At 58.4% G+C, this 111,282-nt stretch overlaps 3 protein-coding genes across 3 annotated transcripts; 2 read left to right on the forward strand and 1 right to left on the reverse strand.

Moving 5' to 3' along the window:
- Window positions 1-25,667: 25,667 nt before the first annotated feature.
- On the forward strand, window positions 25,668-26,644 carry Fam163b (family with sequence similarity 163 member B). Its single transcript, XM_042680934.1, has 2 exons — window positions 25,668-25,783; window positions 26,233-26,644. Exons 1-2 carry the CDS (start codon window positions 25,691-25,693, stop codon window positions 26,641-26,643), a joined length of 504 nt encoding a protein of 167 aa, XP_042536868.1. The 5' UTR covers window positions 25,668-25,690; the 3' UTR covers window position 26,644.
- A 3,441-nt stretch (window positions 26,645-30,085) lies between these two features.
- Window positions 30,086-70,697, reverse strand: Adamtsl2 (ADAMTS like 2). The gene is made up of 19 exons (XM_042680923.1): window positions 70,491-70,697; window positions 68,909-69,130; window positions 68,256-68,398; window positions 67,726-67,801; window positions 66,061-66,163; window positions 63,663-63,808; window positions 63,409-63,532; window positions 60,133-60,213; window positions 57,073-57,248; window positions 51,014-51,359; window positions 49,817-50,189; window positions 45,718-45,815; window positions 41,386-41,512; window positions 39,604-39,817; window positions 39,350-39,505; window positions 38,456-38,626; window positions 37,583-37,759; window positions 34,762-34,906; window positions 30,086-30,230 (listed from the first exon to the last, which is right to left on the reverse strand). The coding sequence occupies exons 1-19, from the start codon at window positions 70,662-70,664 to the stop codon at window positions 30,112-30,114; spliced, it is 3,171 nt and encodes a 1,056-aa protein (XP_042536857.1). The 5' UTR covers window positions 70,665-70,697; the 3' UTR covers window positions 30,086-30,111.
- A 6,219-nt stretch (window positions 70,698-76,916) lies between these two features.
- On the forward strand, window positions 76,917-89,580 carry Mymk (myomaker, myoblast fusion factor). The gene is made up of 5 exons (XM_042681270.1): window positions 76,917-77,051; window positions 80,665-80,779; window positions 81,246-81,394; window positions 88,932-89,048; window positions 89,431-89,580. The coding sequence occupies exons 1-5, from the start codon at window positions 76,917-76,919 to the stop codon at window positions 89,578-89,580; spliced, it is 666 nt and encodes a 221-aa protein (XP_042537204.1).
- The last annotated feature ends 21,702 nt before the right edge of the window (window positions 89,581-111,282 follow it).

Here is a 111,282-nt window from a genome sequence, read left to right on the forward strand (position 1 = left end):
ATCTTACAGACATGTTCCACCACGTGAGCTCTGCCCCAGCCCTTTTAATTTATTTTTGAGATAGAGTCTTGCTAACTTTGTCCAGGCTGGCCTCAAACTCTGGATCCTCCTACCCCAGCCTCCCAAGTAGCTGGAATTACAGAGATGCATTCCCACCCTGGCTATTTTTTTAAAAACAAGATATCACTATGACTCTCATTCTGTCATTGAACTTTTGATTTTCCCATTTCTGCCTACTTCCAAGCATGCGTGCGTGCATGCGTGTGTGTGTGTGTGTGTGTGTGTGTCTGTGTATATACGTGTATATGCTTGTGCATGTGTGTTGAAACTGGGGCTTGAACTCAGGGCTTGACTATAGTCCCTCAGCTTTTTCACTCAAAGCTAGTACTCTACCACTTGAACCACAGCACCACTTCTAGATTTATTTGGGGTTAATTGGAGATACGAGTCTCACAGTCTTTTAATGGAGCCTGAATCTAACACGAATTGTTTACAGCCAGGCCACCCTGCCTTTGAAGGGATGAGTTTGTGGAGAACTGGAGGAGAGTGAGAGAAGGGAAGATGCTGTATGAAAAGAAATGTATTCCTTACCTAGCTTACATAACTGCTATCCCTCTGTGCATCCCCTTTATAACAACAACAACAAAAAGATTCTTATAGACTTTCCTGCTCAGGCTGGCTTTGAATAGTGATGCTCAGGTCTCGGCCTCCCGTGTAGCAGGGATTCCAGGCATTCACCACCACATCCTCTCTGGAATGCTTTGTTGCCTTGTTCTTTTCCTGGTCATGTCTAGTCTAAAAGCCCTTGATCCAAGCTGGAAATACCACCCTGACTCCTAGCACCTGTTTCCTGCCATCATCTGCCTCTCACTGTTGATTGTTTTTAATTCAGCTGTTCTCTGGGTGGGCTTTGCCTGGACCGACCGTGCAGAGTCAGTGCACAAAGTGAGATAGATGGACACAGGCTCCACTCAGTCAACCGGACTGAGAACAAACAACCAGAAGTGGATGGCAATGAGCTGTGCTGGGGCAGTGCGGGTGATTTACATAGGGACAGGAAGGAAAACACAACCCCTTGCTTCCTTTGGCTTGTTGCTAGCACCAGCCTGGGAAAAAAAAAGAACTCAGAAAACAATATGGAGCCTCTGTCGGGGGGCCTGGGAATCCTAGGATGCTGGGGAGAAGCCAGTTCACTTTCCTGCCGCGCCTTCCCAAGCCTCTAGGACAGCAGGGTCCTAGCACAAGCCCGCTCCAAGTGGAGGCTCAGCCTCTCCATGGACTTGCCTGGAGGCAGAAGCTCGCCCTTCCCGAGGGTTCCCAGAAAGAGAACTGGAAACCCTCTTGGCCATGATTCTCTAGGTCCTGGTAGGAGCTTCAGTTCTGGAGCACATTGTGCTGCCTCTGTGGGATGGCACTCAAGCCCCCTGAGGACTAGCATCTCCGGACACAGGGTGGGGGACTGCCTGGCGTGGGTCTTGAGATCACTCTGCAGGATCTTTCCCATGTCCCGCCAGTGGGCAAGTATGGAGCTTGGCTGTTGGCAGAGCGCTGGAGAGAGACAATGCTTGAAGCTTGTGCCTTCCTGCAGGAATTGTCATTGTCCAACCTTGGAGTCCTCCACGCTTGCCGCCAGGAAGCGGGGACCTCCTTTTAGAACATCCAGGCTGATTGTAAAGAGCCCCATTTGCAAGAGGAAGAGGAGTCTTTGTCAACTGCTGCCCATGTTCCTATGTGCTGGGAATATTTCAGCCCATTCCACCATCTGTTGGGTGTGAGCTCCATCCACGTTTTAGATGGAGTAGCCGCCGTCGACTGAAGTTTCCAGAGAATGGAAAAGTGTGCTGTGGCAGAAAAGAGGCCAAGGGTGCTGTGGAATCTGTTTGTCCCATCCCAGGCCCGCTGCTGGCCAGCCTGAAGAACTGCCTGTAGCTACGACTCCTTTTGTGCATGCACCAGAACCTGCTATTTAAGGAAACCTGATGGTGCATTGTTTGCTGAGAAGTCAAACCTCCTAATCTCCCCTCCCCATTTTTATTTTTGGAAATAGTGGTTTTCTTTCTTTCTTTTTTTTTTGCTTAAAATCAGAACATGCTTTTTGTACCCAAAGAACAAGTTGGGCAATGGTAATCATCCAGTATCATTATCCAAATAGAATCTGTTCGTTGCAGCCACCTGTTGGCTGGCTGTGAAACTGTGCAACTCCGTTTCCCTCTCTGCTACCATCTAGCACATAGGAGCAGAGAAGGCTTGCACTGCCAGGTGCTGGTGGCTCACACCTCTAACCCCAGCTACTCAGGAGGCTGAGATCTGAGGATTATAGTTCAAAGTCCAGGCAGAGAAGTCTAGGGGGTTCATTTCCAACTAGCCACCACAAAGCTGTGAGTTGAGGTATGGCTCAAGTGATAGAGTAATCGCTTTGAGTGTAAAAGCTAAGGGACAACATCCAGGCTCTGAGTTCAAGCCTTAGGAATGGCACAAAGAGGAGAAGGAGGATAGTTGGTAAAGGAAAGGTATGGTGGTGATGTTGCTGCTGAAATTATTTTCTTTCTTTTTTCATAGTCTTGGGGTTTAAGCTCAGGGCCTCTGCTTGTCAGATGGGTGTTCTACTGCTTGAGCCACACTTCTAGCCTCCTTTTGCTTTTGTTCCTTAAAAAAGAAAAGATTTCACACTTATGCCTGGGCTGGGCTGGACTTCTGTTCTTCTATCCAGGCTTCCCTCAGGCCTGTTCTATCAGTCCCAGGTCTTATGGGTTGAAATGGGATCTCAGGAACAGCTCTGGGATGGCTTTGAACTGCCATCCTCCCAATCCCAGCCTCCAAAGTAGCGAGGAGTACAGGTGCCTGGCTTCCTTTTGAAATTCCTGGCACATCTGCCAGGATCTAAGAAGCAGGGAGACAACAACAACAACAAACTACCTCAACTCTCTTAGGGGGAAGTAGTGACTAGAGACTTTGATGGCGAGGTTCTTTGGCCAATGCCCAGGGTGCCGATTAGCTGGCTGGCTTGCGTTTTCCTCCTGAAGCTCGCATGCTGCTTTCTCTCCCTGCTGCTGTGGTTCCTGTCACAGGGGAATTCTGGGCTGTGCATCCATACCACCCCCTTCCCAGCGGTAGTCATGGGTGAATGTGGGCAAACAATCTGGATTGGGAGCTGGAGGCCCGGAGTGAGTCAGCCCCAGGTCCCGCCTGCTGCAGGAGATCCTGAGGGTCTACACCCCCAAAATGGGACAAGGATAGGACCTGCTGACCAGATCACGCAGAGCAGACTGCGTGAGCTGCTGTGGGCAAGGTGTAGCCTCAGGTCTGGAAAGTATTAAGCACAGAGAGTGCTGTTTATCGTGAGGAGAACCTGGTGGAAGCAGGCACTGTGCGTAGTTAATTAATGAATCAATCACAGCCACCAGTCCCTTGGGAAAGGAGGCAGGTGACGTTCGAGCATCCTGCTTGGAAGGGACAGCACTATTCCCCAGGGCAGGGATGAGCTCTTCTCACTAGGCTGAGAGGAACGAGGGATTTTCATGGCTTGCTTGTGAGAGATCTCTCTGGGATCTAAGGGACCTGACCTGGGAAGTCCAGCGGGGATGCTGGTCAGGGGAGCAGGCGGGAGGCAGCAGGTGACACGGGTGGTTGGTGGGGACACTGTCTTGCTCGTGGCTCTTCTGGGCCCAGCCCATCTGCAGAGGGGAGATGGGCCTTCCTTCAGCCCGCGCCCATCCTCCATATTCTCATCTGTACAGAGAGGGTGAGTTCTGATCCTCTAAGCTCAACAGGGCTGGCCTCTTGTGGCCAAGTTCAAGTCAGGCACAGTAGAAGCCAACATCCGCACACAGCGAGCTGAGACCCGCATTCCGCCTTCCCTCCAGCTGCCTTGCGATCAGGCCTGGCTGAGGCCGCCTCCAGAGCCGCCCGGGCTGCGCTGGCCTGCCTCGAGACAGAAAAGTCAAGTAAGTTCTCCCTGTGCCGGGCCCACATCTGCCTTGTTTTACCTTCTAGCCACTAGGCCCTGGCCTTTGGGGGGTCAACGAGGTCTGCTTCTCTCCAACCCCACCCCCCAGGCCAGAGATACCCACAGGCCTGCTGCCCCCAGTCCCGTCCTCACCAGGGGCGACCCCCTGCCTGTCCTTACCTGGGCAGACTCAGGCCCCCCCCTCCAGGCCTCACCCAAGGCAGACACACCCCTCCTCACCCAGGGCCGACCCCCTGCCCATCCTCACCCAGGGCAGACCCCGCCTCCCACTCCCGTCCACCCAGAGAGCAGAACCCAAGACTGGCAGCGCCGAGGGCGTGCACCTGGCATCCTTACATCGATGTTAAAGCCCCCCCCCCGGGGGGACGAGGACTCCCCCGCGGGGCTGTGGCTTCCGCTGACTGCGCAGCCTGCTGGGAGCCCGGCTGAGCGTGAGCCGCCGGCCTGGGGAGCCCCGGGCCCGCGGGAGGCCGTGCGGAACCTGCGGCCGCGGCTGAGCCGTCAGCACCGGGGACAGCGCCCCCCCGCCCCCCCCGCCCGCCCTCCCCGCAGCCCCCGCCGACGGCGCGCGCCCCCTCCCCCGCCGGGCCCGCGCCCTCCCCGCGCGCGCGCGCCCCCCCTCCCCCGCCGGGCCCGCGCCCTCCCCGCGCGCGCGCGCCCCCCTCCCCCGCCGGGCCCGCGCCCTCCCCGCGCGCGCGCGCCCCGCGCCTGGGACCGGGCTGGAGCCGCGCCGCGCCGCTCGGCTCGCTTGCGGGGAGCCGGCCGGCCGGGCCACGCAGGCGCCTCGCGCGCGGTCTCCGGGACTCTGGGCGCCTCCTCGCCGGCCCCGCCGCCGCCGCAGGCGCCGCCCGCGAGCCGGGAGCCGGGACAGACGGACGGACGGACGGACGCCCCGTCACGTGCGCCCAGGTCCTCGGCAGGCAGCCGGGGCAGCGCCGATCCCACGGGTCAAGGTAAGGGCGGCCGGGCGCGCGGGGCGCGGGCTGCGGGTCGGGCTGGCGGGGCACCCCGGGCGCCTGCCCGGCAGCCTGGCCGAGGGCGCTGCCCCGGGCCGCGCACCCCACCACGGGCCACCCTCCAAGTGCCCGGGAGGCCCCGAGCGCGGGCCGGGCGCGGGCCCAGGGCGCCGCGAGGGGGGAAAGTTTGCCATCCACGAAGCCTGGCCGGGCGGGCCGTGGCCGGGCGGGCCGTGGCCGGGCGCTGAGATCTGCGCCGAGGTTGCTTTCTCTCACCTGCAGTGACCACCTCCCTCTGCCCCCCCAGCCCCCCCTCCAGGAGAAAGGGGGGACCTGGCCCCCCTTGCCGGACTGGCTTGGAGAAGTTTGGGCTCTTCCCAAGGTCACCCAGGGAGGCGGGGGTGAGCAGACCGGACTGGCATCCTCCTTCAGTATGTTGGAAACCTGGGTCGGGGGATGGAGTCGTGTATCAGACTGGTATTGCACCCCCAAATCCAAGAGCAAGTTCATAGCTACCCTCCTGGCTTCACAGCCTCAACCTCTCCAGGCTGGGACCACAAGGGACAGGAAACTCCAGGGCCAAGTTCACAGCCCTTTCTCCATGGTACAGGAGTGTCCTGAAGTAAAGCTGCTCCCCCCTTCCCTCCCCCCCCAGGTCCCCCAATCCTCCCACCTCTCCCATCCCCCCTACGCCCTTTCCCAGGAATCTGGAGCTCGGGAGAGCCAAGGGACACTTCCAGCCTTCCCCTATGGTCCCCTCTGCCTGTGCGAACCAGGTAAGAACTACCAAAGTTCAAGCTTGTAGGAAAGTGCACACACACACACACACACACTCAGACTTCCCAACCTCCTCTTCTTGAAATAGAACTGCGAGCGGAGCCTGGGTGCCCAGACTGCCCTGATCCAAGAGCCTCCTGGCTTTGCGGGCAGGAGCGCTGGCTGAGCCCGGGGCACTGGGCACAGGCTGGCTGAGGAAGTACAAGGAGCCTGTGAAAAGTTCCTCTCCTGCTGGAGGCCAGCGCTTGGAAGTGGCTCTGTTGCCGCTCGTGCCTGTGACGGGGCCGTGTGGAGTGGCTGTCTGGTGCTCCAGAAGACACAGGGGGTTTGCACCCAAGTCTTGGCCCCCAACATGAGTTTTCTGTTGAGGTGGCCGGTGGGGACTGGGAAAGCTTGGGGAGTTTCCTGAGGGGTGTGGGGTCTGGGGAGGACCCATGGACCCAGCCTCAGCACCCCAGATGGGGCCCCCCTCTGGGATGACAGCTCCTCCGGGGAGCAGGGCCGCTGCACCTGGCTCCAGCCCCTCTTGCTGTGCCAGTGCTGCGAGGCAGAGAGACGGGGCTTGGGGAGGCGGTGGGCACTGATGGAGGAGTTGGCACGCACCCATCAAGCTCTGAGGAACCCTGGGCCAGTCACTCTCCCTTTCTTGATCTTAGTTTCCCATCCGTAAGAGGAGGGGGTGGACATGTGCGCCCCCCACCCACCCATCAGCCCTTCCCTGTGGCCCTGGTACTGAGGCGTGCTCAGAGGTTTGGACTCCAGGCCCCCTGCCGGCCTCATTCTCCATCCAAGCAGCTCCCTGTGTTTTGCAGATTTGAGGGCTGAGTTCTGAGCCGGGGGCTGGCTCTGGGTAAGGCTTCCCAGCACAGGGAGCCGTGCCTGCAGCCCAGCCGCTGGCCGAGCACGCGGGCTTGGCCTAGAATGAGGGCGGCCGGTTGTGGCCAGGAGTAATTGCAGCGCTCGGGAGGGCAGATTTATGATATCTCAGTCAATAACATCCAACTCCAAACTCAGGGCAGGAGGGGAGGCTGGGCGGCAGCCAGCCTGTCCTCAGCACTCAGTGCCCGGCCGCCACGTCCCGCTCCGTGGTAGTGGGCTCAGCTGGGCATCAGGACAGCAGTGATTTGTGTGGCAAGAAGATGGGTCTTCTCCCCCATAGGCTCAGGGGGTTACCTGGTGGAAGGGCGGGGGCTGCTGCTGCCCCCGGGGAGGGGCACGGGGCCAGGGGAGGGGGCTTCTCAGGGCTTCGTGGCTGCTCTTGGCGCTGGCTTGCTTTCCTGTCTCAGCCCCTTTGGATTTGCTCCAGAGCGCTGTGACAGGACTCACACCCCGGTGCTCACCGGCCTCCTCTCCCTCTCCAAAGCTCCAGCGCTGGTCTCTCCTCCCATGGTTCCTTGTTCTTGTAGGAGTTAAGCCCCCCCCCCACAGTAGGCTGAGCTGTTGAGCCCCCTCCAGTTCCCAACTCAGGCCCAGTCCCTCTTGCTGGAGGCTGCCCAGGACAGCCTGCGAGGGGGCTGCTGGCTGTCTAGGGTGAAAGTGGGCTACAGCCGGAACCTGAAATGCAGGTATAACCCAGCCCGAGGCTCTGGAACTGGATATGGAGAGTGTGCCGCTACTTATCCGATGCCTCATAAGGGGAGAAGGCACTGAACGGGGTGGGGTGCATAGAAGCCCTGCTTAGCAGGTAGGCTTTACCCAGAAACCCAAGGGGGAGTGTGGTCATTTAACCAGCAGCATGCTATAGGGGGGTGGCAGGAGGCAGGGAAGCTCAGCAGAGGCTGCTTCGGCCACCTAGAGGAGATCATCGGAGGCCTGGACCCGGAGGGGGGGGTGGGCAGACACCAGGGAGACAGGGCGCTGGGAGAGTGCCTGGCGGCAGGGCACAGTTTCTTTAAGCAGAGCCTAGGCCAGTGCACAACGCAGGGACAGACGCTGGATGGTCCACGCAGGAGCAGTGAGCAGGCAGCCCTGGGGGGCCGGGAGGCAAGGGCAGCCCTCCCCCTGCTGGGCGTTCCTGTCTGTCCAGCACGAGCTCAGCTGGGCAGAGCCTTGTCTTCCTGTGTGTGGAGTTCCCTGTGCTGTAGCTAGTGGTGAGGCCGAGGAAGGGCTGGCCGGGAACCCCCAGCACCACAGGCGCCTCCGCCCCCTCCCCGGTTCCTGGGACAGGCAATGCAGCCCAGGGCAAAGGAGCACAGCCTTTGGGTCTGATTAGGGCTGTGTTTATGTCTAAGCTGTGTGTTCCTAGTGCAGTTACTTAGTCTCTCTGGACCCTGAGTTTTCCATTTCTAAAACGGCAACAATTACAAGTACTTTGTGGAAATATGCAGTGGAGCTGGGGGGAATCCATACCTCACTGAAGACTAGCAGAGCCTTCTGTCAGGCCCTGTGTGCCCCCAGGGAAGCCAGTGGTGCCCACTCTGTCAATGCCAGGTGGTCGTGGGGGCTACTCTCCCTGGTAAGCAGTTAAAGCCCACTCTGTGGGATGTGGTGTCAGACGTGGACAATGCCATCATGTTCCCCAGACAGGTTCAGGGGCAAAGCCGACCCGTGGGTCACTCCCAGACAGCTGTGGACGGCAGCTGGGCCGGCAGTGGATGTGTATGCAGCTGCCTGGGGAAGCTGCTTTTGAAATCACTTTGTGTGTGTGTGTGTGTGTGTGTGTGCGCGCCTGTGCGTGTGCATACTGGTACTGGGGCCTGAACTCGGGCCCTTGTACTCCTGTTTGGCTTTCACTCAAGGCTGGCACACACTACTTGAGCCACACCTCCACTTCCAACTTTTTGTTGCCTATTATTTGGAAATGAGAATCTTATAAACTTGTCTGCCTGGGCTGGCTTCAAACCACAATCCTCAGATCTCAGCCTCCTGAGTAGCTAGGATTACAGGCGTGAGCCCCAGCGCCTGGCTTATATATAGTAAAGCATTTTTAATTTTAAAAAAATGCTGCTTTGCCATGAAAGGAAGATCAAGCCATCTGGTTTAACACAGTAAACATGCCCTGCTGTGGCTCACTCCTCAGCCCCACTGGCTGCCGAGGTCCCGTCCATGGGTTCCTTGACCTTTGATTTTTGTTCTTTTGTAGTGCTGGGGGTGGAACTAGGGCCTCACACTCTGCCACAGAACCACACCCCAGCCACACAGCCACCACACCCCAGCTCAACTCCACAGGCCAGATTAAGCTTGTGAGATACTGACTTCACCTGGCTGGATTAGTAAAGGTCTACATTTGGTTTTTATAGACTTAGTAGCCTCTGGTGATTGGATGGCTCTCATGATTGACAGGTGAGGGGTTAAACCTAGTGTGGGACCGTGGGGCAAAGAGACGGTATCTCGGGTTTGGAGGAAATGCAGGCCTGGCTTGAGCCGTCAGGGAAGGCTTCCTGGAGGCAGAGCTTTACCTCAACCCTGCAGGGCAGGTATCAGAGTGAGGAGGAGCCCTCCTGGGCCTTCTGGGAGGCTCAGCCCCAGAGGCACCATTACTTGCTCTGAGCATTTGTTGGGCGGCCTCATCTGGCGGAGCCTGTGGTGTTACATTTTTACACGGCGTTTTCCCAGTCCTGCCATTCAGTGCTAGTGTGTGCAGTCTCGCGTGGCACATCAGGAAACTTTCCTAAGGCAAAATGAAGATGTGCATTTTTTCTAATTGAAAGGCAGGCCTCCCGGCCTGCGCTGCAGCTCAGCCCGGGGAACCTGGCAGCAGCTCCGGCCAGCTTGCGGACGGACCCAGGGCCGGAGCTCAGAGCGCGCAGTTCCTTCTCACGCCGCTGCTGGAGGCGGCTTCTCCTGGGTGGCCGGTCCTCCTCTGGTTTGGGAGGAGATGGCCACGGTAGGCAGGGCGGCGCAGGGGCTGGAAGTGTTTTGGGGGGCAGCATTAGTGGCTGCCACAGGGTTGGCGGCGGCTGTGTTTGGAGTTGTTGGGTTTGAACACACATTCTGCCGGAGGCTTGCAGAATGTGGGCGTCAGGTACGGTCAGCTTTGATCCCTTCTCTCCCCCTCCCTGCCTGCCCCCCTGCTTTGGGATCTCCCAGCAGCGCTCCCCCGGGGCAGACCTCTGCTCCATAACACTGCGGTACAAGTCTTTGTGTTCGTGGTTTGTTTTATCTTGTTCCTCGCTACTTGTTCTTTTCTTCCTGGGCGCGACCACTCCACTGATTAGAAGATGAGGGAAAGAGAGGAGGGGAGAAGAGGTGGGTGCCCAGGGGAGAGAAAGCAGAGGGGCCTGGTTAGGTGGGTCTTGACTCAGGCTCTTTCCTTCTGGTGAGCCCAGGCAGGTTACTCAACCTCTCTGTGCCCTCGTGTCCTATCTATAAAAAATGGGCCTGAGCCTGGGCTTCAGTGGCTCATGCCTGTAATCCTAGTTACTCAGGAGGCTGAGATCTGAGGACCACAGTTTGAGGCCAGCCTGGGCAGTAATGTCTCTGAGACTCTTATCTCCAATGAACCACCAAAAAGTCAGAAGTGAAGCTGTGACTCAAGTGGTAAAGCACTTGCCTTGAACACAAAAGCCCAGGACCAGCCCAAGACACAAAAGTAACAAAAACCAGGCATGATTTTCCCACCTTAGACCCCTGGTGTGCATGGGTCTGCTCTCCTAGCCTCTGAAAGCCCTCCCTCCACTCTTCTGTACTGCCTCTGGCTCACTTCCCACTTCTGGAACATTCCAAGAGTCTTCCTCTCCCCCCCCCCCAGAGTTCTCCCACCTGCTCCACTCTGCCTGGAGGTGCCAGGCCAGGCTCTGGTGTCCACCCTTCAGGGAAGTGCCCAGACGCAAGCCCCGGGTACATCAGCCATCACCACCTGCAGCCGTGGCTTTGGCGAGCTGGAGCCCCACAGGGCCCAGAGCCAAGCGCCCGGCGTGGCGCCTGGCACCCCAGGGACTCTCATAGATGCTACTGGATGGCCAGTTGGTCTGCAGCGTGGGGGCCACTCCCGCTGGCCACCAGCCTGGCCCTGCAAAGCCCTGTATGGCCCAGGACACCGCAGTTAGGGTCACAGTGCCATGTGGGTCCCTCCGGGGTTTACCTTCAAAACACTCAAACTGGTGGAACCTGCTCTTCTGGTAGGAGGACTTGGGGGGGAGCAGCTGGGCCAGAGTCTGTGATCTGTTGTCCTGTCCAGTCCCATGTCCCACGTCCCACAGCACGGCTGTGGATGAATGATTAGAAGGAAATTCCAGGCCAGGCCAGCCTCCTCTGGCCAAGCCCGCAGGCTGAGCTGATATCCTGTGCACACACACATGTGAGTCTCGGGCTGGTGGCTCACACCTATAACCCTAGCTGCTCAAGAGACTGAGATTTGAGATGGCAGTTTGCAGCCAGCTCGAATGGGAAGGTCTGTGAGACTCTTAAGAAGAATGAACCACCAAAAAGCTGAAAGTGGAGCTATGGCTCAAGTGGTAGAACTCTAGCCTTGAAAGAAAAACTAAGGGACAGCACAGCACCCAGGCTCTGAGTTCAAGCCCTAGTACGGATACCAAATGTGTGTGTGTGTGTAATTATATATATAATTTAATCCACATGATGGACCCTCCCAGCAAAGCAGCTCTACTTTGTTCCTTTGGGGTACTGGAGTTTGAACTCGGGGGTCTCGCTTACTAGGCAGGTGCTCTACCACATGAGCTAAGCCCACCCCTTTTTGCCGTAGTTTTTTTTTTCTTTTGAATAAAGCCTCATTTTTTAGGTGGGAATCCTGGGCCACCATCCAGGCTGAGTATCCACAGTCCAGAATGTCATGAGCAACCACCGGATCTAGAGGATGGTCAAAGCAAGGGACCACTAGCTCTTCACCTTCCCTGGCTGTTAGGCAGGCCAGCCTGGGGAGGAGGGTGGAGTTCAGGCCACTTAACTCTCCCTTTTTCCCTGTCCTGTCTACATTTATATCAGACACACAGAGTACACTCACTAACACACACTCACACACACACACACAGGTGTACACAGATCACAGATGCACCCATACTCTCTGCAAGTCAGGTTCAGGAAGGAGCAACTCTTCTTCCAAGATCCTGTCCACCTCCCCATTCTACACACGTCCAGCCTGGGCTTCCTGAAGATCACTACTCCTGCCGAGGAGGCTGCTTCGGGCTTCTGTGTCATAGCTGCAGAGCCTCCTGTCCTCTGACTGCCAGCCCCTTAGGCATCTTCAGGACTGGGACTAGAACTCAGGCATTTCCGGCCCTGCTCCCTCAGCCAAGTCATATGGTTAAGGCCAAGGCCAGCGGGGTGGGGCTGTGCCCTGCCTACCACAGTGCAAAGGCCGTAGTGGAGGGGGGCGAAGAACCCCCTACCGGGGTCACCTCCTAGCAGAGGCTGGACCCCAAGGCCCCCTTCCTGTGATGTCCTGCCCAGACCTTTCAGAGTCAAATCTCATGGCTGAGAGCTGCTGCCAGGTCTGCCTTGGTTTCCCCAGATGTGGAGGAGCAGTGCAGGGGAGAGGCTGTAGCTGGCCACTGCTCGACCCCTTCCCCACTCCTTGGCCTGAGACAGATGGGGGGAAATCTGTCGTCCCCGCCTGGTGATCCCAGGAGAGGCACACAGCGGGCACTCAGTGCATGCTGGACTCTGCCTTCCCAGGACAGGGCTGATCTTCAGCCCTGAACAGCTACTTAAGGGTAGCCTCCGTGGAGAAGATCTGAGGACGGCTCTGCCCATGGCAGCCTCACACAGAGGGTGGAGAGAAACTCTTCGGGGAGGAATAGGAAAGGCCAGGAACCTCCTACCAAGCAGCACGGGGAGGAAGGCCTCCTCTCGCACAGCAGGGCTGGTGCAGACTGGCAGTGGGTCGGGGGGGGGGGCTCCCTTTGCCTGTCATGCTGGGATGGGCACCCCGAGGAGAGAGGTGAGCAGGAGAGCTGTGTGTGGGCTGAACTAGAGCACAAGCCAGAGCCAGCTGTGGGAGCAGGATGCGGGATCCAGAGCACAGAGTGAGGAGGCGGGCAGGACCCTGAGCAGCTGAGGTGCTGAGAGGCCAGCAGGCTGGACGGGAGGAAGGCAGTGGAGGAAGTCAGGGGCCCAGCCAGGAGAGAAGGGAGCAGCAGGGAGCCTGTGCAAATCAGGGGATCCTGGGGCCACTCAAAAGGACAGGAGGAGATGCCCAGGTGCTGCCTGGGTCTGACAGGGGAGCAGCTACAGCCCCCTGTCTTCTCGGGGCATTCGTGGTTGGGACAGGACCTCGGGCATCTAGGCTGTCTGAGATGAGCAGCAAGATGGCACAAAAAAGATCTGGGGCTTGGACAGGACAGGACAGGCATCCCTGTCACTCCTCCGCTGCTGCCTGGTGACACCCGTGCCTGTGCCCCACCTGTGAAAGAGAACGAGGTCTGTCTCCGGGATTCCCAGGCCACCCTCCCGTCTGGGAGATCCTGTACCCGAAAAGCCAGCTGCAAATGTGGAGCGCACAGGGCCGTGTCTGGCCAGCCATGGGAATCCCCACACAGCACCGGCCCTCCTCCTTCCCTCCTTCCTCCAGGGCCGTGGGCTGAGCAGAGCCCCTCCCCCTCAGCAGCACCCCCTTCCCCCCCCCCATGTGTGCCGCTGCTGCAGCCATGGAAACTGCCTGGGACCCATGAGCAGCTACAAAACAGGGATTTTTTTCCCTCTGACTCTTTTTAAAATAATTTTTAAAGTTATTCTCTTCCGCCTTCACACTCCTGCATGACGGGTGAAGCCGAGGTACAAGAGACAGGCCCACTGTGCACAGGAAGCCCATCCCAGGTGCTCTGTGCTGGAGCAGAATGAAGAGAAAAGAAGGAAGAGAACCCTGGCAGAGTCTCTGAGTCTCCCCTAAAACAAGCCAGATGTCACACAGGCTCCCAGAACCAGAGTACCTCCCACCGGAGAGCTCACAGGCCTGGGCCTTGAGGGGGCTGATGGCCCAGCAGGAGGGCCCAGACCAGCCCACCTGAGTGTTTTCCTACCCAGGTGGGCCCACCAGGGAGAAAGCAGGAATCCCCAGGACAGGTCCAAACCACTGTACCCTGGCAAGAGTTCCAGACCCTGCCCTGCCCTGCCCCGCCCCATGGCCTTATAGTCTAGAAAGGGAGACTGTACTAATGCCACCGCCTCTAATTTACCCTTCATCTTGGAAAGATTTTCCCCCCCTTCTCATGTATGGAAGCTTCCAGGTTTGCATCCTCTTCGTTCTGATAGACAGGCTTCCACTATCTCCCAGCTAACACTATATCCAGTGAGATGTCTGCAGTCACTCTTGTTGGCCAGGCCTTTCTTGTCTGTGTTTTAGATTTTCTCTGTGTCACTGTTTTTAAGAAACTGGATGATCACATGTCCCTGGCTGTTGTTTCCCTCATGCTTCTCTTGTGCATGGTTTTGTCAAGCATTTTGGATCTGTGGGTTTGTAGCTATCATCCAATTTGGAAATTTTGCAGTCCGTAATTCTGCTGATTCCTTTTCTGGCGGTTATGGCTGCCTATGTAATAGGCCATTGGAGTTTCTCACATCTCCTGAGGCTCTGTTTATTATCTATTTGTTTATTCTGGGTTCCCCCTCGTGCTTTATTTTGGATGGTTTTCACCTTAGACATTGTTGTTTCCATCTCTAGAAGTCTGGTAAGTGTTTTGTTTTGTTTTTGTGGTTAAACAACAACAACAACCAATACCATTCATGTCTCCATTTGTGATCAGAATTCCCTAGTGTTTTGAGTGTATGGGCCGCAGTTAATAACTGTTTAATACCGTGTCCCCTGATTCCATCTTCTGCTCTGCTTCTACTCAGTGACCCGACAGTTTTGTTTTGTTGCTTTGGTTTTGTGTCTTTTTCTGCTTCTTTCCACGTTGGGTGATTTTTGCTGATGCCAGTCATGGTGAGAGCTGGGTATTTTTGCATTCCAGTCTGTGTGTGTGAGCTCTGCTGTGGAGTGTTGCTAAGTCACTGGGGGACAAGCAGACCCTTGTAGGTCTTGTTTCAGAGTTCCACTCAAGAGCAGAGCAAGCCTCCCTCAGAGCCCTCAGTGTCCCCTCCTCTGTGTTCCGTGAGATACATGGTGGGACAAGAACCATTTCTGGACTGGATGAGCTTCAAGTTCTGTTCTCTAGACCTTCCCTCAGGCAGTTCTTCCTCTGGTCTCACATGCCGTGAGAGCTGAGCTCCGAGCTCTGCATCTGGTCATCTCTGCTGCTCTGGCCACCTTGGATCCCAGCAATCTCTCCTTAAATGAGGGAGACTCTGGCTGCTACTTGGCTCCTTCTGCCAAGTAAGGAAGAGTAGCCAGGCAGGATGCTGGCTCTGGGAGGGCACAGTGTTTCTTTCCCATCCGTTGAAGGTCGCTTTCCTTCATCATCTGATCCCACACCTCAAGTGGCAATATTCCAGCGTTTTGTCCTGACATGCAGTTGTTCAGGAGGTAAATCTGTCCCTCTAACTCCACGGTGGCCAGGCTTCTGGAGTGTCATACCTGCTTATGACAGCCAGCTCTCCTGAAGACGGCTGGACTGCATCCCCGTCCTGTCTGTGGACAGGATGAGGCACCACAACCTGCAAAGAGTACCAGGCGGTGCCGGGCGCTCTGCCCCTGCCTCTGGCAGTGTGGACCCATGCCTTCCGTTCACAGCCAAAGGTGCGTCACCCCAGGGCACTTGGACTCCTCTCCGATCATCCTCCTGCTGTATCCACCCCACCAAGCCCTGTCTGTGCTCTACCCCACCCATCCGCTTGTCCTGAGCCCCGTGTCTCAGGCACTCTGAGGCCTTTCTCCTCCATGTCTGCTTGCTCTGCTGACTCCATCCTGCAGCCCCTCACTTATCCCTCAGTTGAGGGCAGGCTGAGGGTGTCTAAGAGGAGTTCTTAGCAAAGTCTGGATGGAAGGGAGGGAGGCAAATGGGGAAGGGAGCCTTGGGTCTGGAGCCCTGGACCAGCAAAGGAGATGGTAAGGCTCGGCCTGCAGGTCAAGTCTGCAAGGGAGATGTGCAAGTGACTTGAAGGTCCCTGCCCTTTACCCGCCGCAGCTGGCACCGTTGCAGCTGCAGCCTGGCAGCACCACGACCCACGCAACGCTGTGCCCATTAAGATACGGTGGTGCGATCCCAGCTACTCGGGGGAGGTGGAGGTAGCACCATGGTCTCACGCCTCTCTTGTGGGCCCGTGCTGGCTGCTCTGGTGTAGACGTGGCCAAAACAGCCCTGCTTCCCAGGGGACATTCAAAGGAGAGGTCAGCGGGGCACCTCCATGGCCACCGGCACCACCAGACCATGCACGATGCATGAATTCTGGGCCAGGAATGTTTGTCCAGGCTGGGGCTCAGACCGGGCAGGACTGCCCAAGTCCCTAACAGGGGGCCTCTGTGCCTGGCACACAGGAGCAAGGCTGGTCATTGGCACAGTTACCTGTCCCAAGGTGCCGGGTCAAGGCTTCCCTGAGTGTGTGTTTGGGGCTCCTGGACAGATGTGGCATGAGTGCCCAGAGCTGGGAGAGGAGGCATGGACAGGGCTGAGCACAGGCTGTCTGGAGCCCGAGGATTGGAGCCAGGCCCTCTGGTGGTGGAAATGGACGCTGCCTCTGTGAGAGATGGCCGGGACGGGGGCGTGTGAAGGACGTGAACCAAAGGCCTCACCCCGACTGAGGATGCCCAGATGGGTAAACTGAGGCAGCCTGGGCAGCAGGACACCCCCAAGGGAACACAGCGGATGAGGAGCTGAAGGAGATCTGAAGTCAGGCTCTCCTGGGCCTTTCCTCCTGTCCTCGTCTCAGCCAGACTTGGTTTCTTCCTGAGAACCCGTCTTCCCGTCTATCCGGGCACTCTTGCAGGCTGCCCATGAGGGGTTGGACTCTGAAGCCTGACAGACGGCAGGGGGGCTGTGCGCCACCAGTCCCAGAGCTGACTGCCTTCTCCCTCCTGCAGGAAGCTCCCCAGGGGGTGGTGGCACCTCGTCCTCCTCACCCCGGGCTCCATGCCCAGAGCTTCCAGGATCAGAGAATTCACTGTCTGCCAGGCCCTGAGCACCCCAGAGCGGTTCCACACGGAAGCAGATGGGGGCAGGGACAGGGCTGGTCTTAGGGTTGAGACCCTGATTCAGGGGCATTGCTGGGCAGTGCTGTCTTTGGGGCTCATGGAGGGGAGGACTTGCGTTCTCAGCCTCCTTGGACCAGAGTCAGACACCCCCGCCCCCAGTAGAGCCAGCCCAGGTGTAGAACCCCCTGGGAGGTGAGGAGGCAGGCCTGGTATGCAGGACTGGACATGCCTTGTCTTGGGCCGTGCCTTTGGAGGCTGAGGAGCTGGGAGGGAGCACCACGGTGCTGTAGGTGGCATTAGAGTGGCTATCACTGACCTCAGGCGCCCAGGTGGCCATGCCCTGTGGTCAGGTCTGGCTGCCCTCCTCCCCCATGTACGCAACACGCCTGGCACATTCCTGGTTGGGGTCAGAGGTTGGGGGCCACAAGCTGGCTGAGGTCGTGAGTCTGGGGTTCTTCCATGGCTCTCCCTCAGGGCTGTGGGGGCAAGCAGCCCCTTCTGCTGGGCGGTCGCCCTGTGTGGTTTTGCCTCCTGGTCCCCCCCCTCCCAGTGCGCGGCACACAGGGGACACCCACCCAATCGGCTGGTTGCGGGTGAGCAGGTGTGTGGCTGGCACAGCCATGGGCCGGTGTGGGGCTCTGCAGGGTGAGTGGCTCTGGTTGGTCCACCCACATGCCCAGGCAAGACCAACCAGAGGGCATGTGGGCTGAGAACAGGCCTTGGATCTGGAAGGCACAGCCCTGTGCCCTCGGGCCGGGGAGGTGGCAGGAGAGCTCCAGGATCGAGGCACTTCTCAGATGCACTGTCTCCCCTTGCCCTAAGCCAGGACCCCCAGGCTCCAGGCAGCCCCATGGCTGAGCTCAGGAACCTGTCCCGCACTGTCTCCACCAACCTCGGGTCGTGGAAGACTTAGGGCAACCCTGTCTGCAGCTCTTGCAGGGCTCGGTCCCCACGAATCTGAGGTATGGGCACAGTGGCCCCTGACCAGGCTTCCTTCCTGTCTTTCTCACATTGCCTGGTCTTGGCCTGGAGTACCCAGTGCCATGCGGTGCCCGTGAGGGCTGGTGATTCTCGGTGATCAGGGCCTGCCCTACCTCCCTCCCTCCCTCCACCGCCTGAATTCCAGGCCCAGGAGCCGTGCTTCGTTCTTAGAAAAGGGAATTGAAAAGTTAAAACAGTCCCGTCCCCCAAACCTTGAAGTCAGAGAGGGTTTTAGGAGCCTCGCGGGTGCACGTTGTTATTTGAGCCGTTTCTGCATCTGTGTAGCAGGAGGCCCATCCGGCTGTCACCCACGTGTCCCGACACGCTGCCCAAGGGGAAGGCCGAAGTCCCGGGGGCTCTAGAATGGCCCGAGCCTTGTCACAGGTATGCACAAGTGTATAAGAGCATGAGGTGGTAGGGCAAGGCGATGTCTGGGGGTTTCTGGGAGCCATGACTGACCTCTGTGAGCCCCTCCGTGCCACGATCCCGTTCACCGCCCCCTGTACCTGGGGTGTACCTCAGAGAGGCCCTCGGGAAGGACAGGAGGCTTTGAGGCCTGCTGACTGTCAGGGTGAAAGGGACCAAGACCTCCCCATGGAGGCAGCCTGCCACTCTGCTGGACACTTGTGTCCATGAGGTCTAGGTCTATGGCCTCCTCCTTCCATCTACACTGAAGATGGCGTCTACAAGCCTGGGATTTACTGCACAGCGTGGACCAGGGACTCTGAGCAGGATGCTCTCACAGTCACACTATCTGCCTGAAGCCCTGGGAGGAGGTACAGGGTGCCTCCACGCTGGGAGGCCCACACTCCTCGGGCAGCGTGGAGGCCATGTCCCATGGCCAGGCCTTCTGGGACAAACACCTGTTCCTCCCAGCTTCTTCATTCCCTCTCAGCAGACTGGCTCCTCTCCTCCAAGTCCCTCCCTAGCTCCAAGCCGTGCCTGCAGGAGGCCAGGCACAGCTCTGGCCCTGGAACAACTCTGATTTTGCAGCCACGGGCCAGCTGGAGCCGATCTTAAATGCAGCCTCCAAACACAGACTCCAGACAGGGTGGCTTTGAACTCCAGGGAAGTGCTTGGTGACACAAGCATGGGTGTCTGTAGCCTGCGGTGTCTGCTGGCTCTGTGGTTTCAGCCTCCTGGCCTGTCTGCTCCCTCGAAAATGTGGGTCATGGTGTCATTTCTCCTTGCAAAGAGCTGTGTGGAGCCTTGTCTCCCAGGTGGCCTGGGCTGCATCCAGGTGGCAGCTCCTGCCTAGTCCCTCCATTCTCTCTGTCCACCAAGAAAGTCATCCACCCTGGGCTGGCTGAGATCTGCAGAGCAGGTGTTCTCATGGCTACATGGCACAGAACATTCCCTTCCGGTCCCTGTCACACCCTAGCCCAGCCAAGCCCAGCGTGGGAACTGGGGTCAGACTGGGATTCATTCACCCACAGGCTCGCTTTGCTCATAGCCTCCGCTGGGCTGTGCACAGTGGGCGAGGCCCCAAACTCTGGTCCTGACCCCAGGGCTCTGTAGCTGGAGTCCAGGAAGAGCTTCCACACATCTGGGGGGCCTGGGATCAGCCAGCGAGATGTCTGGGTCACTGTGCTCTTTCTGGGGGGCCCCTTGGAGAGCCAGGCCACCAAGTTTGGCAAACTCAGGCTCTCCATGTGTTTCCAGAACGCTATCATCCCTCCACCTGATCCCACCTGACCCCAAACCTGGATCTCCTCATCTCCCTGTGGAGGACGTGGCTGGGGCCTCCAGCGCTCTGGGAGTTGTGGCCCTCTGGCCCTGACGGGGCTGAGCTGGGGGGTGGGGGGCTTGGCTGGGCTGGTGCTTTTGGGGAGACACTGCAGGCACTGTGGGGAGCTGCTCTGGGCCAGCCCCCTCCCGCCATCCCACCTCCAGCTGGCTCTGGATAATATCTCTTCTCCGAGACCCACCAGGGTAGCCGCGGAGCTCTTTCCTGTCTATTTATTACAAAATGCAGGAATCTGGGAGCCCGCAGAGCGTGAAATTAGGAAGGAGGAGGTCTAGACAGGAACTCTCCGCCCGCTCGCAGAGCCTGGCCCCTGGGCTTCCAGGTAGCTGAGTACTGTACAACCAGTATTTGTGAGGAAAGGGACCTGTGAGCCCTGGAGGAGGCACAGGCAGGGAGAAGAGCCTGGGAGACAGACAGCAAGCCTGGGGGCCCAGCCTGACAATGCACCGAGCCAGCCTCAGGATCCCTGTCTGGAAATGAGTGGCACCATCTTCACAGGATTGGAAAAACTGCCAGGTCCCCAGTGTGTGTGTATGCATGTGTGTGTGTGTGCGTGTGTGTGTGTGTGTGTGTGTTTATAAGGCCCCCCAATGCTGGTGTCCCATGGGGTTGGAAGTTGCTAGATTCGGTGCTCCAGCGGGCCTGGCCAGCACAGAGGTGGCATCTTGCTGGCACCTGCAGGAGCCCCGGGCATCTCCGGTGAGCAGACAGAGCCCTCATCGGGCCTCACTGCGGGTCCCGTACCATGAAGGCACTGGCAAGGGCTGGGGCAGAGTGCTAAATAAATAGACTGTGGAGCTCGGGTCTCTAGCCGCTAAGGCAGTTGGGGGCACGGCAAGAGGGGCGGAGGAAAAGTGTCTGCACAGGCACGGGCTGTGTGGTCCAGATGGCAGTGGCGCAGGGGGGTCCTGCCAGGGAAGGGCGCGTGGGGGCGGCAGGTGGAGGCGGTGTCTCGTTCTCCTGCCAGGTGTTTCCTGCCTGGACCCCGGAGACAGTGAGGGCTTGTGCGTGGCTGCGCCCCAGGCTGGGGGCCCAGGCAAGACCTGGCTATGGGAAGGGGCTGCTGCCCACCGGGGCCCCTTCCCCAGACTTGGGGGTGGGGGCGGCACATGGAGGGGCCCCTTCTCACAGTCTGCCCTTGAGCAACTGGCAAAGACAGGAAGCAACGCTGTTTCTAAAGCTTGAAACCCATGTATGGTGGGGGGGGAAGGGAGGGCAGATGAACAATTCCGCCAGGTTCTCACCAAATGGCACTGGCTGGCGGTGGGAGGTGTGGACGTGCATGGGGCTGTGAGCCGGGCTGGGCAGTCACAGCCTGCCTGGCAGCCTCTGTCCGAGTCTTGTCCTGGGCTGTCCCCTCAGGCCTGTGGAGGCAGCTCACCCTCCAGGACTGGTCCTCTAAGAAGCCCCTGGTCCCAGCCCTCCATTCACGGCCACCCCCTCCCCACGGCAGCTCTCCCCACAGTACCCCTCCCCCTCCCCACTGCACCCCCCCCATCCCCACTGCACCCCTACCTCCTCTTCACTGCACCCCTACCTCCTCCCCACTGCACCTCATGTTCTCGGAACCAGGGCCTGTCCCAGATGACTGAATCATAGGGTCAGTAGCCCTCTGTCAGCTTACCTTGGCTTACTGTTTGGTACTTATTATGTTCAGGAGTCTCAATTTATTATTATTGTCATTGTTGTTGATATTATCATTGTTGTTGTTGTTCGTGCTAGTCCTGGGGCTAGAACTCAGAGTCTGGGCATGGTCCCTGAGCTTATTTGCTCATGGGCTTTCTTGCCTGGACTGGCTTTGAACCAAGATTCTCAGGTCTCAGCCTCCTGAGTAGTGAGAATTTACATGCGTGAGCCACCGGTGCCTGACTAGGACTCTCGCATTTTGGGGTACATGGTAACCACCCAGACCACTTGCAGGGCTGGTCAGCAATGCGAGCCCGAAGCCCCACATACCCTATTACAAAGGGAACTGACCCTCATGAGAGGCTGACCCCAGGACACACAGCTGTGTACTTCAAGATAGTCCCTCATCTGCTGGGCATCTGGGGCAAGACCACGGCCCCTGGGGGCTGGCACCCCGTGCAGCTGGGTGAGGCCCAGCCCTGGAAGGTGGCAGGAGTGGGCAGAGACCTCTAGTCAATCATCTTACTGCATCCTACCGAGGGGCGTGAGGGGGTCCATCACCTGCACTGACAGGCTCTGTGGTATGCGTTAGGTTCAAGAGGGCTTCCTGGAGGAGGAAGGCGTGGGCCAGGCTTTGGTGGTGCTGATCTGAGGGAGGAGTTTCCCTTCGTGAGGCCCAGCAAGAGCCAGCGGGGAGGCAGGAAGTCTGGGCCGGGCCGAGGGAGGCCGCGTCGCACAGGACTGTCTGGAGTAACAGCGGATGATGTCAGGCGGGTGCACTTGAGTCTCCAGTGGCGTGTGCGTCTGTGCCGGGCCCGGCCCCGGGGCCTGGCGGCTGTGGCGTATCTGCAGATCCCGGCGGGCGTGTATCTGCAGAGCGGGGCTGAGATGCTCCAGCTGGACGGCCCGGGTGTTGGAGCAGCGCTTGCTGACAGCCCTGGGCATCTGGCCTGAGCCGGCACCCTTCCCGTCACGCCGCCAGGCTGCCTGCTGCCGGAGACCCACAGGCTGAGGAGCCCTGAGGGCCAGGCAGAGAGAGAGAGGGGCGAGCTCAGCGAGACAGAGGCTCGGTGGCAAGAGTGGCCAACTCCTCAGGGACCTGACGGAGACACAGACCCAGCTGGGGGCGGGGGCCACGGGGTAACCGCACACGGAGCATTCACACGCTGTCTTCTCAGAATCCTCAGCATCCTCCGCTCGCTTTTCAGAGGAGGAAGCCGAGACACAGAGCAATGGAGCCAGACCTTACCTGCAGGTCGAGCAGGGCAGGCAGGCAGGAGTCCCGTCCACTCACACTCATGGAGGACCTCCCCCATCCCCAGGAGTTCCCTCCGCCCCACCATGCCACCCGCTGGCTCTGTCCTCCCAGAGCGCCCGGCCCAGCCTCGGTGGGGCCCTTGAGCACACGGTGGCCCAGGGGGGTGGCCGAGGTCGGTGGCAGGCGGAGCACTGGCGTGGGGGATGAATTCAGCCTCTAGAGGTCACGTGCAGTTCGCATGGGTCCCCTGGCTCTGCAGACGAAGCTCAGTGAGGCTTCACCACCGCGCTGGGACCAGAAGGACCAGCCCTGGGCTTGAGCCGGAAACCCTCGGGGAGGACACCTCCATCGCCCGGGAGGACACCTCCATCACCCTGGAGGACACCTCCATCGCCCGGGAGGACCTGGCGCCTTCCAGGATTCCTAGTGGCCCCGCTGCTCCTGTGTACCCTGCCCTCCCCCGTTCCCTCTGGCTCCCTACATCTGTCACCCCAAAATGCCAGCCCCGGCCACCGTGCCTCTGCCCAGGCTGGTGACCAGCAGAGACCAGCCTGGGCCTCAGGTCTTGGGTCTACTCACCCAGCTCTGAGGGTTATCCACCTTGAGTTCTGTACAGTCTATAGGCAATGCAGCTACTCGGGCAGGACTCAGACACCAGGGCCGGGTGAGGCACCCCCAAACCATGAGCTGCAGTATGTCTTCCCACATGGTGCCGTGGAATTTGGGGTGTTCATGCCAGGGAAACTGGGGTGGGGTGTGGCACTGCGGGGCAGGGGGGAATTACAGAGTACAGCTAGTCTTGCTGGTTCTCCCCTCCAGGCTGGGGTCTGTGCGCATCAAATAAGGGTGGCCATGGTGGTCTCAGGTGGGCTGGTGATGCCGGGCCCGTGTCCCAGAGGCCCTGGGCTCCTCACACAGGCAGCCTGTGTCCCTGCCGTCCGGGAGAGGGGCCTGCTTCCTGGACAGATGCTCACAGAACAGGCCGCCCCTGCCCCTTCCCTACACCCCACTCTTCAGGCATGAGGGCTCCAGGCCCGGCCCTGTTGTCCCAGGCTCTCCCCGGTCCCTTCTGCTAGCCCAGGAAGTCAGCAGTCTTGTGGCCCCCAGGGAGGGGTAAGAGGTCAGAGGTTGAGCCCAGTGCCCTCGGCGGGGTCCGCGCGGTTCTCCTCATCCTCACCCAGAGAAGTCTGGATGGCGAGGTGGCGAGGCCCACACAGCCTGGGTGCAGCCCCGGCGGGGCCAGCCCGCCAGCTGGCCTCAGCCGCCCCGGGAGGCTGAGGTGGGCTGAGCTCCAGGCAGAACGCCTGGAACGAGCAGGGTCCCCGGGGGCTCCTGCCCCGTCTGGGTCTGATAGTGTGTCTGCGCCCTGTAGTCTCGCTGCTTTGGGTCTGTCTGGACTTGCCTGTCTGCACCTCAGCCTGTCTGGACTTGGAGCTGTCCATGTGTCTGTCTGTCTGTCGTCTGTCTGTGTCCTCTGAGTGCATCTGGACCAGTCGGTTATTGGTTGAGGATCTGGGTTCCAGTTCCAGCTTTGTCTCTGGCTCCACGTGGTGTGTGCAAGCCCCTTTGTCGGTATGTGCCCCATCCCCCTCAGACGGCAGCCACGGCTTTTCTGAGACAATGCTTGGCTGTGCGACTCCCCCCAAACCCATCAACCCCCACAGAGACCTTGAGTCTCTGAACCCAAATCCCTTCTGTCCGTGATTCCCACGCATTCCCGGAAGAGGGTGAATCGGCCCAAATTCCAGCGAGACTTGGCAGAGTTTGCCGAAGTCTCCAGAAACGTGCGCACTACGAGGTTTGGTGCCTGTGTGGAATAGCAGGAAGCAGGCGACGGCACCCCGATCACACATCCTGCAGAGCCCAGCCGGGCGAGCTTCCTCCACCCCACGGGCCCCAAGGGCTGGAAAGGGCAGGCCAGAGCTGCGGGGCCACGGGGCACACCTGCCATAGCACGGAGGGACGGGCCACCACGGGGAGCGAAGGAAGGCACCGGAAGGGCTCACTTGTTAAAGGGAGAGGAAATATCCTGTGCTTGCAGGGGTCCACTCGGAACTAACACGGTGGGTTCCGGGATGGGTAGGGAGGAAGGAAGATTCTCTGAACACACCTGCCTTTGCTTTATCTATGTTCATTCAATGAGACGAGATTTAGCCAGGTTCTATAAACTGTTAAAAATGACAGGTTGGGCCCGGCACCCGGGTCTCATGCTGAGGCTGAGATGTGAAAAATCACAGTTTGAAGCAAGCCTGGGCAGGAAAGTCCACACGATCCTTATCTCCAAATAACCACCAAAAGGCTGGAAGTGAAGCCGTGGCTCAAGTGACAGCACTAGCCTTGATTGGAAAAAGCCAAGGGGGAGGAGGAGGCCTGAGTTCAAGCCCCATTACTGGTACAAAAATAATTAATTAAATGAATAAATGTAACAAAAATACCCAAAGATTTCATGCTGGAAAAGTAATTGAGCAAGTAATGTTAGTGAATCCCTAACTCTTACCTGTCACAATGCTTGAAAACAGCTGTTCTAGTCCCATGCTAGGGGATCATGTCTGTAATCCTAGCTACTCAGGAGGCCGAGAGCTGAGGATCAAGGTTCAAAGCCAGCCTGGACAGGAAAGTCTGTGAGACGCTTAGCTCTAATTAACCAGCAAAAAAGCTGGAAGTGGTGCTGTGGCTCAAGTTAAGAAAAAGTTAAGGGACAGCCCCTTGGCCCTGAGTTCAGGTTCTAGTAGTACCATGAAATAAAGCAAGGAGAAGGAAGGGAGGGAGGGAGGAAGGGAGGGAAGAAGAAAATAGCTTTTCTAAATCTAAGCATCCTGAAGAGAATTGTTCTTCAGGTGTGTGAAATTTAAAAAAAAAGTTCAAATGCAGCCTTTAAGAATGGAGAGAATGGTAAAATTTACCTGATATATGCATTTATTATATTATATTATATATTGATATATATTATATTACTATTTAAAAGAAAGGCATTGGTTGTATTAAACAGTGGAATACAGTCAGAAACCCTGTTCTGGAAAGACGTTTAATGAGGTGGAAATGAGGTAAGGTAGCAGGAAGGCAGGCCACAAACCCTGGGCCCAGCTCCCCGGCCTGTGTAACCTGTCCCCGCGTGACCGGAAGGGCACCTGCCAGGTCCTCCAGGGTGTGTCTGTGGAGTCTTTGCAAAAGCCCACCATTCACATCCGCGCGTTGCAGACGAGAAAGCGCGAGAGGCGGAGCAGGCCCTGGCTTTCTCCCAGCTCCTGGTCCCCAGCCGGGCCCCTGCCTTGAGTGCGCGTGTCCTGGGTCCTTTTTCCCCCTTGGGCGGGCTCTTCTCGGTGCTCTGAGATGGGGCGCGTGGCGTTTGCATAGGGTGCTGGGCATGTCACAAGGCGTGGTATCCGCTGCAGGCTGTTGATGGAGAAGTGAGCGGATGACAGCCGGGACCGTGGTCATCACTGGCGGCATCTTGGCGACTGTGATTCTGCTGTGCATCATCGCGGTTCTGTGCTACTGTCGGCTCCAGGTACTCCCCAGGGCCGGGAGGGGGCCACTGGGACCCGAGGGTGATCTCCAAGGCGAGGTGGACCGCACACCGCTGGCCGGCGGGAGAGCAGGCTGAGCACCCGGACCACCCAGCGCCCCCTGTCCTGCGGGTGCTTTTGAGAGACCGAGGCCCCATGTGCTCCTGAGAAGGGGCCTTGTGCAGTGTCGCTGTGCAAGCCAGGGCCTGGAAAGGACGTAGCCAGCTAGGCTGCTCTCAGGCCACCTGCCCCTCTGTGCCTCAGTTTCCCCACCTGTAAAATAGGGATTGGTTTGTGCTTGCCTCACAGCTAAGAAGCAAGGTTTGCTGAGGGCTTAGCACAGAGCGAGGCTCGCAGTGGGCGCAGAGCGGGACCACCCCAGGACCGGGGCTGGGGGCGCCTCTCTAGTGCTGGGGGTGTCCAGCACAGTCACCCCGCTCTCTGCCCGCAGTACTACTGCTGCAAGAAGGACGAGTCCGAGGAGGATGAAGAAGAGCCGGACTTCGCCGTCCACTCTCACCTGCCGCCCCTGCACTCCAACCGCAACCTGGTGCTGACCAACGGGCCGGCGCTCTACCCGGCCGCCGCCACCTCGTTCGGCCAGAAGTCCCCGCAGGCGCGCGCCCTCTGCCGCAGCTGCTCGCACTACGAGCCGCCCGCCTTCTTCCTGCAGGAGCCCGACGAGGACGAGGACGAGGACATGCGCAACGGCGGGGGCCGGGTGGCCTACAAGAGCATCAGCCAGGAGGACGTGCAGCTGCCCCCCGGGGGCTTCGGGGGTCTGCAGGCCCTCAACCCCCACCGCCTGTCGGCCATGCGGGAGGCCTTCTCCCGGAGCCGCAGCGTCAGCACCGACGTGTGACCGCACAGCCGGGCCTGCCGCGTGGCGGGAGGGCGGTGGTGTGGCATCCCGGGCCCGGGTGGGGGCCTCCGGCACGGGCCGCTCCCCGGCCTCTTCGGCCAGAGGGCTCGGTGAACACAGGTATGCCCGAGGTGGGAGGGGGGTGGCTGGGGTGGGAGGGCAGGGAAGCTGGGGGGCGGGGTGGGCATGCAGGAGGGCAGCTCTGGGCTCAGGGAGAGGGGGCCAGCTCCTGGTTCCAAATCCAGCCTGGCCCTCTCTATGGGTGACCATGGCCTGACACCTTCTCCCTGGGCCTTGGGCTTCCCAGCTAGTTAGGGGAGGGGTGACTTCCATGGAGCCAGCAGCCCTTGTAGCCTCTTATAATCTCCCTTCCTCGAAGACTCTGGACCAATTGTTCCATCCCTTCACCTCCCTCAACTCCTCTCTCTCTCTCTCTCTCTCTCTCTCTCTCTCTCTCTCTCACACACACACACACACACACACACACACACACACACACACTCACACACACAAACCCAGAAGAAACTTGGACAGGGAGCTGGGGTATGCAAGGCAAGCAGAGCTAGGCTCCAGGGGCTCAAGGGCCTCAAAGTCAGCATGAGACTTGGAGAGGCCTCCTCATACCTGGTCTTGGTCTTCCCATCTGTGTGATGAGCGGGGAGAGACAGAGACAGAGATGGAGGCTTTTGAGCTCTGGTTCTCAGAACCAGCATGGTTCCCAGGAAAGATAGCACCCCAGGAAAGACAGACAGCACCCCAGGAAAGACAGCACCCCAGCTCACCCTCGACCACCTGCTACCCAATTGAGGAGAGGCCCAGGCCTTGGCCAGTGCCTGGAAACCCAGCCGGGCAGAGCTTGCTGGTCCGTGGGGAGCCTCATCTGTACGCGCAGAGTGGCAGCCACCAGGGCCTGGGTGAGGGTACCCCAGGAACTCTGACCCTACCACTCCAGCCTCCCCGCTGGCCAAGGAAATGATGCCCAAAGTCCACTAGCAGCGAGGGGTGTAGACCCCGCCTCCAGGAGACAGCGTTCTCTGTCTGGGTGGTGTAACTCCAAGGGTTTCTTCTGTCTTTGGGGGTTCTATCTCCCCTGGGCTGAGCTGGAGAGATTCCAGGCTGGGGCAAGCTCCCAGTGAAAACAGCTTCCTAAAAGACGAGGCCCAGTGTGCCCTGGCCACCCCATGAGTGGGGCAGAACACTTCTTGCTTTTACTAGAAAGTTCTAGGGAGTTACCAGAGGCACTGATTGGACTTAGTGAAGACCTGTTGGCTTTGGCATTGGCAACCTTTTTCCTCCTCTTCCTTCCTCGCTCCTCTGCCTCAGTCTGACATGCTGATTGAATTTATTCTCGGAAGCCCAGCTCACCCCTCGTCTCCCTCTGGCTTTCTTCAGCCCATCCCAGGAAATTTGTGTTGCGTCAACCTTGTGGGGGGTGGGGGGATAAGGGTGGAAGGGCCACCCCCGGGCTGCCCCTAACTTCCCCCTTACTGACCCCTGCCCTCTCTGTGTACGTTATAGATTTATTTGAAATAAGCATCTGTCTGTCCTGGTTCACTGGACGCCACCATGGGGCCTGCTGGGGGAGCCACTGGGCTCCCTGAGAAAAGCAGAGGGCAATAAACTCGTCTCCCACACCCCTGCTCTGTGTCTTTAGTCCTCCTGGTTCTTGCTGGCCACTCTCTGAAGCTGCCCCAGGGCCAGGGGGAGTCGGCCTCCCCCATCCAGCTGGTGGGAGTCTAGGGTCCACTTAGAGGGGCCTGGACGGCCCCCTGGTGAGGGGACACTACAGCAAGCCTCCCTTGCTGTTTAGCTCTTCCCCGTGGCTCTGCCCATCTTCCAAGACTGGAAGCCATGGCTGTGGGGGACAGCAGGCTGTGCAACCTGGAGCATCTTGCTGGGTGTCTCTGGGTTTTCACATCCATATAATGGGGTGATCATTCCCCTTACTTGGGGCGTGGTGCGGGGGGGGGGGTCTCTCAAAATCATAAAACCAGTCAACAATGCTGAAGCACCTGACATGCAACAACAATGCTGAAAATGGTGGCAGAAAGGAGACTGGGAGAGGAAGGAGAAAGAAAGGAGGCTGGGAGAGGAAGGAGAAAGAAAGGAGGCTGAGAGAGGAAGGGAATAAGAGCTAGGAGAATGGGGGGGCAGAAGGTTGCAGAACAGAAATGAGGCTGAGGTGCACGGTCTCCCTGTACCAACCCAGCTGGTGACCTGGAGCAAAGGTCCTAGAGTTTTAGGACTGGACCCTGGGTCACGCGTGAAGGGGCATCTATGCAGGCTCATGTGCATGCACGTATCTACACACACAGGAATGTACTGGGCTAGCTCGATGCCTCAGTTTCCCCAACGCCTCAAGGCATGCAGACATTGTAAGATAGGACCCCATGGTGGACCCCGCTCTGGATCTCAGCTTGTGGCAAGACCCGAGTCACAGGCCGGGGAGAGGCCTGCCCATGCTCCCTCCACAGCTCCCACACCCCTGCTCAAGCACTGCGGGGGCGGGGGAAGCCCTGTGAAGCAGCACCCCAAGGGGGCCCATGTTCCTCACCCACAAATCCAGGGGGTTCTTCCTGAGGTCCACAGGCTCCCAGAGGCCCAGCCTCTGCCCCGCTGCCCACCCAGCACCCTACGGCCTGGGTTACCTCTCCTGAGCTGAGGCTCAGATTCCGTGGAGTCTCCTTAAGCTCCTCTGTGTGACCCCCCCCCCCCCCGCCAGAGCTGTCCCCTGGGCCCAGCGCCCCTTTCTCTTCTCATGGCCGTTTTGCTTCCTTCACCTGTCAACCCCACCCAGCCCCACACCCATGGTGGAGCAGGAGACCTGCCAGCCCGGCCCAGTTCGCCCAGCCGTCTCCAAGGAGCAGTGGAGATCCACAACGCCGCCATAAATACGACCACTTTATTAAAATACACCGAGGAGTGGAGAGGACAGTCACAGGGACGCCCCGCTGTCCGTAACCAAAGAGCCCCTGAGAGACGGGCCTCTTCCTGGGTAAAGTGCAGGGCCCCTCGGGGCCTACGCGCTCTGATGGGGGTGGGGGCAGTACGGCTGTACGAGAGGATCCCCCAAGAATCGACACCCTAATACCATCGGGGCAGAGTGGCGGCCCGGGGCCCCTGCCCAACCCCAAGGTTACCCCCTTTCCAGATCATCTGCGAGTCACCTGGAGAGGGCCTGGCCACCCCAGAGAAGAGCTTGGACTGTGGGCTCCCGGAGAGTGGGCCACAGCCAGGCCCCTCCTGGCTCTAAGTCCAGCTTCGTGCAGTAGGCTCCATGTGGGGAGGGGCTGGCAGGCCCTGAGGCCTCTCCCTTGCCGGGCAGAGCCAAGGTGCAGAGCACGCACAGTCCCTTCCGGTCAGCCGAGGCTCAGTGTCACATCTTCACAGCCTGGGGGCCCCTGTAGGATGGGTGTCCAAAGAGGGGCCCCAGGGTGGGGCCCTGGGTGTCTGGCTGCAGTGCAGGGCCTAGGAGTGGGTGGGTCGGCAGGAGCGGCAGCAGGCCTTGCTGTAGTACCAGTGGCTGCAGAGGTTCACCTTGATGGCCAGGGCGCAGTTGGTGCCTGGCTGGTCCTGGCAGCTGTCGTCTGGGGAAGGGACACGGGGCAGAGGGGGTTGGGATGGAGTAGCCAAGAGGAAGGGATAGCTCTGAAAGGACCTCACCCCACAGGCCCTAACATCGGGAGCTTCCTCTCGGCCCCAGGTCCCCCTCTCCCCCCACCTGCTCCAGGTCCCCACCTGCTCCAGGTCTCCACCTGCTCCAGGTCCCCACCTGCTCCAGGTTCCCACCTGCTCCAGACCCCACCTGCTCCCACCCCCAACTGCTCCAGGTCCCCACCTGCTCCAGACCCCACCTGCTCCAGGCCCCACCTGCTCCAGACCCCACCTGCTCTAGGTCCCTACCTGCTCCCACCCCCACCTGCTCCAGGCCCCACCTGCTCCAGACTCCACCTGCTCTAGGTCCCTACCTGCTCCCACCTGCTCCAGGCCCCACCTGCTCCAGATCCCACCTGCTCCCACCCCCACCTGCTCCAGGCCCCACCTGCTCCAGATCCCACCTGCTCCCACCCCCACCTGCTCCAGGCCCCACCTGCTCCAGACCCCACCTGCTCCAGGTCCCCACCTGCTCCAGGTCCCCACCTGCTCCAGGTCCCCACGTGCTCCAGACCCCACCTGCTCCAGATCCCACCTGCTCCAGGTCCCCACCTGCTCCAGACCCCACCTGCTCTAGGTCCCTACCTGCTCCAGGTCCCCACCTGCTCTAGGTCCCTACCTGCTCCCACCCCCCACCTGCTCCAGATCCCACCTGCTCCAGATCGCACCTGCTCCAGGTCTCCACCTGCTCCAGGTCCCCACCTGCTCCAGGTTCCTACCTGCTCCAGGCCCTACCTGCTCCAGGTCTCTACCTGCTCCAGGTCCCCACCTGCTCCAGGTCTCCACCTGCTCCCACACCCACCTGCTCCAGGCCCCACCTGCTCCAGACCCCACCTGCTCCAGATCCCACCTGCTCCAGGTCCCCACCTGCTCCAGGTCCCCACCTGCTCCAGGTCCCCACCTGCTCCAGACCCCACCTGCTCCAGATCCCACCTGCTCCAGACCCCAGCTGCTCCAGACCCCAGCTGCTCCAGACCCCACCTGCCCCAGGTCCCCACCTGCCCCAGGTCCCCACGTGCTCCAGGTCCCCACCTGCTCCAGATCCCACCTGCTCCAGGTCCCCACCTGCTCCCACCCCCACCTGCTCCAGGTCTCCACCTGCTCCAGGTCCCCACCTGCTCCAGGTCTCCACCTGCTTCAGGCCACACCTGCTCCAGGTCCCCATGTGCTCCAGGTCCCCACCTGCTCCAGATCCCACCTGCTCCAGGTCCCCACCTGCTCCCACCCCCACCTGCTCCAGGTCCCCACCTGCTACAGATCCCACCTGCTCCAGGTCCCCACCTGCTCCAGGTCCCCACCTGCTCCAGATCCCACCTGCTCCAGGTCCCCACCTGCTCCCACCCCCACCTGCTCCAGGTCCCCACCTGCTCCAGATCCCACCTGCTCCAGGTCCCCACCTGCTCCAGGTCCCACCTGCTCCAGGTCCCCACCTGCTCCCACCCCCACTTGCTCCAGGTCTCCACCTGCTCCAGGTCCCCACCTTCTCCAGGTCTCCACCTGCTTCAGGCCACACCTGCTCCAGGTCCCCATGTGCTCCAGGTCCCCACCTGCTCCAGGCCACACCTGCTCCAGGTCCCTACCTGCTCTAGGTCCCTACCTGCTCCCACCCCCACCTGCTCCAGATCCCACCTGCTCCAGGTCCCCACCTGCTCCAGGTCCCCACCTGCTCCAGGTCTCCACCTGCTCCAGATCCCACCTGCTCCAGGTCTCCACCTGCTCCAGGTCCCACCTGCTCCAGGTCTCCACCTGCTCCCACCCCCACCTGCTCCAGGTCCCCACCTGCTCCAGATCCCACCTGCTCCAGGTCCCCACCTGCTCCAGGTCCCACCTGCTCCAGGTCTCCACCTGCTCCAGGTCCCTACCTGCTCTAGGTCCCTACCTGCTCCCACCCCCACCTGCTCCAGATCCCACCTGCTCCAGGTCTCCACCTGCTCCAGGTCTCCACCTGCTCCAGGCCCCACCTGCTCCAGATCCCACCTGCTCCAGGTCTCCACCTGCTCCAGGTCCCACCTGCTCCAGGTCCCCACCTGCTCCAGGTCCCTACCTGCTCTAGGTCTCCACCTGCTCCAGGTCCCCACCTGCTCCAGGTCCCTACCTGCTCTAGGTCTCCACCTGCTCCAGGTCCCCACCTGCTCCAGATCCCACCTGCTCCAGGTCTCCACCTGCTCCAGGTCCACACCTGCTCCAGGTCCCCACCTGCTCCCACCCCCACCTGCTCCAGGTCTCCACCTGCTCCAGGTCCCCACCTGCTCTAGGTCCCCACCTGCTCCAGGTCTCCACCTGCTCCAGGTCCCACCTGCTCCAGGTCTCCACCTGCTCCAGGTCCCACCTGCTCCAGGTCCCCACCTGCTCCAGACCCCACCTGCTCCAGATCCCACCTGCTCCAGGTCCCACCTGCTCCAGGTCCCCACCTGCTCCAGATCCCACCTGCTCCAGGTCTCCACCTGCTCCAGGTCTCCACCTGCTCCAGGTCCCACCTGCTCCAGGTCTCCACCTGCTCCAGGTCCCACCTGCTCCAGGTCCCCACCTGCTCCCACCCCCACCTGCTCCAGGTCCCCACCTGCTCCAGGTCCCCACTTGCTCCAGATCCCACCTGCTCCAGATCCCACCTGCTCCAGGTCTCCACCTGCTCCAGGTCTCCACCTGCTCCAGGTTCCTACCTGCTCCAGGCCCTACCTGCTCCAGGTCTCCACCTGCTCCAGGTCCCCACCTGCTCCAGGTCTCCACCTGCTCCAGATCCCACCTGCTCCAGGTCTCCACCTGCTCCAGGTCCCACCTGCTCCAGGTCCCCACCTGCTCCAGGTCCCCACCTGCTCCAGGTCCCCACCTGCTCCAGGTCCCCATGTGCTCCAGGTCCCCACCTGCTCCAGGTCCCCACCTGCTCCAGGTCTCCACCTGCTCCAGATCCCACCTGCTCCAGGTCTCCACCTGCTCCAGGTCCCACCTGCTCCAGGTCCCCACCTGCTCCAGGTCCCCACCTGCTCCAGGTCCCCACCTGCTCCAGGTCCCCATGTGCTCCAGGTCCCCACCTGCTCCAGATCCCACCTGCTCCCACCCCCCACCTGCTCCAGGCCCCACCTGCTCCAGGTCCCCACCTGCTCCAGGTCCCCACCTGCTCCAGGTCTCCACCTGCTCCAGGTCCCCACCTGCTCCAGGTCTCCACCTGCTCCAGGTTCCTACCTGCTCTCACCCCCACCTGCTCCAGGTCTCCACCTGCTCCAGGTCCCCACCTGCTCCAGGTCCCCACCTGCTCCAGGTCTCCACCTGCTCCAGGTCCCTACCTGCTCCAGGTCTCCACCTGCTCCAGGTTCCTACCTGCTCTCACCCCCACCTGCTCCCACCCCTACCTGCTCCAGGCCCCACCTGCTCCAGGTCTCCAGCTCTGGCTCTCTGCCTCCTTTCCCAGTTCCTGTCCCCCTCTTCATGAAGTCCTAGGTCTTGCCAAGTGATTTGATATGTGTACCCAGAGAGGTGACACCCCAGGAACTAGGATTGTTTTGTTTTGTTTTGTTATCAGTCGTAGGGCTTGAACTCTGGGCCTGGGCTCTGTCCATGAACTCTTCAGCTCAAGGAACGCACTCTACCACTTGAGCCACAGCACCACTTCCAGTTTTATGGTGGTTTATTGGAGATAAGAGTCTCACAGACTTTTCTGCCAGGGCTGGCTTTGAACCGATATTCTCAGATCTCAGCCTCCTGAGTAGCTAGGATTACAGGTGTGAGCCACCAGCTCCTGGTTCTTTATTTTTTGGACCCATTCTGGAGCTTGAACTCAGGACCTAGGCACTTTTGTGCTCAAGGCTAGGGCTGTACCTTGAGTGACAGCTCCACTTCCCATCTTGTGGTGGTTAATTGGAGGTTAAGAGTCTCATGCACTTTCCTCCCCAGGCTGGCTTTGAACCTTGATCCCCAGAGCTCAGCTTCCTGAGTAGCTAGAGTTATAGATATAAGCCACTGGCACCAAGCTAGGGACTAGAATTTAAGGGAGCCACTGTACCCCTCCCCGAGGCCTGCATAGCCCCAGGGCCCACAGAGGCCCTCTGACTCAGTGTACTCAGCAGAACTCACCTGGGTCTGCACCCATCTCACACACACACACACACACACACACACACACACACACACACCTCAGAGCCTTGTGGATCTTCCAAGTGTCAAACCATAGACCTTGCCCAGACTCTGCTCCTGGGCCAACACTAGCTTCTTAGATGGAGATGCCTGAGATTCTGACCCTGACCTCATAGCTGCTTTCCCATCTGAGGCCCAGGGCTGGTCCCCAGCGGGGCTCTCAGGAGCCCTAGTGTCTGCCAGGTTGGGATCCCCTCCAAGCTGGGAGCAGCCAGACCCCAGGGATCCTCTATTCCTGTTCTACCATACTTCAGCCTCCTCAGCCTGGTCTCCTGGCTGATGGCTGCTCCTCCCCCGGGCACTGGCTCTGCCCATGCCTGCCTCCTCCCTCCTCACCTGGCGGCTCCGTGGGACAGGGCTGCAGGTCACAGGCCTGCCGGCCAACAGGCTTCACCAGTGGGTCGCAGCCACGGACGATGTCTGTTCCCTGGTAGCATTTCACGTCACGCATCCGCACGCCCACCCCACAGGTCTTGGTGCACTGAGGTGAGAGAGGCAGGCACAGATTCACAGCATAGCCCCCACCCTTGGGAGAGAGGAGGGGCCTCACCACCCCACCCCAACCACTGGCCCCCGAATCCCAGTTGACCCCTGTACAGGCCACAGCTTGCAGCTGAGGCTGAACAGAAGTAACCAGAGAGGAAGGTCACTGCCTGCCAGTCAGAAGATGCTGACCCCTCGTGCCCATCTGAGCTCTGCCTCGGTTTCCCCAGCTGCACAGTGAGGGAGGTTCCCCTCCTCTCTCAGCCTGTCCTGACAGATGCTCTGATCCCAACTGACTCACTCAGGTCTGGGGTGCAGAACGAGCCTATGGACCAACCAAAGGCAGTTTGCGGAGCCCCGCCCCGCCCCCACTCCCTCCAGACGTTTCCCTCAGAAAGCCTGCTGAGCTGCCCAGAGCGCAGGGACATCTACTGACCCCAGTTGTCCTGCTGTCCTCCGGCCAAGGCCCAGCAGGTGGTGGCTCCCTGACATGGATGGCTCCACCTCACCCAGGGCTGTCTGGGACCTGAGCCCTGGGTTTCTAAAGGTGGAAGAGGCCTCTGCCCCCAGGCTCACCCCCAAACTGCTTGTGAGGGTAAGGGGAGAAGCAGCAGCCATCCTCCAGCTTCCTGCCCTGAGCCTGGGGCAGGGCCGGTCTGAAGGAGGGAAGAGGTGGACTCGGTATCAGTACCCAGAGGACAGTCTGCCACGAGGAACTCCGGACCTGACCCTGAAGATCGGCGGGCTCCCAGCGGGTCCTGGCACTCAGTCCTCTCTCCTGGGAGATCGAGGAGACTAGGGGGGCAGATGCTGAACCCACAGACTGTATTGTGGGGGGGGCATTTCTGTCCAGCAGAGGTCATGTGTCCACCTCCGTCTGTGCTAGCATCCCTGGTTTTGTGGGGCCAGTACGGAGGTGCTTCTTGCCCAGTGCTCCCCCCCTTCTATAGCCCAGCGTATGCTGTGGTGCTGGCATCCAGTCGGGGCTGGCCCTGGCCCCAGGATTGTTCCTCCATCCAAAGCCAACGCAATTCCCAAAGTACAGGTCTTGGCATGGCTCTCTAGGGTCCCGGCCCTGTCCAGGTCCCCATCCCAGCTGGGAGCCACCAGGCAGAGAGACATTTCACCCCTGTCCTCCCTACATCCGCCCCTGCACTGGTTCTCCTGGCTGATGCCTGCTTGTCCCCGGGTCTCCCTGGGTCTCCCACCCACAACGGTGCCCTTCGTGGGCAGTACAGAGTGTGTGAGTGCTGTGCATCTGGACCAGGCAGCTCCCTGTCGGAGAGCCGAGCAGGGGCCTCTCGGGTCTGCAGGAGAAGCTGCAAGTCCGACTTCACCCTCAAATGGGGCCAGCATTCCTAGGGTCCAGTCTCACTTCCAAAACCTCACCTGGAGCTTTGAGGTTTGGGGATTTGACACCCACCTGCCACAGAGGCCAAGAGCAGGGGGCCGGAGGGGTCTGTGACACTGTGGGGCTGAGCACCAGGTCCCATTGATGCCGCTCTACGGTCCCTAAGTATTGAGCAAGGACTCTTGTGGAAACTGAGGACCTCGAAGCTAGACACACGGGTCACACCACCTGGCCAAGGGACCCTGCTCTCCAACCTCTGCCCAGCAATTGTCAACGTCAGCTCTGGCCTTCCCCACATTCTCCCCTGAGGACCTCACACAGGAGTGGGGGACATGGGGACGAAGATAAACAGGCTTTGACAAGTTCGTGAAAGCTAGTGGTCAGACACCGCTGCCTCAGAGTGTCAGGAGGTTTGCGGCGCTGCAAAGCCCTGGAGCTCTCAGGGGTCTCTTTGGGGGGGAGGCCGAGGGGGTCAGAGGGGATGGGGAGCAGGGTGGCAAGGTACAATGGCTCTGCCTCAGTGGCCAGCCTGCAGATGGGGCCTGAGGATCTGGCGCCTGGCCTATGAGGCTCCCTTGAGACTCCCAGCCCTGGGCTTCAGTGGCTTGTCTTGGGCGTCTTCAAGTCTCACTTGGGGTTCCCAGGTTCAAGGTGCCCCAGCCCCTCCAGGCCCCCGGGAGGTGGGATTTGCTCTGACCCTCAGTGCGTTAGGAGTGGGGGAAGAGCCCCTTCTTGGAGGAGGGCACCTCGCGCGGGCCGAGTGCTGGGCCTGGGCTGTCCACGAGACCCTGCTCCTGTCCGCAGAGAGGCGAGGCTTCAGCTCCTTCAATCCCACCCACCTTGTGCACCCGGGTCCCAAGCCTGGAGGCTTTGGGGACCAAGGAGAGAGCCCACAGAACAGAGCAGGGGCCAAGTTTGTGTTGAAGGAGCTGCCATAGTACCCTTTGTCCCCACTCGAGGCCGACATGCTACCATTAACCTACAACACCAGGTCCCAGGCCCCTCCGTCCCCCGGCACCCCCCCAGCATATCCCCAAGGCCGCTTGGCTGTCACTTTAAAGGACAATCTGAGGCCAGCCGTGACCAATAGCATCAAGAAGCCAAACACACACACACACACACACACACACACACACACACACAATTGAAGCACCCTTTGGGGGCTGGAGGCATGTCTCAGATGGTAGAGCATCAGCCCATGAGTGAAAGCGTTCTGTCCTGGACTGCAGAAGGCTGGCTGGCAGGCTGGGAGGGGAGGGACGGTGGAGGGAGCAGGTCTCAGGCCTAGCTGGGGGCAGCCTCGGAGAGGGCTGTGGTGCTCACCTCTGACCAGGGGCTGGTGTACCACTTGAAACAGGGCCTCTCGAAGCATGTGCTCTCCTCAGAGGGCTTCTTGGCCAGCCCGCACTCGGGGCCGCTGCGGGTCTGGGCTTTCCCGTTGGCCACCTCCATGCAGAGAACCAGCCGCTTCTTCACACCCCGCCCACAGGTGGTGTTGCACTGAAGGGTGGTGGGGGCAGACGGGGCATCAGGCCTCGCTAGAGGCCGGAAAGGACCCGGAGCCTGGCCATGTCACCTCCGGGTGGTAATAGTTTGGTCAATAGCACTGGGGTGAAAACCACGCAGAAGAGTAGGCAAATGGGCTGAGAACTGACTCGACTGATAGGCATTTGGCCTGGGACGGATCTATCTGATCAAAAGCAACTTAGCCCCCAACCGTCTGTTCTGAAACAAATTGGTTCGTGGCAATTTGGGCAAGGATGGTTTGTTAACGGTAATGTGCCTGAAACAACTGCTTGACAGCTGTTCATCCAACACGGTGAGCCTGGGGCGAGGCTGAGCTGAGTGAAAACACGGGGTTTCGATGGCCAGCAGCAGCCCAGGCCCCAGGGCGGGAGCAAAGGCACCAACACCCACTGCCCCTGGCATTACGTCCTTTTCCCCACTGAGACCGAGGACCCAGGGAGAGACACTGCCAGCTCTGTAGACATCACCACGCTGGCCTCTTAGGTCCAAGAGATCGCCAGGGACTTTTCTGCCTGTTTGGACTTGTGTATTTCCAAGTAAGTTTTAGTGACTTGTGCCTCATCGTGTGTAATGGATTCCTTGCTGTCCCCAGTGGAGCCTGCGCCCGGCCTGGCTCTCCGCCCCACACTGTGGATAGGAGTCTGTCCGTGCGCACTGCAGGGCACTCACCCGCTCCCAGTCCTGAGCCAGCCAGTGCGCCGGGCAGTTCCTGTCCCCGCAGGGGTGGATGGCCAGCGGCTTCGTCTCCGTCTGGCACTGAGACTCGGGCACCACCCGCCCGTCGCTGGTCTTGCAGTACACGTGTCTGATGGTGCGGCCCTGCCCGCAACTTCCACTGCACTGCGGGAGGGGGGGACACAGCGTCGGGGGGCTGCTCCACACGCACACCCCGTCCACCGCGTCCCCAAGGGAGGGAAACCGCTCTGGTGCCGCATGGGGACGCGGTTGCCGTAGTAACCACTTCTTAAATAACATTTTTCTGTTCTAATTACAGAAATAACACACTGAATGCAAAACACACACAGAGAAAAGCACAGCTCAAAAGGTCACACACACCTCCCCAGCTCTGCTGGAGGCGCCCAGCCAACAGCAGAGACAAAGCCAGAGACAAAGAGAGGTGGAGACAAACAAGGAGAGACCCAGAGACAAAGCCAGAGACAAACATGGAGAAAGATACCAAGACAAAGTGAGACAGAGACAAATAAGGAGAGAGACACAGGGACAGAGACAGAGAGAGAGACAGGCAGAGACAGAGATCTGGCAGAGACAAGGACAGAGACACAGAGTGACAAAGAGGCAGAGACAAGGAGAGACACAAAGCGAGACAGAGAGAGACACGGGCAGGCTAGAGACAGAGAGACAGACAGACAGTCAGAGGGATAAACGAGAGATGCGCGCAGACATAGAGACAGAAGCTGTGCTGCGGGCTGGGTTTGGATGAGGGTTGGCTCTCATTACAGCAGGAGAGAAGCGCAACTCCCTCACACCTTCACCCCAAAAGATGGGAAAATGAGGCCCAGTGAGGGGGTCCCTCTCCGGCCTCCGCCCGTGCCCCGCCCTCACCGGTCCCCAGTCCGACACGGTCCACTGGCGGTCGCAGGGGGGGCCCGTGCAGTTCCTCTCCCCCACCGGCCTGGTGCTGGGGTCGCACAGCGTCTCCTTCTCCGAGCAGCGGATGTCCCTGGTCACCACACTGCGCTCCCCGCACTTGGCCGTGCACTGGAAGGAAGCGGGGTGAGGGGCGTGCAGCAGGCTCTCCGCGCAGGCTGGGCAGGGAGGCCGCAGAGCCCCCCCCCCCCCCGGTCGCCCACGCTCACCTCAGACCACTCTGACATCTCCCACTGAGGCCCGCAGGCCGGGTTGCGGCAGGTCTTCCGCTCCTCGGGCCTCACAGCCTCTGCGGCCTCGCACAGGTCGCTGTACACGGAGCTGTCGAAGCCGGGCGACAGCATCTTCCAGCAGCGCACGACGCGGACCTGGTAGCCCTCACCGCAGGTGCGTGAGCACTCGCTCCAGCTACTGGTCTCCCACCTGCCCCGGGAGCGCAGGGCACTCAGAGACCCCACCTTCCTGGTGGGACCCTCAGTTCACAGCCTGGCCCAGGGGCTGGGCTTCGCCTGAGTGCATGCCCCCAAGGATCTGTGGCCGAGCCGTCACCTTGTCCCCTGGCACACCCTCTGCCCCCTCCCTATGCCCTCTGCACCCGCCGTAACCCCAGGTGCACACTCCAGTCTCCTGAGCTGTGTCAGGTCCTGTGGGGGTCACATCGGGGGGCGGGGGGTCTCTGATTCCTCAGGAGCCATGGTGGAAATGAACCAATGGCTCAGGTCTGGCTCTGTGCGCAGAGACCTCGCCAGGGCGCTGGGAAGACCTCGGGCCCCGTGCCTGAGCTGGGCAGGTCTGCAGAAGAGACCCCTGGTCCTCTGGGAAGATGGACTTACAAGAAGTCCAAAGCCCACGGGGCTCCAGAGAGGGCAAAACTAGCTCTGGGGGAGGATTTTCTGCCCAATGCCTGAGACACAGTAGGCAAGAAGAAACAAGGATGTGGGGCTGTGTCAGAGAACAGGAGCGCATGCCCTGAGCAGCCGCGACCTGTAGATGGTCAGTAGAGAGGCTGGTGCCACGGCTCCTGCCTGATTGCCACCGTGGGTGGGCACATGCAAGGGTCTTGTATCTGACTGCGTCTGGGGTCTAAAATGATGGGGTACGACATACAGCTGAGAGACAGCCAGTCCTGGAATCTCAGGAATAATCCTGTTAGCTTATAAAGGGCCTAGCTGTACCAAGTCAGTCAGAAGGGCTTCTAAATCCATGATAGAAAGCTACCGGGCACTGCCCTCCACACACACACACACACACACACACACACACACACACACACACACACACAGTGTCTCTCTGTCTCTGTGTCTTTCTGTGTGTCTGTCTGTCTCTTCCCCCTCCCTCTCTCCCTCCCTTCCTCTCTTCCTCTTCCTCTCTCCCTCTCTCCCTCTTCCTCCCTCCTTCCCTCTCTCCCTCTTCCTCTCTCCCTCCTTCCCTCTCTCCCTTCCCCCCACTCTCTCTCCTTATCCCTCTCTAGCCCCCTCTCTCCCTCTCCCTCTTTCCTTCCCTCCCTCTCCCCCTCCACTCACTTTCCCTCCCCCCTCCCTCCCTCTCCCCCATTCTTTCTCTCTCTCTCCCTCTCTCCCTCTCACCCACATTCTCTCTCCCTCTCCCTCTCTCCCTCCCTTTCTTTCTCCCTCTCCCCCTCTCTCCCCTCCCTCTCTCTCCCTCTCTCTCCTCCCTCTCCCTCTCTCTCTCTCCCTCCCTCTCTCTGCCCTCTCTCTCTCCCTCTCCCCCTCTCTCTCTCCTCCCTCTCTCCCTCTCCCCCACTCTCCCTTTCCCTCCCTCCCTCTCTCCCCCCTCTCTCCCTCTCCCCCTCTCTCTCCCCTCCCTTTCTCCCTCTCCCCCACTCTCTCTCTCCCTCTCCCTCTCTTCCTCCCTCCCTCTCTCCCTCCACCTCTCTCCCTTTCCCTCCCTCCCTCTCTTCCCCCCTCTCTCTCCCTCTCCCCCTCTCGCTCTCCTCTCCCTCTCTCTGCCAGGCCCTCAGGGGCTGGTACCTTGGCTGGCACTCCCTTCCAACACAGAACTCGTGGACAGGCTCAGGGCGGGTCAGGGCATCACAGTGGCTGTCATCCACCTCCACACCGTCATAGCGGACACACATGGCGTATGCGGACATGACCCCTGGGTTCAGACGAGGGAAGAGGCTGTGATCCTGGTGGTTAGCGCCTTGGATGCCAGCAGGCCAGCCCTCTGACCTGGGCGAATCACAGGACCTCTCAGCCCTGCTGCCTGGCTCGGGCAGGGGTGGTGAGCGTGCCAGCTTGGCTCACGGTGAGGTAGCTCTACAGGCCTCTCTCCCTGCCAATCCCAGGATCTGACCTCTCTTCCCATCCCCAGTCCAGCCCAGGCCCGCCACCCGGTTCACCCATCACCAGCTCTGGGCTTTACGTAAACTGGAATCAGCCTTTAAAGAGGTGTGGAGGCAAATAGAGCCAGGTGTCCCTGACACCCACATACTCAACAGCCTCCCCACAGAGGGGGACCCCCTAGCTCTACCGTTCATCATTTCTGGGTGTGTCCATCTTCCTGGGCTCCCTGGGACTCTAGAAATCCCATTAGGAGGACAGAATCAGAGGGCCAGCCGCCACCTAGCCACGTAGATTCCTGGACCACACCCTGTCTCCTGACTCCCTGGGCTTCCTACTACATCCAGGTGTGAGCGGGCTTGTGGGCGCGCTCCCCCAGGGAGCCGGGGGGATTCAGAAGGGTTGTTGGTATGGGAGAGACCATGAGGGGCTGTGGGTGCCAGGTGATGGTAGTGGTGGTGGTGGTGATGGTGGTGGTGGTGATGGTGGTGGTGTGGTGGTGGTAGTGGTGGTGATGGTGGTGGTGGTGATGGTGGTGGTGGTGGTGGTGGTGATGGTGGTGGTGGTGGTGATGATGGTGGTGGTAGTGGTGGTGATGGTGGTGGTGGTGATGGTGGTGGTGATGGTGGTGGTGGTGGTGGTGATGGTGGTGGTGATGGTGGTGATGGTGATGATGGTGGTGGTGATGGTGGTGATGGTGGTGGTGATGGTAGTGGTGGTGGTGGTGATGGTGGTGGTAGTGGTGGTGGTGGTGGTGATGGTGGTGGTGGTGGTGGTGATGGTGGTGGTAGTGGTGGTGATGGTGGTGGTGGTGGTGGTGGTGGTGGTGGTGGTGGTGGTGGTGATGGTGGTGGTGGTGATGGTGGTGGTGGTGGTGGTGATGGTGGTGGTGGTGGTGATGGTGGTGGTGGTGATGGTGGTGGTGGTGGTGATGGTGGTGGTGGTGATGGTGGTGGTGGTGGTGATGGTGGTGGTGGTAATGATGGTGGTGATGGTGATGATGGTGATGGTGGTGGTGGTGATGGTGATGGTGGTGGTGGTGGTGGTGGTGGTGGTGGTGTGGTGATGGTGGTGGTGGTGGTGGTGATGGTGGTGGTGGTGGTGGTGGTGGTGATGGTGGTGGTGGTGATGGTGATGGTGATGGTGGTGATGATGGTGGTGGTGATGGTGGTGGTGGTGGTGGTGGTGTGGTGATGGTGGTGGTGATGATGGTGATGGTGGTGGTGGTGGTGGTGATGGTGGTGGTGGTGGTGGTGGTGGTGATGGTGGTGGTGGTGGTGATGGTGGTGGTGGTGGTGGTGGTGGTGGTGGTGGTGATGGTGGTGGTGGTGGTGATGGTGGTGGTGGTGGTGGTGGTGGTGGTAATGGTGATGGTGGTGATGGTGGTGATGGTGGTGGTGGTGGTGGTGGTGGTGATGGTAGTGGTGATGGTGATGGTGGTGGTGGTGGTGGTGGTGGTGGTGATGGTGGTGGTGGTGGTGGTGGTGATGATGGTGATGGTGGTGGTGGTGATGGTGATGGTGGTGGTGGTGATGGTGGTGGTGGTGATGATGATGGTGGTGGTGGTGTGGGGATGGGGGAGAGTCAGAGAGAGGGAGGAGGGAGGAGAGAAGGAGAAGGAGAGACTGGTTTCTTGGGGTTGCCAGTGCCCTGAGGGAGCGCCACTGTCTCTCTCTTCGGGATGTCTGAGCGCCAGTGGCAGCTGCCTCTCCAAGACTGGGCCTGGATGGATCAACAGAGCTGGGTGACAGCCTCCCACGTGGTTTTTCTCTTTTCCATAAAGGACAAGCAATGACTAGTTCCTCTCCACCAGCACCAGGCTGTGCAAGTCTTCCGTCTGCCCTGAGGGGGCGGCAGTTTCCTGGCCAGGTCCACCTAGAATGTTCCAAGCCCCAGAGACACCCGGCTCTGGGGCCCAGTACAAAGCAGGGGCTTGTGCACGCTCCCTGGGGGCCTGATTACGAGGCTCTTCCTCAGGAAGTGGAGACTCAGACGCCCGCCCGACTCCGCAGGACTCGGCTTGCTCCACCCCTTTCACAATCTTCCAGGAAGGCCGTGAGAACCAAAATGTCAACTTTCTGGACACCTTTTCCTATACATCTTGGGAACTAAGCTTCTGGAATCTCCAAGCGACAGCATGCTCTCTCTTTTTCAACAAGAGCGGGCCTAGAGCCCAGCATGTGAAATAACCAGGTCCTCCCCTTCCCAAGCAGGGCTCGGGCCCTGCTCCGAGCACTGGGCCCCAGAGAATCAGAGCTGGGACAGTTTGGACACCGCCACCTGAACCCCAAGCCGAGTCTCACTTATCTGCTAACACTGCTGCCATTTCCAAGAAACAATCGAGATGGACAGTCAAAGCTGGGGTGTGGTCGAGGTTTGCTCCCTGGACCTGACAAGCCTGGGCCCAGCGTGGGGCACTGGTAACCCTTCACCAGACATCTGCGGATGCCACTACCCCGCACGGCTGGAAAACCCCATCTTGCCCTGGCCTGGCAAGGCCGCCCCTCCAATAGGTACCTCCATAGCTGCCAGGTGGTTAGCTGTGTGGAGCCTCCAGCACAGCTCTGCTCTGGGAGGGCCGAGACAGCCTCAGTGAGCACCTAGCATCGCCCTTTCTGCCCGAGGCCACTCAGCTGGGCTGGGCCTCCCCTAGTGTCCAGTCCTGGACACTCCTCCTGTCTCTCATCTCCTTTGTCCTTTGTCCTGCTCTGTACCTTGGGCCCCACCAAACAGACCCAGTGCCCTCTCCTGGTCATTCCCGGCACGCCAAGAAGTCATCCTATCCACCCTGGGCGTGTCCATCAGGCCCCTCGTCCCCGAGGCTGCTTCCACCTGGAGATGCCTCAAGTGACACCATTTTCCCAGCCAGTGAGGTCCAGAAGATGCTCTCAGATGGTTTCCATAATCCCAGCACACACTGAGTCCCATGGCCAGGACGGCTGGAGGAGTCCAGAGTGCATCCACCTCAGCCTCCACAGCTCCGGCAAAGCCTCCCAGTGGCCTGGCTCCTCTCAGGCTGGCCTGGAAGAAGCTGGGTCAGGAGCAACCCCTGGGCTTTCCCGATGCTGCAGTGAACGCAGCAAGGATGCGTGCTGGCTGGGCTAGGAACGTGACAGGGGCACTGGGCTGAAACTCAGGGCCTCACTCTTGCTTGGCTTTTCCTTTCCTGGCTTTTTTGCAGATTCCTTGGAAATCAGAGTCTCTCAGCTATGTCTGCCTGGGGTGGCTTTGAATCCTTGGATCTCAGCCTCCTGAGTGAGTAAGATTATAGGGAGAGGCCTCCGTGCCCAGGACAGATGGCTTCTTAGTTTGTGTTGGTCCCCACAACCAACTCCAAGGTGAGACACATCCTGTCCCGCAGACAGAAAATGGAAGCACTCTGCCAATGGCTTATCAGACATCCTATGAGGGCTGTTCCCCTCAAGAATGGGGGCTCCCCCACAGGGCAGCCACAGCACACTCAGGGGCAGGGCCTGTGGGCACTGGACGTGAAGATCCCTGCTTCTCAGAGCAGACAGGGCCACACCCCCCTCTAGTGGGCCTCTGACCAGAGCTGCAGGGCACAAGCTGCTGGCATCCTCGCTGGGCAGAGGACACCAGGAATCCAGATTCTCATTTACTAAAGGCTGCTGGGTGGTCAGGAGGCATCCGAGGCATGGAGGGGCAGCAAGGGGCTGTCAAACGGAATCCCAAAGGTGCACACAGAATGACCCTGGCGTGGCCTTCAGGATCTCCAGTGCCCCTGTGCCTGGTCCTAGGTCTGACATTTGACCTGCCAGGATGCCTTGGGAGGGAACTATGGTGGCAGCAGATACAGCCTCAGCCCCTGGTGGCCGAGGCCAGCGTCCCAGGTCAGGTGGCTGACCCTGCAGCCTGACGCGTGTGAGTCCAAAGCCCATGCACATGCTCACTAACCAAATGTGTCCACCCTCTCCACCTTCTTCCTCTCAGGATGCTGTTCCCGCCCCATGCCAAACCCCAGTCACCATGGAGGTGGGCTAAGGCACCTGGGGCCTGTACCTGTGGTGCAGGTGGCACTGCAGGGCTCCTGGGATGAGAGCTTCCACCGGTACATGTCGGCTGGACTCACACCTTGCTTGCGCGCCTTGGGCCTGGTCCTGAAACAGAGACACACAGGGCGGGCAGGAGGGAGGGGAGCTGGGCCTCCATTCTCAAGAGCCTGGGGGCTCTTCCTTCCTATTCCCCAAACCTCAAAGGCACCTAGGTGCTGAGAATGTTCTAGAAGTCTCTTCAGCTGGGATGCTGATTGCATTGAGACACTAGCCATTCAGCCCCCAACGAGTGAAATTCCAATTATGAGCTGCAGACGGCTGCAGCCGCTCAGATCAGCCCTGTGTGCACCGACCCACTCGGAGGCAAGCGGCACCTGGGGGCCCAGCCAGCCCCCAGCTAGGGCTCTTCCTGTCAAGGACTGCTGGCTGCTTTGAGCCAGCCCGTGGGCCTGGGCATGCCTCAGTACCCGCCATGCAGAAGTATCTGGGACACAGTAGGGAAGGAGAGAAGTTACATGGCCGCTCCCTCAGCCCAGGGTATCTGCTCTAAGACACGGCCCTCAAACAAATCACAGCCCACAGGGTCCCGTCGCCACCAGAGCTAAAGACAGGAGAAGGAGAGCTGACCCCGTCTACAGCAGCTCCCACGGGCCTTGAGTTCCCTGGACATTCCACCATCCACACCACCCAACACCGCTTCCCTTGGAAGCCAGGGGAGCTGGCCAGAGGATGCTCTTCTCACAACTTCAACCTGGGCCAATCCTTTTTCTCAGGTCCCGGGCCCTGGGGTCCGGTAAGCAAAGCGTGATAGGGTGTTACATTCTAAAGTACTTTCTGGTCCATTCTGTGAGCACTGCGCCTGCACTCTACTCCGGCTTCGTTCCCAGGAGAGGCCCGAGGGGTGCCCAGATAACACACCACGCTCTGAGAACCCAGGAAACGATCTGCCAGCAGGAGCGTGGGTAATGGGTTCCTGGAAGCCGGGAGGAGGTGGTGGACAGAATGAGGGAGGGAGATGGGGACTTCAAACCAGGAGTCTGTGCTCAAGGAAGGGGAAGCCTTTCCCTGCCTCCCAGGGACAAACGGAAACGTCCAGATGGGAATCATCAGCCGTCTCAGAAGGCATCTGTGAAAGCCTGGCACTCCTGAGGGGGCGGGGGGGGGGGGACCCAGGGTAGGCGATCCTCCCAGGGCAGGAAGAACCCTGAAAACGAGTCCCTAGAGCTTGATTCCGAAGGCACGGAGCTTGGCTGATTGGGTCTCCCTACCATCCCCACCCTGACTTCAACAATTCTCCCCCAAGAACAAAAACAGAGGGAAAGATGCGATCCGTGTCCTCTACCCCGCCATCTTTATCTAATTACACACCCTGAGCCAGCAGCCAGCGTGACTCATTCCTGACTCAAGAGAGCCGCCGGGTTCAAAATAACCCTTTGGATTTTAAGCCCCAGAAGTATTTCTGGAGGGGCTGCGTGCGCGCGCTCACACACACACACAGTCACGCTCACACTCCCGCCAGCACGTGTGCAACGTGGGCCGAAGCATATGTCCTTCTGGAACAAAACCCTGCATATATTGACACAACAGTACAGAGCCTAACAGGTTCCCTTCTTGGAAGGAGCATCAGTAGGCAACACACCCCGGAACCCCCCCCCGCCTACCTCCCCTACCCCTCAGTCTGGAAGGATGCCACTGTCCCTCAGCTTGTGCCAGACTCGAAGCGTCTGCCCAGTGCCTGGCAGGACACAGACTCCTGAAATCCCCGGGGGCCACAGAAGCTCTGAAATGACCATGTTTGTTTATAAATGAACCACAAATGTCTTTCTGCCTTTCCCCCCTCGCCCTTCCCCCCAACACACACCCAAGGCTTCAGAAAGGGCTGTGCGCCTCTGTGTCTCAGACGCTTGTCCCCAAAGTCGAGTCTGGTGACGGCCCCTCCCTTGATTGTCTGAAGCATTTCTGAGAAGATGAAAATAACCCTTCCGTTCTGGGCCACCCCTTTGATTTCTCCCGCTCCCCGAGCAGACACGACTTCCTGTGTTTGGACAACTGGCCGAGACGCGGCTATTTTGGCCTGGTAGTTTCCCCCACGGCCTCCCTCAGCCCTTTATCTGCCCAGACCATCTTTGGGTCCCCACCAGCAGCAGCATCCTTTGATGACAGCCTGGCCACCTCACTCCGAGGCGGGCCCTTTCTGAGTGTTGACAAACGATTGTATCCTCCTGTGGGGCTGGGGGAGGGGCGGGCAGGAGAGATGCTTCAAGACGTGGCTAGAGGATTCGAACACTTGTGTGTCTGAGCTGACAGGCCTCTGACAAACTCTGCTGAGCGAAGGGAAACTGAGGCCCCCTGAAGGACGGAGGTGGATCCAGCTCCCATTGTGTCAGCTGCCTTTCCACTAGACCCCACAGACCCCTGTGGGTCCCATGCCATACACCGAATAAAAGAGGGGGCCTCTGTGTCACCTCCCAACCGGTACAGAGCACTGGATGCTTGGTGCCTTCACTGTCCTGGCTATAGGTCAGAAACAGTCCCTCCCTGACCTCGGAGGCTCACTCTGTTACTAGCACCTTCCATGTCTCAGTCCTCACTGTATCCCATGCACAGCCAGACTGTCATCTCTTCTGCCCCGAGGAAGGGATGAGTGAGGCTCACATAGAAGATCAGAGACAGAGCTGAGAACATGGGAGGGACCAGTGAGGCGCACAGCAGCCTTCTGACTTTGACGATCTTGCCTGCCAACCACACATGCGTACACACACACACACACACACACACACAGAGCAGACCCTGGGACAGACACCTGGTCCTGCAAACAGAGGTCTTCCAGGCCGGGGCTTCAGCCCTCGTAACCTTTGCGCATGCTCTGGGGAAGATGGGCAGCCAACCCTGGGAAAAGAAGAACTCCCTCGAGAGCTCATGATAGCAGCACCCCAGTGTACCCGGTTCTCTGAGGGCAGTTGGAGATGAGAGAGGGCGTAGGACCTGTGGGCCCTGACTCATTGTGCTGCTCTCAGCCCTCGGGGATGGGTAATAAGACCCAAACCCCACTCTCTCAAGAGAGATCCCCAAATCTCCCACCAAATCCAGCTGCCCACGTCCCGAGGACTCACACCTCCTGGCCAGGTTCCCCTCGTGCTCAAAGTCAAAGGACTTCACACAAACAAAGCCGAAGCTCCTGGCTTTGCTAGCCTGAAGCCCTACCCAAACCAAAGGCCACCAAGCCCGGCCCAGCTGTTCACAACAGTCCGGCTACACACCTGGGTTTCTTCAGCCCAGAGTTCAGTGACTGCCCAAGCTCCAACCCAGCGGTACGTGGAGAACAGGCCACCCTCGGCCCAGGGCACTGCTACCAAGAACCATCCTACAGTACTGACTCAACAGGGTAGGGACCCCTGCTCCCCAGCGACCCTGGCCCCGTGGGCTTGGTCCTCTGTCCTCCCCAGGCCTGCCCCTGATGGTCCAGGTGTCTCCCAGCGATGGAGGTTCACTTGTCCCAGCTGCAGCTAGGCCCCACTGGACCGGGCCTAGCATACTTCCGCAGACCCATCCCAGCTGTGGCTGCAACCTTGTTCCTAACCCTGAGCTGCCCATGGCCATGAAGCCTTGGAGCCCTGGGGACCTCGCCATCCCTCTGGTTGGTCCAGAGGGACAGCAAAGGTGCAAAGGCTCTGCCTTTGAGGAGCCATGTATTCAATGACTGGCCAGACTTAGAGTCCCAGTACCCCAAGTCGCCAAACTGTGAACTTGATGGTGTTGCTTAGCCCCCTTCTCCCTCTCTGAGACCTCAGTAGCCTAAAGCTGAGAGTGACTACTCTAGGATCCATGCATAGCTGGTGCTAAGCCCATCCCCAGTTCACCAGGTGCACCCAGAACTGTCAGCTGACCATTTCCAGTACCAACACCATGACCAGGAGTCACAGCTGATGGAACCCCAAGACCCACGGGCCCCATGATCAGGAAAGACATGCTGCAGCCCGCCCATGCCTAGTCACAGGGTGGCTGGAGGGGGACCCACTGACCGCCAGCGCCCGAGCCCTGGTCAGACTCCCTTCCCCTGACAGGACCCAGCCTGGATGGGGCAAGGGAAAGGATTTATCTTTTACCTGGCCTTGTGAGTCCTGTTCCCAGCCACAGCGGGGAAGCTGGCACTGCTGTTGGGGAACGGGGCCTCCGAAGAGCTGTTGGTGACCCTGTCGCTGCTCAGCTCCAGATAGGATCCATTGAGCAAGTAGGCGGCAGCCCCCTGGTTCTCCTCGTAATCCACATAGAGGCTCTCAGCCGGAGAGCTCCTGGGGGCGCCCTGGGCAAAAATGCTGTTGACGGTCTCATTGAGGGTGAACTCCTTCGAGTCAGAGCCTGGGCTCGAGAGCTGGGCAGAGATGGCGTTAGCAGAGAGAAACTCCTGGGAGGTGAAATGGGCATCTACCTCTTGGTCATCTTTGTCCCCTGAGAGAGCTGCCCCGGTGGCGTTGTGGTCTGCAGAGACAGAGACAGAGACAGAGAGACAGAGAGAGAGAGACAGAGAGAGACAGAGAGAGAGAGACGAATGGGTCAACGCAAGCAGCTACTGCTACGTGAATTTGCCTTCTCTATGAATCCTCTGTATAATAAATCAATTATGTAGTAAGAATGGCTCCACCGGGCAAGAAAACTAAGAAGCTCCCAGAAGGCAGGGTTCTGGGCAAGGAAGCACTCAGTTTCACCTAGAGAGAAATTTGATGGGTCTTTATAGGGATTGGAGAAGCACTGCCCCCAACAGACAGGCAGGCAGACAGACAGACACACACACACACACACACACACACACACACACACACACACGGAGCAGGCTGTGTGAAAACTCCAGGCAGAGGAGAGAGAAGCTGGGTTTGAGTCGAGTCTCCAGGATAGAGGTGGAGACTCTCTAAGTCCCACGCTCCTCCTTCAGACTCTGAGAACCATTTACAGCCAGCTCTGTCCCCGCAGATCCTCTGATTGCAGCATCACAAATATTTGGAAACAAATTTGCCTCTGTACAGAACAGACACCAAAACAACAGAGCCCGACAATATTGCGTAGCCTCCAACTTGGCTCAGGTATGCAGTCGACATCCATGGAGGGTTGTAGAGAGGATACGCGCATATGACATCTTTGTGTGTGTTGTTTTTGGTATCTCAGAGGATTCTAGAACCAGCCTCCCACAGACACAAAAGCACACTTGTACATCTCAGCCCAGAGTGGCCTCTCCTGCCAACTTCCAAGGGGACTGGAGCCCCGCCCCCTCAAGTCTCCTCCCCTCCCCCCACATTCCTCTTGGTCACCTCGAAAGCCCTTGCTCCTGGGGGGCCCCTCGCAGGCTCCTCCGCTGGCGGGCTGGCACACCTCGTTGGTCTCCTGGCCCCGAGTCAGGCCCAGCTCCACCTCGGGGCTCCGGGGTCCGAAGAGCCGGTTGTCCAGGCTCAGCCGTTCCGCGGAGGCCTGGCCGTACAGCGAGCCATTGTGCCGCATGAAGCCCAGCATGGCGCCATCCAGCTCCTGGCTCTCCGTGCTCTCCGAGGCGGGCTCCGAGAAGCTGTAGTAGACGGGCTGCAGGCGGTGTGCATGCGGAGGCTGCAGCAGCGTGTACTCGAAGGTGATGGAGGGGCTCTTGCCATTCTGGTTCCATACCTGGGGAGGAGGAGAAGTGGGACCTGGCCGCTTCCTCACTCCAGCCCCTCAGGCTGCTCTGGCCACTGGGGAGTCCATCCTGGGGAATCACTCTTAACCCCTGAGCACAGCCTGGTCCCAGGCCCGGGGGCAGCTACGGCTCAGGCACAGGGGGGCTCAATCCAGGCAGAATTGTTTAGCTTGCATGTTACTGACACCACAGGCCAGAAATCCTAAGCAGTAGCACCACTGCTCCCATTCTCGACCCCCAGACCTCCCTGGGGAGCCGTTATGTGTCGGGGGGGGGGGGGCGGGTAGCAAAGCACTCTTCCTCAATGTCAGACAATGCCTGAGACCAGCTGGCCATAGAGTGTCTGTGGATTGGTCAAGGCAGCTAGGCTGTTCCCAGGAGGGCTCCTGCAGCCCCTCCCGGAAGCCCTGCCCTCAGCCTAGGAGAAGTCTTCAGAAGCAGAGTCTAAAATGGGCTTAGAGCTGGGCACCTGTGGCTCGTGTCTGTAATCCTAGCTACTGAAGAGGCTGAGATCTGAGGATCATGGTTCAAAGCCAACCTGAGCAGGAAAGTTCCTGAGACTCCAGTCAACTACCAAAAAGCCAAAAATGGAGGCGTGGCTCAAGTGAAAGAAGACCAACCTTGTAACAAATAAAGCTCAAGGGACAGTGCCCAGGCCCTGAGCTCCAGCCTCAGTACCGGTATTAATTAACTGGTTAAATGGGCTTGCACAAGCAGCTGTTTCTGAGGCCACAAGAACCCACCCACCCAGAGTGCACTGGGCTCACTGAGCGCCATCCAACCCCCAAGGGCAGCCATGTGTCTTCAGGAGGCTGACGAGTGCCCAGCCAGGACATCAGTGAGAGAAATGCTCCTTAAGCCAAGATCTCAGGGGCATCAGAGAGGGCTGAGAATATGTGCGCTGAGCCGCAAAGGGCCACAGAAGCCAACGCACTAGAGAAAGATGGCTGAAGAGGAGCATCTCCACCAATCACCTCTCCAGAGCTAAGCCATCAGGCCGGCAGGATGGTCCATGAGGAATCTCTCATGTCTTACAGCTAGAGGACAGCAACGTGGAAGGAAGACGTCTGAGCAGCCTGCCTTCTTATCCTTACTGGGACTACTAGAACCAGGACAGAGTCAGACCAGGAGAGCAGGACCTTAGAACTTGGGATGTAGGAGTTCAAGTCAAGATACTGGAAAAACATGAGCTCTCAGATTGCCCTGAATCTCCTGGGCCTGGGAAAGGGGTCATTCTTTCCCATTAGGAGTGGCCAAAATGATGCAGCAAGACATATACAATTGTCACAGGCAGCAGTGTGGCAGGTATAGGAGCCAGGGCCTGGCCCACAGTCATGACCGGTACATGAACAGCAATAGAGCAATGGACCAGAAAGTGTCCTTCTCAATCTATGCAAGAAACCCAGAGTGGATGAGCAGGAGGCAGAAATCAGCTGCTCAGCCCTCTGCCGTCAACTGAGACACTTTCCAGGGCCACATGGAGTGTGAATGACAGCGCACCTAACTCCCTAGCAAGAACCCACCACTTTAAATGGCAAGGATCCCCCAGCTCTTCCCCCGCAAAGGCCTCAAGGCTCTTCACTTGGTTAACTGTCCCTGCTGCGAGGCCCCAGCTGTCCATGCTAACTGTGGGCTCCAAGCTACCATCATTACCCCCATCCCTGAGCAAGCGTTGGGGTGGTCAGAATGGTGGAGCTGTGGCCCTGGTCTACTCTCAGTGTGTCCACACACTCCCTTGTCCCTAAACGCATAACTGGCTGTTAGCACAAGGCTCACATTGACTCCTAGACCTTCAGCGTCGGGACGGTCAGTCACTGGGGGCAGGGCGAACGGAGGCCACTGCTCAGGCCAGGAGAGTGAGTCTAAGTGTCCCATCCTGGGGGACGGCAGCCAGCAGTGAGTGTCATGCTTGTCACCTGAAGGACGCGTAGTGGGGGGGAACCCATCACAACTCACCACCCCCAATGGTAAGAGCACCCTAGCACCTGCCATCAGAGGCCAGAGGGGCACTACAAGCCCGGAAGAGCAGGTGTTTTTCCCAGAACAGATCGTGAGCCTTGGATTGAGGCATTCATGGCCATTGACCTGACAAATAGGCTCTTTTTCCCCCTATGAGGGAGAAGGCCCAGAGCAGCCCTGGATCATGTATGCATCGCAACCCCAATCTACAGTAACTTCCTTTCCTGGCCACACTGCAGATGGGCTGGCCGGGCTCTGGAAGCCGGGCCGTCATGCTGGAGGAGGCTGCACTAGTTCACACGGATGGCACTGTGCTCTTCCAGTAAGAAGAGGCACTGGTTCACAGTGGAGCCCCTGAGCTCAGAGCACCAGAGATCTAATCCTGTGTCGAGTTGGTACCGCAAACTCCAATAGGGAGAGTATCAGGGTCCCGTTTGGGGAATGTTCCCTTGAGGGATGTTCTCTCAGAGAGGAAAGGCAAGTTATTGCAGCTCATAGCCTCCACCATGAGGAAGGATTCAGGAGCTAGCATATCTAGGAACATCCATCCAATCTGCATGTAAGGTGACATCAACAGCTGTCAGCTTCAGCCAGATGCTAGTGGATCACACTTGTAATCCTAGCTACTTGGGAGGCTGAGATCTGAGGATCGCAATTGAAAGTCAGCCCAACTAGAAATGGTCCTGGAGACTCTTATCTCCCATTAACCCGCCAAAAAACAACAACAACAACAAAAACAGAAATGGAGGTATGGCTCAAGGGGTAGTATACCAACCTTGACCAAAAAAGCTAAGGGACAGACCTCTGGTCCTGAGTTCAAGCCCTAGTATTGTCACCAAAATAAAAAGCCACAGCTTGGAGTGGGTCTTGAGCAGAGAGGGCTCTGCAGAGGCCCAGGGTGTGGTATACACAGCCAGCTACTTGAGCCATGGTAGCCAGCAGACAGGGGCAGCCATATAGGGGAGGCGGGGAAGGTGTCCCATGGAATTACTACAAGCCCCTAACATCAGCCCTGAGCCCTGGAGCCAGGCCAAGCCATTGCAGCAGGAAAATAGACATCATTTGAAAAAGCACTTCTGGCTACAAGGACTGCCAAAGACAGACGCCTTTAACTGCAGGACAGCCTTGAACCCACGCAGCCAGGCCTGAATGCTACACAGTGAGTCTGTCAGCTCCTCACAGTTACGCAGTCCCTCATGCTGTGCCCAGGATCAGGCAAACCCAGGCCACAAGAAAGCAGCACAAGCAAGTGCCCCAAACTGCCATCGTCCAGGATTCCTGCGCAGCGTGTCTCGCACATCACAGGGCTGCACCTTAGAGTAATGTGGGGGGGGGGGGGGGGGAGACTCTAGTGTCCCAGCAAGGATAAGGAAAAGTGGCCAGGTGTGATTCAGAGATGGGTCGGCTTGGTGTGAGCGGAAAGTGAACACTGCCTCAAGACTAAAGCACTCGTGGGGTGGGGTGAGGTCTTGAAAAAACACCGTGAGGGAAAACATGGAAGAGTAAGTTGTCAGCATGGGATTGGCAAGGGCTGGGCTGGTTGCGCAGGAAATGGCGTACCTGTGGGTCTTGATTGCCTCCGTTAGTTAGTGCAGGACCTACCGAGACGCGCCCATCAGGTCAGAAGCATCCAACAGCCATGCAACACTGTGGGCAGAACAGCTCTGCCCACCGACAAGGGCCAGCCCTGGTCTCCGAGGGCTCACAGGGGAGCTGATGCTCTGAGGCAGGGTGCCACGCAACACAGCAGTGCAAAGGAAACTTCTTATCACGCACAACAGGCCAGCCAATAGCAGTGGGAGATGAGGTCATGCATCCGCTCGGAGATGACATAACATACGAGAACTTTGAGCCTTGTATTATCCATGAGGGACACACTTAAACCAACCATGGTGCTGGGACCCCAGCGGGCAGACTCTGTGAGTCTGGGAAGAGGGCAGCTACTTGGAGACTTCGAGTTTCCCATTCTACAGCGCTCAGGACTATGCTCCAGATGCCTGGGGACGACTGGGAGGGGGACACTAACTGCCACCAAGAGACAGAGCAGAAATCTCCTCAAAGCGTAAGCTATGGCTAGACACTGCGGTACACACCTATAATCCCAGCAGAGGCAGAGGGATGAAAGTTGGAGGCCAGAGAGCTACAACTACCACCTGGTATGTTCGGACACTGTGCCAAGAGACCAGCACCCAGGAGGTGAAAGGAGTGAGCACCCTGGTGGAAAGCGGGTAATGGAGCCTCATCAGGACATGAAGGGAGCTGCGACCTGGGGCCTCTCTTGGTATCTTGCTGCCCTGATGGATGAGGACCAGATGAGGGCAGTAGCCTGGGGTTGGGGACAGGGAGACCAGGGTCTCCTAACCAGAGAAGCCACCAAGACTAACAAAGGTACTAGCAGAGCTTAGGAGGGTTTGAAACAGGTAGAAAAAAGGAATACGGCATGTGCCAGCACCGTCCCCAGACCAGCTGCAGTTCCCCCGCCCCCTGCTTTCCTCCTGCGTGGCTCCATCCAAACAGCACAAGGGCTGAGCCACCATGGACATCCCACTGTGCTCCAGCCATTTCCCTAAGCAAAGGGAGTTCTCTCCCAAGGCCATCGCCTTCCCTGAGGGGGTAACAACACCCAGTAAGTGCACCATGTCCCAGCTTCAGCCTGAGGTAACACTGATCCAGCAGGATAGGCTTCAGCCCCTCCTAGCACTGCACCACAGCCCAACAATCCCCCTCTGTCCAGTTCAGTCTTTCCCTCCCCTATCAAGGCCTCTTACGCACGCATGCCACCCCATAGCCTGTTTCCTGGCTACCCTGACCTTCGGCATAGCTTCCCCAGCAAGAAGCCAGTGTACCCCAGGCAGGAAAGGCTAGATGGGCACAGATATTTGGTCCATGAGATTCTGGGACCTCCAGAGAAGTAGACAGGTGGCTTTAGCAAAGGCAGAACTAGCATGGAACTAAGGTTACAGGCTGAGATATACCTCTTAGCATCCACCACCATGCAAGTAAATCACTTCCCTTCTGAGTTTCTGCATCTACAGCCTGAAGCTCCCAAGCCCACTATGTGAGATCTGGCAACAGGACTTGAGGGCTGCATTCTGTCACTGCCACTCCCTCGGCCTCCTTGGGAGCAAGCGGGCCTTAAAGAGCACATCCCTGATTTCAGGGATAAGCCCTCTGTGTGTCCACGTGTCCTTGGGGCTGGAGCACTGAGCTGGAACAATGCATGCTTTGTGGTGAGCTGTGCATAGGAGCCCAACTCTTCCTGCCTGCAAGAAACCCTGAGGAAGCATCCTGGGAGAACTCGGAGCCCCCGCTGCCCTGGTCCTCAGCACAATATCAATAAGGGCAGTACAGAACTGGAGGGGCATAAACCCCCCAACTTCGAATGAGACATGGGTCTATGTCTTGTCCTGAGCGTCCAGTACCTCCCAAAAGGCCAATCCAAAGGGGAAAGGGGGTGTGGTCCCCACAATGGTATACAAGGGAGGGGTGAATGAATAAATGAAATATGGATGAGTGAGAGCGTGAAGGAGTGAGTGAGCGAGCAAATGAAGGAAGTCATGAATGAACACGTCCATGGGCGACCGCACGAGCCAATGGACATCAGAGTGAAGGAGTGAAGGAGGAAGTGGCCAGTGAGTGGGTGGGATGGCCGGTGCCCCTCCCCGCCCCGCCCCCAGGCAGCGCCAGGCAGCCTCGTGCATGCCCTCAGCAGGGCCGCCGTCCTTTGAACCCGGGCACACTCACCATGACGTTCAGGCCCTGGTTCGTGGGTCCCTGCGCCACGATATACTCGATGCCGGTCTCATACACGTCCATGGGCCGCCGGTACTTGACCACGGTGCCGGCGATGTTGAAGTTCTTGGGGCTGTCCACCTTGTAGTTGCCATTGAAGAAGTAGAAGCCAGCTTCATCTGCAAGAGCTGCAAAGACAGAGCCTCCTGGTCACGTGGGCCGGGCCAAGGGAGGACTGAGGGGCAGGGAGGAGCCCCTGCCATGGACACAGGGAGTAGCCAGCCCCTGCCTGACCCCCTGAAGACAGGAAGCTCAGTGTCACAGAGGCTCAGAGAGACACTCTGCCCAGGGACAGCCTGGGGCCCTAGCCAGTGAAGGCTGGGGAGACGCAAACACACTTTCTTATCAGCCTAAAATAAACAACTACAGGCCAGTCTGGATGGCTGGAATAGCTGGCAGAAATGCCTGGGCCCGCTTTTCTGGCTGCTTCCACAGGGCTGAGGGACTGCAGGGTGATGAGCTAGCATAGCGGCCAAGTGGCCAGTGTGGACCGGGAGGGTCGGTCAGCTGGGCAGTGCAGCCCCGCCGTGGACCCCAGACCAGGCACCACCCCGGCCCCTCCACTTGGATGTGAGGAGCATGTGTTATCCAAGGCTCCCAGGGAGCCCCTGGGGTGCCGTCCACTGAACCCTTTCTGGGGACCACTTCACAGTGACAAGCTCTGTCCTTCCCTTCCCTTCCCTTCCCTTCCCTTCCTTTCCTTTCCTTCTTCTTTTTTTTTCAGTGTGCTAGTACTGGGGTTTGAAGTCAGAGCTTCATGCTCTCACTTAAGCTCAAGGCTGGTGCTCTACCACTTGAGCCACAGTTCCACTTCTTCCTTTATTTTTTGGTCAGTCATGGGGCTTGAACTCTGGGTCTGAGCACTGTCCCTGAGCTCTTCAGCTCAAGGCTAGTGCTCTACCACTTGAGCCACAGAGCCACTTCTGATTTTCTGGTGGTTAATTGGAGATAAGAATCTCACAGACTTTCCTGCCCAGGCTGGCTTTGAACCAAAATCCTCAGATCTCAGCCTCCTGAGTAGCTAGGATCACAGGCATGAGCCACTGGCACCTGGCTCACTTCTGGCTTTTTGTTGGTTAAGTGTAGGTAAGAGTTTCTCAGCTGGGAAGGTGGCTCAGTGGTAGAGTGCTTGCCTTGCATGCATGAAGCCCTGAGTTTGATTCCTCAGCACCACATAAACAGAAAAGGCTGGAAGTGGTGCGGTGGCTCAAGTGGTAGAGTGCTAGCCTTGAGCTGAAGAGCTGAGGGACAGCGCCCAGGCAGAGTTCAAGCCCCCCAACTAACAACAACAAAAAAAGTTTCTTGGATTTGCCCTCCCAAGCTGGCTTCAAACGCTGATCCTCAGATCTCAGCCTCCTGGGTAGCTAGGATTACAGGCGTGAGCCGCCAGCTCCGGCCAGCTTTGTCTTTTCAATGGTATCTTAAGCCCTGCTGGTGTGACAGGGCTTCCTGTCACCCATCAATCCATCCTACTGGGAGCCCGGTCAGGCAAGTGCATGTCCTGGGCACTTCCTGTCACCCTCCCCAGGAGGCAGGTGTGGAGGACACTTCCAGGGAGACACAGCTAGAGGCTCAGGAGAAGAAAAAATGTGCCAAGGCCATAGTCCTGAGCCACAGCAGCCCATTTCCTGCCAACCAACAATTGGCCTGGGAGCTGGTCCTCCCCGGGGTTCTGGAGTGTGAGCAAAGCCTCCAGGACTGGGGACAGAGGGGAGGAGGCTGGCTCGGCACTGGGGACACTGTGTCTTCCAAAGGGCGTCCTTAGAGCCAGTTCCAGGAACTGGCCCGCCAGAGCAGTGCATTCGGCTTCCAACGTTCCCGATACTCTACGAACAGAGGAGCCGGGGCCATTGATTCATTATCAGACAGACGCAACAAGCAGCCGCGCCTGCTTGAGAAATACCCTTCACGTAATACCGTCAAGACAGGATCCCGAAGTCCAAGTTCTGAGCCTGGCTGCCCCGGTGCAGCTTCCAGGTTTGTGCCCACGTCCAAAACCTGTTTCCTGACAGTAAGGGCCTTCCTTCCTGTGGCTTTCCCAGCGCTCCAAGCCTGCCCTCGGCATGTCCACAAGTCCGTTTCAAGAGCGAGAGCTCTGCAGCCAGCTCAGAGAACACAGTGTTTCCTGGCCTCCCCTCAGGGCCAGCCAGCAAGTGACAGAGCAACCGGCCTGGCCAGAAGCCTGGCTCCCCACGCTCGGCCCACCACAGGCCCCGGGGTGCTGGGCCTGTGGCCAGCCATGTGCTGGCCTGCTGGGGCTGTGCGGAGGGCTGGCCCTCAGGGGTCTAGGCTGAGAGCCCAAGGCTGAGCTCCAACCTGAGTACTTTTCTGCACGATCTTCCCCCTTTCCAGGCCTGGCTCCCCAAGCCTGGCACTCACACAGATGCCGCCACCTGAGGTGGGGGCTAGGCAGGCAGACTGGGAGTGTGCTATTGAGATAGGGCTGGGCCCGTGCTGGGGAAACGGACGTAGCCTGAGCCCCAGCCTGCCATCCCAGGGCAGGGCCAGCCTCAGAGCCGCTCGTAGTCAGCACCCGCCTGCCATCGCACAGGCTCAGCCACCGTGAGGGGGGCAGGGCACAGGGCTGTGGACCCACCACATGACCAGGTCAATGCCCAGCTTAAGAGAACTCATCCAAATAGTGTCCCCAAGAGGGGACCCGCGGGCAGCACTTCAGAATCCTCAAGGCGGCGGCCTGAGCTTCCCGAGCTGGGGTCCCCATGGATGTCTGCTTTCTGCTGTATGTGACCTTGAACTGGCTCGTGACCTTGGACTGGCCAACTCTGCTTCCTCACCCCTCACCCCAGGGACACGCCACTTCCCCTAATTTCTGCCAAATTCAGGCTTCTTCGCAACAGGGAGCTCAGTCGTTGATGTCCAGCAGCCGTGAGGACAGGGCTTCCCCACGCTGCCCCTGTGGCTCTGGGGCAGCACTGGCATGACCCAAGAAGAGACGCGGGGTCGGCTGCCCCTTCCCCACCCATGAGCCGGCCCCAGGCCCCACTTACGTACCCAGCACATCGGCCGACTTCTTCCTCTCTACAATCTGGATATCTCGGGCACCAGCTGGGATGTGGGTCACCAGAGAGTAACCTGGGGATGTCAGGAAGCAAAGCCTTCAGCGGAAGCAGCACCTCCGGGGAGGCTCAGCAGGCAGCTCTACCTCGCAGGTGAGTGGAACCCACCATCCCCTGAGCTCCAGGAAGCCCAAGGGCTGCCCTTACACACACACACACACACACACACACACACACACACACACACACACACACACACAGCTGTGCAGATGCCCCCAGCCGTCCTTTCCTGGAGGCCGGCCCCCACCCCAGGCTCACCCTCCCTCCAAGGCCATGTGCTCACCCCACCAGGCCTGCCCACCCCAGCTCTTCCTGAGGGACCACAGGGACCACAAAGACCTTCAATATGCTGTGTTCAGTGCTGCCCTGCCTGCAGGGCCCCGGGCTATCGCTGGAGCCCTGGGCCTCCATTTCTTCATCTGTACGGAGAGACCACACTGTCCGCCACAGGCTACAGCGTCACGTGCCACCAGCACCCCTGCCACGCCAATACTGCTAAATGCCATCTTATCCTAGCTTGGGGCGCCCGAGCATGGTGTGAGAAAACACAGGAGACCCACACACAGGACCTGGACACCCCACAGGCCCTGCTGGTGTGCCAGGGCCCACGAGGGCACCGTCCACCGGCTCAGAGCCTGTCATCCGGGCTTCCAGGTAAGTGAGAGGCAACCATAGAGACCCCCAAATAAGGACCTAGCGTCTTGGGGGAGGGGCCTGGGGAAGGAAGAAGGGTTACCAGGAGTGGTGGGGCAGTGGGATCCATCTTGGAGGGGAGAGAAGCTAACGAGCCCTAGGCTGGAAAAGCACGGTGGGGGGAAGGGGGGTCTCAGTACTTGTGGGTGTGCTAGGGCCATGCTACCCTCCTGGGAGCCTGCATGTATCTGCCGCCGGAAGCAAGCTGCTCCTGACCCCCACCCCCCATCCTATAGTGTCAGAAGATCCTGACCTGACCCTCACGGCCAGCAGCTCTAGTAAATGTCTCCCATGGGCTCTTTGGGGGTCAGCGGGGGTGCTGATCTGCAAACTCTCCTACGGTGGTGTGTGGTAAACTATCAAGATGGTACCCCTGGGTCCACAGCAGGCATGAGGCTCGTGATACCAACACTGACAGCATTTCCATCTTGAGATAAAACCCTTACGAGGTGCAGAATTAAGAAACTGTTGCTTTCTCCTAAATACCATGGATGTGAATGCGGACACACATTTTAAATGTTCAGTCAGCAAGGAGCTCACAAGGCTCTCAAGCATTCAGCACAGGCCTCCTCTTGGCAAATGAACGTGGGCTCTCCGGGAAGGAGTGTGGTCCAGCTAGAACCACTGACCCCCAAAGCCAGGCTGGAGCCCGTGTTCAAACCCAACTCAGTCCTCATGTCTGTGGGACCTTAGATCACTTTATTCCTCAGCTTGTCTTTGTAGCTCTGGCCAAAAATACTAGTCCCTGCCAGTAGCAAAAACAACAGCACCAGGTCTGAATGAGTTAACGCAGGCCAGACTTGGCTCCATGCCGGCCCGGAGGGGAGTGGGGGGGGCGCACCCAGCAGAATGAGCTGGGATGGCTTTTCTGTTAGCCCCAGCTAATAGGGGCTCTGCTAGGGAACAGCCCTGGGCACTGGGTATTGGGCACTCAAAGAGGTGCGGTCCAGGCACTGGTTCCCTGTCCCATGTGCCGTATCCAGCGGGAAGCTGTACAAACAGGTGTGTGGAAGGGAGGGAGGAACAGGGTCAGCATTGCTGTGCTCCTCCCCAGAAGAGCCTCTGTCCATGGCACCTGGTACACCATTTACCCCCGTCTAGCCGCCTTGCTCAACGCTCTCTTCTCCCCAGCCCTATCCTCAGTCCAGCACGCCTCTCCCTCAGTTCCACATCGGCACGACCCCTCTCCAGGACCCCCACAGGGCCTCCTGTAGCCCGTGCTGTCCCAAACACTCCTCATGTAGGGCTGGCCACATTCTTGGCCTCCTGAACCCACTAGTTCAGGCTCAGCGGGCCCTCCTGGAAGACCCGAAGTCGAGAATTGCCACTCCTGGCCTGTTTCCTCACCCGCTGGGTGAGTTTCAAGCTGCGCTACCCTCTCCCACCTGGAGGTCACGGTAGCCCAGCTCAACTCTACACGCATTTCCGGAGACTCGGCGTACTAAGTGATCTGAATGACATCTTTCCAAAAATGAAGATGGATGATGCTGTCCAGACAGAAATGGACTCCTTACCTGACTTATGAAGCTGCCAGCCCTCTATACATCACCTTAATAATAACTTTATTTTTTTGCCAGACCTGAGGCTTGAACTCAGAGCCTGGGCACTGTCCCTGCTTCTTTTTTGCTTGAGGTTAGCCCTTTACCATTTGAGCCACAATGCTACTTCCCGCCTTTTTCTGTGTATGTGGTGCTGAGGAATCGAACCCAGGGTTTCATGCATGCTAGGCAAGCACTCCACCGCTAAGCCACCTTCCCAGCCCCCCTTTATAATAACATTATTTTAAAGACAAAAGTGTGAAGGCCTGTCACACAGAGACCCTCAGACCCGCAGAGGGCCACACCAGAGCTGGATGCAAACATAGGACCAAGAATCACAGCTTTGGAGAGAGACAGGTCCCTCTCTAGCTGGGGTCAATCCACAGCCCAGGCAGAATTGGGATTTAAGATTCATGACCAGAACTCAGCATGAGTCAAGTCTCTTAGCTCCAAGCCTGGGACCCAGGCCTCAGTTTCTCTGTCTCTCTCTGTGTCTCTCTTTCTTTCTCTCTCTCCCCACCCCCCTGAGAGAGCTCAGTCATGGCATGTGAACTCGGGGCTTGGGCCCTGTGCCTGAGCTCTTTTACTCAAGGCTAGCGCTCTACCATTTCAGCCAGACCTCCACTTCTGGCTTTTTGGTAGTTGATTGGAGTCTCATAGCCTTTCCTGCCTGGGCTGGCTTTGAACCACGATCCTCAGATCTCAGCCTCCTGAATAGCTGGGATGACAGGCGTGAGCACCAGAGCCTGGCTTCTTTCTCTCTCTTTCTTTTAAGGATGGTAGTCACACTTCCCTGCAGCCTACCTGAAAGGTAAAACATGACCTCCATGCCAAGTGCCCACTGAGTGCTGACCAGAGAAGACCTATCAGAGCACCCAGCTAGCCTACCTGAACCCTGGCCCGAAGCAGGTAGCCCAGGAAGGGAAGAAGCCGCTGGAGAGTGGCAGGGAGGTGGGAGGCGGGCGGCGGCCTGCCCTTACCTAGATGGGCGTTGCCCTTGCGGTAGTTGCCGGTCACGTGGGTGCAGCTGCTCCCGTCGCCCTGGCAGACACCACACTTGTCCAGCGTGTGGGTGGAGAAGAGCACCCCGTCACAGCCGATGGGCTGCAGGAAGTGGAGGGAGAGGCTGCTGGGGGGGCGCTATGGCCGGGCCCTGGGGCCGTCGCCGCCCTGGACAGCCAGGCGGCGGCCGCACAGCGAGAACACACATACTTTTGCTACAATGTTTAACAACCTCACATTTTCCAGACACGCAAACCCCTCGAAGGTCTGTGAGCTTGCAAGACGTGCCGTCGCGGGCGGGGACCATGAGCTGCCGCTGCCCGTCCACCGTGGTGCAGTGCAGGTCGCAAGGCTTGCTGGAGATGTGGACGTAGTCGTCTGGGGCAGAAGCAGGGGGGCGGGGGGGGGAGTCTCAGAGTGGAAGAGCATGGGGGAGAGGTTCTCAGGAGGAAGAGCATGGGGGAGAGGTTCTCAGGAGGAAGAGCATGGGGGAGAGGTTCTCAGGGGGAAGAGCATGGGGGAGAGGTTCTCAGGGGGAAGAGCATGGGGGAGAGGTTCTCAGGGGGAAGAGCATGGGGGAGAGGTTCTCAGGGGGAAGAGCATGGGGGAGGGGTTCTCGGGGGGAAGAGCAGGGGAGGGGTTCTCAGGGGGAAGAGCATGGGGGAGGGGTTCTCAGGTGGAAGCGCATGGGGGAGGGGTTCTCAGGGGGAAGAGCATGGGGGAGGGGTTCTCAGGGGGAAGCGCATGGGGGAGGGGTTCTCAGGTGGAAGAGCATGGGGGAGGGGTTCTCAAGGGGAAGAGCATGGGGGAGGGGTTCTCAGGGGGGAAGAGCATGGGGGTTCTCAGGGGGGAGAGCATGGAGTGGGGTTCTCAGGTGGAAGAGCATGGGGGAGAGGGTCTCAGGGGGAAGAGCATGGGGGAGGGGTTCTCAGGGGGAAGAGAATGGGGGAGAGGTTCTCAGGGGGAAGAGCATGGGGGAGGGGTTCTCAGGGGGAAGAGCATGGGGGAGGGTTCTCAGGGGGAAGCGCATGGGGGAGGGGTTCTCAGGTGGAAGAGCATGGGGGAGGGGTTCTCAAGGGGAAGAGCATGGGGGAGGGGTTCTCAGGGGGAAGCGCATGGGGGAGGGGTTCTCAGGTGGAAGAGCATGGGGGAGGGGTTCTCAAGGGGAAGAGCATGGGGGAGGGGTTCTCAGGTGGAAGAGCATGGGGGAGGGGTTCTCAGGTGGAAGAGCATGGGGGAGGGGTTCTCAGGGGGAAGAGCATGGGGGAGAGGGTCTCAGGTGGAAGAGCATGGGGGAGGGGTTCTCAAGGGGAAGAGCATGGGGGAGAGGTTCTCAAGGGGAAGAGCATGGGGGAGGGGTTCTCAGGTGGAAGAGCATGGGGGAGGGGTTCTCAGGGGGAAGAGCATGGGGGAGAGGTTCTCAAGGGGAAGAGCATGGGGGAGGGGTTCTCAGGTGGAAGAGCATGGGGGAGGGGTTCTCAAGGGGAAGAGCATGGGGGAGGGGTTCTCAGGTGGAAGAGCATGGGGGAGGGGTTCTCAGGGGGAAGAGCATGGGGGAGGGGTTCTCAAGGGGAAGAGCATGGGGGAGAGGTTCTCAAGGGGAAGAGCATGGGGGAGGGGTTCTCAGGGGGAAGCGCATGGGGGAGGGGTTCTCAGGTGGAAGAGCATGGGGGAGGGGTTCTCAAGGGGAAGAGCATGGGGGAGGGGTTCTCAGGTGGAAGAGCATGGGGGAGGGGTTCTCAGGTGGAAGAGCATGGGGGAGGGGTTCTCAGGGGGAAGAGCATGGGGGAGGGGTTCTCAGGGGGAAGAGCATGGGGGAGAGGGTCTCAGGTGGAAGAGCATGGGGGAGGGGTTCTCAGGGGGGAACAGCATGGGGGAGGGGTTCTCAGGGTGGAAAAACATGCAGGATTCAAGGGCTTCCCCTAGCCTTCCTGGGGAGACAGACCTCGCCAATGTACAGATGGGGAAACTGAGGTGCGTGAAGTCGAGGGGACCTTCCCAGGTTCTCAGGGCAGAAATGGGCCAAGACACAAGCTGTCTGGCTCAGTCTGGGTCCCGAAGTCCCTCCTGTGGGTGGGGTCTGCGGAGGCCCACACAAGGGTCCCCTCTGCAGCGTCTGAGCCAGCCCAGTGGCCTGCACGGCCGCCTGGCCACCTCGGTGGCAGCACTTACCCTAGGAGCTGGAGAGGAAATTTTTTACATTGCCACCTGAACAAGTTCTTTCTCCCCCAGCCCCTGGACCACAAGAGGGGAAGACAAAATGTTTACTGTGTGTGCCAGTCCCCCGCCCCACACGGGACGGAGCCCAGTCCCCATGCGGCCTTGTCTAGTCTGGTTCCTGTCCAAGTCTTAGGACTGGTAAGTGGCAGAGTCCTGATCTTAGAGGCTCAGCCTCGTCATCTGACCCAGATGACATGGTGGCTATGGGAGAGGGCCTGCTTCCAGGCCCTCCTCTGGATACCTCAGGTCCCCTCCTAGCTCTGCAGCTGGTCACCCTGGCCTTCAATGAGACCCTGCTCCAGGCCTCAGTTTCCCCATCTGTCCAGCCGTAGTGTTTGGTCCTAGGTGTTGGAAAGGCCCCCCCACCCTCTGCCTCCCTTCACAAGGGGCAGGGGCAGGACCGCAGGTACCAGGGTACAGGGGCTTCCACTGGTACGTCTGCCCATCGTACACTCGAGAGTTGAAAGACGCGCACTGCTCCTCTCGAAAGCTCCTCCCGTCTGGTGGACACTCCTGGAGAAGGAAGGGAGGAAAGGGAGGGGAGGTTAGGGGAGAGGTTAGGGAAGGGGAGGTGGGAGAAGAAGAGAGGAGGAAAGGAAAGGGGAGGGAAAGAGAGAGGAAGGGAGGTGAGGTGGGGGAGGGGAGGGGAGGGAAGAAGAAGGAGAGGGGAAAGGAAGAGAGGGAAGGAGAGGGGAAGGGGAGGGAAGGGAAGGGAAGGGGAGGGGAGGGGAGGGGAGGGAAGGGGAAAGGGAAGGAGAGGGGAGGGGAGGGAAGGGGACGGAGAGGGGAAGGGGAAAAAAGGGAGGGGAGGGAAGGGAAGGGGAGGGGAGGGGAAGGGAAGGGGAAGTAGAAGGGATGGGGAGACGAATGGGAAAGAGGAGGGGAAGGGGACAAAGGAAGAGGAGGGGAAGGGGAGGGGAGGGAAGGGGAGGGGAAGGGAAAGGGAAGAGAGGGAAGGGGAGGGGAAGAGGAGTGGAAGGGGGAGGGGAGGGGAAGAGAAAAGGGAAGGGAGGAGGAGGGGAGGGAAGGGGAGGTGAAAGGAGGGGAAGGGAAGGGAAGGGGAGGGAGGGAAGGGGAGCCAGGGGAGGGGAAGGACCTATGGCTGGCTGCCCTAGAGGCCACAGCCCTAGTGACCTCTAGTGCCCTCACAGATCACTCTTGATCAGGAAGGTCGGCGACCGTCCCTCTCACCCCACCAGTGCCAGCCGCCCCTGCCCCCTGGACATGACCTGGCCTCCTTCCCCAGGCACAGGGACTAGCGGACAGGACACCATGGCTCGGCCCACTCGGGTCCCCACAACAGGCCAGCACAGGTGACGGCGGTGAGTGGGGCTGAGGGAGGAGGGAAGAGTGCACACGGCTCTCCACAGCCAGGCACCCGGCTTAGCCACGCTGGAGCTGGATGTCAGTGAGCATGCATCTCCCTTTAGAACTCATGACTGGCCACTGAACCCCAGTTACAATGTCCCTGAGGGGCAGTTTTCCAGGCGATGCTATGACAATCTGTAGCTGCTGGCCTCCCTCCGGCCCTCAGCAGCCAAATGGGCAAAGACAGACCCCCCAGCAAGCTCGGCTCCCGGGCCCAGGCCAGGTGAGCAGACCTGAGAACAGGAGCATCTCCACTGGGGAGCCAGCGGCCCTGGACAGGCATTTGGGTTCCCATTAATTTGGCCTCAGAAAGAGAAGCCCAGAGCCAGCGTCTCCTCCACAACTCGGCCACCCTGGTGCCCCGCGCTGACGCTGGCTGAGGCTAGTGTGTGGGACTCAGGACGCAGCCCGGCAGAGACAGGAAGCCTGGCTACCTCACCCTCTGCCCGTGAGCATCTGGGGTGCAGAGGGGGAGGGGCTGCAGCCTGAGACCCCAGGCCTTGAGGCCACACTTGGGTTCCTAGAGCAGAAGTGAGTCCCTCCCTTCCCGCCCGGTCCCGGGCAAAGAGGTCAGGACACACAGCAGCCTGCTGCCTCCACTGGAGATCAGCTTGATGGACCAGGGCTCTCCCTGAAGGGGCAGATCCTGGACTAGACTGAAGGTCTTGGGGTAGGATCCAGAGAGGGTACACGGCCAGAAGCCTCACCTGCACCCTGCAGAGCTGGTACCGCTTGGATGTGCCCGTACAGGTCCGGTTGCCCGCACCCAGGACTGACGTTCTCCTGACAGGAGAGCATACAACACTAGCAAACATCCAGCCTGTGCTGGAAACACCCCTCCACGCCCCTGGTCCCAGAAATACGCTCTCTACACCGTGGATGTGGGAGCCGATGCTCACAGAGACTAAGGCCAGAAGTAGCAGAAACAAGGCTCTCACATCTGGCAGGGGACGCTCAGCCCCATGTCTGTGTTTCTCCCTGTGCCATTCGTTCAAATGTGAGCAGGTGAGGGAGGCCCAGCCCCCGTGATAGAACCCGAGAGGCAGGCCCTGCCTGCTTGTGAGTCCCACACTCTCTGATGGAGGCCAGCGGGAAGATTGTACTGCATCAAACTGGAGAACCCCTCCCCCAGTGCAGGCAGCCGCCAGCCTGTGAGCCAGGCGGCTCCCGTCCCCACAGCCCACCCCGAGGGACCCCCTCCCTCCCCACGCAGCCCTCCCGCACCCCGCCCTCGCACCTCTGCTGTAAGCAGTGCCGCTCCTGTGACATCACCCCACCCCCGCAGCTGCGGGAGCACGCCGTCCACTTGGTCCACTCCCCCCACCAGGAGGCCGTGGCGTCCACACCTCCCTCCAGGCTGTTGGACGTGGGGCTGTTGTCCTGATGAGTGAGAGGCCCAGACAGTTAGCAGAAGGCTCCAGCACCCTGTAGGACAGGCCTGTACTGGGCAGGAGGGCATCTTGGACAGCTGGACAGGAAGACGTGGCCCCCTGGAAGACCTGCTGGCTAGGTTGCTCCAGAGCCTGGGCTCAGAGCTCTTGGGTGATCTGAAGGGATTTTCTTGAGTGCCGGGCAGTAGGGGCTCTCTGTATTTGATATCTGAACATCCCAGGTTTTGACAGCTTTCTGAGGCCATGTCTTACTTTCTCCTGTACAACCTGGGCCCCCTGTGTCTGCAGCATTCCTCCCCCACCCCCGTCCATGAGCCTCACCCAGGCCTCTGCTGGGGAAGGAAGGTACCTGGCCCATTGAGGATCACCCTCCTGCCAGCTGGCCAGGGATCTGAGTGGCTGGACCCTAAGCTCAGGGAGTCTGATTGGTTCTGAGCCACACAACCCCCTCCAACATCAGCCCCCCTGACTGAGGGGCTGGGGTGGGGGGGCCTCTTACTCCATTCACCAAGGCTTCAGTGGAGGCCGCGCCCCCAGCCACCACCGCCGTGGCCAGCAAGGCCCAGGCCCAACATGAATGCCATTGTCCGCTGTCCATCCTACGGAGAAGACCACTGTCACCATCTGCCTTCATTTTGAGGATACCCTCCAGGTTTTCCCAATGCCCTCGGTGTGAGGTTATCTGTGACCCACGGCGGCGGCGAGAGAGGCTTAGCAGGCCCTGTAGGGGAGAGAGAGGGAGCCATCATCTGGGCTCGGGAAGTATTCAGTGAGCGATTAGCAATGCCTGCCCAAGCTTAGGCACAGAAAGGTGGTGTGTGTGTGTGTGTGTGTGTGTGTGTGTGTGTGTGTGTGTGAAGTCAGGGCCTCTCTTCATTAGGGGCTTCCGCTATGCTGGGCCTTTGAATGCCCAAGCTCTCTAGGGAATAGCTGTGGAGCCCAGGGGCAGCGGGGGAAAGGGGAGCAGCTGGGGGAGGGGCCATTGGGCAGAGAGACAAGGGAGCACCCAGCAATCTGGCATGGAGGTGAGGCCTAACCCAGGTGTCTGAACTCCTCCATCCTGAGAGATAACGGAACCGGGGAGGTGGAGGAACCCGGGAGGTGGAGGAGACACACTTGGTGCAGCGTGCAAATGGCCCCAGGTTTGCCAGGGGTCAAAGCAAGTCAAATCAAGGTCCTATCTCACTGATTGGCCTGCTCTCAAAGGGAAGACCAAGCTAACATCTTCAGTCCAGGGCTTAGCAAGTGAACGTCACTTCCAGTGTCTCAAAAACCACCAAGCCCTGGGGCTGGGAAGGTGGCTCAGTGGTAGAGCGCTTGCTTTGCATGCCTGAGGCCCTGGGTTCGATTCCTCAACACCACATAAGCAAAAAGAAAAAAGCCGGAAGTGCTGCTGTGGCTCAAGTGGTAGAGTGCTAGCCTTGAGCTGAAGAGCTGAGGGACAGCACCCAGGCTCAGAGTTCAGGGCCCAAGACCAGACCCCCCACAAAAAAAAAACCCACCAAGCCCAGAACTGACTTGCGTCCTGCCCACGCCTACCATGCGCTCTGGAGCTAGGACCCACAGTCTTTAAGACCCTCATCCCACAGCAGCTACCACCAACCCTAGCCCAGCAGACCACCCCTCCTCTGCAGGTCTCCATCTGCACCCCAGACTCACCAGGCCCGAGCCCTAGACACCCACTGGCCCCATGGTGCCCCAGCCCTGCCCCCCAGCTGAAGACAGGTGCTGAGCGAGTGGACTCACACTTGGTTTCAATTAAGGCTCCCAGACATGGCTGGCTTCTAGCCAGGGCCAGATCACACAGGACCCAGCCCTCCCTGGGTCCAGAACTCACGAACAGCCAGGAGAAGGGGCTTATATAGTACAGGAGACAGTTCCAGGCATCCTGCTGATCTGAACCCCCCTCCCCCCCCACACACACACATCCTGCCCTCAGACAGCCCTTCTGTGAACAAGTTTCCCAGAGATGCTGGAAGACTTTCTGCCCCACCCCCATTCTGGGGGTGCACACCCCTAGATCTGGAGTGTGTGCGCCCAGCCCCCTGGGGGGTTGGAACGTGAGCAGGGGCGGGGCCTACCTGTCCTGAGGTCAGCAGGTTGATCTCCCAGAGAGAGGGGTCCAGCGCAGAGCCCTTGCGGGCAGACCGCAGGTGTGCTGTACGGGCCGGCAGGCGCGGTGCAGAGACATGTGGGCTCTGGCCCCTGCTGTCCCGCCTCCCTGGCCGCCCTCCCTCCCCTACTTCAAAGAGCATCCAAGGGAGGGGGTTCCCAGCGGGTGGAGGGCGTGCAGCACGGAGCAGCAGGGCTCTGCGGCCACAGCTGCCTTTATAGCTGTCAGGCAGACGGGGAGGAACTCACACTTCCCACCGGGCTGCTCCCCCCGCCCGCCCAGCCGCCGGCCCGGCCTGGCGCACACTTTAACCCGCTCTGTGCCTCTGGAGCCCCGCCAGGCCAGCCCAGCTGCCTGCTGGCTGCTGCCGCCAAGGCCCAAGAGCAGCAAGAAGGAGGCCAGTCTGCCTGGGTCCAGAGCTGGGAGCTCATGTCTGCTGTCCAGACAGATGGGACAGGCGCTTGCCTGAGGTCCCAGGAGAGGCTGGAGAGGGTGAAGCCTGGCCCTAGCCCTCCGCCCGGCCCGTTCCTGTCTCCCCAGGGGCCCCCCCACGACCCGGGTGCAGGGACCCAGGCAGCACGAGTTTGGTGTCAGGAGGTTTTCAGAGGGGCGCGTGCGCGCGGACCACCCAGCGGGGTTTGGAGAGGCCGTCCCCACCAGCCGAAGCCTAAGCAGTTGTGAGACCAGCAAGGCCTGGCCAACAGCTCCCGGAGGGGCCAGATGTGCCCACGGCCTGTCGACCAGACGGCTAGCACAGCCAGGGCGTGGGGAGAGGCGCAGAGAGCTGGGCAGATGTCCTGCACCGGCTTGGCCGGGCCCTGTGCCAGCTGGGCAGCCCTTGGCAAGCAGGCCCGGGCTCCAGGGCTGCTTCCGCTGAGCCAAAACACAGAGGGGCGCAGGGGCAAGCGATGGCTTAAGCCCCACTAGGAAAGTCTGGCAGACTTGGGCTGACCTGGCACCTGTGCCGGCACACCAGGCTCTTCTGAGCCCCCCAATTGGAGGCACCTCCAAAGAGGAGAGCCAGCGCTGGGACAGAGTCCCTGAGGCCATCTGAGCCATTTCATCCAGGCCCCATGTTCACGCTCCCCCCTTCCCTGTCCTCTTTCTCTCCCTGCTGGATGGTAAACTTCAGCTGCCTCTTGAACAGCTAGAAGTTCTACTTCCTTGGGGAAGTTGTAAGTTTGTTCCAAGTTTGTTCTTGCAAATCTGACCACTTACAAGAAAGGCCAGGAAAGAGCAACCGGTAAGAACAATGAAATCAACTCCTGGTGTTGAGTGGAGCTTAGCAGCCTACACACCCCAGGCCAGCCTCCTTGTTATCTGTGTCTTACAGATGGGGAAACTGAGGTTTGGAGATGTTGAGGGGCCCGCCTGAGGTCCTGCATCGAAGCAGCGGCAGGTGCAGATGGCCAGTGCCCCTTGGAGCCCACCTCTGGTCTCTTGCCCTCAGACCTGGGTGTCCAGCCATTGCTCCGCACGGCCTTTGCCTCCCCTAATCCTAACCCAGGCCCACACTGCCCCCTGGGGTCAGTGTGCTGAAGCGCAGTCATATCAGAACCCGTCAAACAGCACTGGTCATGCACACAAATGCATGCTCATGTGTGTATACACATGCACACCCATGCGTGCACACAAGCACACACTAACATACACGCGCATGCACACAGGCCCTCTCACAGACACAGGGTTGCTCTGGAAGCCTCCGGCACTCAGCTCTCCTCTCCCCTGGACAGCTGCCAGGCCTTATACACCGTGGCACAGGCCTTGCTCTCCTGATACATCTGGCTCCATAGCCACGGGTGCCAGGGTGGCTGGCTTAGGCAGGGGCCTACCGCCCTCCCCCGCACCAGCAAATTTCCCCAGCATCTTCTCTTGGCCTGGTGGGACAGCATGGGCTGGACACCTGGAAGACAGCCTGTGGGGTCAGGACCTCCGCAGGTGGTGACCCTTTGCATGGTTCTCTGAGCCCTCCAGGCCTCCGTCCTCCCACCCCAGCCCCCGGCCTCTGAGAGGTCCCAGATTCAAGGCAACTGTGACCACCCACGGATACGGCGTCCTGGGGGTTCAGAGGGAGACCTTCCAAGTCTCCGCTCCCCACCCCCCCCCACACCCTGGTAATGACTGCCGCCTCTGTCCCCAGGGAGGCCTCAGGCAGCAGCGCAGGAGCAGGTGACAGGCGCAGTGTCATGCAAGGAATCCAGCCCTGCTCTAGCATCCGGGCCCGGGGCTCCATCCAGTCACCCCTCAGAGGGTGAGGAGTCCCCAGCCAGCCGACAAATGACCCAGCGCTAGGAGCCCAACAGCCCTATGTGGAGCCAGGGCTCCACACTGGAGGTGGGCGCATCTCCAAGTCTAGTGGCAGATGAGGAAACTAAGGCTCAGAGGACCTAAGGGTCTGTTGAGGTCCTGGTGCTAGGTAGGAAGCCGGAACTGGGCCTGGCCCACCTGGCAGGTGTTCAGAAGCCGGGGTGAAGTAGGATCTCAAGCTGCTCATTTCCGGCCAGCAGCTGAAGGCGCCGCCCGGCTCCTGAGCACAATCCCAGATGCAGATACGCACACATCACCCCGCACACACGCAGAGGCTTAAATGGCCCACCCAGCGTGGGGCCCCCTTGGAAAGAGTTGGGGGCGTCAAAGCCTGGTCTCTCCACACAGGTGCCGGGGGGGGGGGGTCAATGGACCCCACAGGAGAGGCGGAGCCTAAGCCTCTGTGCTCTGAGATGGCCCAGTGTTCAAAATCTGGAGGACATAAATACAGCAGCTGGCCCTGCAATCCGGGCTGGGCAGACAGACAGCTGTCCTGGGGGGCGGGAGCTGAGTGGCATTCCAGGCATTTCGGCACCTCTATAAAACTGCCACTCCTGTGACTGAGGGGGTGAGGGGGGGGAGCAGGCAAGTCAGCCCTTATTCCCCCCTCAATGGCCCCAGGACCCCTGCCAGGGTCCATCTGGAGCAGCGCCACCTGCTGCCTGGGACCCTTGGAGTCATTCCAAGAGCTGGGGTCCAGGGGTAGACCACACAGCTCTGATCTTTCTAGGCTGACAGAATGCCAAGGACACTTAGATGATCTTGAGTGAGTCCCTTCTCTCCTCTGGCCCTCCATCTCTCCCTCTGTTCCATGGCGGCAGGCGGACCAGCTTCGGAGAGGGCCCAATGGGACACAGTAAGAAGAGTCTTTGACACGTGGCCAGCACATCCGTGTACACAACAGACAACCATGTACACAACAGACATCCATGTACGTAACAGACATCCGTGTACGTAACAGACATCCCTGTGTGTAGAGGTTTTCAAGACACACTCACTGTGACACGGGGCTGGGAGAAGCCTCACCATGTCACTGCAGTCTTGGAAGACTAAAGCTACCAAGAGCAGGCTCAACAGAGGCCAGAGCCGGGCAGGGGAAACACAAGGCTGTGGGCTTCGGAGGGCTGGCAGGTGGAGAGGTCGGGGACCAGGAGGGACGCGAGGAGCCAGCGCACATCTCTGCTGGCCTGAGCCTGCCCAGGCAGTGGGCTTTGGGCCTGGTCCAGTTCTGACCCCTCCCCAGGCCTCCATGGATAGCAACACCGCCTCCCCCACCCCACCCCACCCCACCCCCACCCCCGAGAAAACACAGCCTTCTCCACTCCTCCTCCCCACGCCCAGGCCCCAGGCAAATTGCTTCCCCTGCTCTGGGGAGAACCGAGGGTCATTTCAGTCCTGTTCCAAGCTGGATGCCTTCTCCACGGTCAGCTGGTCTGTGTCCAGGCAGCTAGACTGGGACGAGAGCCATACACAGCTGCCCCCACCTCCACGCTGTTCTCTGCCATGCCCCCCGCCATGGTTTAGCCCTGGTGCCGGGGCTCCCTGGTTACCCCAGGCCTAGCCATCCCCTCCCCAGCCTCCTTCCTCCTTAATCATTGTAACACATGTGCAGTTGTACCCCCAGCGCCTTCCTTCTCCAAGCTCATAGCCTGGCTCTGCAGTTCACAGCTGCCACCCCCCACCCCCCACCCCCAGACACAGTCATGCACAAAACCAACTGTGGAATGTCTTCCTGCCGCGGCTGCAAGGGGTTCTGAAGAGCGCTCCGTGCGCCTCTCCCAGCACCTGACGCCGCCCCGTCCTCCCCCACCCCTGCGGGGGAGGGGGCAGGGGCTGAGAGCTGCAGCTGAGCTCCAGGACGGTGAGGGTCCCGACATGAGGCGCCCCCAGGGTTGGTGCATCTCCCATGCACAGCACAGCCTGGTTTTCTCATTTGGAGCGGGAATCGCGCTCCCGCGGCCAGACTGAAACCAGCCACACCTCCTTGGGTTTTCATTCATTCTTTTCACAAAGTCATTCATTCAGCCAGTACTTGGTGGTGATCCACAAAACATTCCAGGCTTGGACACAGCGGGTGGGTAGGGGAGAGAGTTCGTCAGCCAGACCCCCATCCCAGACCACGCAGTCCAGCGGATAACAGCCCAAGCCAGTCAACTCAAGCGTGTCTCTGCCACGGTGTGGCTGGTGCCCATGGCCCGGACCGGGGAGGGGGGGAGGGACAGACAGACGGACAGACGGGGGGGACACACTGTGCTGTCAATCACAAGGTCTTCCCCGGTCAATCACGAGGTCTTCCCCTCCAACACTCTGTCCAGAGCGCACGTGAGCAAGGTGCTCACAGAGCAGCACAGCTCTGTCCCGCACCGAGGCTGGGAGGCGCTTCGGGCTGAGGGCAGCCTGTCGTGGGGACCGGACACAGCTCCCGGCCATATCTGGCCTGTGGTGTCTGTGATACCCAGGCTTCTGGAGGTGAAGGATGTGAGCAGGTGCCGCCAATGGGATGTTTCATTGCAAACAGCGGAAATGGGCCCCGGGCAACTTCCAGCAAGGAAGGGGCTTCTGGGAGGGGATCTGGGAGCAGACAGACAGACAGAGGACCCCAGACCTCACAGAGCAGGCGGGCCTGGCAGTTCCTCCTGGAAGGGCTTCACACCATCAATCCCTGAGCATGCTGCCCACCCCAGATTCAGTTCTCAGGAAGATGGACACAGGAACACAATTCACCCAGATAATGGAACCGGCCACAGTGTACCATACACACTGGCATTGTGTAGGTAAGATGAGAGCCACCAGACCCATTAGGGCACACACCACACGTGCCATTGTCAAGTCCAGAACAAAGTCATGCCTAGGGCAGAAGTCACAACAGTGGCTGCTTCTACTAGAGGGCTTACCAGCAAATAAGCCAGGGAATGTTCTGGATGCTGACAGTGAGATCACTGTGGGGGGTTACATCTGTGTATGTACCTGACAGAACCCAACTCAAATCTGTATGCTTTGTCCTGTTCAAATTATGCCATCAGGACAAAATTAACTGGTAGTGCCAGGCATGGTAGCATATGCCTATAACCCCAGCTACCAGGAAGGAAGATCAAGAGTCAAGGCTAACTTGGTAGAAAAGTGAGTGGGCCCTATCTCAAAAACAAAAACAAGTCAGGAATGGTTAGCCTAAGCCTGTAATTCTAGCTCCTTGGGAGGCAGAGGTAAGATCACAGTCTGAGGCCAGGCAGCCTGGAGAGAAAACTTGAGACTCTATCTAAAGTAAGCAAATTAAAGTAACAAACAAACACACAAAAGGTCAGGGGCCTGGCTCAAAGAATAAAACACTTGCCTAGCAAGCATAAGGCCCCCAAATCACTAAATAAATAAATAAATGGCAAGGCTGGGAAGGTGGCTCAGTGGTAGAGCGCTTGCCTTGCATGCATGAGGCCCTAGGTTCGATTCCTCAGCACCACATAAGCAGAAAAAAAGCCGGAACTGGTGCTGTGGCTCAAGTGGCAAAGCACTCAGCTTAAGCTAAAGAGCTGAGGGACAGCACCCAGGCCCAGAGTTCAAGCCCCATGACCAATAAATAAATAAATAATAATAAATAAAATAAATGGCAGCTAAAGCTGTTTTCCTGATGAAATCAAAGGCAAGTAAGTAATGCTTGTGGGTGGATAAAGCCAGAAGATTATCTCCAAGGTCCTTCAAGCAAGGAGACTCCCCTTCCCGTTCTCTCCCCTGGGACACCCCCCTTCGCCCCGTGGGGTCACCACACAAGCAGAACGCACAATCTGTGTGTGAGGGTTGGAAAAGTGGGGGGAGGGGTATGCCCCCAAAGGCAGTGGCCCCAGAGAAAAAGAAATACAACCGCCTTGAATCCATTCCTCCAGCATCTGAAAAAAACAAACCAAAAACAAAAGCCACCCAGGGCGGAGCACGTGGTCCGTCAGCTGCTGGGGCCTGCATGTGTCGCTGGACGCAGGCTTGCGGGCCACTTGAGCCTTCCTCGTGGTGCCACACAGCTGCGTCCTGAGGAGCCTGCTGGACAGAGCGCCTGGCCCTGGGGGTGCTGGAAGCCCGCGCCCACGCCTCGGCCTGCCCCATGGGGTCCCTCGTGGCCAAACTGCTCCTGCCTACCCTCAGCAGCCTGGCCTTTCTGCCCCCGGTCAGCATCGCTGCCAAGAGGCGCTTCCACATGGAAGCCATGGTCTACGTGTTCACCATGTTCTTCGTGGCGGTGAGTGTGGGGGCCGGGAGGGCGCACCTCGGGGAGGGCTCATGCCCCTGTCCCGGGTGCTGGGGGGAGAGAGATGATCTGGAAGTGTCCCAAAGAGCTGCAGAATGGGGATCTAGAGAGCGGGCTTCCCTGAGTGCCTCCCGTTCTTTGCCTCAGTTTCCTTCTGGGTCAGACTGTTTTCGGGGATGACTCAAAAGCCACGGCAGCCCTTCTGGGCTCAGCTTGCCCTGTTCGCACTTCTCTTCCAGCTAACACCTTGCTAGCCTGGCTCACCCAGTCTGCCTACTTGCTGGCCGTGGGGCAGGCGGGGGGGGGGGGGGGGCTGGAAACGGGGACGGAGAGGGGAGGGCAGGGGGGGTCCAGGAAATGTGAAAGGCCCAGGTGAGCCTGATCCCAGGATTCTGAGCCGTCCTTAGGGGGGAAGGGCGGGTGCCTCTCTGCTGCTGGCTCCCTTTCCCAGAGCCTGCCTCTCTTAGATCCTTCTTTCTTGTTCTATTTCTGGCGAGCTGATGGGCTCCCGGCTCTCTCCCCGCTCCCCGCCGTTTCCAGGTAACTGTCACGGGGTGATTTCCATCGCTGGGCCCTCTGCCTCCCCCTCCCCACGGCTCCCATTGCCTTGCTGGTTTTCTGTGTGAGGTTCCCGCTCCGCCTCTCTGTTCTCTCTGCCTGTTTCTCAATTTCTCTCTCTCTGTTTCAGAAACTGTATCCCCACAGAATTCCAGCTGGCCCTCAGTCCCCCGATCTTTCTTTGCCAGGTTTTTTCCTTCCCCCGACCCCCTGGGGGTCTCTCTGACTGTCTAGCCCGTCCTCTGGCTGGTGTCTGTCTATTGTCTCCCTAATCATCAATTGTCTGCCTAACAGCTACCTAATCCACCATCTGTCTATCACCTGTCTACATATCATCTAATTATTCATGTCTATCATCTACCCATTGCCCATCTCTCTCAGTGCCCTCCTTCCTGCCTCTGGGTCCCTCTGCCTCCCCTACTACTGGCCTCTCTAAGGCTTGCTCCCTCCCACGGTCTCCCTTCCATCTTCCCTTGTATGACGCATGCGCAGAGGAGGTTCACGGGCCTCTAGCCTCCCACTCAGAACAGAGCCAGACCTGTGGGAGACAGCGCCGCAACCCCAGGCTGGCCTTTCTCCCCAGCAGCGTGCCACAATGGGCAAGCGCCCACACGTGATCCAGACTCATCCGCGGGTCACCCCGTGCCGAGCCGGTCAAATCTGGTTTTACAGGCAGCCACACATGCGCATGGGCTGTGGGGCGCGTTGTGGCCCTGTCGTGGGTAACAGTGAGCCTCCTGGGCCTAGTCCGTGAAGAACCAGAGCCCCTCACGCTCAATGCCCACCTCACACCAAGGACAAGGAGCCCCAAGCCAGCGCCCAGGGCGGGGACCGTGCCTGGGGCTCCGCGCACAGCTTCTTAGCCTGAGCGCCTCCTGTAGCACTGGGACTCCTCTTGGGTGGAGTGGATACAGAGCCACTGTTGTCACCATGGACGTGAGCACACTGAAGCCGCCTCGTGCCCTGTGCCCCATCCCAGCCCCTCTTGCTCCTTCTGGGAGCCAACCTGGGTCAGGATCAGAGACTCTATTAGCGGATAAGACACCAAGACAAGACAGGGACCTCCAAGCCATGCCAAGGCCTCAGGGCCAAGAACGAAGCCAGAATCGCCTTCCCCGGGCCAAGTTCCCAGCCCCGCCACCCTGCCCTGCCTGGGCCTGGGCTGGGCCCAGCTGCTTCTGTGGCTGGCCTCAGAGGCCCACTCAGCCCTGCCCGGAGTGGCAGGGGCAGCTGCCTCCTGGGACAAATGTCCTCAGGCCTCCAAGTCTCCGACTCCCCTCTCCGTCCCCCCAGCTCTCTTACCTCCCAACCAGGACCTCCTTGACCATGGCCGCGGTCTGTGAGGGACACCACGCTGTACACTGTACCACAGACCCCTTAAAAGATCCACAGAGCTGGTGTTCTCAGAGGCCCGAGCCAACAGCCTCTTGTCGGAGCCCCGAGCAAGATGTACTAGGCCTGACCACAGGCCTCCACTGCACCCCTGCCAGGCCAGGTCAGTCAGGAGGAGGGTCCTGGAGGCCCCGATGGCTGCCCTGCCCCTCCTCCCTGCACAGGTACTGCTTGGCACAGACTAATTCCCACTTCAGAGGGACCCAAGGGTGGGGGTGTCGGGTTCCGCTCCCTGGACCCCACACACACACACTCAGTGCCTAGAGCTGGCCTCACAGCCTGCACAGGACAGACGAATCCCACTCTTGCTGGAGGGCAGGGCATGGGCCTTTCCCAGAATGCCACAGTGACTGGGCCTAACCACACACAGCAGTTGTGGGCAAAGGGTAGTAGAGACCGATGATGGGGGAGGGGCACGGTGGGGTTCTGCAAGGAGCCGAAGGCAAGAGAACAGCATAGAACATCTCCTCCCTTCTCCATTTAGTTACCTTGATGAGGCCTCACCTGAAGCTCTTCTTGCCTTGAGCTAAATAGCTAAATAGTTACCCTCTTCTACCCTCCTCTCTGCCAATGTCTTCAGTGTCAGTGGCTTCAGGATCTAGGCAGCTCTGACCAGAACAAAGAAGAGGACCACTGAATTTCTATTTGTGCTTCCAAGACGGCCTTAATTTTGGTCTGCTTACAGTTGCCATCAGCAGGAGCTGTAGATCACCCCCAGCCCCTCGCTCCCATGGCAGCTCTGCCGCCCGCAGGCCGGGGTCCAGTACGCCAGCTCCCTCCCGCCGAGCTGGTGGCACCAAGAGCCCATTGTGCCAGTTCCCAAGCTTGTTTATGCCAGCCAAACTTGTCAAAATAATTATGTCATGTAATTAAATATTACTTAAAATGATGAAATGTGAATGCAGATGGAGAGAGAGAGAGAGAGCTGTTCTCTGTAAGACGGCTTGGAAAACAAGAAGCGTTTTGCTTTAAAAATCACTATTCAAGCCGGGAGCTGGTGGCTCACACCTGCAATCCTGGCTCCTCAGGAGGTTGAGATTCTGAGGATCATGGCTCAAAGCCAGTCCCTGTGGGAATGTCTATGAGACTGTTGTCTCCAGTGAGCCACCAAAAAGCTGGAAGTGAGCTCTGGTACAAGTGGTAAAGTACGACCCTTGAAAGAAAAAAACCTAAGGGATATTGCCCAGGCTCTGAGTTTAAGCCTCAGGCACACACATGCACACACATGCACACACACACACACACACACACACACACACACACCACACACACACAGAGCTATTCAGTTAGGCAGTTGGGAGACAACTTCGAGAATATGGGGAAAAGACAAGGAGAAAGAAGGTGCTGGTTTAGCCCCCACTTGGGGGCAGGGGGTCTCTTCAAAGAGACAGAAGCCAGCAATTCTCAATTCCCAGCCAGAACACAGGTCAGAGGTCAGAGGCTTTTCCTCCCCAGGCGATGTCCACGGTTGCTCAGTCCCCCCCGACGCTGTGAGGGGCGGAGGCTGCGGTGCTCCACTGCCCAGAAGGAGTCATGAAGTGTGCCCCAGGTCCTGAGTAGCCTGGGCCCCTGGGACCAGGTTCCGGCTCGGCCCCTGTCCTCCTGGGCAGCACCCGTCCCCCCTGCCCACTGACCATGCGCGATTTCCCCGCAGTTCTACCACGCCTGCAGCGGCCCAGGCCTCTCCATGCTCTGCTTTCTCCGCCACGACATCTTGGAATACTTCAGTGTTTACGGGACAGCCCTGAGCATGTGGGTCTCCCTGATGGGTGAGTGATGCCCGCTGTGCCCACCCCAGCTCTAAGAGCACCTCCCTCCCTGTGCAGCCTGCCTCGCTCCCCACGCCAGCTCCATCACCCTCTGCCGCCCAGGATTTCCTCCTAGCGCGCGTAGGAACAGTTGTTTGTTCGGGCTTCCAGAAGACAAGCCCCTCCCACGCTTGGGCTCTGGGGCGTGGGTCCCCGAGCACTGGTAGGCCCCAGGCCCCGGGTTTTAACCCCAAGGCTTTGATCTGAAGGCAGCTCCATTGCCTGAGGGCCACCGGGGGCCCTGCGTGACCACTCACAGCTCTCCTGTGTCAGCCCCGGAGCCCTGTGGATACAGCCGGTCCGCTTCACTCCCACACCTGTTAGTCATGGACGTGGGGCTGAGGGCTCGAGGTAGCTAAGGGGTGCAGCTGGGAGGGAGGAGGAGGCCGCTCACCACCCCCCGCACCTGCCTGTCCCCGGCCCCCAGCTCTGGCTGACTTCGATGAGCCTCAGAGGTCAACACTGGTGATGTTCGGTGTGCTGACCATCGCGGTCAGGACCTACCACGACCACCAGGGTTACGGGGTGTACTCGGGCCCCATCGGCACGGCCGTCCTCATCATCACCGTGAAGTGGGTACGTACCGCGTGCCTCAGCGACCCAGGACTTCCCCTGGCCCTGACTCCCCACGCCCTGGGGGGAGGGTAGCATCTGTGCACCTCCCACCCTCCCAGACAGTCAGACACAGAAATGCCCGAAAATATGCTGACACTGGGCAAGGCCCAAGCCCCTTCCCGCTCAGCCTCTTCTCCCACGAGTCTCCAAAGCCACAGAGGTGACGGGCCTGCATGGGGGCAGGCACAGAGTAGCGGCTCCGCGTCAGCCACCGTCAGAAGTGTAGCACCAGCTTAGGAAGCAGCCTGGAGTCATCCGGGGAGGCTTCCTGGAGGGGGCATCCTGGGCTTGGCTACAAGGAGGCAGTAGGGTGGGGACGATGAAGCCTGAACCCGATACCACATCCCTGGGGAGCAGCTGGCACCCAGCCTGCCCTTCACATTCAGATCCAGGCCTTCCGCCCCCCCTGGTGACAAGGCCTACAGCCCAACCAAGCTGCCATGGGGGGAAGAGGGACACTGATTTGGGAAGGGCCTGGGGCATCTACCGGCACCCACCCCAGGGCAGGAGGGACCAGATCGCAGATACCGAAGGCCAGCTGGCTGCAGACGAGGTTGGCTTTCCAGGCCTACAGTACCCCTGGGCTCCGAGTTCAAGTCCCTCTGCTGTGCTTTGCTCTCAATAGAGCATCATCCAAATCTTGGGTGCCCTAAGTTGAGCCCCAACTGACTTCTGCTGTCACTTGGAGCTACAGACAGACACAGGGACCAGAACAGGCAGCCAGGCCCTCAGCAAGCGGGAGCCTGGCTCAGGGCAGAGCAACGAGGGTACGTTCACAGCCACAGGGAGGGAAAGTGATATCCTGGTGGCAAGTTTCAAACCCATTCACTCATCGCTAACCGTGGAGGGCAGAGCTAGTCACCCACCATGGTGCCCCACTGGGACGGCAGCCGCCCATCTTGGGGGCAGTTGACAAGAAGCTTCTTTCTCACTGGGACTTAGGGAAGTAGTGTTGGCCCTGGGCTGACCTGCAAGGCCAGAACTGCCGGGCCGCAGGGGCGTCTGGGTCCAGCCATTCATTTGCCTGCCAGAATGCATACACATTCAGACTCCTTCCGATAGCTCAACTCCTGCCTGCCCAGGGGTCGGGGTCTTTTCTTGGCTTCTCTTGGCTAGATCTGACTCTGGCTGGATTTTAAAGCCAGGGCAGGACCCACTCCCAAGAGTCCCCACCAGCGTCCACACTGCCTCAGACTTCAGGCCCCGAGCCATAGCTGCCTCCCAGCCTCTGGTCCCCAAAGTGCATTTCCCAGTTCACATGTCAGATCTCTGGATGGTAGCACCCTGGGATTCATGTGCCCTGGCTCACCCAGCTGGTGGGAAGAGATGCTGGAACAGCTAGCTGGTAGACAGCCGGAAGACAGGGCTCCCAGGGGGGAGCCAGGCCCACTGGAGGCCTGGCCGGGCCCCGCTCGTCTGGGGAGCCTGGTGCTAGCCCTGTGGGGTAGGCTGATGACGCCTTCCAGACCACAGTCTCCGGACCCGGGGGCCTCTCACACACCCTCCGCTGTGGCCTCCCATTCCCATAAGGTCAAGTTCTAGAACACTGAAAGTAGTCTTCACTGGTCTGGTGACAAGCGACCCCTGATCCTGCATGAGGCAGTCCCCTGTGTGAGGCTGTTCTCTGAGTGAGACTGTCCTCTGTGTGAGGCTGTTCTCTGTGTGAGGCTGTCCCCTGTGTGAGGCTGTCCTCTGTGTGAGGCTGTCCTCTGTGTGAGGCTGTTCTCTGTGTGAGGCTGTCCTCTGTGTGAGGCTGTCCCCTGTGTGAGACTGTTCTCTGTGTGAGGCTGTCCCCTGTGTGAAGCTGTCCCCTGTGTGAGGCTGTCCCCTGTATGAGGCTGTTCTCTGTGTGAGACTGTCCTCTGTGTGAGGCTGTTCTCTGTGTGAGGCTGTCCTCTGTGTGAGGCTGTTCTCTGTGTGAGGCTGTCCTCTGTGTGAGGCTGTCCCCTGTGTGAGACTGTTCTCTGTGTGAGGCTGTCCCCTGTGTGAGGCTGTCCCCTGTGTGAGGCTGTCCCCTGTATGAGGCTGTTCCCTGTGTGAGGCTGTCCTCTGTGTGAGGCTGTACTCTGTGTGAGGCTGTCCCCTGTGTGAGGCTGTCCCCTGTGTGAGGTTGCTCTCTTTATGAGGCTGTTCTCTGTGTGAGGCTGTCCCCTGTGTGAGGCTATCCCCTGTGTGAGGCTGTTCTCTGTGTGAGGCTGCCTCTGTGTGAGACTGTACTCTGTGTGAGGCTGTCCTCTGTGTGAGGCTGCCTCTGTGTGAGACTGTCCTCTGTGTGAGGCTGTCCTCTGTGTGAGGCTGTACTCTGTGTGAGGCTGTTCTCTTTATGAGGCTGTTCTCTTTATGAGGCTGTCCCCTGTGTGAGGCTGTCCCCTGTGTGAGGCTGTCCCCTGTGTGAGGCTGTTCTCTGTATGAGGCTGTCCCCTGTGTGAGGCTGTCCCCTGTGTGACGCTATCCTCTGTGTGAGGCTGTTCTCTGTGTGAGGCTATCCCCTCTGTGAGGCTGTTCTCTGTGTGAGGCTGTCCTCTGTGTGAGACTGTTCCGGTGTGAGGCTGTTCTCTGTGTGAGGCTGTTCTCTGTGTGAGGCTGTTTTCTGTGTGAGGCTGTCCTCTGTGTGAGGCTGTTCTCTGTGTGAGGCTGTCCTCTGTGTGAGACTGTACTCTGTGTGAGGCTGTCCTCTGTGTGAGGCTGTCCTCTATGTGAGGCTGTCCCCTGTGTGAGGCTGTTCTCTGTGTGAGGCTGTCCTTTGTGTGAGACTGTTCTCTTTGTGAGGCTGTCCCCTGTGTGAGGCTGTCCTCTGTGTGAGACTGTTCTCTGTGTGAGGCTATTCTCTGTGTGAGGCTGTCCCCTGTGTGTGGCTGTCCCCTGTGTGAGACTGTTCTCTGTGTGAGGCTGTCCCCTGTGTGAGACTGTTCTCTGTGTGAGGCTGTCCCCTGTGTGATGCTGTCCCCTGTGTGAGGCTGTCCTCTGTGTGAGACTGTTTTCTGTGTGAGGCTATTCTCTGTGTGAGGCTGTCCCCTGTGTGAGGCTGTCCCCTGTGTGAGACTGTTCTCTGTGTGAGGCTGTTCTCTGTGTGAGGCTGTCCTCTGTGTGAGGCTGTTCCCTGTGTGAGGCTGTCCCCTGTGTGAGGCTGTTCTCTGTGTGAGGCTGTCCCCTGTGTGAGGCTGTCCCCTGTGTGAGGCTGTCCTCTGTGTGAGGCTGTCCTCTGTGTGAGGCTGTTCTCTGTGTGAGGCTGTCCCCTGTGTGAGGCTGTCCTCTGTGTGATGCTGTCCCCTGTGTGAGGCTATCCCCTGTGTGAGGCTGTTCTCTGTGTGAGGCTGTCCTCTGTGTGAGACTGTTCCGGTGTGAGGCTGTCTCTGTGTGAGGCTGTTCTCTGTGTGAGGCTGTTTTCTGTGTGAGGCTGTCCTCTGTGTGAGGCTGTCCTCTGTGTGAGGCTGTCCTCTGTGTGAGACTGTACTCTGTGTGAGGCTGTCCTCTGTGTGAGGCTGTCCTCTCTGTGAGGCTGTCCCCTGTGTGAGGCTGTCCCCTGTGTGAGGCTGTTCTCTGTGTGAGGCTGTCCCCTGTGTGAGGCAGTTCTCTGTGTGAGGCAGTTCTCTGTGTGAGGCTGTCCCCTGTGTGTGGCTGTCCCCTGTGTGAGACTGTTCCCTGTGTGAGACTGTTCTCTTTGTGAGGCTGTTCTCTTTATGAGGCTGTCCCCTGTGTGAGGCTGTCCCCTGTGTGAGGCTGTCCTCTGTGTGAGACTGTTCTCTGTGTGAGGCTATTCTCTCTGTGAGGCTGTCCCTTGTGTGTGGCTGTCCCCTGTGTGAGACTGTTCTCTGTGTGAGGCTGTCCCCTGTGTGATGCTGTCCCCTGTGTGAGGCTGTCCCCTGTGTGAGGCTGTCCTCTGTGTGAGACTGTTTTCTGTGTGAGGCTGTCCCCTGTGTGAGGCTGTTCTATGTGTGAGGCTGTCCCCTGTGTCAGGCTGTCCTGTGTGAGGCTGTCCCCTGTGTGAGGCTGTCCCCTATATCAGGCTATGCCCAGTGTGAAGCTGTCCTCTGTGTGAGACTGTTCTCTGTGTGAGGCTGTCCTCTGTGTGAGACTGTTCTCTGTTTGAGGCTGTTCTCTGTGTGAGGCTGTCCCCAGTGTGAGGCTGTCCTCTGTGTGAGGCTGTCCCCTGTGTGAGGCTGTTCTCTGTGTGAGGCTGTTCTCTGTGTGAGGCTTTTCTCTGTGTAAGGCTGCTCTCTGTGTGATGCTGTCTCCTGTGTGAGGCTGTTCTGTGTGAGGCTGTTCTCTGTGTGAGGCTATCCCCGGTGTGAGGCTGTTCTCTGTGTGAGGCTGTTCCCTGTGTGATGCTGTACTCTGTGTGAGGCTGTCCCCTGTGTGAGGCTGTCCTCTGTGTGAGGCTGTCCTCTGTGTGAGGCTGTTCTCTCTGTGAGGCTGTCCTCTGTGTGAGGCTGTCCCCTGTGTCAGGCTGTCCTCTGTGTGAGGTTGCTCTGTGTGAGGCTTTCCCCTGTGTCAGGCTGTACTCTGTGTGAGGCTGCTCTCTGTGTGATGCTGTCCCCTGTGTGAGGCTGTCCCCTTTGTGAGGCTGTCCCCTGTGTGAGACTGTTCTCTGTGTGAGGCTGTTCTCTGTGTGAGGCTGTCCCCTGTGTGAGGCTGTCCCCTGTGTGTGGCTGTCCCCTGTGTGAGGCTGTTCTCTGTGTGAGGCTGTCCTCTGTGTGAGGCTGTTCTCTGTGTGAGGCTGTTCTCTGTGTGATGCTGTTCTCTGTGTGAGGCTGTCCCCTTTGTGAGGCTGTCCTCTGTGTGAAGCTGTTCTCTGTATGAGGCTGTTCTCTGTATGAGACTGTCCTCTGTGTGAGGCTGTTCTCTGTGTGAGGCTGTCCCCTGTGTGAGGCTGTTCTCTGTGTGAGGCTGTTCTCTGTGTGAGGCTGTCCTCTGTGTGAGGCTGTTCTCTATGTGAGGCTGTTCTCTGTGTGATGCTGTTCTCTGTGTGAGGCTGTCCCCTTTGTGAGGCTGTCCTCTGTGTGAAGCTGTTCTCTGTATGAGGCTGTTCTCTGTATGAGACTGTCCTCTGTGTGAGGCTGTTCTCTGTGTGAGGCTGTCCCCTGTGTGAGGCTGTCCCCTGTGGGAGGCTGTACTCTGTGGGAGGCTGTCCCCTGTGGGAGGCTGTCCCCTGTGTGAGGCTGTTCTATGTGTGAGGCTGTCGGCTGTATCAGGCTGTCCTGTGTGAAGCTGTCCTCTGTGTGAGGCTGTCCCCTGTGTGAGGCTGTGCCCTGTATGAGGCTGTCCTCTGTGTCAGCCTGTCCCCTGTGTGAGGCTGTTCTTTGTGTGAGGCTGTCCTCTGTGTGAGACTGTTGTCTGTGTGAGGCTGTTCTCTGTGTGAGGCTGTCCCCAGTGTGAGGCTGTCCTCTGTGTGAGGCTGTCCCCTGTGTGAGGCTGTCCCCTGTGTGAGGCTGTCCTCTGTGTGAGGCTGTCCTCTGTGTGAGGCTGTCCCCTGTGTGAGGCTGTCCTCTGTGTGAGGCTGTCCTCTGTGTGAGGCTGTCCCTTTTGTGAGGCTGCTCTCTGTGTGAGGCTGTTCTCTGTGTGAGGCTGTTGCCTGTGTGAGACTGCTCCTCTGTGAGGCTGTCATCTGTGTGAGGCGGTCCTCTGTGTGAGGCTGTTCTCTGTGTGAGGCTGTCCCCTGTGTGAGGCTGTCCCCTGTGTGAGGCTGTCCCCTGTGTCAGGCTGTCCCCTGTGTCAGGCTGTCCCCTGTGTGAGGCTGTCCTCTTTGTGAGGCTTTCCCCTGTGTGAGGCTGTCCTCTGTTTGAGGCTGTCCCCTGTGTGAGGCTGTTCTCTTTGTGAGGCTGTTCTCTGTGTGAGGCTGTCCCCTGTGTCAGGCTGTCCCCTGTGTCAGGCTGTCCTCTGTGTGATGCTGTTCTCTGTGTGAGGCTGTTCTCTTTGTGAGGCTGTCCCCTGTGTGAGGCTGTCCCTTGTGTGAGGCTATACTCTGTGTGAGGGTTTTCTCTGTGTGAGACTTTCCCCTGTGTGAGGCTGCTCTCTGTGTGAGGCTGTTCCCTATGTGATGCTGTCCCCTCTGTCAGGCTATTCTCTGTGTGAGGCTGTTCTCTGTGTGAGGCTGTCCCCTGTGTGAGGCAGTTCTCTGTGTGAGGCAGTTCTCTGTGTGAGGCTGTCCTCTGTGTGAGGCTGTCCCCTGTGTGTGGCTGTCCCCTGTGTGAGGCTGTCCCCTGTGTGAGGCTGTCCCTTGTGTGAGGCTGTTCTCTGTGTGAGGCTGTTCTCTGTGTGAGGTTGTCCCCATGTGAGGCTGTCCCTTGTGTGAGGCTATACTCTGTGTGAGGCTGTCCCCTGTGTGAGGCTGTCCCTTGTGTGAGACTCTCCCCTGTGTGAGGCTGTTCTCTGTGTGAGGCTGTCCCCTGTGTGAGGCTGTCCCTTGTGTGAGGCTGTTCTCTGTGTGAGGCTGTTCTCTGTGTGAGGCTGTCCCCATGTGAGGCTGTCCCTTATGTGAGGCTATACTCTTTGTGAGGCTGTCCCCATGTGAGGCTGTCCCTTGTGTGAGGCTATACTCTGTGTGAGGCTGTCCCCTGTGTGAGGATGTCCCTTGTGTGAGACTGTCCCCTGTGTCAGGCTGTTCTCTGTATGAGGCTGTTCTCTGTGTGAGGCTGTCCTCTGTGTGAGGCTGTCCCCCGTGTGAGGCTGTTCTCTGTGTGAGGCTGCTCTCTGTGTGAGGCTGTTCTCTGTGTGAGGCTGTTCTCTGTGTGAGGCTGTTCTCTGTGTGAGGCTGTCCCCTGTGTGAGGCTGTCCCTTGTGTGAGGCTGTCCCCTGTGTGAGGCTGTTCTCTGTGTGAGGCTGTTCTCTGTGTGAGGCTGTCCTCTGTGTGAGTCTGTTCTCTGTGTGAGGCTGTCCCCCGTGTGAGGCTGTTCTCTGTGTGAGGCTGCTCTCTGTGTGAGGCTGTCCTCTGTGTGAGGCTGTCCCCTGTGTGAGGCTGTCCTCTGTGTGAGGCTCTCCCCTGTGTGAGGCTCTTCTCTGTGTGAGGCTGTTCTCTGAGTGAGGCTGTCCTCTGTGTGAGGCTGTCTTCTGTGTGAGGCTGTCCCCAGGCCCCAAGTTGTTTCTCCCCTACTTTCTAAGTTGAATCCCAGACAGAGCTACACCTGAGAAATCAGGACAAACATGCTCGTGGAATAATCTAGCAAACTTGAGAGGACTCCCTAACTGGCAAACTGGACAATGAATGTCAGGGTGCTATCAAAGCCTACTGGCTCCCCCCTCCTCAGAGTATGCGTGGCCAGGGTCACTGTAAGCAGTGCTCCTGCGATGGCTCTCTTCTGGCTGGGAGATGAACAAGGAGCCAGGGGGGGAGCAGGCCCGGGGCATTAACCCAGAGGTTCCCCAAAGCCCTGTCACCCAGGTCAGGAGTTCCACTGGTTCCGATGATGACCAGCTTGGGGGCGGGTACATGCAGGCCCATCAGCCAGCTAGGGAGGGAGCTTTCTCATGCTGTGCTAGAATGTTCCATCCCTCCCCATAGCTACAGAAGATGAAGGAGAAGAAGGGTCTGTACCCTGACAAGAGTGTCTACACCCAGCAGATAGGCCCCGGCCTCTGTTTTGGGGCCTTGGCCCTGATGTTGCGTTTCTTCTTCGAGGTATGGGAGCCGGGGGGGGGGGGGGCGGGGGGGTAGACACATGTGAGCTCTAATGAGCATGGCCCTGCCACGCTGGCGGGGAGGGCCGCTGGGGGCTGTGACTTCACAGAGAGGCTCCACTATGAAAGAACACACAGTCCTGTCCACCTCTAGAAGGAGTCCCTGGGCGGGTGCCAGGATCTGAAGGAGGGAGGGAAGGAAGAAGGGAGGGGTTCCCTGCTGGCGCACGGGCCTTCCGTGCAGTGGGGGCTTGGGGTCTGGTGGTGGGAGCGGCTATGTTCTCAGGGCTGTCCTGAGGGACCTGCAACGGACCCGGAGGACACAGGGTCGGCGCAGGCCGCAGCCTCACAGGGCAGCAGCTCTGACTTGCCTCTCCCCGCAGGACTGGGACTACACCTACGTGCACAGCTTCTACCACTGTGCTCTGGCCATGGCCTTTGTCTTGCTGCTGCCCAAGGTCAACAAGAAGGCTGGGAACGCCGGGGCCCCAGCCAAGCTGAACTTCTCCACCCTTTGTTGTGCTTGTGTCTGACTGGGAGCCCCCAACTCCAAGCCCTTCCCTCTCTCCCTCCCTCCCTCTCTCCCTCCCTCTCTCCCTCCCTCTCTCCCATCTGATCGCCTTAGACCCTTCGGAGGATTTTCCCCTGTCTTTCTTCCCCCACTGGCTACCCAGAAGACACTGTCTCTTCTGTGTCCCCGAGGGTCCCCGGGATTGGATGTGCCATCTTCTGCCACATGCTCCCTAGGAACCCACTTATTCTGTTTACTAGGTGCCCAGCACTTGGCTGGAAATGAATGGCTTTGTCCTCCGGGGCCTCATGAGTGGCAGGTGTGCCTGGCACCACCCTAAGGCCAGTGCCTGCCCTCCCCACAGCCCTCCCTCTGCCCTCCCTCCTTCAGATACTGGGCACAGAGGCACAGAGCAAGCCACCCACCACCCCAGCAGGCCCATTTCATCTGTTCCCTCCTGGATACAGGCATTGTGGCTTCTGTCAGGGGATAGCTCAGAGAGAGAGAGTCCCCGTCCAGGAGGCTGGGGCCAGCCCAGCCAGCCTTGCCCCAGGCCCAGCCCTGTCCCTCCCTCCACCCCATTGCCCCGCTGGGTGCTGGAACAGCCTTTTCAGTGACAAGAATCCACCTGAAGTGCCCCACTTTGCCAATCGACTCTCCACCAAACTTGAGACACGTCCTGATTCTTAAATCTGTGAGCATAGTTATCACTCTGGTCCTAAGGAAGGCCCAGCACTGGTGGGCACAGAGCTGTGCCTGCGGCTGGCAGGGACCACTGCGGGAGGCTGAGCTCAGTTCTGGCACTTCACACTGGCTGGCGGCCCTGCGCGGGCCCCCAGGGCAAGGTGGCTGGGTGCAGAGCCTTGGGCCAAGGCTCCGTCCCTGGGGCTCTGCCATGCAGCGGGAAGGCCCCGTCTGTTGCTGAAACTCAGAGGTGGGAGTGGGGAGGGGCAGAGGCTTCCAGACATCACCTCACAAGCCTGAGCCTCCCGGCTCATACCCAGGCTGCCAGCTTCCCTGTGACCCAAGCCCCATCTGTGGGCAGGAAGTTACCTACACCTGTCTGGGGCCTGTTTATGTTTCCAGATGGTGTCACAGCTAAGGATCTGCTGGCCACACCCACTGGGAAGCTGTGAGTTGTCCCAGCATCACCTCCCAAGTACCCTGGGGGCTGGGAAGGAGCCGGCTCTGCACCTGGGGTTGGGGACCAGGGACCAGCCCACCGGGCCCCTGTGCCTGGCTGACTCCTCAGCTCACCTTACAGCTGCTGGCCTCGCAGAACTCCGGGTGTCTCCGCCCCACCCCCCTGAGCCCTAGTGACAAGCAGAGCCCCTGCAGGCATCAGCTCTTGCTGGGCCCCAGACCTTTCCACAACACACCCTGGACATCAGCACCCCATGCCTGGGGCCCCCTCGGGCCTGACAACAGAGGTCTCACTCCCACGATCCCAGGCGGAAGCGCAGCTCCACCGTCTGGAGTGCCGAGGCCAGCCGGAAGGGAGCAGAGGCGAGGCCATCCTAGGGCCAAGGACAGAGACACGAGGCCCCGCTGTACCCCAGCCCTGTGCCAACACAGCCAGCCTTGGCTGGCTTCCACAGAAACATGTGTACACGCTTGTACATACACACCTCACACGCACACCCATCACCCATGCACACACACACCATGAAGGGTCAGTGTGTTTCAGACCCCAGGTTTTGCTCTGGCTCATCTCCAGCTTCCAGAAGGCAGAGTGCTGGGTCTCCATTGGGCTGGAGGGGAGAGGCAGGCAGGGTGGGAGGCTGGGGCCTCAAGAAGCAGGTGTCTAAAACTCCAGCTGCTCAGGAGGCTGAGGTCTGAGGATCAAGGTTCAAAGCCAGCCCAGGCAGGAAAGTCCATGAGACTCTTGTCCCTAGTTGACCACCAAAAGAGCCAGAAGTGGAGGTGAGGCGCCAACCTTGAGCGAGAAAGGGAAGGGACAGCTGCCCAAGCCCTGGTGCAGGCACGGAAACAAAACACGGGTCTGCAGAGCAGCCTGAGACCACCTCAGTCCCCCCAGCCTCCAGCAAGTACGCCCAGCCAGAGCCTCTGGCTCTGTAATGACTCTCGGGGCATGGAAGGCAGCTGGGTGCTCCCGACCAGGAAGAGGTCCCACTGCCCAGACCTGAGGGCCACGTGGGCGGGCTCCCCACCGTGCCACTGCTGATTTATGAAGGCCGTCCGGGCGTGTGGCCAAGTCTGTAAGTCACGGACAATTAGGAGACGCACTCCAGCCCCAGCCACTGCTGCTAACGCTTCAGACGCTGCCTCCTCCTCCCATGCGGGCCCCAAGAGGCACCCTTGAGAGCCCAGAGCCCACTTTGAGGGCCAGAGCTGCTGGCAGTGTGTGCCGTGGCTGCCAGGCTGGTGATGGAGCCCTGGACCTCGCCAGTCACTGCGGCTGTGTCCTTTGGTGGCCCGCATCTTGAGACTGGCTAGTGCGAAGGGAAAGAAGGGCAGGAAGGGAAGGGCTGCCCTGTTCTCTTGACTCTCAGAACCACACTGCCATTTTAAGAGTAGCCAGAGGCTGGACCCTGGTGGGTCCGCGCTACTCAGGAGGCTGAGATCTGAGGATCACAGCTCTAGGCCAAACTGGGTGGGAAAGTCCATGAAACATTTATCTCCAATTAACCACCAAAAAGCCAAAAAAAGAGGTGTAGCTCAAGTGCTAGAATACCAGCCCTGAGCCAAAAAAGCTCAGGAACAGCGCCCAGTCCCTGAGTTCAAGCCCCAGTACCACCCGCCCCTCGCCTCCCCCTCTCCCCCAAAATGTAGCAAGAAAGCACTGTCAAGGCCTTTACTCACCAACATATCTGCATGCCGGAGAGGTAAAGCTCTGAGGTTTCCTTGGAATCTGAGAATCGAGGTGCCTGGAGCCTGAAAGACCTTCCAAGACCATCGCAGAAGTTCAGGCTCTGGACAGAGCTCTGACGGTCCAAGGACGCGGGACAGTCCCCTGCAGCAGCCACTTGGGGCAGCTGAGCATCTGCAAGGCAGCTGGCATGAAGGCAATCGGAGCACACAAGTGGTAATCAGTGCTTCAAGAGCCACAGTGGGCTTGCAGGTGGATTCCAGGCTGCAAAGCGCATCAGAGCCGTGCAATGACTGGTCCGTCTCCTGTCATGTCACAAGCACTGGGTCCTGTGTGGCTCAGGCTGGGTCTGCCTCTGTCCCTTGTCCTCATGGATATTCTGGCCCATCCTTCCAGGAGACAAAGTTACACTAAGAAATGACTCGCTGTACATCAGAAACTCAACCTGAGCCCTGTCTGCTCTCCTGTATTTGCCCGCAGCTCTGCCCATGTAGCTGGAGCTCCCATGCCGGACAGTTTCTGTGAGAAAGGAGAGCAGGAGCGGTTCTCTGCACATCTGGGCTTGGGAAATCATGGTTAAAACAAAGGGACGGAGCCGAGCGGCCGCAGCCCCGGCTCTGACCATGGCCTTGCTGTAGGACACAGGCAGGAGTAGTATCTTCTCAGATGGGGTCATTTCTTTCTTGTTTGTTGTATCCGTCCTGGGACTTGAACTCAGGACCTTAGTTGCTGCCCCGGAGCTTTACGTACCCAAGGCAGGCTAGCACTCTACCACTTGGAGCCACAGCTCCACTTCCGGCTTTTTAATGGTTGATTGGAGATGAGAGTCTCATGGAGTTTCCTATCTGGACTGGCTTGGAACTTGGATCCTCAGATCTCAGCCTCCTGAGTAGCTAGGATGACAGGCGTGAGCCACCAGTGTCTGGCACATGCTGAGCCATTTCTAACACTAAGGCATAGGTAGGTCCTGAGCTTGGAGGTGGCTTCCCGTGAGTGGCAGCCCAGCCCAGTGGCTCCGGTCAGCATGCCTGGCCTTGGCCCGGTCCCAACCACACATATGCTCCATGCTAGACACACACACAGCATCCTGGCACACTCCCTTAGGGCTCAGCTCAGGGCAGGGAGCTGCCAACAGCTTACAGAAAGGATTGATAAACATTTATAATAGGCGTAGACAAAACAGTGCAGCCTCTGACTCCCGAGCCGGGGCGAGGCGATGAGCCGGTGCGAGGCGATGAGCCGGTGCGAGGCGATGGGCCCGAAGAGCACTGCCCTTCCCCCACCACGACCGAGGATGTGTTTTCGTCTCAGGGTAGACTGCATGCCGGGCTCTGCCTTGTCTGCTACTGAGATTTCCTGTCTCTGTTATTCTCTTCTCCAGGAAGAGATCTGAAACCCAAAACTTTTATTGCCCCTTTAAAAAGGCTTTACGGCTCCCCACCGACTTCATAGACGAGCTGGGATTGCAGTTAGGGGCTGTGTGCTGGGCACCATGGGGCAGGCAGACTACTGCAGGTTCTTGGCAAGGAAGGACTTGGCAGGCTGAAGAGGAGGAGGAGGAAGGCTGGAAACCTCAGGTGCACCGCTGACTGGCCAGTGAGCTGGTTAGAGGTGGCAGAGACCACAGACCAGGACCCGGCGCCCACCTGCCAGTCCCTAATGCTCCTTTCCCTCACCTCTACCCCCATTCCCTTGCTTTTGAGTGGGAACAGCAGCTTCCCTTGGGCTGAATTAAGTCAGAGGCTGCCTGGATTGGAAAAGCATTAGAGAATTTAAAATGCAGAAAAATGGGGCTGGGAAGGTGGCTCAGTGGTAGAGCGCTTGCCTTGCATGCATGAGGCCCTGGGTTCAATTCCTTAGCACCACATAAGCAAAAAGAAAAAAGCCGGAAGTGGAGCTGTGGCTCAAGTGGTAGAGCGTTAGCCTTGAGCTGAAGAGCTGAGGGGCAGCGCCCAGGCCCAGAGTTCAGGGCCCACGAGCGGACCCAAAAAAAAAAAAAAAATGCAGAAAAATGGTGGGGGAGGGGCTGGAGTGGAGGAGATGGAAGGTCAGGTATAGGCCAGGAAACAGGTTGGAACTATACAGGCCTAGCTTCCCGGTCTCCCTGAGGCCAACTCCCTATGTCTCCTCAGCCTCAGTTTCCCCATTTGTAATCATGTTCAGCTCCCACATATGTCAAGATTAAATGACAGTTTCATATGAAACTCCTTAGCACATTATTGTATTTTAATGGCCTTTAAATGTGTGTGTGTGTGTGTGTGTGTGAGAGAGAGAGAGAGAGAGAGAGAGAGAGAGTGTGTGTTACCGGTACTGGGGTTTAAACTCAGGACCTAGGCACTGTCTCTGAGCTTTTTTTGCTCAAGCCTGGAATTCTAGCCCTTGAGCCATATCTCCAAGTTGGAGATAAGAGTCTCGTGGACTTTCCTGCCTGGGCTGGCTTTGAACCATGATCCTCAGATCTCAGACTCTTAAGTAGTTAGGATTCAGGAGTGTGCCATTGGTGCCCAGCTTAATGACTTTTCTAAAAATGGAAATCATTATTATTTTCATGGTCCTTAGCCAAAAAGCTTCCAGAATTTAATAGAGGACCCTTACCACCAGGAGCTCTCATGCCATTAAAGCACCACAAACCCCACACTGCTGAGCGGATAAAAATGCTTCAAATCAAGGGACAAAAACAATGGATTCATTCAAGGAATGAATGATGGCATTGAGGAGCAAGCCTGGAAGGGTGCCTGGAGGAGGCAGGTTTGAGACTAAACCTCAAAAGGTAGCATAGACAGAGCTGTGTGACCCCAACTTTGGGGGCCACACAAGGGAGAGAGCAGACCCTCTCAGGGGTCATTTGCATCGGTGACCCCTCTGAGTGTGGCCCGGCCTGCGGGCTGGCTGCCCTAGTGAGCACATGAGCTGTTGCCATAGCTCCTGACAGGCCCGCTCACTCCGGAAGCAGAGCAGAGTCTCCAGACCCCAGTTCCTCAGTGTCCATCTTCCTGTGTCTTTTATGAAATGGGAGAAAGATGGTGGAGGGCCTGGCCCGGCACGGGACACCATGGCCCGGCACGGGACACCACGACCCAGCACGGGCCGGCGGCATGTCTAGCCCGCCCAGGCCAGGAGTCCTGTGGGAGCCCGGGAATCCGGACATCAGCGGCCCGGGCCTTGTGCCGCACTCTGCGTGTTTGCGGTGACAGGCTGGCAGGTTTCTCCACGTGTGTCTCAGGGAAGGTAGGCCTCCGCCTCCCAGACAAGGCCACGCGCAGAAAGGGTGAGCCACTGACCCCAGGGCGGCCTTGCTGACCTGCGTGAGGCTGAGGGAGAAAGCACTGTCCAGGCGTGCCACCTTAGAGGAGCCCGCTGGTCCCCAGTGGCATCTGCTGGCGCTGCCAGAGCTACTCACAGGATGATGGAGGGGTCACGGCCACCTTCCCCCACCATGTGAGCTCATCCTGACTCGGCCAGGCTGGCAGGACCCCCAGGGGCCCCCAGGGCCCTCATCTGATAGGCAGAACACTGCCACATTGCCCGCCTCGCCCTCCACATGCTGGGTGGGGGGCACAGGTGGGGGTAGGCTCTGCCCACCATGGAGCCCATTGGCCATGGAGTCTGTCCAGCAGACACTGTGTTCAGTCAGGTGAGCAGCCTGCCTGAGGCAGGAGGCTGCAGGAGGAGGGAGGGGCAGAGGCCAACCTGGTGCTTGGCCTGGCCTAGCCAGGGCTCTGCCCAATGGCTCCGTTCCCTTCCCAGAAGCAGGGCCTCCCTTGCCTTCCTTGGGGTTTGTTTTCCTAACAGCTCAGCCAACAGGAGCCTGCTGTACTGGGCTCCAGCTGGAGCTAGGCTATCGGGTAGCTGCGGCCACATCTGGAAAATGTTCGGGCAGAACCCCCCCCCACTCCTCCTCCTGCACAGCGGCCACAGCTGATAAGAGCCTGCCACCAGCCCAGCGCCTGGAAGCTGCAGCCTCAGACCAAGCTGTCCCGCCATGCAGGGTAGGAGAACAGGGACAGAGGAGACAGGGGCATCTGCTGGCCACCGGGCAGCCCGTTGACTCCAGAAATCTTGGAATGGCAAAACAGAAGAGTCCATCCAAAAAGCATACTCGTGGCACCTGCAGCCACCTGCACTCCTAGGCTGGGCACCAGAAGCCAGCGTCCTGCCAGCACCGTGACCCAGATCTGCATGAGAACCTTTACACCCTCCTGCTATCTTGGCTGTTCCCCTTTCTGCAGGCCAGAAAGAGGAGCCAGGAGGTGTCCGAGCACCCGACATCTCACCCTGGACCAGCTGCAGTCAGCCCCCACTTCTGCCTGTTCTAAGTCTTGTGTTCAGTTCCCTTGCGTCCTGTGTGGCCACTGGCGCAGCCCTGAGGGACTTCAGTGCAGTTCTCGAGGCCACTGGGTGCCCCTGGATTTGACTGATGCGTTCACCCTGTCCACTCTGTGGTCTCTTCCGGCTGGACAGGAACTCTGGGAAGGAGATCTTGTCATCAAGTCATGCTGGAATGAGTGGATGTCTCTGTGAGAAAAAAAAAAATCCCTTCAACCCTTCTTTATATCATACTCAAACATTCATGTGAAAAAGCCAGGCCCTAGTGGCTCACGCCTGTCATCCTAGCTACTCAGGAGGCTGAGATCTGAGGACTGTGGTTCAAAGCCAGCCCAGGCAGGAAATTCCGTGAGACTCTAATCTCCAATAAATCACTAGAAAACCAGAAATGGTGTTGTGGCTAAAGTGATAGAGCGCTCGCCTTGAGCTGAAGAGCTGAGGGACAGCGCACAGGCCCAGAGTTCAAGCCCCACGACCAACAAAAAAAAAAAAAAATTAACAGGAAAAGCTGGCCATTTCTTATAACAGGGAAACTTTGTAACCTTGGGCTGGGAAAGAGTCCCGATATGAAAGCAAAAGTATGATCCACTAAAGGAAAAAGGGTTCAGACTGTCACCATTCAAAATTTTGTGTGGTACTACATACCCAAGCACTCTGGAGGTAAATAAGGAGGATCATGGTCTCAAGCCAGCTCTGGGCAAAAACACACGACCTTGTGTGTAAAACAAACTAGAAGCAAAAGGACCAGGGGTATGGCTCAAGTGGTAGAACCAAGCATGAAGCCAGTAAGTTCAACATCCCCCCATAAGCATAAAAAAATAGATATAAATTATTTGTCCTTCAAAAGACATGGTTAAGGAAATCCAAAAGACAAGAACCAGAGTAGGAGGAAATATTTGCAACATACAGATATGATAAAGAACTTGTATCTAGAACATACAAACCAAGTTTTAAAATCAATGATGAAGAGACACATTGGCTCAATAAAAAAAAGTGGGCAAAAAGCTGGGCACTGGTGGCTTACGCCTGTAATCCTAGCTATTCAGGAGGCTGAGATCTGAGGATCAAGGTTCAAAGCCAACCCAGGCAGGAAAACTTGTGACATAGACTGTACTTTGCAATTAATTACTAAAAAGTCGGAAATGGCACTGTGGCTCAAACAGTAGAGTGTTAGCCTTGAGCACATAAAGCTTAGGAACAGAGCCCAAGTCCTGAGCTCAAGCCCCAAGACTGGCACCAAAACAAAAAAGTGGGTAAAATATTTGAACAGCCAATTTACTCCCAGACTTACGAATGATCAACTTGTAGGTATAAACAGTCTTTGAAACACAAATGACAGCCCACTGAGATGGGTGTGATCGCAAAGACAATTCTCTAATGAAAGTGACCAGGTGACATTTCTACAGAGGTAGAGCAGAGCCATGGGTGCTGCGTCGGGGATTGGGAACTGGGGGTTGGCTACAAGCTGGGGAGATGAAGATGTCCTAAAACTGCCTTGTAGTGAAGGTTGTACAAGGACAAACGTCTATAACTCATTTATCCTCAAATCGGTGAATTTCATATGTGTAATTATACGTCCATAAACCTGTCTTGTAAACTGTCTCTCACTGTAGTTGTGGATGTGTTATTTCTCCTTGTAATTCTGCCAGATTTGGCTTTGTGTATCTTGAAGTTTTTGTTATTAGGCACAATCAAGTTAAAAACAGCTTTATCTGCCCAATAAATCACACTTTCCATCATTAAGCAACGAATGCTTTATTTATAATAGTTCTAGAACTTTTGTTCACCTGTGTCTATTGCTTTCTGATGGCATCGGAATTTCTGCAATGTTCTTTGGCTTAGCATTGTGTAAACCTTTGTATCTGATCTTTTCCTGCCTTGTCTTACAAATCTCTGTCTCTGTCTTCCTGTCTGTCTCTTTCTGCGTGTATCTGTGTGTCTGTGTCTGTCTCTCTTTGTGCTGATACTGAGGCTTGAACTCAGGCCCTCACACTATTGCTTGGCTGGTGTTCTACCACTTGAGCTACAGCTCTACCTCTGGCTTTTTGCTAGTTAAGTGGAGATAAGAGTCTCATGGCCATTCCTGTCTGGGCTGACTCTGAGATGTTCTCCTCAGATTTCAGCCTTCTGAGAAACTAGGATTCCAGGCATGAATCACTAGGCCTCGCGGATTCTTTGGCTCTTTTCTAAAATCTTTTTGGCATCCGTGTTCTGCATTTTCATTTTGCTGGGCCTAGATCTGTAATCCTCTATCTGTTCCAACACTCACTGGGCTTTTTTATGTTTTTCTTTTTGGCAGTCCTGGGGTTTGAATTCAGAGCCTTCTGCTTGCTAGATAGGGCTGTGCTTGCTGTACTGCAGGGCCACAATCTCTAGTTCTGTTTGCTTCGGGTATTTTCTGAATCTTGCACTGTGGTCAACCTGGACTGGGCCTCGGTCCTTCTGTTTATCCCTCTAGCATCACTAGAGCAGCAGGCCTGCCCCGCACCCCCCACCTCAGCTTCTGTTGACCGAGACCGGGTTCTCAGAGGTATTTGCTCAGGCTGGCCTTGAACCACGAACCTCGTACTTTCTCACTCACTAGTGTATTTGGTGCTCCTCGATACTGAACTGAGTTATCTGCTGTGGTGCTTTGTGAAATTTTTCAGATGCCTGAGGTACAAGGCAGGTTTCTTTCAAAAATATTTGCATTCATGTCTGCAAAAGCAAAACAAAGTGGATGCGATGCTTTCAGTTCAAGAATCCTTTAAACTAAAATCCTGTCCTTCACCTTTTGGGATAATTGAGGAAACATAAATCCACAGTGCTTTTTATTCTATCCTGAAAACATATGTGTGTGTGTGTGTGTGTGTGTGGTGTGTGCACGCATGCATGCACACACACGTGCACACACAAGGTACTTACAGTTACTAATTCTCAGAGGATTTTCTTCCTCTTGTTCTCAGCCCCGCAGTTTGAGACAGGCAATGCAGACACGCAGCAGCTAGCAGGAGACAGACCCTATTGTTCACCTGGATGGGAAGGTGAACTGTGAGTTAAGGGAGAAGGCTCTTCTAGGATCCGTAAAGTGAGTGACTTCAAAGAAAAAAAAAGTGCTGTTCAAGTTTATCTAGGAGAATAAACGAGTTTCAATTCTCCAAGATCCAAAAGAAAAGACCATTGCAACACCTAAACATCCAGACTGGCCACAACTGCCTTCAATCCATCAATCAGATGTACTTGCCCTCCAGGGGCTAGTCTCCCTGAAGACCACCCAACCTTCTGAAAGTCTTCCTGGGTCCTGATCTCCACACTTAGAAGAATTCGAGGTCACTGAATCCTGGTGGCTCACACTAGTAATCCTGGCTACTCAGGAGGCTGAGATACAAAGGATCATGGTTTGAAATCAGCCTAAGCAGAAAAATCCACAAAACGCTATCGCCAATTAACCAGCAAGAACCAGGCTGGAGGCATGGTTCAAGTGGTAGAGTGCCATCCAAACAAGCAAGTCAAATAAGTTCAAGGCCCTGAGTGCAAGCTCTGGTACCACTAACAAAAAAAAGACTGTACAGGGCTGGGAAGGTAGATCAGTGGTAGAGCGCTTGCCTTGCATGCCTGAGGCCCTGGGTTCGATTCCTCAGCACCACATAAGCAAAAAAAAAAAAAAAAAAGACTGTACAGTTTGTCCTTCCTCAGAGTCTGAGCCTGCCAGTCCACATTCCCTCACTTAGCAGGAAGCTTGCTTTGGTTCTAGAGATGTAGCAGTGGTCTCATCTGTCATAACTCAAAGCAAAGCTAGACATGCTGACCAGTGTCCATGCTTCCCTCCTCCATCCAGAACTGAGACTCTCCTACTTCCTGGCCAGCTCATTGGTACTAGCGGAAGTGAGCAATTTTTATTGTATCCTGAATATTTTGAGAGACAGACAGACAGACAGACACCTGGGGTTTGAACTCAGGACCTCCGGTCCTCATTCAGTTTTCTAGCTCATGGCTGGCTAATACTTTATCTCTTGAGCCACACATCCAGTCCCTTCTTTTTTCCTGCAGTGTTGGGTTCCATGAAAGCCAAGCACTCTCCCGTGCCGAGCTCCCCTTCTAGCCCCTGTTCAGGCCCCCAATTGGTTGTATTGATAATAAATTACAAATTCCAGCCTTTGACGTCTAAGGTCTCTGACTCTGGGGTCTCTGGTGCAGCCAGTGGTTGAACTCCCGTTTCCCTGCTGACTTTGAAGGCAAATACAGCAAGCCAGATGGAAGGAGGAGCTCTGGCAGACATCTCTGCATCCAGGAAGGACAAAGGCCATGAGGACTTCTGTCTGTGACCCCAGAGGCCCTCTGAAGGGAGCAACGGGCTGGTGTGTGCTAAGGCAACTTCACAAGCTTGAACATCTTGGTTGCACCCCTAAGTGCCTTTGGGAAGTAACCCCTCCCCCACCCCATCACCAAACTCCCCCTGCGGGCCCCCCCCTCCCCCGTCACCAGACTCTGCAGGCCCAGAGGTCAGCATCTCTGCTGTTACCCTAAAGGTAAAGCCCCACCACCTATGGTGGGTGGTCTGTGTGGCCAGCAGAGCTGCTGGCGGCCAGCAGAGCTGGGAGGGCCCCTCGGGGAGCAGCTGGACACAGCTGTGTTCCAAGGACACTGCCCTGGCCTGGCCTGGCCTGGAACACAGGGTCAGACGCCATCCCCCAAGTGGGCCCAGCTCCAACAGGCCAGGCCAGGGGACGGCGTGTCCTGGGGCTTAACAGGCCCTGTTCCAACCTGACAAAGCAGTCCCCACTGCCAGCCCTGCGGTCAGAGGCCAGGCCTGTCCAGAGCAGAGGGACACAGGCGTGCGCGCCGGTCCAAGGAATTCCCAGAGGCAGGGAGCAGGTGTCATCCCCAAGTGACCAGGGGACAGCCGGAGGGGGCTTGAAAATGATAAGCCCCCCCATACACACACTGAGAATGATAAGCCCCCCCAAACACACACTGAAAATGATAAGCCCCCCCATACACACACTGAAAATGATAAGCCCCCCCATACACACACTGAAAATGATAAGCCCCCCCATACACACACTGAGAATGATAAGCCCCCCCAAACACACACTGAAAATGATAAGCCCCCCCAAACACACACTGAAAATGATAAGCCCCCCCCATACACACACTGAAAATGATAAGCCCCCCCATACACACACTGAGAATGATAAGCCCCCCCATACACACACTGAGAATGATAAGCCCCCCCATACACACACTGAAAATGATAAGCCCCCCCATACACACACTGAAAATGATAAGCCCCCCCATACACACACTGAGAATGATAAGCCCCCCCATACACACACTGAGAATGATAAGCCCCCCCATACACACACTGAGAATGATAAGCCCCCCCATACACACACTGAGAATGATAAGCCCCCCCATACACACACTGAGAATTTAAGGAGCAGATGAAGCTGTCCCTAAATCCTACACTCAGGCACATGGCTGTCTTCTGCTGCACCCACCCAGCCTGGGCCTGTTTCCCCATTGCAAAACTTCCTGCTGCTGGTCCCACCGCAGAAGCTCCCAGACTTCTCACCAGCTGTGTGTGAGAGACAGACAGACAGACAGAGTCTCCACTGACCTCTGCTCCTGGACCCCTTTGCTGGTGCTTCTACCCCCTGGCCTCCCTCGCTTGCCCCCTGGCATGACCTTCTTCCTCCCTCACCACCCATTCCCTAGTGGAAGGGTGTCTCTCAGCCACCCACCCATCAAGTGTGTGATGGATTCAGAGCCTCCCGATCTTCTCATGGATGTTTATTTTAGTCTTTAACTTCATAAGCATCCTATAGGTCAGGGACGGCACCGGGTTATTTGGAAAGAACAGTCTGACCTTTACAAAAAGCTTCCTCAGTCACCCCTGTGTATCAGGGGGAAATCAAAGGCACAGATAAATGAGAAGAAGATAAACAGCCGTCGGGCCCCAAGTGCCTGTCTCTGCCGTCACATCTGCTCCCAATCCTCTTCGTGAAGCAACCCGTCTAACTCAAGACGCCCCTGGGCCGCGGGGCGGGCAGGACCGCGCCCACTTCACACTCAGGGCAGGCCAGTGGGCAGCCTGCTCACGGTCATGGCTGACTGTCTGCACCCCACACACCATCCAAAAGACTTGGACTTGGGCAGTGGACCTCAGTGCCCATGCTCCTGACCATCGTGTCCTTCCCTGTGGACGGCAGCCGCGACCCACTTGGGCTGTGCACAGCGGCTCTGCAATGTCCTGCTCCCGGGGTGCTCGCAGCACGGTGACCTCCCCAACCACAGACCAGCCGCGGAGAGGGGAGGCCAGGAGCTCCGGTACGGGCAGACTGTTCCTGGGGGCCTGGCTGCTGTTCTGCCCCCCTCCAGCCAAAGTGTGGGGGGTAGGTCATAGCAACCGCTGGGGAGATGGCCAGTCAGCCGAGGCCGAGCTTCGCAGAGTCCAGGGCTGGTTCCAGGTCAAGTTTGCCGTCAGGCCAGCCAGCTCCAGAGTGCAGAACTTCCAGCTGCAGACACAGAAGGGAGTATTTCTTCTCCTCCTCCTTCCTTCCTTCCTCCCTTCCTCCCCTCCTTCTCCTCCTTCCTTCTTTCCTCTCTCCTCTCTCCTCCCCTTCCTCCTCCTCTCCTCCTCCTCCTCTACCTCTTCTCCTCCTCTTCTACCTCTTCCTCTTCCTCCTCCTCTCCTTCCTCCTCCTGCTCCTCCTCCTCCAGGCCTGGGGCTTGAACTCAGCCCCTGAACACTGTCCCTTAGCTTTTTCATTCAAGGCTGGTGCTCTACCACTTGTGCCACAGCGCTGCTTCCAGCTCTTTTTTGGGGGGAGGGGGATGGGAGAAAGTTAATGGACTTTCCTGCCCAGGCTGGCTTTGAAGCGTGATTCTCAGGTCTCAAGTCTCCTGAGTAGCTAGGACTGCAGGTGTGAGCCACTGGTGCCTGGCCACGGAGGAGAGTTCTAATCACATGAACCATCTGCCTTGTCCTGAGCAGTGTGAGTAATCTGAAGCAGGAGGTCTTTTGGGTGGATTGGAGAAAGCACTGGGTCCTTGAACAGAGAGGGCACCTCCTGCATTTCTACAAGGCCACTTGGGATAGAGGTCAGCTCTCGGCTGGCTACAAGTTTTGAAATGTCAGCTATTCAATGAGGAGTATGGGCCTGGCTCCGCCCACTCAGAGAGGACTGTGGGGCTGGCTCCACCCAGATCTGGGGTACCCTTCATAGGAGCCCCCTTGCTCCCAGTGCTTCTGAGATTGGTTTTCAAGCCAGGGTGACTGCAGACCTCCCTCCTGGCTGCTTGAGGGCCCACTCTCTCTCTCCCCACCCCCCTCTATCTCTAAACACACACACACACACACACACACACACACACACACAGAGCAGGAGTCCAGGTATCTTATCTAGATTTTTAAAGGAAATGTCCCTGGCCTACAGCGGCAGTGGAGGGAGTGCAGGCTGCAGCTGTGCCCCGTGGTGCTCACCTTTCCTTCTGACAAAGGACAGCCCAGTCAGGAGGGAAAGGCACTGAGCTCCCCATCCTGGGTGCTCAGAAGCAGCTCCAGGCTCCAAGAAACACCAGCATCCAAAAGGGGCCCTGTGAGCTGCCAGAATCCAAGCTCCACGCCAACAGACAGATGGTAGGAGCAGAGGGCAGCCGGGCTCTGCAGGGCTCAGGCTAAACACACCTCAGGGACTCGGTGGAACAGCGGCCACTCCTAGCCTGAGGCTGCAGTGCTGTACACTCAGGCACACAGGTGCACATGCGTGCACGCACACTTCCGACCTCGGGAGCATCGCACGTGGCAAAGCCGATTGGACTCACCGCACGAAGTGGGCTGTGAGTGTTCACTCGACAGGTATGCAGGGAAGGGGACCTGACAGACAGAAAGCCAGGGCATCACCCACAAGCCCAGATGCTTTCTCTTGGTCCTGGATGAGCAGCACACTGATCAGCAGAGATGGGCCCCAGGGCCAGCGGACCCATGACTTCCCCAAGTTCACAATGTCCGTGATTCTCTGCATTTCCCCCGCTGCCACCCACAAAAGACCATGCGCCCCTCTTTTCTAGTAGATGGTGTGTTCTCATGGACACCCCCCAGTCAGGGCCCTGGGAGGCTGAGGGGAGAAGGTGGGTCTGGCTCCACCCAGGCCAAGCCAGAGCACCACGGACCTGTGAGCCACCAGCCTGGCAGCAGCCGCCTGACCTCCACCCATCCCTTGGGCTGGAAGAGCCTCTTCCCACCGCCTCCACAGTGGAGGACAGTGGAAACCTGTCCTTCCCCTCCAGGCGGAGTGGGGGAGTCCCCTCCCATTCCTCAGGAGCCTCGCGGGGAGAATGCGCGGGACGGCCCGCCTCACCTCACAGATCTGGTGTGGGCCTAGCTTCTCAGACAGAAACCTTCCGATGTCAGGCAGGGCCGGGCGGACACGCCAGCACTGTGGGCATGATCACAAATATGTGTGACTCTCCAGAGCAGCGGGACCACCTTGGAAGGCCACGCTGGTCCGCCTGGACACAGTGCATAACACACAAATGGCTCCCAAATGGTACCTTCACGTGTGCCCACTCCGGGCCCACATCCCTACCCTGCAGTCCGTAACAGCCGCCTTGCTGCCTATGCACCCAGTGCCAAGCCGCCTCCCGCCCGAGCATCCCCAGCGAAGGTGAGCGTCACCAGCTGGCTCCCCGGCCTCTGCTCTGAGCTCGGGTAGCATTCCTCCGCAAAGCAGCCTGTCTCCCTCCAGCTGCCTTTGGAGCCACCGTCTGCATAGCCTGCCCCGGTCTACCTGCCCCGCCCTGCCCCGGCCTACCTGCCCGGGCCCTGTGCATTCTGTCTGTGAGATCTGTTTCACAGGCATCAGACCAACAAGCACGTGGTATGGTCACTTGGTAAAATATGGCCACATGTACCTGTCCACACACACACCTGCCCCCCCACACCTGTCCACACACACACCTGCCCCCCCACACCTGCCCCCCCAACCTGTCCACACACACACCTGCCCCCCCACACCTGTCCACACACACACCCCTGTCCACACATGTCTGTCCACACACACATCCCTGTCCACACATGTCTGTCCACACATACCTGGCGGGGGACGGGAATCCTCCCCTGAGGGGGAGCAATGGCTGAAACAGCTGTCTATACCCACAAAGCTGGTGGGGAAACGCAGTGCCAGCGGGACCAGGAGCCTCTGTTTGTGAGGGTGTCCATGACCCCAAACAACTGAACACTGGGTCTGTCAACGTCCAATCATGGCCCAACTGCTCAGTCCAAAGGCCTCTCCCCCTGATTCCAATCCCCCAAACCCATTCTGGAAGACTCCTTGTGGTAGATCCCAAAGGCTGGAAGAGGAATCGGAGTCTGAAGTCCCCTCCCCCAGGGCAGTGGCCTGTCCTCATCTCCTCCTGGACCTGGGGTCCCAGTGGGTGCTCAGAGATGGGGGGCCTGGGCGTTGCAGAAAGCTGGGTCCCCTTCCTGAAGCCCAGAGTGAGCAGGTAGATCCAGAACTCGCTCAGGCCTGGAATGGCTGTGGACACGTAGGGCCTGCTTGTCCTTGTGAATGTGTCCTGGACTCTGAGGAGTAGCGAGCGCGGTGGGAAAGGAACAGCACCACAGCCCCCCTGTGTTCCCAGATGACTGCAGAGGACCAAGGGGTCCAGCAGAGCAAGCACCCCAGGCCCACAAAAGCTGCCCAGCAGCCCTGGGAACATGGGACGTCTCCACAGGCTGGCCACAGACACCCAATGGTGGCAGAACGGGCCGGAAGCCCAGCCATGTGCCTGCTGCAGCTCAGGCGCCGGTGCCCAGCATGGACTGGCGGCGGCGGCGAGAACTTGGGCACAGACTCCAGGGCCACCGTTATCTGTCAAGCCACGAATCACTCGCAAGCCTCCTGCCTCCTGGGCTTCTCAGGAGTCCAACGGTGTGACTTCTCAGGGCACAGTTTGCCTCCAAAGGGTGTGGAGGATGTGACTGTGGAAACATCACACGGGGGGGCTCACTGATGGTACCCCGCGGAAGGACGGGAGCCCCAGGGGCAGCCTGCCACCCGCCAGCCAGCCGGCCACGATCTGCCATCCAACAAGACGCTGACTCCCCAGGTGAGCAGAGCGGTAGCCGCCAGCAACAGAGTCCTTTAAGAGGAAGTAAGCCCAGCCGGTGCCTCAGGCCTGTAATCCTAACTACTCAGGAGGCTGAGATGTAAGAATCATGGTTCAAAGCCAGCGCTGGCAGGAATGTGTGTGAGACTCCTGTCTCCAATCAACCACCAAAAAGACAGCAGTGGTGGTGTGGCTCAAGTGGCGGAGCACTGGCCTTAAGCAAAAATGCTCAGGAACAGTGCCGGGCCTCAGTTCAAGCCCCAGGACTGTACAAAAGAAAGTAAGTAGATAGATCAGACAGACGGTCTGACAGTGCCAGGGAGCCCTAGTGGCAGATCTTGCTGGTTCCCCCATGGCCTTCCAAGCTTCCATCCCCACCCTACCCCCCACCCCCAGCAAGATCAAGTCTTCTGGGCTGGAAAGGCGGCAGACTTGGTAGGGAGAGTAGAACTTGTGAACCCTGTTCTCCGGCTTCCCCTCTGAGCCTCAGTGTCCTTTTCTGTAACAGAGGATGCCTTGCTCCTGGCTAGGGGAGAAGGGCCACCAAGCTCAGCACACAAAAACAGACCTCAGTGGTCCTGCCCTGCTCCTTCCCGGCGAACCCCCAGAGGCCCTGTCACAGGAGCTGACAGCCTGGCCCTCCCCCTCACACCGCCGGGGTGCCCTAGGTCTCCCAGTGGAACATTTTTGACATACTCTAAGCCAGAAGCGAAAACAAGATGAAAACTTAGTAATTGCTGTTGGCAGGGAGTCTACGGGCCAGCTCAGGCCAAAAATAACTCGGGGGAGGGGTCCCAGCCACCTGCAGCCCCGGGGCTCCATCTGGGCTCTGTTTGATCATAGAGCAGAGGACGGCTGGAGCTGACCCAGCCTGCTTCCCGCTGGCCAGGACGAAGCGGACAGACAGGCGGGGACTCGGGAAAGCAGAGAATGCAGGACAAAGCGAGTCCATCACTCAGCCCCCTTTGGGCCAGGAAGTGTCCAGCCGTCCGGAAAAATGTAATGTCCGACTTGAGCAAGACACACATCTGCTATGCTGCTTACGGGCCACAAATAGTTGGCTACAGTCTAGGAGAGGGTGTTGGCTGAGGCGGCAAGAAGCCGATGCCAGGCTGGCAGAGCAGGTACCCTCCCAGCTCTTGTCTGCCAGGCCTGGCCAGCGTGATGAAACGGAGGCTCACCAACAGAAACTGCAGAGAGCGGCTTGATGTACCCAGACCCCAGGAGTACGAGGGGGCCAGGCCCGGGGTCCCAGGGAAGCCCGCCCGACCTTCCCTGCTCCCCTCCAGATCCCCACGCAGCATACACCTGAGGCCTGTGACTTGAAGCCCCATGAAGGCTTGGCTCTCAGGATCCACCTCCTTCCCTCTCTGTGCTGTTGTCCATCTGTCCATGATGGCCTGAGTGCCACACCCCTGTCCTGCCACCTCAGGGTGTAAGAGGGGGTCTCCATTCGTCACCCTGTTCCTGTCTCCCAGCCACCCTGTGAGCCCGGTGCTATGGGCTGTTTTATGGACGAGGATACCAAGGCTGAGGAAAGATGGGTGGCTAGTCAGCGCTTGTGACCCAGGCTGCCCGCCTCCACCTCCATCTCTTCCTTTTTTCCCTCTGAGCTGATCTTACCCCTCCTGAGAAGCAGCCATGTGCAGCAAAGTCACTGTCTTCAGACACCTGCTAGTCTACCAGGCCCAGAGCCTGACTGAGGGTCCAGAAGTGAGGAGAGCATCAGCTCCTGAGTGCCCTCCTGGTCACCACACAGTCCAGAACCATGCGTCAGCTCCCGGGTGCCCTCCTGATCACCACACAGTCCAGAACCGTGCGTCAGCTCCCGGGCGACCTCCTGATCACCACACAGTCCAGAACCGTGCGTCAGCTCCTGGGCGACCTCCTGGTCACTACACAGTCTAGAACAATACATCAGCTCCTGGGTGCCCTCCTGATTACTACAAGGTCTAGAACCATGTGTCAGCTCCCAGGTATCCTCCTGATCACTACACAGTCCAGAACCATGCGTCAGCTCCTGGGTGCCCTCCTGATCACCTACCCAGACTAGAACCATGTGTCAGCTCCTGGGTGCCCTCCTGATCACCACACAGTCCAGAACCATGCGTCAGCTCCCGGGTGCCCTCCTGATCACTACACAGTCTAGAACAATACATCACAGTCCAGAACCGTGCGTCAGCTCCTGGGCGACCTCCTGATCACCTACAAGGTCTAGAACCGTGCATCAGCTCCTGGGTGCCCTCCTGATCACCTACCCAGACTAGAACCGTGCATCAGCTCCTGGGTGCCCTCCTGATCACCTACCCAGACTAGAACCGTGCATCAGCTCCTGGGTGCCCTCCTGATCACCTACACAGTCTAGAGCCATGCATCAGCTCCCGGGCGCCCTCCTGCACACTGGTAGAGTTAGGCCCCTTGGTCCTAGGAGAGGAGAAGAGGTAACGTGGGAGTCCATCAGAAAGGCATGATGCCACCCAGGCAGGAAGCAAACCCTCAGCTCCTCCTAGTGGCCTACAAAGACCCAGCCACCCAGAGAACTGGCCTGTGCTTCACAAGAAGCAAGAACAGAAGTTGAGGTGTTGTTCCACCCACCTGATCCAATCTGCTCTCTAAGGATGGCGTGAAGCAACCTGTGCCCCAAAGGAAGGACTTCCCTTGTCCCTCTGTGGACTACTTGGCCTGGTCTTACAAACACCCAGCAGCCTATAACCTGCAGGAAGAATGTGTGCCACATATACATAAGGACCTACACACACATACATAAACACAGGGACATGTGCCACATACACAACACAGAGACCCACGCATAAGCATGTATACCAGAACACGCTGACACACACATGCATAAGTGCATGTGCACCTGCATGTGTACACATCACTGTACACCAGGCACATGATCACGTATGCATACAGACAGACACAGACACATGCACACAGAGACCCATTCATAAACATGAATATAGGCACATATGTATACACTAGCACACACGCATTCGTGCATATATGCTTCTGTGCACACACACGAATACACGTGTTACATGCATAGCATGAGTATACATGTTTAAGCACATGCACACAGAGACCCACACAGAGAACATGCATGCCTGTGCACACGCACTGACATACGTGTGCGCACTGCAGAGACATGCGTATACACAGAGATACATGAGTATCCGACACGTGTGTGCATGTTAATGTACACCATGGAATGTGAATAGACATGCATACACACATGTATAGACACTTGCACACAGATGCACACACACAGGCACGTGCCTGCACCTGCACACGCTCACGAACTGCCCGCTTGCAGACTGCAAAGTGGCTTGAGGAAGTCTCAGCAGCCCCACACGCTCCACACACCCAGCCGGTCCTCAGGCCCTTCCAGTCACCTCTGAAACATCCAACCCACCAAAAACACATATTTTCCTAACCTCAGGCATCTGGCTGCTGCACACCCGCTGGAAAAGCAGGAGGAGAGCAAGAGACAGGCAAGAAAAACCACAAGGCAGACCACAATGTTTATAGAACAGGTCACCGAATTATACAGAACAATATTTTCCTTTCAGATGCAATTCCTTCCTGGCTGAGCTGGATGCCCAGGCCTGTGCTGGCCCCAGGAACCCTGGTAAGGACCCAGGCATGCGAGAGCCCACAGGAGCTAGGCCGGATGGAGTGAGCTGGCTGTTGGAAATGGGTTGGAAACCACAGGACATTTTCACAGACTCTGGTCAGAAATGCATGCACGTGGAGCCGGCATGCATGCCACCTTGCTCACCTGTGCCTCCGGATAGCACGGGGCCTGCGGGCAGGATTGAGACCTTGGCCAGCAGGTCTGAGCGTCTCACAGGGGCCCAGCTCCCGGGAGGACACTGACCCCTTGGCTCACCTGGGCATTCCCCAAGTCTTCGTGGCTCCCAGCCAAAGCTGGAAGCTGCCCCAAATGGGGTGCAAATGCCTGGAATTTGCAGACGTGGTCTGAGCGCTGGAAGAGAAGGAACCTGAGGTTTTGGCTCTGCCTTTAGCTGCCTCAGAAGGCTGGAGGGATGCAGAGAAGGACATGGCGTGGGGGGGGGGGGTCCCCTGCCTGGGAGGGAGATGGCCCAGCCGCACCCACTTGGCAGGGGCTAAGTTGGAACTGAGTTACAAAGACCACGCGGCCTCTGGGTCACCGCGTGGCCAGATGCATCAAGGAGCCGGAGTCCGTGGAAATGAGAGGAAGCAAGAGCAGGTATCTGACCGGAAGGGGAGGGCACAGCAGGCACCAAGGACCAGCCCTGGTGGCAGCCATGTTTGCTGCCCGCCTCCCGCAGGCTTTGACTGCCTGGTGCCCTGAGACTGAGCCCCCCGGAGAGGCTCGAAGGAGCTACAAGGTCAGCCCCGAAGCCAGCCCACGGGAAGCCTGCTTCCCTGACTCCCTGAGCTCTTCCACCGCGCGCCGCCAAAGCAGGCCGTACACCAGGTGAGTAACAT

The sequence above is a fragment of the Dipodomys spectabilis genome, unplaced genomic scaffold (assembly GCF_019054845.1).
Source record: "Dipodomys spectabilis isolate Male_0828 unplaced genomic scaffold, ASM1905484v1 ptg000067l, whole genome shotgun sequence".
Lineage (NCBI taxonomy): Eukaryota > Metazoa > Chordata > Mammalia > Rodentia > Heteromyidae > Dipodomys > Dipodomys spectabilis.

Excerpts from the sequence above, each read along its gene's own strand:
- Fam163b (XM_042680934.1), top strand. The coding sequence starts at position 25,691 with ATGACAGCCGGGACCGTGGTCATCACTGGCGGCATCTTGGCGACTGTG. Across the intron at positions 25,784-26,232 it reads TGTGCTACTGTCGGCTCCAG|TACTACTGCTGCAAGAAGGA; the intron begins GTACTCCCCAGG and ends CTCTGCCCGCAG.
- Adamtsl2 (XM_042680923.1), bottom strand. The coding sequence starts at position 70,664 with ATGCTCTTTGAAGTAGGGGAGGGAGGGCGGCCAGGGAGGCGGGACAGC. Across the intron at positions 69,131-70,490 it reads ACCTGCTGACCTCAGGACAG|GGCCTGCTAAGCCTCTCTCG; the intron begins GTAGGCCCCGCC and ends TCTCCCCTACAG. Across the intron at positions 60,214-63,408 it reads CAAGGGCAACGCCCATCTAG|GTTACTCTCTGGTGACCCAC; the intron begins GTAAGGGCAGGC and ends TGACATCCCCAG.
- Mymk (XM_042681270.1), top strand. The coding sequence starts at position 76,917 with ATGGGGTCCCTCGTGGCCAAACTGCTCCTGCCTACCCTCAGCAGCCTG. Across the intron at positions 80,780-81,245 it reads CATGTGGGTCTCCCTGATGG|CTCTGGCTGACTTCGATGAG; the intron begins GTGAGTGATGCC and ends CCCGGCCCCCAG. Across the intron at positions 89,049-89,430 it reads TGTTGCGTTTCTTCTTCGAG|GACTGGGACTACACCTACGT; the intron begins GTATGGGAGCCG and ends CTCTCCCCGCAG.